Genomic DNA, 143,435 nt, shown 5'->3' on the forward strand with positions numbered 1-143,435 from the left:
AATGCAGAGCAAAGGACAAAAAGAAATAGCCCTAAATTCTGGCTAGAACATATAAAAGTATAAAAACGCAGACTAGAGACCAACAATTTAGAACTCTTGGTAACATTTTCATAATTCTTTCACATTTAGTTACTAATTGTTAGGTTTACTTTTGCTGCCTAGAGCTTAGGTGGGTATCTATTTTGGAGACCAGCTCTACTGAACATCATTTTTATACAACAAAGACTTAGGTATTACAGCACTCTTTTCCAGGCGAGCGAAACGTTGTGTTAAATGGAACAACTCTCAGTAAGCTCTCAAAGTTAAGGAAGGTGCAGGAGAGGAATCCAGATTTATAGAGAACTCGAAAGGTCTTTTACTCATGCATCTTGATTTAGGTTCTTAGCCTAAGAATGGAGGGCTGTCCACATACGTGTGATAGAGAACAGCCCGAGCTGTTGTCTCATGCGTTCAAACTGAATATAGATCTTTCCCAGTTTGTTCACTCTTGAGGACGCAAATGTGAGTGGCAACATGGAGTAAAACCCACCCATCCAGGAACAAATTTGAGATTAAAAAATTAGAATTTTACGTGTTAACAAAGAATGACAGAGTATTTCAAAAAATGCCTTGTGAGGTACCTTGAAGGAAAAATTGGTATTTTTTGTAAATGCCTCAGCTCTTCAAAGTCTGATCTCAAAAAATAAGCGGATAGAGCCATCACACAAGTGCATCTGTGTGCTGTGGCACGGAATGGGTTATTGACACAAGTGTTAAGTTTTGGATGCAGCCGTGAGGCTTTGGGTGGGAGAAGGATCGTCATGGGGAGGGGTCTGTGAGCGAACCGAACTTGTGCAAAATCCTAACATGCTAACTAATTTGGCCTCACTTAAAAATTTTAGTCTTTCTTTCCAGTTGAAGCTTTCATAAATAGTATATATTATTTTCTTCCTAGCAGTTGATATTTGAACACTTCATTATTAATTGCTGAACTTGCCTTTCCTTGTATCCTTCTGGGGGTTTCCCATAATAACCCTGACATGACAGGAGCCCCACAGATCTGGAGTGGAATCACAAACACCAAGCCCCTAGAGAGTGTGGAGCTAGCACATTTTATTCCTACGTGGGTGTCTGCCTCCCTTCGGCAAGGGGGCTCTGATCTTCAGTGAGGCAGGCTGAGCTGGGCTAGGGCGGTGGTCAGGGGTCCCCGAGCCGCACACCGTAGGGACACCGGACTTTCCCGGACCTCATTCTTGGTACTTCGCTGGCAGGCCAAGAAATGGAACAAGCATGGATGTTGTCCATCAATTACCCATCATTCAGGATTTTTATTCTAATCTGTCTTGAGTGAGCATGTGCGAGCCCATCATCTATTATCTGAATTTTTCTGTCACCAAATGATAGAACTCAAAATATGAATTGCTCTTTCCTGAAGTTATGGGATGGTTTTCTATTTTATTCTCTGTTTGTTTGTTTCAAATGATCTCTGTTCCCTTACCTTAGATAACAAGCACCTGCTTAGGGACAGCAAAGAAGTGTATTCCAGACAGGTGTTATCAAAAATAGTAAAATAAATAAAATAGTAAAATAATACGGTGTTTACTTCAAATAAACACTATAAATGTGTTTTTTATAATATAAATTTAATATGTATTTTGTTTTATTTATATTTTGGTTTATATTTTATGTATTTATATATATATATAACTTTTTATATATTATATATATTATATATTTATATATATTTTATAATTTATATTTTACATTTTAAAACTTATATTATTTTGTTTGAATGGAGAAAATGTTTAATTTTCAAAAACAATTTTAAAGCAACAGTACCATTAAGTGTACTATGGGCCAAATTCTTTATCAGAATAGAGAGCAGTAAGGAGCGGATGTGACTCAGACAATTTGCTGCATGTACATAATGACAATATGGCAATACAAAAAACTTTTTTTCCAAATTCTAAAGGATAAGTTGATTCTTCATAATAAATTTGCTTGTGCTTTCTTTCCGGAAACATGGGTCTTTGTTCTCTCAACAACTGATCTGAATGCAAGTTTGTATCTAGGGGTATTTGAATAAAAACTCTCAAGCATCTCCTGGTTTATGCAGGTGTGGATTCTTTAAATAGACAATGCACATGGGGGGAAATGTTTGGGAAAAGGAATACTGATAGAATTTTTGACTCCTCTGTAAAGAGGGAGGGCAGGAAAGGTTAGAGAACTTTCCAGAATCCTCAAAACACCAAGAATAGTCCAGGTGACAGTTTAAAGAAATTGTACCAGGTTCCACTGCTTAATTAAAACTTATATGAGGGGCCCCTGGGTGGTTCAGTCAGTTGAGTGTCTGACTTTGGCTCAGTTCATGATCTCGCGGTACATGAGTTGGAGCCCCGCATCAGGCTCTGTGCTGATGGCTCAGAAGCCCCAGTGACAGGGTTTCATCCCCCCTGTCATGAAAATGCCGTCTCCCACATTCTGAGAATATTTATCTTTCCAAACCTTATAGCCTTTCTGTGCCTTCATTTTCCTCTAAGATATTTTATGTACTCTGCAAGTGTTTATTGATCATGTACTAGGTGCCAGATTCTGGACACCACTGGTTATTCCTTTCTCTATAGTCCATCTTTTTTTCCACTTCCTTGATGCTAACACTCTGGTACATTACATACCTTCATTTTTTTTTAATGTTTATTTCTTTTTTGAGAGAGAGAGACAGAGCGTGAGCAAGGGAGGGGCAGAGAGAGAGAGAGGGAGACACAGAACCCGAAGCGGGCTCCAGGCTCTGAGCTGTCAGCATAGACCCTGATGCAGGGCTCGAACTCACCAACAGTGAGATCATGACCTGAGCTAAAGTTGGACGCTCAACTGACTGAGCCACCCAGGCACCCCAATATATGCCTTCATTTCTGACCTCTCCTCCCTGCTTCCACCTTCCCTGTCCCCTGCGGTCCCCTGGACATCAGAACTGTAGCTGCCACTGAGGCTCAGTGCTTGGATACCTAGTCTCCTATTGCCACAAAGTCTTCCTTTGAGTCCTTTATTTTTGCAGTTTTGGTTACCATAGTTTTAAAGGTGTTTCTTAGAAGTGCTGGTCAAAGCCATCATCCTATCTATAGGGTATTTGAGTTTGATTATGCCAGCACAACCTCAAAGTCACCATGTTCAAAACTGAACTCTTATTTCCCCACTAAAACTGACTCTCTTCCCTGCCTTCCTGATTGTTCTTCTTAATCCTGGTGGTCTTTTTTTTTTATTGTGCATATGCATGTGTGTATGTATGTGCATGTGTGTGTTTTCTTTTGAAAGTTTTCTTAAATCTGTCTTTTCCTTGTCATTTCCACTGTCTCTGGTTAGCCTCTATTTTACCTTTTCCCATCCTCTGTGGTCCCTCGCCCTCAGACCCATCCTAGGCTCTATCTTCAGATTAATCTTCCAAAACGGTATTCCAAATCTTCTCCCCAAATGATAAAATCACAAGATTCTCCTGTTCAGAAGGCTTAGTGGTTTCCATCACTTACAACATAAAGTATAATTTTTCAGTCTGTTTTTCAAGACCTTCAACATGTTCGTTAATGTCACCGCCACCCCTCCCCGACTCCAAAAAACAGGATGCTTTCAACAAATAATTAAGAAATAATTAAAAATAATTACTATGTGCCAGACACCATTCAGGCATTGGCACCTGAGATGTATCAGTGAGTAAGAAAACAAGCAAATATCCCCACCTTCGTGGAGCTTACATTCTAGCAAACAGCAGACAGCAGTAGGCAATAAACCTAATGCATAAGGAAATTATATAGGCCATCGTAAAGTGACAAGTGGTCCATAGAAAGAAAAAGTAAAATGGGGCGGGGCAGGTTAGGAGTGTTTCGTGGGAAAGATGCAACTTTAAATGTGTTCTCGTTGAAAAGATGACATTGGAGCCAAGATGTGAAGGGGACACAGGGGTATAGCCACGCGGATAACGGGGGGAAGAATAATCCAGAGAGAGCAGACAGCCAGTGCCAAGGTTCTAAGGCAGAAGTGGTGTGCTTGGTGCATTTCAGAGGCTGATGGGAGTACGGTGAGCAAGGGGAGAGTGTTGGGAGGTGAGATCAGAGGTATCGTGCAGCAAGGTTACCTGGGGCCATTCTAAGGACTTTGGCTTTGATTGAAACGGGGAGCCATTTCAGTATGGTATTGAGAAGAGAAGTGACACCGTTGTGCTTTGTTTTTTCACGGATCCCTCTGGCTACCGGGCTGAGAATAGACTGGGACACTGGGGGTGAGGGATGCTGAAGGCTCCTGCAGTAATCTACACGACAGATGGCAAGACAATAGCGGTGCAGGCGGGGAACAGTCGGCACCATCATGAGTTCCTCGAGGACAGCCTGTGAAGTACAAGAGGGAGCGAGTCCAGGAGGATCCCGATAGCTTTGGGAGTGAGTAACCAGCGGCGTGGAGGGAGTAACCCTCAGCTGAGACAAAGGAGGTCTCCAGACAAAGCAAATGCGGAGGGGCGGGGATGGAGTTCAGGTTTGGATGCGTGGGGTTCCCGACGTCCAGCAGACAGCTGTGTGAACGTGGACATCCAAGTCTAAAGTCCGGGCCGGATGGGTCTGGGCTAAAGGATGATGTCCATTTGAAATTCATCTATGTGGAGGTGGCATTAACCCCCATTACTCCAGTTCCCTACCCTTTCCGCACCTGCCTTGTTCCTGCCCACCTCTGTGTTCCTTCATGCCGTGCCTGACGCCCGCGAGACCTTTCTCCCTGCCCCTAACTCATCCACATGCAATCACGTCCACCTGAATCACGTCCCTTCCCCCAAAACTGTCACCGACCACCCAATGTGTGTTCTGCCCCTCCCCTACTCTTTCACATGTGAACACCTCACCTCTCTCACCAAACTGAGATCTCTTTGAGGACATCTGCTACATGTTCTAAACTTCTTTTGCATCCCCTGTGGCATTTCGCCCCTGCTTTGCACTAAGTCCATGCCAACTGGTGTGTAAGACTGACTGCTTACGACAAACCTTCAGAAGTTCTCATGTGTTTATTTGCCATCTCACGAACTTTCTCCCTCTATTAATTACCGTGTGGTTATTTGTTAAGCTTATTTAAAATAGGTGTATTCCTTCTAGGCTTTTTGGCATACACATAAAGCACAAATTGGTGAGTCAGATTGAAATCACCAATTAAAAAGCCCTTCAGGGAAGAGTGAAGCCAATTCTGTCTGCAGACCCACAGGGGATCCAGGCTGGACCCCTTCAGCCCCACCCCCTCCTCTCTCTCAGACCTGTGTCCACTCCCACTGGTAATCACCAGACGTTCCTCTTTCGGCCCCGCCAGGAATACACAAATACCTACGGTTGGCCCCCACCCGAACAGGAGCACTATAAAGTCCTTACTGTTATGTATACCTGTGATTCTCAAACTTCAGAAAACATCAAAATCACCTGGGAGGCTTATTAAAACATGAATTGCTGAGCCGCAGCCCTAAAGTTTCTGACTCAGTACATCTGGAGTAAGGGCGTGAGAATCTGCACGTCTAGCAAGTTCCTAGCGATGCTGGTGCTGCTGGTCCGGGGGTCACACTTTGAGGATCACTGGGGTGCATTCTCACTTTGACCTGTCTGTCTGGCTTTGCCCACTGCCTTGTTCTCACTGTTGGTGCCCTAGTCACTCTCCTGCTCCAGGCTGCTCCCCTGCACGCTAGAGCTGTCTCGGCCACTGACCACACACCTGGCCTCCACCCCTCTCTGGCCTTTCCTTACCCTAGTCTCGGGGGTTGAGAGCCAACTCATGCCCTTGCCCCCAATTTCCTGCTTCCTCTTCAACCCCATTCCCTCATTTTCTCCCTTTTTCCTAAATCTTTAGTCCCTTCCTCTGACCTACTCAAATATCCTCAAATCTCTGCTACCCATAAATATATAGATATAAAAATGTAAGCAGGGTGCCTGGGCGGCTCAGTCGGTTAAGCATCGGACTTCAGCTCAGGTCACGATCTCACGGTTTGTGAGTTCAAGCCTCACATTGGGCTCCATGTTGACAGCTCAGAGCCTGGAGCCTGCCTCAGATTCTGGGTCTCCCTCTCTCTCTCTCTCTGCCCCTCTTCTGCTTGTATATATATCTACATATATAGTGTATATGTATACATATATATACATGTATATACTGTATATTTATATATATGCAAACCTCTCCCTGACCCTGTACTTCTCTGCAATTATCATCCAGCTCCTCCTTTCCTTTCTCATTCAAGCTTCAAGAAGAAATCTCCATCCCTGTCTTGGCCCTTGACATTATTATCTGGCTTCTAGCTAGGCTTCCAGAGTTTCTCTTCTAAGGTTGACTGAATTGAAAGCAGTGAGTGCCCTGCTTTCCTTATCTTTCTGGACCGTTCTGCCACCCTTCCTACTTTTTCCTTCTTTCCTGAAGTCTCTTCCCCTGAATTCTGTGATGCCTCCTTCCCCTGGCTTTTCCTGGTTCCTCTCCAACTATGTCCTCAATTATATTCTTCTTCATGTCTCTCTTCCTCCTCTGACCACACTTCACATGTGGATGCTCCCAGGCTTCTGTCTGGAACCATTTAGTCCAGAGCTCCCCAACCAGTATGTCAGGAATGAGGATGATAGGAGTTTCCAAGATATTGATCCTCTCAGGCCATGGGAGCAGCCTGGTCTGCTTATGCTGGTGTGCGGGATGGTATCGTTTCTCTGTGTGCCGTCATGTGACTCTACCTTTCAAGCACTCCCCCCTCCCACCAGCAATTCCGTCCTCTTTCCTGATTTCTTTACCACCAGCGTCATGATGGCTCCAGAACTTATGTACCCAGATCAATCCCATGGGGAAAACTCGAGAATCACCCTCGAATCTTCCCTCTTCTTTCTCTCCCACACCGAAATAATTTTCAAGTGTCTGCTCCTTGCCCTCCTATCTACTACTCAGACCCCATTATCTCTTGCCTGAATTCTTCTAGAACCTCGTGACTGATCTCCCTGTGGCTTTGTGATTCTTAAATCTACCCTCCACACAGCTGCCAGAAAAGCCTGTCTAAAATGCAAATCTGACCGTATTGGCTCCTCGCTTAAAAGCCTCCATTGATTCTTTGCCGGCAGGATGAAGTCCAAACTCCTTTGCCCACCAGAAGCTTCATGACTGAGGCTGTTTCTTTTCTCTTCTGGCCTCCCTCCCTCACTCCCTCACACACCTTGCTCTGTTCCTGCCTCCAGGATTTTGCCCCTGTGGTCCTCAATGTCTGGAATATTCTTGCCCACCTTCCTATCACTACGCAGCATCCCTCCAGCCTGTGCTGTCCCCTGCCCTCCTAGTCCCTCCCCGCCCTCATAAGGAATTGACACATCTGTGTTTTTCTGAATATCCTAGGCGTGATGCTGCTGTTGCCCTTAGCACATTTGCATTAAAATTATTTTTTAAGCTCCTCTCTCCTCCCACTAGATAGCAAATTCTTTTGCATCCCCAGCTCTGACGGGATGCCTGACACACAGGAAATACTTCAATGCATCATTGATGAGTAAATGTAGCCTTAGGCTTTTCCAAAAGCGAAGCATACACTCTAGAATCAGAGTTTAGTTTCCTTTGGAACAAACGTAAAGTCATCAAGTTTTTAATTCGAGGCTGATTTGAAAGTACTTCAAGCCTCTCTAAGTAAAAGATATATAGGCCAAAATTAGACCCTGTTAAAATTATACCGAAAGGACCATTCAAATAACTTTATTTTGCTGAAATCATTTTATTTATTTTGCTGAAATAACTTTATTTTGCTGAAATCATTTGTGTGGTGGCTTCATTTAAACTAAATGATACATTGCCTTGGAACCTAGATTTTTTTTTTCCTCTTAATTTTGTATAGGCATTTTGTATAACACTTAATAGTTTGGCATATTTTCATATGCCTGTCTTATAGAACACTGAAGAGAGATTTTACAGACAAAGAAAATGGGCCTGAGAGGTTACGATTGTCCCGGTGCAGTGACTAGAGTAACATGTGATCACGTAGGCACTGCTTTTTGGGCCAGCAACCTCTTCCATCCCATGGGTCGCTCTGCTTTTGGTTTGGGTTGTGTTATTTTTTCCTTTCTTCCTTCCTTTTATTCTCCTTGTGATGGTATTTGACTCATAAGTCAAATATATCCTAGACTACCAGTTTAAGCAGATTAGAGAATATTTTTGGTGATATGTGTATACATGTGCGTACACGTGGGTACATCCAGCCTAGTGCACTGATACCGAATCCAGGTGGCATTGCTAATACACCAGCAACAGCTCGATTAAAATGAATTGAAACTATCCAACCTACAATGGAACAGTGATTTCAGACTTACAAAATATCTTAAAATTCCTGCAGTTTAACTACGATGTATTGCTTGAATGCTTTCTCCAACTGACTAAACAAAAGGTTCTTCTACTTTTGCTTGACCGTCCTCGCTAACAAGGAGCTCACTATCCCCAGAAACAGAGTTGTCAATTTCAGAACCTTGGGGGACACATTTTTCTCTATAGTCTGTTATCTCTCTGTAATTTCTTCATGGTAAAAAACAGCTAATTTTTCCAGTTGTTAGGGTTAGAATCTGACCCACGTCTGGATCCCAGCTCTTATGGCTTATTAGCAGCTATGAGACCTTGGCAGATAACTGAGCCCCAGACTTCAGGTCCTTCCTTTTTAAAATGGCTCAAGTGAAATAATGCAGGTAAATTACTGAGCACTGTAATATGTTCAGTGGGTGCTTGTAGTAAGTTCTTAATAAATATTTGTTGAATGAATGAATGACTCTTCCCTTATCCTTGACCTAGTTTCAAAGCAGCAACTCCCCGTGTCGAAAGACTGTATTTTCAAAAATAAAAACTGCTTAATTTAGTGCAGTAAACAGGAACACATGATTTTCTTCTCAGGAACCCAATCTGAAAACAGTCCAGGTGACCTGCTCACCCACATCAGGTAGAAATACAATACGGCAAGAATACTGTCACTCCATAAACTGAAGCATGCAAATCTAACTTTTGCATCAGGTAATAAGTTGCATCTGATTCCTGTCTTGCGATTAAAGCATAAATTATAAGCCTTCCCGGAATAAATCTTGACAAGTCAGAGTACAAAAAAGAGGACACTTTGAGGAGCTGTTGCGTAGAAGATGGAATAGGGGGGAGCTTTTTCTGCCTACACAGAACTTGGATGAGTTTCTATCAAGGAAGGAAGACTAAACGTCCTCTTTTGGAGCCACTGCAAATTCAAGAAGTCTATCATCGCAGTGAGCAAACAGTCACAATTGTCAGGCCTTGAATGCGTCCCTGGGGAGGTTAACCTATTACTCTATCCACATTTGATTGTTACTATTCCATTTGCTTAAGTCACAGGAGACTACAGCAAACGCGTGTATCAAGGCGTGAGAGTGAAGCACACGGTCAAAGACTTACTGGCGGAAAAACGATCCAGGCAGACAAGTAACTCAAGATTTAATGTAAGTCTCGATTTAGTTCATTCTGAAGTCTTTGGGGGCCTCAGTCCTCTTTGAAAGCTAGTTATCTCCGCTCTTTCCTCTTGAGTCTCATATTCTCAATGGCAAAGCCCTCATTTACTTAGCACACACTATATAATTACCATTATTAACATTATTTGGTACCTCATTTGGTTAAGCATCTAACTTCAGCTCGGGTCATGATCTCACAGTTCGTGGGTTCAATCCCCACGTCGGGTTCTGTGCTGGCAGCTCAGTGCCTGGAGCCTGCTTCAGATTCTATGGCTCCCTCTCTCTCTGCCCCTCTCCTGCTCCTGCTCTGTCTTTCTCTGTCTCTCAAAAATAAACGTTAAAAAATATATATTGGGGTACAAATGTCAACCCATGGGCAAAAACCTGGAGAGCTCTGTGAACTTACTGGCTGGCTGTCTCAGCTCATGGCAAAGAATGGATGATATGTCCTGACTTTTTCATTTCTCCCAATCGTGAATTAATGAAGGCTTAGCTGGTGGGGACAATGCCAATCTTCATCGACACGTTATTCTAAATCTGATAGAGACAACTTAGAAAAACCCTCCCTATAGCAAAATCAGATGGAAATATCTGAGTTGGAGATGTCTTAAGTCTGAAACCTCTCTATCTGCCATCCGTGTCTTCATAAATAGCTCTACCCTGCACTTAAAATGTTTAAGTAGTTGCACCCAGATCTCCAAAAATGCTCCTAGAGTGGAAATAGCAATTAGCTAGCAAGATGGGTTTATAATCACTTAGTCTATTGGCAAAATGTAACAACATGAATGTCAGGCATCTGTCGTGCATTGCTGGATGCAGGACATGAGAGCAAATGTGGTAACGACGTACAGCGCCCAGCACAGGGGCTGGTACACAATGGGTACCGGTTCTTCCATTGTGGCTGCTCAGGATATGGGCACTGCATCCAACGCTGCTCTGGGATCAAATTTCTGGGACATGTTTCAAATGAACCAACTCCAGATCCTATTTCCTCCCATCCAAGAGCTTTCACTGCACATCTTCTGTCTTCTTTTATTTTAAACCACATCCTCTCTTCTGGTGCAACAAACGGAGCTTAGCTGACAAAAAGAAAATCAAAATCATTGGCTCCTTGTCTATTCCTAGTACAGTGTTTCTTAGTGGCTGCTCAGAGTCATCTGGGGTGTGTGTTACAAATATCCATGCCAATTTCATATCAAGAAAGGAAGAGAGAGAGAGAGAGAATTCAGAGTCTCTTCTAATGAACCACAGCTTTGTGGAAGTAATGTGGATGGCTTGGCCACAGCTACAGTCAGAATTGTGAAACCTAATGGACGTTGTAGGCATTGGGAAGACAGGAATCACAGTGATGTCAAAACACAGTCAAGGAACAGATACTGTATCTGCCCAGTGTGCGTGAGGCTATAACTCACTCCTTGGCATCATCATTATCATCAAGACATACATACAAAGATAAGGCACTATCCCAGACAGAATTACAGAAGAAGAAAAAAACCCCAAGAAATCATAGTATTTCCAAATGGTATATATAAATATATTCTTCTTTTTAAAACTACCTAACAATTTTTGCTCAAGATCTGTGACTATCAAATAGTATGTTTTCTTTAATTTTTGATGTTTTTACTCTCTCAGTGCTATAACAATATAAACATGATTCATAATAAACATATTGTTTGATTTCATTTTAAACTGCAGGTTCCTTGTCCCGTCCCATGTATACAAATGTGGAGATATTGGACAGGAGCCAAGGAATGGTCATTTTTCAACCTGCCCCTTGGCCGATTCCTTTGCTCGCCAGAGGTTGAGAACTTTACCATAGAGTACAGAGCAGGGGTTCGCTCACACAGCCAAGGTTCTTATCTCCACCCAGATTACAATTTGTTGAGCTATTGCTGTTGGCCCCGTGACACTGAAAGTGTGATAGTGAAAGTGGATACAAGAAACACATAATACATGGTCTATGTCATTAAACACCAAAAACCCTGGTAGAGAAGAAAATCTGTGTATCCATTTAAAAAATATAAGACTAGGGGCACCTGGGTGGCTCAGTCCGTTAAGCGTCTGACTCTTGATTTCAGCTCAGGTCATGATGTCTCGGTTCGTGAGTTCTAGCCCCCTCATGCTCTGTGCTGACAACATGAAGCCTACTTGGGATTCTCTCTCTCCTCTTTCTCTGCCCCTCCCCCCACCCCCACTCAGGTGTGCTCTCTCTCAAAATAAATATAATTTATTTAAAATATATATATAAGACCCTATACCCAAGCATCAGACTAAAGACGAAAGACCAGGAGCATAGCCACATGCTAGGAAGACTACAATCCAGTTTACAGGGCACCTCTTCGTATGTCGTCTCATCGGACAGACACACGAACTCTGTGAGATTGATATTCACATGGTTTCCCATTGAACAGATGGAAACAGGGAAGAGAAGAAGAGATGGGAAGTGATTGTTCTCAGGCTTCATAGTTAGCAAATGGCAGGTCTTCTGGCTCCTGATTCAACATTTAAAAGGGACAGATCACTGGGATCTGAGGTAGAACAGTCCCTGATTCATGCTGTCTTAGTCCAGTTGGGCTATTGTAACAAACACCACAGCCTGGGTGGCTTATCAACAGCAAGATTTTATCTCTCAGACTTCTGGAGGCTGGGAGTCCAAGTTTTTGGTGCCAGCATGGCTAGATTATGGTAGGACCCTCTTCGGGGTTGCAGACTGCTGACTTCTGATTATGCCCTCATGTAAAGGAAGGGTCTAAGGAACTCTCTGGGGGCTCTTTTATAAGGGCTCTGATCCCCTTCGTGAGGGCTCCACACTCATGACCTACTCACCTCCCGCTTGTTAATACCATCACTCTGGGCATTAGGATTTCAACATATGGATTTTGGAAGGACATAAACATTCAGACCATAGCATATTCAGACAAGGAAAATCAAAATATAGGAAAATATATCATCGAGAAAGAATTTCTAGGACAAGAAAGGTGCAAACCCGCCCTAACTCTGGTAGTTACTCTCAGGCACCAAGTGCATAGGCTGCATGAACTTAGCCTTGTCTACAGGTTTGCATATATTTTTACCTGGGTCTCAACACTAGTGTATTACTCGTATCCTCCACTCCAATGACCTCTTAAATTGGGGTAATTAAATGTCTATATTCCCAAAATATGGTTATTTGGGCTTAAGTTACCTCCATGAATTGATTTGACTGTTCATCTGTCAACCACTATTCTAGAATATCTGCGTATCTCAAGAAAGACACCGTATTCCTTAGAGGTCCTATTACTGTCCTCATTGCAAATGCTAACCTGTTCAGCAGGAATCATGGAGAATCACATTGCTGGTGGGCACTTGGGGTTCTAACTGGATGGATGATCCTGAGCCTACCTTCTCTTTTTCACGCCAATACACTACGCAGCTATGGGTTGAATATCTTGAATATGTTTGGTTAGGGAGGCCATCCTAACAAGACCATGTTCAAACTTGGCTACTGACAGCATGGGTAATAACCAATCAGAGGCTAACTTGAGGAGGTTGGAGACCCTACCATGCGGTTTTACCATAGAGTGTGCTGGCCAAAAAGTGGACCCTCCCAATAATCCCACATCAAAACGCTGGAACCTATGAATGTTACCTTATGTGGCAAAACATGTGATTAAGTTAAGGATCTTAAGAGGAGGCACTTACTCAGATTATCCAAGTAGATTTTGTCTTGCATCACTCTGAATGCAATCCCATGCATCCTTCTAAGAGAGGGTTTGAGAGAGACACACGCACAGAGGAGAAGACACACAAAAGAGCAAGAGGCAGTGGGGTCAGGAGGCAGAGGCTGGAGTCATGCAGCCATAAGCCAAGGAACGTGGGTGGCCACCAAAAGCTGGAAGAGGCAAAGAATGGATTCTCCCCTAGGGTCCTACAGGGAGCACAGACCTAGCAACACGTTGATTTGGGCTTCTGACCTCCAGAACTGATAGACATTTCTGACTCTTTAAGCCACCCAGGTTATGGTCATTTGTTACCGCAGACCTAGGAAGCTAATGCACATATATGATGAAAGCTACTTCCCTCTGGATAAGTATCCTTTAGGAAGTATCCATCTGATGCCCAAATTGGTGCTCTTTTCTTTGCGACAACACTTTGATAAGTTTACACAGGCTGTGTTAGTCCATCGTTACCGCAATTTCCTTCCAGAACATCTGTTTTTGATACCGTGAAATGTTTTAATGTTTTTCACATCTTTGCAGTAGGAATCAAAGAGAAAGAAATCCCTTTCACCAAAGAGATTTTCACCAAAGACTGGACCTAAAACCATTTCTCTACATCTTAGCCATGATCCTGTGGTTTCACACTATTACTGTGGACATCTGTTTTTAAATAATGGTTTTTCTCTTTCTTCCTCAAATCTTTCTGGGTCATCCTTTACCACACTCCTACATTTTCTAGCAGAATATTTAAACTGTGAGCCATTCACCCACATCTAGTACCAAAAAATATAAATAATGAGACTTTTGATGTAGGTTTTTCTTGCATGTTTTTTCAATTACACTATTTCACTTGAGTTTCATAAAAGCAAATCATTGAAAAATTTTAATAACATCACAAAACTTAGTTAACTCTCAGTTATTTATAGTACAGGAGAAAAAGGATTTAACAAGAAGATGCAGTGAGGCTCATAGCCACAATTTTTCATTTTGCTTTGAAATCCAATGAACAATTTGCAGGCTATTGAGCTTTCTAATCAAGTTTTTCTTAAGCTATCATAAAGATTCATTTAAAAGCCTTGAGTACATAACAGCTGGCATGAGGGGGAAAATTTCAACTTACTAAGTAGGAAGCAGAGATCAGTTTGCAGTAAAAATTGTGCCGCAGAATGGGGGCTTACAAGGCAGTTTGGAAGAGATTATGAACAGCCTGGGATCAGGGTCTGCTGTTCAGTCTATTTTATTGGTTTATGGACATCCTAATCACTCTCTTGCTCACTCCTCAAAAAATGCTATAGTGAGGACCAACAAGGAAATAGATATGAAAGTTATTTTAAATTAATATTCTACGTAAATGTGAGGGAAAATACATGAAGACTTCTGAGGTGTTTTGGAAGGCCTGAACTAAAGAAAGTGTTAAGGAGATAAATCCCAAGTGGGAAATGGATTTGGATTATATTTTGAATTCTATGTATTATACATATACAAACCAAAAGTTAACTGTTTCCACTTGTCATGATTCTTTCACATCAACCTCGAATGTTTGCTTTCCACATCATAACTACTTACAATTGCTTTTGTTTTGTGTATTTTCCTAAATCCTTACATTTAAATGAGCTGATAAAATGTCCATGCCCCGAACACGTAGGATAAGGCCATATTGTCAGCTGGGTGTCTTGGTTCACAATATGTCCTAATTATTTCTGGAAGGAAAACATTGTAAACACAGGAAGAAGCCTGACAATAGTACATATCGATGACAAATTTGGAGTAACAGCAGGTAAGTGGGTGCCAGATAGTGCATTTATGGCATAGGGTAATTGGAAGTGTTTGATCTTTATGGAGAGATGGCGAACCTCGAACTGTGAGCCAGATGTGTGTTGCCTAGCTCCATCCATCATAACTGTCTGCCTTTCGATCAGGACTGCTAGTTAGAGTTTTGTTTAGTTATATATCCAGCTGCTGTTTTGCAGTACCAATCACATGCACACTTCAGTTACCACCGAGTATAAACACTGGGATGTCCATATCTGTGATTTGCATTTGGATTTCTTGTGAAGTGTTAAAAAATATATATATGCAATTGGCAACTGTTTATTATAGCATCTCAAGATCTCTTTGGTTTCTCTGAAGCTTTGGAAAACACATCTAAGACATCTCTTTTACATCAAAACAGAAAAGTTCCTTCCTCAGTCTGTTTCAACCCCTCCTTCTGGCTCTCAGTGGTCCTGGGCGATTCCTTCCTTCTCTCTGGGCCTCAGTGTCCTTGTGAGTAGAAGGGGAGGGTTAGATTCTTCCCATTTCAGTATTCAATTTGACTTGATAGCTTTTCCTGACCTCAGAACATGTCCCACCCACTGACAACCCTCTCCCCAACTTCCAAAGCCAAGCTGAACCCCTCTTTGTTCTGAGAAAGATATACCTCCTTTCCTCTGGTTCAGGTAGAGCTTTGCAAGTTGAGTTTTCAAGGGAAGAGGGAACAGAAAAATCACAGAAAGCACAAGACCAATTATGCACAGTGCAAATGTTCTGACCCTAACTTTAATATCTAGTCAAAGATCAGTATGGGTGAGACAGTTGAGGTGACTTCAAAGCCCGGATCTCCTTCTGTCACCTCAGTTCTCTCTGGGGCAGATGAGAATTTTTAATAATAATCATTGTCATTTACTGATAGACTTATAAATATTTTCACTTATATACTTTAAAATATATGTCATTGGGGCGCCTGGGTGGCTCAGTCGGTTAAGCGTCCGACTTTGGCTCAGGTCATGATCATGGTCTGTGAGATCAAGTCCCGTGTTGGACTCTGTGCTGACAACTTGAAGCCTGGAGCCTGCTTCAGATTCTGTGTCTCCCTCTCTCTCTCCCCCACTTGTGCTCTGTCTCTCTCTTTCAAAAGTGAATAAACCTTAAAATTTTTTTTTTAAATAAAATACATGTCATTGATAATAAAATATATGTCATTTATCAACAAGAAGCCCAGTGGCCTTGAGAGGATGGCACTCACATCTATTTTTCAGATGAGAAGAGTAAATATCAGGTAGCAAGTGATGGAGCTTAGATGTGACCCAGGTTTGTTGGATTGCTTCCTGTTGCCTTTTTAATTTACATTTCCGGTCCAAGGAAGGACTAGCTTTGGAATAATCACTTTGCCTCAGGGCTTCTGCTTCAGATTCCATATGTGATGTTGGGTCTTGGTCATGACCTTTGCTCCCTCTCAACCCGCCCATCCCTGCAGTGCTTCTGTAGGTTGTTTAGATGATGCCACACCCAGCCTGAACCAGAAGCAGCACTCTCCTTTCCTGTGACACCCAGAGATCCTAGAAAGAACTAGACACAAAAAGTTCTTAATTTCCTTCTAGAACCTATCTCTAGCTCTGTCCTAGAACTTGCTTCCAGAATATTCCCTGTCATTCCCCACCACTCCTGCACCTCTGGTCTCTTGGGCTCACCATGGCACCTGGCCCTCTCTATAAAAAGAGGAAAACATTTCCTGAACCGGAGTCACAGCATACCATCTGACCTTTGCAGAACCCTTTGCTGCCCTCCTGGAGATCCCTAGGTCCTTCCTCACCCAACCCATTTCTCCCTGACCTTTCTTCTTCCCTATCGCTTACTCTCCTGCTATGACTTACAATGAAGTGCAGTTTCTTTAGTATTATCTAGCTGCCTGAGAAGCTGGTATCCCCTGGCTTGGTCCTGGGAATGGATGTAGAATGCCACTCCACCACGTGAGAAGGCAGAGACCCTGTTGGGTCTCTCTTGAGGGCTGAAAGAGATCCATGAACCTAGGGAAAAGCAGAGCTTACCAGCTCAGTTGGCCTGCTGTCTCTGGTGACCCACCGTTTAGATGCTCTCCCAGTTTCCATGCATTCTCCCATAGTTTTACACACTAAAGGCTCCTATGCATATTCCTAACAAATATAATAGCCACTAAGGAAAAGGGAGAGTAATATCCTTATGCTGTCAACTTCTCATGAAAGTATGGGAAAAGATGAAGAGAGGGGACCACCAATGGTCTCATTTCCTAGACACTAAGCCAATTTTTAGTATTCCATGCTAAAGACAGACAGAAGCCTTGACTGATATCAAAATCTAATTTTAATCCAGAAATACCTCCCCAAACCTACTAGAACTTGGACAATTTATATCTTGGGCTACTTCACTATGGTATTCTAACGGTGGTGCTACAACAATGAAGACGCCAAAGGAAGAAAGAAGCAGCTGTAAATAAGACTACGAACTGATTATCCATGCTTTAAATTTAGGGAGTTGGCCACACCCTCCTTCTTCAAGGAAGAAATCACAGCCATTGCAGCCCTGTCTTGTCAAATCTAAGAACAGAGCATGTGTATGTTAAATTGAATCCATGGTTAGAAGAAGGGTACGATTTGGACAGTGGTCCCAAGCTCTGAAGGCATACAAAGTGCAAGAAATACCCATACTCTCTTCCCTGCTTTCTTAAAACTTACTATAAAAATTATTTTTGGAGCACCTGGGTGGCTCAGTCAGTTAAGCATCCAACTTCGGCTCAGGTCATGATCTCACAGTTTGATAGTTCAAGCCCCGTGTTAGGCTCTGTACTAATGCAGAGCCTGCCTGGGATATTCATTCTCTCTCTCTCTCTTTCTCTCTCTCTCTCTCTCTCTCTCTCTCTCCCTGTCCCTCCCATGCTCTCTCTCTCTCAAAATAAACTCTCCTAATTATGTCACCTCTCATCCTACAGTGTGACTTCACTTCAGTAAGATTTCCCCAGTTGCCTGCGCACAGCAGATGGCCATCGGATGACCCAGTGTGTGTCTTTCTGCTTTGCTAGTGTTTTATTTTTCTTATTTTTTAGAAATACTTGCTCTCTTTGTGGTGATTACTAAATCTTTTAGGAAAACTATAATTTTTCTTTAATAAGTACATTTCACTTGCCCTTGCTACTTTTTTTCTGAATTGCCAGCAGACGGATCCATTTATTTGTAATGTTCCATTTATTTGTAATGTTTTCGAGGTGATCAGGGTCCACCCTGGGAGTGTCTTGCCCCTAACCTTTTGCTCCCTCTTACAGCTCAGCGCTTTGCATATTGCTTGTTAACATTGCCAACCAACCCCCTTCGTGAGCCCAGAAAGAATTAAAAAAGAAAAAAATTTTTTTTCTGAGTAGGCAATGCCTTCTAAACTCAAAATGCCAATGTTTGAATACAAGAGGTACATATTATGTCCTTGGCACTCATTTGAATGAATGCTTGATCTATGCTTTTCAAAATAGCCCATTGTCTGACTTTAATTAGCCCACTATCCTGACTTGTTTATAGAACTGAACCACATTTCCAGGGCTCTGGATGTTCTCCACCCAACCACCTGCTCCTTCACAATTACAGAATTTCTTAAAAAATAATAATAATAAAGGCAGACCTTTTGCAAGCAACTTATTTTTTCAGCTGCTCTATTGGTTCTGAGGTTGTTGTTGTTGTTGTTGTTGTTGTTTAACTATCACGAAATCTAAAATATTTCCTGGTGGTGAATTCTTTCACGCAGCTTGCCAAAATAATCAGGTTTGCAGTGAAACCGCCATGGCAAGTCCGTCTGGAAGGGCTAAAGTTCTGCAGATTCTGTTCTGGCCATGGTGTGCGGGACCATTTATCAACGAGCATCCCAGTGGCTGCCGTTGTTATTACTTAGCTAAATAAATACAAATAGCATTCCAAAGGCACACCGGGGGTAAAAAAAAAAAAAAAAAAAAAAAAAAAAAAAAAAAGTGTTTGCTTTTGTAACTTAGGCAACAGAAATCACTTTCCCACAGAGACAGCCTGGACATAGTTTTGTGCCAAGCAGGAGAGTTTTAACAGTAGAATTTCAAGAAATTGTCAGAAGGTTGGAATTGTATAACTGTGTTAGCTCTCCCAAGGACGTAAAATAGTTCATACACCTGAAATGTAAGACACTTGGAATCACAGTTGTTGTTTTTTTAATTTTGAGATTTGCAATAAAGAAAGGACCTGAATTCTATTTTTAAACTTTTATTAACTAGGTGTTTTAATTACAAAAGGATGCATGGTAAATTTTCAAACAGAATAGAGGGTATAAAGTAAATAATAGAAGTCCATGACCTCTCCTGCTTACCCATTCCCCTTGTTCTATTTCCCATACTGAGTTTCATATACAGTCTTCCAGAATTTTTCTATGACACTTTATTAGAAAGAAATTAAGTTGCTATACCAATAAGTCAATGAACATCAAAATCTGTGTTCAGTATTTACAAGCACTATTATAAAAATGCATAAATTAATGTTCTCCTGGTAAATCCTCTCCCCCAAGAAAGAACCTCAACAAGACTTTTAGTGTTCCTTTTAACTCTATACATTTGAAGGCCTTAAGCAAATCATTTAACCCTTTTATGTTCTCCGTTTTAGATCGATTACATAGTACCTACTTTGCCAGAGGCTGGTGATAATGAAAACAAACTGCGCAAACCCAGATGAGCTGTTTCTTTGCGAGACAAATCCTCCTCTGTAATCTAGGCTTTGTAGACATGTGGCAAATGTTTTTAAGGATACATCTGTCAATATTCCTTCCTCACAAATTTTTATGGGCTTCTGGATTGGACCTATACAACATATTATCAAATCATTTAAGAACGTAGGGGTTTTTGCTTTGTGAAAGTACAGCATGAGGGAGAAGGGCCAGCCCCCTCTTTATACCCAAGCATCAGTGGGGAAGTTGGTGATAAAGAAGAAAAGAGAGAAAGAGCCCTGGGAACTGGTACAACTGGGACAGGTGGCCAGCAGCCCTCAACACTCCCACGGTGAGGATCAACCCTTGGCAGGCTCTAACACAAAGCCAAATAGAGTTTGAAAAAAAAAAAATCACCTGCTGGCCTCCTGACACTCCTCCCCTAAGGAGAACCCATCAGACCCTCACCGCTGGATCTCTGTTCAGTTACAAGAGCCCTTGCCCTCACCCATCGTCCATTTCTGACCCATCATTTTCAGCACCAGTTTAAATTTCCTACAATACTACTACCACTATGTCTGCACAGCTAAGGAACTTCTCCACGACCACTGCCTGCTACCGGACCCTTTATAAGCTGGTTCCCACACCCTCCACCAGCTTCTCTTCAGCTTTCTCTCTGCACACTTCCTGCACACATTTCCGTGTCTGTGACATGCTAGCCTCGCATTCAAGCCTTTGCTTTTCTCCTCAAATACAATGCCCCTTACCCTGTCTTCTTACTGATCTCCTTTCATCCTTCAAAACTGGACTCAGATACCTCCCACGATATAGTGTCTTCAGTCACCTTCCCCCAAGACAGCAACTCACCTCTACCCCCAGCCCTCATGCTCACCCCCACCCCCCATCTGCACTAAATCAAGCTACATCCCTTACTGCCTTTGCAACCTTGGACAAGTCCATTATACCATCTATTAGTTTTGCGGTCTGTAGTCTAGAGATAATAACTTACAACCATCTATTTCATTAGTGAGGATTTAATGATAATGTTGCACAAATCATTTAGTGCAGAGCAGAAGACACAAAGCACAAAAATATGAGCCATTAATAAAAACGATGAAACACACACCCGTATATGTCAAGTGCTTGGTACAGAATCTGGCATGAAGTAAATATTCATGAAATGCTAGTCCTCCCAACCCCATTTATACAGTTGTGCAACTGTCTTCCCTATGAAACTGTTTGCTCCCTAAGAACAGAACCCATGCCCTATCCTTTTTATTTCTGGAAATTACACAATCCCGATGCATACTAGGCACGTGATACATTTTTACTAAATCAATTAAATATGTAAATTATGTACCATGCACTTGGAAACTAGGACTCCAATATCTCCCACAACATAACGGACTCAGTCACCTTTCCCCAAGGCAGTAACTCCCCTCCACTCTGCCTTCACATTGTATAATCTAGCCTGGGTTGGCATCCGTGAGTTACTTTTTCCTGGGTACATCTGCATCAGCTACTTATTGCTGCATGAGAACCTACCCTAACCTTAGGAGGTGATGAGACTTACATATTCTTTCTCACAATCCTGTGAGTCGGCCGGATGTTCCTCGGGGCTCAGTCACGTGGTTGCACTTAGCCAGAGGTTCCACCATGTTGGAAGTCCAAGATGGCCTCCTTCCCATATCTGGCAGTCAGTTCTGGCCCTCGGCAGGAGTGATGGAATTCACTTCCACAGTCAGTCATACTCCAGGAGCTGAGACTGACTTGTTGAAGAGGAGATCATAAGGCAGGATTTCAAGCAAAGGTGAAACTGGACGTGCTCTTGATGCCTAGAGTTTGAAGTGCACACATCATCACCTCTGCTACATGCTGTTAGTCAGAGAAAGTTACAAAACCATCCTAGACCTGAGGGGTAGCGGGACAGACTCCACTTCTTAATGGAGGGGGTGGGGGTGGGCTGCAAAGAAACTGTGACCATATTTAATCTACCACGAACTGGCTTGTCTCCCTAAGTGGATCCCAATGCAAGCCTCTGAGTGGCGTTTTGTCTACACAGCACTGTGACATGCACATCAGAGGTGCCCAGGAAATATCTGGTTTGACGGAAGGGGCATGTGCAGAGAACTTGCTTGTTACGTCACTGAGAGCTTGACAGAGCGGAAATATGGGAGGCAGAGACTCTGGGTTTATAGCTAGTTCCATAATTTACTAGACATGGGATCTTGGGCATATTACTTATCTTCTCTGATGCTCGGTTTCCTTGTTTGTAAAACTGAGGCGATAGTATTTAGTTTATAATAAGATAGCCTTATAGAAAGCACCTGGCACATGGTAGATGCTTCTAACTATAGTTCCTATTCACTGTGGGATATTTTTCTTACCTATGGCTAATTACCATGGAACTCAGATAAGCGGCCCACAAATCAAAACCTGTTTCAAACTTTGCAAAACTAATAAAGTTCATTAGAGCAAGGTTAGTATGGTTTATTCACAGTATAAGATTTCACACCAATCAGAATGCACCTGGTTCTACTACATGGTTTAACATTAAGTAAGGCATCTGATTCTCTATGCCCGTTCTCTTCTGGAAGAAGAAGACATTCCAACCTAACATGGAGATCCACTGAAAGACTAATTGTGTTACATCCAGCATTAACTTTACATTAATTTCAAAGCTGGAGGAAAATCATATGACTTATGATGGGTCTAAATTCAGATATTATTTTTTTTAAGTTTATTTATTTATTTTGAGAGAGACAGAGATAGTGAAAGTGGGGGAGGGGCAGAGAGAGAATCCCAAGCAGGCTCCACACTGTCAGCTTGGAGCCCGACATGGGGCTCAAAGTCACGAAATCGTGAGATCATGACCTGAACCAAAACCAAGAGTCGGACGCTTAACCGACTGAGCCACCCAGGTGCCCCTAAATTCAGATATTAAAACAAGGTTTTAGAATGTACAGTATAGTATCCTCAACCCCTCTCTCAACCAAAGGTGTGATGACAATGAGGTATTAAATATATAGACTGCTATGAATTCCTTTAAAGGGGAGCCCAGCTGGGTGCCTGTGTGCCTGGGTAGCACCTGGGTGGCTCAGTCAGTTAAGCATCTGACTTTGGCTCAGGTCATGATCTCACAGTTCATGAGTTCAAGCCCCTCATGGGGCTCTGTGCTGACAGCTGGGAGCCTAGAGCCTGCTTCTGTACCTCCCTCTTTCTCTGCCCCTCCCCCTCTGACACTCTGTCTGTCTGTCTCTCTCTCTCTCTCTCTCAAAAACAATAGAAATTGAAAAGGAAGCCCAGCTATCCACGAGTGGCTATGATTATTATTAGTAATTAGTAATAATTACTAATTAGTAGCAATTATCTTTAAGATTAAAGAGCCACATTCTAAAGTATGTCATTAGAATTTAGAAATAAATTATATAGTAGTGTGAAAAATCTTATACCAGTCGGAGATCTTTTCCTTATACATTTCAGTATATTTCTTCAACCAGATTGGCAACTGAAAATATTATTGGGTCATAAAAATGACAATAAATGTACTCAAGGTGAAACTCCTAATCTTATCACTTCACTACCTGGATGACCCATTAGTTCAAATTAACTCATTTTCATGGAGGGGCTTTTGGGGCAGCTGTGAGGCTGCTGTGTTAGCTACAGGAAGTTGCAGACTGGCAAATTTCATTCAAATATAAACCTCTGAATTTGGCTACCTGGCATTGTGAGATCCTGTTGTTTGCTATATGCAAAATAAAAATTATATACCATCTTGCTTGGTCAAAAGTTATGGGCTCTTCAGTATTAATTTCAATATTATTTCTGGAGAATTCATATGATCAGAGGCAACTGTGTGAACATAGTATCTTGAAGCAGGAAGAAGGGGACGTGAGCTTTCCCTTCACACGTGCGATGACAGCGAGGGCGCATGCTAAAGACTCACGTGGTAGCCTGTTCCTCCTCAACCTATGAGGTCTGAGAAGGAGATGGGGAGTAAGTGCCAGCCCTGAACTCTGTCCAGGGAGATCCTTTCCAGTCCCTACACAGAGCCGTTGGAACTCAGTGCTATGTTCTGTGAGGCCAGCTGACAGGGTGCGTGATCATTGCCTTTTATATCCACCCCCCTAAATATTTCCCAGGCCACCACAGAGAGGGCAGTGCTCAGTATCACTATAAAACAACTAATCTGATGGAAATGTTTTAGGTCATGATTATAGTGGCGGGTCACAGGAGTCTGTCAAAATTTGTCAAAATTCATCAAATTGTATGTTTAAAATTTGGGAATTTTATTATATGTAAATTGCACCTCAGTAAAGCTGACCCCCCAAAATAGTATATCCATTGGAGGACTAAGGATATATATATATATATATATATATATATATATATATATATATGTAGGTGTCAGACAGGAAAGTGGCAATCTTCTTTGTGAGCTTTGGTATAATTACATCCTCTCGCTGGATGTCCCCAAGTCTCCTATATACTTAAAAAAAATTAACTACATAGGAAATTTTTCTATTTTTATTTTTGAGATATCAAAATTCTTGGAGGACAGCATGGCATATTAGTTAATGAATAGGATCTGAAATTCCAAAGGTCCTTATTTGAGTCCATCCACCACGATCACCATCACCTCCACCCATTTGGGAACTTGGGTTATTTCTCTACTCTTCAGTTCCCTCATCATTGAAATGAGAATCATATTCCCTCTCTTTAGGGACTGTGGTGATAATTAAATGAGATAATACATATAACACATCTGGGCACATGCTTAACAGTTTGTCTATGAAATGGCAAGTATGGGTTTATGAATTACTTCTATTGTAATTTAAATCTCTGTGAGAGAATTTGGAAGTTAGAAGAAAATAAAATATTTTGTGCTGTGTAAAAAACAGAAAGGTATCTATGTCTAATTTAAGTACTCAATATTTAGGTACTCAATTGTTTGGGTCAGACTAGATGGTCTGGGGGTGGGGAGATCTCACCCACAACAAAACTGGGTCCTGCATAAAACACATTTTAGTAAGAGTTTGTTGACTTGGCAGGAAGTAAGGGAAGTCTCCAAGGCTGGGGGAAGAGGGGCAAGGAGTGCTGGTATGGGAGGCTGGGGAAACTGTTTGATGAGAAATTAAGACATTGAATGATGAGAAGGTGATCACACCAAAAAGGCAAGTTCCCCTGAGAACAGGTGTCCAAGTTAGCTTCATGCATGACAGTCCTTAAACAGTTGCCAAGGTTGGAGCTGAACTTGGGACTCCAAGATTAACCGGGGAACCGGGAAGGGAGCTGGCTCCCCAGAAATACAAACATAAATCTTCTGGAGGAAAACAATCTCAAATTAGAACCCCAGATTTTCACAGATGAAGGTTAACCAGATATGAGTTTCAACCAAAGATCGCCAAATGCATAAGGAAGCAAACCAGGATGAGCGAGAGTCAGCATAAACAATAAACAATACATTCAAATGCCTAAAGCTTTTAGGTATTAGAACTACCAAATACAAAATATGCAGTCACTTAATAAGTAGCAAACATTCAACTAGAGACTAACAGAAATCACTAGGCGGTGGATTTTTTAAAAAAAATCACGTGGAATTTATATAAATGAAAAAATATGTATTCATTGACAATGTTTAAAACGCAATGTATGAGCGGGCACCTGGGTGGCTCAGTTGGTTGAGCGTCCTACTCTTGGTTTCAGCTCAGGTCATGATCTCGCAGCTTCGTGAGTTTGAGCCCCACATTGGGCTGTGTGCTGGCAGTGTGGAGCCTGCTTGGGATTCTCTCTCTCCCTCTCTGTGCCCCTCCCCCACTCGCACTGTCTCTGTATCTCTCAAAATAAATAAACAAACAAACAAACAAATAAATAAATAAATAAATAAATAAAACAAATTAGCTGAAGAAAGAATTAGTGAACTGGATGTATTTCTGAAGAAGTCGATAGCAATTTATACCAAAATATAGAACAGAAAATCATGGATATAGAGAGTATAATGGGAGGTTTTCGGTATAGAGGGTGAAGGTAAAAGGTTTAACAAACATCTTCACAGAGCCCCAGAAGGAGAGAATGGGGACGATACAGACAAGACAATATTTAAAGAGAGGACAGTTGAAACTTTTCCAGAGTTAAAATGAGGTCACTTTGAAGAAATTTGAAGACCAAAGGAGTATATTAAAAAGCAGAGACTTTAAAAATTGGAGAATACCTAAAGAGATTTTTTTTCGAGAAGACATCCAGATGGCCAATAGACACCTGAAAAGATGCTTAACATCACTCATCATCAGGGAAATGCAAATCAAAACCACAATGAGATATCGCCTCACACCTGTCAGAATGGCTACAATCAAAAACACAAGAAACAATTGTTGGGGGGATGTGGAGAAAAAGGGAACCCTTGTGCACCGTTGGTGGGAATGCAAGGTGGTACAGCCACTGTGAAAGACAGTATGGGGGTTCCTCAAAACGTTAAAAATAGAAATACCATATGATCCAGTAATTCCATGACTGGGTATTTACCCAAAGAAAACAAAAACACTAATTCAAAGAGATATATGCACCCTTATGTTTCTTGCAACACTATTTACAATAGCCAACTTATGGAAGCAGTCCAAGTGTCTTTCAACAGGTGAGTGGTTAAAGAAGATGTGGTATATATATATATATATATATATATATATATAGGGGGAGGGGATGGGTGAAATAGGTGAAGGGAATAAGAGGTCCAAACTTCCAGTTATAAAATGAATGTCGTAGGGATGAAAAAAAGCACAGCCCAGGAAACGTAGTCAATAATATTAGAGTAACATTGTATGGTGACAGAGGGCACCTCCGCTTACCGTGGGTAAGCACTGAGTAATGTGTAGAATTGACAAACCCCTACATTTGTACACCTGAAACCAATGTAACATTGTATTCAACTATACTCCCACAATAATTTCTTTTTAAAAAGCATAAAGGAAAGAAAAATTGTCTAAAGAATAACTATAAGGTCAAGAGCAATCATGGAAGCTGAGACAGTGGGGTGACATCTTTGAAGTGGTGAGACAGGAAGAACTATAAAGTTACATTTGTGAACCTGGCAATGTTCTCTTTTAAGTACAAGAGGAAAAAAAATGATATTTTCAGGATAAACAAAAACTGAAGCATTTTACCACCAACATCACCTACAGGAAAGGAATTTTCTGAAGGATTACTTTTTAGAGAGAGGGGGTGAGGGGCAGAGAGGAAGGGAGAGAGCATCTCAAACAGGCTTTACCCAGGTGCCCCTGAAGGATTACTCCAGAAGGAGGAAAATGAATCCTAAAAAAAAAATAGTCTGGAGGAAGAGTAAGCAAAGAAAATAGTGAATACATAAGTAAATCTAATACAGATTTACTTAATAAAATGATGATGGGGAGCCTGGGTGACTCAGTCGGTGAAGCGTCTGACTCTTGATTTCAGCTCAGGTCATGATCTCACAGTCAGGGAATCGAGCCCTAAGTCGGGCTCTGCACTGATATCTCAGAGCCTGCGTGGGATTCTCTCTCTCCCTCTAGCTCTGTCCCTCCCCTGCTCACTCTCTCTGTCTCTCTCTCTCAAAATAAATAAGTAAACTTTTTTAAAAAATGATAATTATGATGTCTAATTGGAAAGATGCAATATAAAGAAACAACCTAAAATGCCAGAAAATAGCACAGTCACATAAATTAGGGAGAGGCCTAGTGAGAGCTAATGTTCTGAGGACTTTGTCAGTGGGAGTTTTCAGGTATCGATCGTAGTCTTTGTTAAATACACAAGGTAAAATTTTGTGGGTAACCATAAACAATGAAAACACACTGGTAATTTCCACAGCAGGTAGAAAGCAAAAACCGTGTAGGAGAAATGAACACGAGAGGCTTCTTTTCATCAAATCATAAATAAAATCAATGAGACCCGTAACTGGGAAACTGCTGTAGGGTCTTTGGGTATTGAATCTGGGTTGGGGAGGGTACAGCGCTCCAGTTCCACGGGAATGAGGGGGCCTGGGCAGAAGGAGAAGGGGTGTGAGGAGATCCCCGGGACTGACTGGTGGCACAGGTGAATGACAGGAAAGCTTTCACAGCAGAGATGTGTAGAGCGTAGACTGGGCCTTATCCACGCCTTGGGGAAGAGGCTTGGACGAAGAGCCGTCTGAGAGCAGAATAGGGTGCTGACACTTTCGTCCATCAGGTTGGGCCTATGTCTGCGTCTCACAGAAGCCTTCAGCCTGGCCCAGCCTTGGCCAGAGCAGCTTAAGGGTAGCAGGCAGGGAGAAAAGGTGGGAGAAGGGGAGCAGGACATCTCCCTTGGCCAGCATTCAGGACACAGCCCACAGACACCCGGAAGGAGGCGGACGCAGAAGCCAGAGGGTGTAGGCCTTAGTGCCCGCCTTCGAGAAAACACCCAGCCAGACAGAGCTGAGACTCGGAGGAACCCCAGGATAAGATGGGCCCCGCAACATGGGAAATTGTGCCCAAACACAAGTGCTTCTGTGCTTAATCACTGCTTCTTCCTTTGCTTCCCATAGAGATGTAGGCACCCCTGGCCCTGCCTGCCCGTGGTTCCCTCCTGCCACGTAAAAGTGTTAACTTATTCAACAGGAAGACACATAAATCAGAGCATGTTTAGAGGAACTTGCCATAGATTTGAAGGGGCATAAGAACGCATGTGAATGATAAGCACTATGTAACTAACACTCATTTCCTGCTCACTCTATGGCAGGAGCTATTCTATGTGCTTGCATGATATGTGCATACCTACGTGCAGGTGTGATACAATTTGATGTTCATGTACCCAAGATCACACAGCTAATTAGAGGCAGAGCTGGGATTCAAACACATACACTCTGGGTCCAGAGTCTTCTTCGCTCAAATTAACTTGTGCTACTTCTGAATGGTTGGAGAACATTTTGGCTTGGACGAGATTGAATTCCAGTTTGGTGCTATGAACTGAATGTTCTTCGACTCCTCAGAATTCATATGTTAAAGCCCTGACCCCCCCATGTGATTGTGTTCGGAAATGGGGCCTTTGGGAGCTAATTAGGTTATGAATGTGGAGCCCTTGTGATTGGGATTAGTGCCCTCATGGAAGAGACACATGAGAGAAATGATCTCTCTTTCTGCCACATGAAGACACAGTGAGAAGAAGGCCATGCTCAAACCACTCAGGAAGAGAGGTCTCCCCACCAAGAACCTGATCACATGGGCACCCTTCCAGCCTCCGAGCTGGGAGAAATGTTTCCTGTTTCAGCCACCCCAGTCCATGGTATTTGCTGGTAGAGAAGCCCAAACTGATTAAGACCTTGGAGAAATGGTGGATTGTCTCTGAATATTTGGAGAGCCATATATGGAAGAAGGGTTAAACTTATTGTATATGGACCAAAAAGATGAGAAATAAGAAAATGATTCTCTTCTGCCTACTTTGTGACAGTCGAAAGTGCCCAGAGAAGAAATGGGCTTTCACAGAGGGTGTTGGGCTCTCCATCCCTCGGAGCTCAGTGCACTCAGCGTTAATAACATGGACAGGACCTTGGCATTGAGTGGGTGCTTGCACGAGGCTCTCCATAAAGTCTCTTCCAACTTGCGAGGGTCTGCAGCACTTTGAGTGCCAGGCTAAGAGCTCAGATCCAAAGAACTAGATGCTGAGGACTCTCAACTTTTGCAACAGCTATTTTTTTCCCTACACAACTTTGTTGGGGGGGCATCGTGGAGCCAGAATTTGCAGTTGTATATTTTAAGACTCTGCACCCCCGGATACGCTTCCTTCAGAGGTCAGCTTAGGTATCACCTAAGTAAAGCTGCAGGAACAGATTAACTACAAACGGAGTGGCTTAAAATACCAGAAATGTACTGTCTCACAGCTCTGAGACTAGAAGTCCAAAATCAAGGTATCAGTAGGGCCAGACTCCCTCTGAAGGATCTAGGGAAGCACATCTCCCTGCCTCTTCCAGCTCCTGGTTGTTGCCGGCCCACAGTCCTCGGTGGTCCTCAGCCTGACGTTGTATCACTCAAACTTCTCCTTCTGTCTTCACGTGTCCTTCTCCCCTCTGTGTCTGTGTCTCTGTGTTTCTCTCTCCTCTTTTTATACGGACACCGGTCACGCTGGATTTAGGGCCCGCCCTCATTCAGTATGACCTCCTCTTACTTTAACGAGTTGTATCTTCAAAGGCCCTATTTCCAAATAAGGTCACATTCACAGGTACTGGGGTTAGGACTCCCATACATCTTCTGAGGGGACATAACCAAACAGACAACATCCCCCAACCTCCCATGATCACTAGACCGTGGGCTCTTTGAGGACTGTATCTTTATTCCACACATTTTTATTGTGTCTACTATGAACCACATTCTGTTCTGGGCACTGAGCACAAGCCACAGTCAAGGTCCCTACTCTGGCTGGAGCTTTGATTCTACATAAAGGCACACCGTAAAACAGTGACCACTCAGTGCTGAAGCCAAATGCCAAACATATGTATGTGTGTATATAAAGCACATGGTATATATTTTATATTACCACAAACAGTAAAAAAAATGAAGTACAAATTATTCCATTTCATCTAGCCTGAGCTTTTCGGCATGTTTACTAGAATCGAACTTTGGTTTCTGACTCTGTCCCTCATAAAACTTTGTACTCTGACACTTGAAGTTTTTATTTTTTTAATGTTTATTCATTTTTGAGCGAGAGAGAGAGAGAGACAGAGCATGACCAGGGTAGGGGCAGAGACAGAGGGAGATGCAGAATCTGAAGCAGACTCCAGGCTCTGAGCTGTCAGCACAGAGCCTGATGCACAGAGCCTGATGCAGGGGTCTAACCCACGAACCATGAGACGGTGACCTGAGCTGAAGTCGGAGGGACGCTTAACCGACTGAGCCACCCAGGCGCCCCGCTGATACTTGAATTCTTAACCTAGGTTGTTCAGCCCCCAAGTAATGTTTCTTAGTATCAGGATATAAACCTTATCAAATGTATCCCTAATCTTTTCTTTTTTTTTAATTTGAGCTCGGAACTAAAGAAAACACTAACACTCTCTTTGCCTTCCAGAGCGGAGTCAGCAACTCCCCGTCTCCGTTTGCCCAGATGCCAGGTGAGTGCTGAAGCTCAACGAGCAGTTACTTAATTCCCTTTTGAGTTTCAATCCGGCATTGGGGTTTCCATTCTTTTATAAGTGCCTTACAGCTCCTTCGAAATTTTACTTTTTCGAACAAGTTATTTTTAAAATAGAAAATCAGTGAAGACAGACCTAATTCAATCATTCCTGAGTTTGGAATTCATTCTGTCTTGAAGGCGGCCTTTCCATCCCTGGCCTTGCAGAAGCTTAGTGAGCGAAAGCAGTAACAGGCCCTCGATATGGTTTTAAAATGTGCACAATTCTGGGACCATGATCCGATAGATTATGCGCCTGCTTTGAAACAGAAAGGCAGGTGAAGAAAACTACCATTTATGGAGGGCTCTCTGTACATCAGGCACCTTAAGCATTTGGTATTCATTTCAATACATATGTGTCCTTCAGTGCTCCTGCAGAGGTGGGAAAGGGGCATTCTGATTCTTAGCAAAAGTGTTGGGGATGCCTTTGCACACGTGCACACGCCTGTGCACACTAACACACACTCCTTTCAGAGCCCAGACTCGGAGATGGCATAGGCTTTCTCAAATGATTTTAGGAAGCTTCGCAGCTGGATAAGAAAAGGAATAAGGGCCAAAAGGAGACCCCGCATATCTGAATGTCTGTATGTTGTGTTTCCCAAACATGTTTATCATCCCTGGAATCTGGCTACATCTGCTCCCTCCTATAGAAGGAAATTTTTGCAGCTTCCCGTACTTTCCAGAATTATTCCTCCTCTTTTTAAGGAGAAAAATATACACTTAAGAAAGCACAAGGGTTTGTGTTTTTTTTTCCTTTCTTTCTTTTCTTCATGGTTGTTTTTATTTGGAAACTGGGAATATAGACATGAGATCCTAGAAGACTTGTTTACATACTCTTCATTCTCCCCTCGGCTTCAGTCACTCCCGTGGATACAAATTCATGGCATGAAACAGAATTTTCTTTATTGATATTAATTTTCACTTGCACATTTTTTTTTCCCCCTGTGGAAGTATGCTTATGATGAAACCCCTGACTGCAGCTTTCAAATTCATGAGCAGATTAGAAGTCTGGGGCTATAGAATTTCAGATGCCAGTAGAAGGAGTAGAATTTGCTGTAAGTTTCTACGGGGAATTTTGATATCCTCCGAATGAATGAATAAATTTACATATAATTGTGGAACACGGTGTTATGCTGCTGGATTTACAGCAAAATATAAGACATAAGCCCTGACCCCCATGGAGCTGGCAGGTAGATTAGAAAGAGGGCTGCAACTCAGCTGAGGGAGTAGTGAGCATAATATAAAGTTCCACACCTCGTGTCAAGGGCCAAAGTCCTGTGTCGGTGGAGTAATGGATGACTGTGTCACGATAACAAAGGGGTATGATCTCTGGGGAGGATGAGTAGAGAGTGGGTGGGACAGAGCTGCCACTCTGGCTGAGGGAAGGGAAGAAAGACAAGCTCAGCCCTTTTGTGACCTCAGGGCGCAGATCTTAGCTAAGTAGACCACATCCACCACCAGCTGGAATAATTAAACCATCACTTGTACAGAGCTTGAGTCTACCTCCCGGAACATGTTCTAAATGCTAATGTGTTTCCTGCTACAGCGGAGCCACTGGGTCTGAAAGTCTTTAGCGAACACCTCGTTTCCCCTATGAGACAATTTCACTGGCCCTGCCGTAAAAGAGACTCTTCTCAGGTTCATCTGGTTCCCCTGGTTTCACCGAGGGAAGCTTTCTGTGGGAGGTATTCCCTTCCCAAACTCGCCCAGGGCCCAGGTGAGCTGAGTCAGGGACTCGGCATGGACACAAGAGGGCAGCAAATAACACCAGACTCCTCAAAGCCAGCAAACACATTTTTTGGCAGTCCTCTTTCTGACTTGGTTGCAGAGAAGCTCTATCATCCCAAAGCAAGCAAGCCATTTCTTGATGCCTGCTAGGTATGAGACATCTGATAAAAGGTCAGTATACAAAGAGGTGGAAGCAGCATACAGCCTACCTCTGATTTGGGGGTGGGGTTATCCTATCACCTTATCTAGAGATACTGCATCTCGGATAACACACCCAGAAGCAGCCTGTTGTTAGTAGTCTTGAGTCTATGGGGACAGAGCTCAGAAGCTGTTGAAAAAAAAAAAAAAAAGCCGCTTCATTTGATATAATGTAAACGTCAAGGGATTCCTTTCCTTGTCTCCTTAAGCCCAAACTTTTCCCAGCACAGTGACTGGAACACAGAAAGTGCACAGTAAATGCACTTGGAGTGAGCGAATGAGAAGTTACGGCACCGTCTCCAATGAGCTCCTCTCCAAAGGCGGAATGAACTTTAAACATATTAGTTATTTGGGCTGGACCAGTTAAAAGGGGCAATGCAGCAATATGTAATGCTTTTCAAGGCATTTCTCTATTTAAATGTTTGCCTTGGTGTTCAGCCCATGTTAGAAAGACGGTTTCCCCAAAAGAGATGAACATCTTGGAGGGGGGAAGGAAAGAAAGGAACACAAACCATGAGAGACTCTTAACGTTAGAGAACAAACCGAGGGTTGATGGAGGGAGGTGGGCGGGAGATGGGCTAGATGGGTGATGGGCATTACGGAGGGTACTTCTGGGGCACCCTGGTGGCCTAGCTGATTAAGTGTCTGACTCTTGATTTCTGCTCAGGTCATGATCTCAAGGTTTGTGAGATTGAGCCCCACAATGGGCTCTGTCCTGACAGCAAAGAGCCTGCCTGGGATTCTCTCTCTCCTCCTCTCTAGGTCCCTTCCCAGCTGGCGCTCCCTTTCTTAAAACAAATAAACTTAAAAAAAAAAAAAAAATGGAAGGCAGTTATGATGAGCACTGGGTGTTGTATGTAAGTGATGAATCACTGAATTCTACTACTGACACCAATTTTGCACTGGTATGTTAACTAGCTAGAATTTAAATGCAAATTTGAATTAAAAAAAAAAAAAGACCGTTTCCCACGTGGAGGGTCTCAGCTGCAACAGATTTGCCTGGACTTCCCATGGAGAGATTGTTGCCAGTTTGTTTTTCCTTTGGCAACAGGTTCACCGGTAACGTCAGGTTACTATGGTGTCAGAAGATCTTTCCTCTCTGACTCGGATTTCCACAACACGAAACAGTTTGCAAATGACGTCTGCACCTCACCGGCGAAGCCCTTTCCCTGTGAGTCCCCCGCAGGGCAGAGCCACCCGGCCCTCCTGGATTCCTACTTCCCGGAACCCTACGCAGACCACCGGCCCCCGCCGGGCCTGACCCCCAGCACCAGCTCTCTGTTCAGCGCCTCGCCCCTGCCGCCGCTCCTGCCTCCACCCTTCCCTGGGGACCCCACGCACTTCGTGCTTGTGAGTATGCAGGGGTCTCCCGTTTAGGGAGTAAGGTGAGGTCTGGCCGGTCATTGCGCTTGGTAACCAGGTGGAAGTCAGGTCCGGCTTGCCCGGCACACCTCTGAGGCTGTTCTCCCAGGGTACGCTCCGAGAGGGGCCCTTCCTCAAAATCCACGCAGACCACGACCCCCGCAAGGTCTGTCTGTCTAGGGTCTTGGGAGGGGACAACTCTAAGGCAAGTTTGTATCCATTTTGTTAGGACTCAACTCATTTTGCCAGACGCTCCCCCATCGTTCCCGCAGCACACAAGGAAAGCTCACTGAAGTGACATCTCCCACGAGACTAGGCTGTAATCTGCCAGGGCAGGCCACCAAGGTGTCTCCTAACCTCCCAGTCCCCCTGCGCCCTCTCCCACAATATTTCTACCCTATAGAATCTTATTCTTCCTCAATCCTAACAAAGTGGTGAGTTCCTAAAGATCTGAAGAATACCAACACCCAACTTACAGAAAACTGTAAAGCCTTCAACTACAAAGGAATGAATCTCTAAAGATGGGATTTTAGACAAAAGGGGGTGAATTAACCTTATGGAGTTACCTCCTCCAGCCAGGAACTCCTGTGTGGCTTTGTTCCTTTAATACTTGCAACGACTCAGGATACAATTCTTAAAGCCCCATTTTACAGATGAACAAAGTGAGGTACTCAGAGTGAGAAAGTTAGTAAGTGGCACAGCCATGAAGTGAACCCAAGTCTTTCCAGCTCTAAGCCTATGGAAGTTCTACCTCTTGGCTCTCTGAGGGCAAAAGCCCACCATGTAGTTTAGAGACGTACTCCTCCCAGGAGCGGCCAGCACTGGCGTCCCCACTGTGGAAACGGCATTCTAGGACCCCGGGTAGGGTGAAGCTTAAAAAGAATGCAAGACATAGTACGTCGTAATGGGTGAAATGCTGTATAAATGTTTGTTTTATTCCCTCCTTTCACTCCTTTAGTGGTGTTTTCTGGGGAAAGGAATTGTAATAAATATAGAGAATCTAATTCTAGAGTAAGAAAGGAACGAAAACTCTCACTGCTGGTATTAGACACCAGAGGGAACAGGTGCCTGGTAAGGAAGCTGGAACAGCAGAGAGGGGACACCAAGTCCCCTCTGGAAGCCATGGTGTGACCACAGCCAGTGTTGGTGAGGAAATCTGTCCACGTCGGAGTATCATCTAATGACTAACCCCAGTGACCTTTCCGTTCTCCTCAGAGGGACTCATGGGAGCAAACGGTGCCCGATGGTCTCAGCCAGGCAGACCCCGTGCCCGCCGATACCCCGCAGACCTTGCCGCCCAGCACAGGATGTCTCTCCCAGCTGGAGTCTGGGACCAGCACTCAGCACAGGAGCTCCAGCTGGGGGGCCCCCCTAGCTGGGGCTCAGTCCTACTCCCTGCATGCACTAGAGGATCTGTATCATGTGCCAGGGTACCCCACCCCACCCCCGTATCCCTTCACCCCTTTCATGACCATGTCCAATGATCTACCGCACAAGGTGGTGCCCCTCGCCCCAGAGGAGGGGGTAGACACCCCTTCCCTTCAGGACCCTTCTTCGTGGACCAAAGAAGACGGGAGCATGGCGTGGGGGTCATATGAGTGCCGTAGAGCTTACTGAAGGGGAGCACTGAAGGACTTCTGCTGGGCTTTTCTCTCCGGGGTTCTGTATTTCATGGACCATTTGCAGTGTGGTAGCTTATTCATTCAGAACCAGATTCTCAGAACAGGCCATCAGGCTGCCCTTTGTTAACAGACCACGGGATTCATCTGTAATCCTCCCTACCACAGCCCCATGAAATACAACGTACGTCAATTCGGGACATCAGACCGTATTCTAGTGAGACACCTGAGAGCGATGCCTTTTTGGAACTTTAGTAACACCTTACATTCTGAATTTCTGTTATCTTTGAACTATCATGTTTAGCGCTCGTAGTTTTCTTAAATTACATTAAAAAGTTTATGCAGATCATGAAATACACTGATCCTCCTGTGCAGTTTTTCTTGGTGATGAGCTATGTGTGTCCTACAGTAAGAGAGAAAGCATAGGATACAGTGTAGATTAGGGCACGTAAAACCAAACTCATTTTGTACCATGGAATTTCTGAAGAGTAAAGTGTTATCCATGTGTCTCTCCTTAGTGACTTAAAAAGGACCAGTAACAGATATGGTACCATATATAAATGCTTTATTGTGGTTAAAATTGGATGAGGTCAGGAGACTATGGCTTCATAAATACACAGCTTTGACTCTGCCCTAAAGCCTAGAATGTCAAAAAACAAGTCTAATCACCATCCCCCCCCCCCAGCAAAAAAAATAGGCCCCAAAGTTTCTTTGATCCATGATAGCCTTAATTAAGCTACATTGTTTCTCAGATGGAAAAATATATATATACTTATTAGAGTGGATTAGTGAAATGGGTGTTCTGTGATCAAGTAAGAATAAAGGAAATGGTGAGAGCAGGACTAGGCTGTCGACAAGAAACAACAGACCACAGAATACCAAGAAGCAAAGAGGCTTCGCAGGACAGATTGTCACATGTGCATCAGTAGCATTACACACAACATCCCCCATTTGAAGGAAGACCTTGTTGGTGGCTCATTGCTCAGAAGTGTATAGCTCCTATTGTGTATAAATGAAGAAACTGACGTCTGAAGCCTCTGTCTGTCTCATGTATAAGTCTGACTGCTGTAGATTCCTTTGCCAGTGGAGTTCACAAAGCCCATCACAAAAGCCTTGCATGCCCTTTGACTTTGCAAAGCATGAGTCAAGGCCCACAGGTCACACCCACACTCTTTCTATTACTCTCCTGCCACCTTCTTTTCCTTATTCCCTTATCACATTTTCCTGACCCCTCTGGTCCCTCTTGACCCAATGCCTTTTTCCTCCATCTCCTGGGGGCCATTGCTCTCCTTTTCCACCTGGTTGCGTAAAGCCACTTAATACAGTTTTGATCACATCCTCTGTTATGGTGTCCTGTGCTTTACCCCATCTAGGTAGGAGTCCAGAAAAACCAAATAAGGGCATTAATTCACACTTAGAAGTGACTAATTGATACTCCTCCTCTGTGCCTTCAATGGTATTTTCTGGCTAAGCAAGTACACTCCCTGTTTATGGGGTGCCCGCAGAAATGCTTGGATAGGGAGCCTTCCTTTGCCGTACACCCCTCAGCACCCTCTTGGGAGAGCAGCCCTGCAGAAGCAGATCAGGAAGGAGCACTGGTGGGTTCCCGGCCACTGGGCTGCCCTCTCCTGGGTCCCCTGCCCCAGCTCTTCTCTCTCACCACCTCTTGTCACAGCCTTATCTTCACTTCCCTCAACATTAGCTCTTGAGTGCAGTGGGGCAACTTCTGTGCACAAGAGAGCTGCTCTTTCTTCTTCTTTTTTTTAATGTTTATGTCTTTAGTTAGAGAGAGTGTGTGTGTACTTGCAAGCAGGGGGAGGGGCAGAGAGAAGAGAGAGAGAGACAGCATGTGCAAGCCAGAGAGCAGGAGAGGGGCAGAAAGAGAGGTAGAGAGAGAATCTGAAGCAGGCTCTGCGACAGTGCAGAGCCTGACGTGTGGCTTGATCCCATGAACTGCGAGATCACGACCTGAGCCGAAATCAAGAGTCAGACGCTCAATCGACTGAGTCACCCAGGCGCCCAGAGAGCTGCTCTTTAAGTCTGGTGAGACTTGACATCTCAGTCCTGGTCCCGGAATCGTTAGCAGAGCCCTCCCTCATCCAGGCCCCTGCACCAGAAAGAAGAGATTTGGCCTCTCTGTGTATCTAGGGGTCTCCACAAGGGTCTCAAAAGCCATTTTTCTATATTGGTTATGTCCACTGCTGCTTACCATTGTTACTAAGAAGCACACAGCACAATAGTAGTTGTGTAAACCAAAATATGTGTCCACATCGCTTTAACTCCTGTCTGATTGTTAATGCTGAGTGTTAGACGTGCTCATTCCCCGTGGTTTGCTCTACTCTTCTCACGCGTTACGATCGTCTCCTCACAACCTGAAGATGCACTGACTCTCAGGTAAGTACAGCTCCACAACCAGACCTCAGACCGGGGTAAGTGCAGCGAGCTCGGTGCACTCTATACTCTCCTTGAAGCATTGTAGCATTTAACAAAATTAATTTACAAGCAAGGAGACCTGCACAGGCCCACGCGGTGCCTAAGTATCCATTTTGGCTGCTCAGTCTAAGGGGGACTGGGGTGTGGGGAGTGGGGTTAGTAATTCCAAGTGGTAGATGGTTTTTAGGAATTCTGTTTCCTTGACAAAGTATTTCTATCTTATTACATGTATTTCAAGTTGGTTCTGGTTTATTCTGGGAAGCTGAGATACTTTGTTAAAAAGCGAAACCACGCTACAAAATTATGACACAGAAATTAATCCTATTTCCCTAGTCCCAACTACTCTCTATTTCCTGCTGCACGCCAGGGACTTACTGCACCTTCTCGTAAGAATGTACAAGGCCGGCGTCAGAAAGAAATGCTCATCATCCTCTCCCTCTCCTTCCTTAAACCTGCTTTCCTCAGACTCATAACTTTCTTGGGAAAGGAGGGAAAATTAGAGAACTCGGATTCAAAACACTATCTCTTTTAGGTGCGTGAGGCTTAAAGTAGGCCGAGATGGGGATGGCACGTTCAAGTTACCCAAGACAGCTGGCTAGATGATAATGTCAAGAAGAAGCAGAAAGCAAATCTGCCCCTGCAGAAACCGCAGTATCCACAGTCCTCCCAAATCGCTGGACACAGACATTACGGCATGTAGCTGAGTGTTTGTGTTCCTCCCACAATGTTATACAAACCCCAGAGAATGAAAGGAAACCACATCCTTACCTAGCTTATTTCATTTTTTAACATATTTATTTATTTTTGAGAGAGAGAGAGAGATAGACAGTCAGACAGAACATGAGCGGGAAAGGGACAGAGAGAGAGAGAAGGAGACACAGAATCTGAAGCAGGCTCCAGGCTCCGAGCTGTCAGCACAGAGCCCAACACGGGGCTCAAACCCGTGAACCACAAGATCAGGACCTGAGCCAAAGTCAGAAGCTTAACTCACTGAGCCACCCAGGCGCCCCTACCTGGTTTATTTAATAAATGCTTTTAAATGAGCATTACGACTTGACAGCTCACTTAATAGAATATGATGGTATTATTGTGGTAGGGGAAGAAATACTCCAGTTCTCTTAAGCATTGAATTCTTTACAAGAAATTCCACAAAGGGAAAATAATTCCTAATCCCAATAATAAAATACACATTTACATGCATACAGATGTACCCACACATATGCACACATATATACATATATACGTATGTGTATATATATGTGTGTGTGTTTGTACATATATGTATAAATATGCATATATATATATATACACACACACATACATATGTGTCACTAGTATCTTTGTGATCCATTTTTTTCTTTTTAAAATAAATTATTTTTGACAGAGAACATGCATAAGCAGGGCAGGGGCAGAAAGAGAGAGAATCTCAAGCAGGTTCTGCACTGTTAGCACCAAACCAGACACGGGGCTGGATCCCACGAACCATGAGATCATGACTTGAGCCGAAATCAAGAGTCAGACGCTTAACCAGCTGAGCCACCCAGGCACCCTTGATCCATTTTTTAATATGTAAATCTAAACAGTACAGTCATAAGAAAGAAGACATCAGTTACACTTAAAAAACTGAAGTAACTATAGATTGATCCAAGGTTTAAGTCACATTACACTATAGTGATTCTACCAACCACACACCAAAATCATACTCTCTTTAGGTTTCATCGTTATGTTCTGTCTCAAGTATCCTTTCTATTTAAAACATCAGTCTGTGCCTTTACAGATTATATTCTAACGACTGACTGTAGAGTGTTTAAATGCAAAATCATTCATTCTGGGTAAAAAGTGATTCTCTGACTAGACTCATCAAGCAGAGCACTCACAAGTGGGTGAGCAATGTGTCTGGCTTAGTGCCCAGCATGTTGTAGGTGCTCAGTAATATCTTTGTTAAACTGAACTAAAAGAGCACCACAAAAATGAGTAACTGTTTGCATCCTGACACTACGGGTGACAGGTCTCTGAGACTGATGTATGAGAAAACACTACCATGTTTCTTACCTGACATTAGCCAAACTCTCTGCAAATGTTGATGGCAGTAGTAGATACTGGGTGTTAATGGTAATATATTTAAGATGATTGACTTCGTATTTTTAAATATCTCTAAGAAAGAATACTACTGAACTCTGATGTAGCACACAGAAACTGTCCATATATTCATTTAGTATCTACGTAGTATACATAGCATAATATGTTGCTAAGAAATCTTATAAATCAAAGTTATTCAACATTGGGTGTTTTCTCTGCTGTGATTAAAACAAATATGATAAATCGATAAGGAACTAGAATCCCTAAATATCAGGTTAAATAAATAATAAAATCTTCTATAATTATCTGTAAATGATAACACCATGTTATCTTTGATCTCCGATACAGAAGTGTCCTCTACTCTTTCACTCCAGTAAATAAGATGTGTGGATTTGCAGTATGCAATATCATTGTCAGTGCATTTATAAGCTGAAAGAGGAGGACAGTATTAAGATCTTTACAAGTTCCAAAAGGAAGAAAACGTAGAGAAAAAAATATCTAAGAATTAGCTCCTTTGCATTAGGAAAACTGATAAATGTCCCTACTGGCCTTCTTCCTGATGAAATACCTTGAGTGGAATAATCCAAAAGTTTAATGCTTAGTAAATTAATTTAGTCATAAATGAAAGATCACTCAACTGTTTTATTTCTTAACCTTGGTAATATATTCATTGGTTTTTATCACAGTCATCTTTCTATGTTTTTATATGGCATAATAAAAATGTTTTAAGTAAAAGGTGAACTTTTCAAGCAGTGTCTGATAATATTTTCCTTATTTAAATGATAAATTAGCAAATGCTTGTTCCCTACAGAAGCCTCTTCAGGAAAAGTTAAAAGTTTGGATATGTTTTACGGCAGGAGACGGAGTTATCACAAATCATTAAACAACCTCCATCTGTAAGTCTTCCTGGTCATTTTCATATGGACCAAACACTCACTCCGGACCCAGCAAGTACTCGTGTCTGCCATGTTTTTGGAACTTGATATTTCCCCCAAGGTTTGGTAACAGTGTCCCAAAGTCAAAATGACAAAAGAACTTTGCATTAATAAAGAGAATTTTAGAGCTGTAGTCAAATTTGGAGGGAATAGACTCCTCCTTCCTTATACTGAAAGTCTTTTCATATTCATGAAATCTCCTACTTTGGGGGTAAAATATAATGCTCACCAGTGTCGTTTGCATACGAAAGCCTGCCAAAGAAATTCAGTTCAATATTCCATTTAAAACCTTTAAAATAAATGTATTCTATTCCCATTACCCTGGATGCTCAGTGACTCTAAGAAGGTCTCTGATACACTGAAGGGTTTCTCAGTGGCTGAGCTCAGTGGCTCAGAGATCTGAAAAACTAGAATATATGAAAAACTAGAGAAATTACAGATAATAAGCCTCAAAAAGAAATGGCTCAGGGCAGGGGCGCCTGGGTGGCTCAGTCGGTTAAGTGTCCAACTTCGGCTCAGGTCATGATCTCAGTATCGTGTATACTCATAATCAGTATATGCTGTTGGAAGCATGAATCCGTGAACAAACCAAACAATGAGAGAGTGGAAGCGAGAGAACAGTTGGTGGTCAACTAACACATAATTGGATTTTGGCTCAGTCAATGATCATTGTGTTTAAAGCAGGCTGATGGCGGAACATGCTCCCTTACAAAGTCGGTTCCCATTGCCTTAACCCACGTCCATCAGGGGCCAGGGGCTCAGCCAGGCAGCGGAGGGAGCCAGAGGCTGGATGATCACCAGCAGGAATGTTGGAGAAAGGCTCCACATCTCTCTTGGCACCTCAAGGGTCCCTTTCAACATCCAAAATTCAGGACCCTGTGTTAGATTTTTAAGCAGGTGAGCCTGTTAAAGGCTGTTGAAAGCTCACAACATTATTTTCAGCCTTTTATTAAAACCCCAGAGTGATTATCAGGACTTCAGGGCAGATACCCTGGAGGTGACAACGCCCCCCGCAAGAGGGAAGAGTTGCTAGTCTGAGAAGCACAAACTATAATTAGCTTAGTGAACAGTTCAACCTCTCCGCCGGCCAGTCTCCTTCAGGGTTCTGTGTCCCCAGTCCTTACAGAATGCTTTCCAGTCTGCATGCTGCCCTGTGTGTCCCTTCACACACCCCGACAGTAAAACAGTTCCGAATACTTTCACACGCACACCACTGACAAGTGTGTTTGTCTTGCATGTAGCATCTCTCCAGTGCTGGTCACAGCTCATTAGTGGGCCAGCAAATTATCTCAGCGACTCCCAACCGACATAAATGTTTCATGAATAGAATGAAATGGACAAGATGGGATAGCAAATGTCAGAATGCCTCTCATCCACGGGCATACGTTGTTTCGTGAGGAGTTTAATAAACATGTAGATGTTGCCATATAGCATGTGAACATGTAAAATGAATTTCTTATTATGGGTTGAAGTCAAAAAGCTTTGAAAGCCTCTGTGATAAAAGATCAGGAAGACAACGATAGTTAAGGGCAAGACCTTTAGTATCAGACTTGTCAAGGTTTGAGACCCATTCCTGCCATTTATGTGCTCAATAACCTTGGGCATGTTGCTTACCCCTCTCTGAGCCTCATCTGTGAAAGGGGGAGGCTGTACAATGTGCCTGATATCCAATAAACACTCAGTAAATGACAACTTCTTGAAAAAAGTCTCCTGTGAGGACCATCCAACTCAATGGGGTCTCAGGGTAGACCTGGTTACTCCAGACTTCATGACACATGCAGATCCGCAGGAAAGATTCACAGGACTCATTAGAAAGAACACCCCCTTGCATCCACAAGCATGATATTTGGACATGAAATATCTGGGCTGGGGTTTTGCAATTACAGAAAGAGCAGGAAACAAAATTCCATTCATACTGGGGTAAAAACTGGGAGACATATTTCTCCAAACAGGGCTGAGGCCTGAGGAAACCCAATTTTCTTGAAGTCGCTCACCAGCGACAGCCCTGGGACATCCATCCCTGCAGCAGGGCCAACACAGAAGCCCCCAGAACGGCTGCCATGGTTCAGGCAGAGACTTCTCAAGGAAGGGACTGAGCTCCTCGCTGTCCCAAAGACCCTGTGACTTCCAAGGACCTCATCTCTCGCTGTCCCTGACCCCTCCACCTGCCCTCTGCAAACATCACGTACCAATCATCAGCATCAACTTCAGTGATGTTGCCAAGGGAACTCAGTGACCTCCGACAACCTCTGTCCATCTCCACACAAAAGGAGAGGTCAGCAAGGAGAGTAAGCCTGAAAAAAACGAGAAAGCACCCCAGAACAGAGGGAAACTGACACACTCAAGGGCCCAGGGAGAAAAACAGCAATGCAGTCAAGAAACAGAGGAAAGCAGTGACAGGAAGCGAGACAAAGAAAAAGACACTTGGGGAAAAAAGTAAATAGAAAGTCCAAAAGACAGAGAGGAAGATTTTAAAAAGCAAACAAAACACTAAGTGGAAAACAAGAAAAGGAGGAAGACACAAGAGAAAAGAAGTAATGGACGAAACTCTGAGGGCAAGAGACCACCGTCCCTAAGTCCACAGTTCTGTTCTCAATTCCGTTAGAAGGAGCGGTGCCCAGACCAGGCAGGGCTGGGGGAGAGCAAATGGGCTCTCTGAACTGCCAGTGTCCTTCCCCTCCTCACCAGTCTTGTCCTCCAGCTTGACGCCCATCAGGGAAACTCAGGACACAGACTCAGAGGCCTCTGTAGAAAGAGGCTCCGGAAGCTGAGAGATTCCAGCTGGGCTGTGAACGGACACACCCCATGCTGCCTTCCACCACCAGCTAACATCTCAGGTGTTCCCAGCCCCGATCCTCTGCCAAGCAACTCCTACCCATCACAGACTCCAGCGTCTTGTCGCCCCAAGGGGCCTCCATTCTCCCATCGGCATGTACATTCTACCCTGCACTGGACACGTTCAAGGGAACTCGGATTATTTTTCTGGTGGCCTATGGGGCTTTTGCATTTCACAGAACTCAGGGAACAGAGGCCCGTCACCATCGCCTGGCCCGGCCTCATGGGAATGTCTTGGCTCATTTGCAAAAGGAACCCCATCCTGCTTCTCTGTCATTTGGTGCTGCCCCCTCCCCTCAGGAGCTGGAAGAGGGTCTGGCCTGGCCCTCACTCCCTCTCTGGACCACTCCTGTCTTCTCAAGTTTCCACATCACACGGAAGAGTCACAGCAAGTGCTCGGAGAACACAACTCAGCACAGTTCCGTCATTTTTGAGGGGCCTAGGCCTGGACCTAGGGGCCCCGCATCCTGAGCGCAAGCCTCTCCCGCCTCTCACCCAAAGTGTGAATGCCTGAACACAAATCCACCTCCTCTCAGCTCAAATGAGCGGGACCCAAGCTCGTCCACATCGTCTCTCAATACAAACTCCTGCAGCAAACAGGGCAGGGGTGGCTCAAGACAGAGAAAGATGAGAGAAGAGGGAACTTCATCAGGAAGAAACGCCAGCCTCAGAAAAAAACTCAGAGTGAGGCCACACAGGCATCCCCAGCTCCTTGTGGAGAAGCAAATGGGTTGGCATTCTGCCTTGAAACCCCAGGGTCTGGGGCGCACACAGAGAGCAGGACCCAAGGCAGGGCCGGCAGCAAGTGGCCAGGAGGAGATGCGGCGCAGACAGCTGAGCGTTCTGCCAGGCCTCCGGCCTGCAACCTGGGGCCTGCAAGACTCCTTCCCAAGCTGAACCTACTGCCTGCCGTGTTCGCTCCCCAAAACCTGAGATTTTCCCTTAAAATGGAGACTAGGGACGTGGGAATCGGTCTGGCCAGCCGGCCTGGCTCAGGTGGTCACGAAGGTCAGCCTGAGTCACTCAGGGCTCCTGGAGCTGCCTTTGAGGCAGAAATACAGAGCATCTTTGAGGACTCCTGCTCTGTCTGTGGAAAGGTGGGCAAAATGCTTAAAATACAATAAAAGCAAGGCCCAGGACCCACAGGGGTCTCACTCCCTGTTTCTCTGGACTGTCTGTGGGGTGCCTGTGTGCAGGATTTCTGCAGAAGATAGTCCATTTTGTTAAGCCTTTGAATATTCAAATTGAAAGTATCGCGCAATCATTGATTGTCAAATCATGGGTTTCTAGAGGTTTTAAATACTTGGCATGAGGGGGAAAAAACTCAAACCTATACCCGAAGGTATAAAACATTAATTCTGTTTGTCTCCTGCTCCAGGAACCTGGGTGCAGCTGGATGCTTTGTGAAACTTTAAAAATGTGGCATCTCTGCTTCTCTCCTTGCACAGGAGCCCTCCTAGGCACCGAGTTCCCGCAGCTGCAGCACCCAGGCACCGACCCAGCTTCTGCTGACCACGATGTCGGGTAACTGGGCTGCTTCTCCCGGGGTAGGGTCACGCGAGCCAGGGGCGTTTCGATCCGGGTGTATTTCCACAGCTTCTCCTGCACAGAACAGAGAGGCACAAAGTCAGGGCGTGCAAGTATGAGCCCGGGACCCCGAGAGGGCACGGGCCACGCTGTGGCTGCTCCCACTCGGCGCCTGCTCCCGAGGGCTGAGGCCCAGAGGCCCGGCCGGCCGCTGTGGACGTCCGCGTACCCCCGACCCCCGACCCGCCCTTCCACTTTGGCACGGCTGTGACCCTGGGACTTCGCGGCGCGGACTCTGCGTGCCCAGAAGCGGCGGCGGGGGGAGCTAGAGGCTCGCGGTGAGCCCGGGACGCGAGCGAGGGCGCGCGGGCCGGCCGCACGGCGCCGGGCGGAGGCGGCCCCCTCTGCGGCCCCCGAGCTGCACCCGCTGCCCACCGGGCTGCGAGCCGCGCGGGGACGGCGGGTGCGGGAGACCGGGCCGCGCAGAGGGCGCGGCGCCCGGGCCTCGCGGGCCAGGCGCGGGATGCCCTGGGTCTGCGCGGCGAGCGGCGCAGCCCGCTTTTCCGGGGAGACCCCCGGCTCCCGGGACGTGGCGCGGGGGCTCCCGGCTGTCCGGCTGCGGTCTCCGCAGTGACCAGGCGCGGCGCTGGCGGCACTGTCGCCAGGCGCCCGGGCAGCTCGAGCGGCCGCCGCGAGTCCGGGGGCCCGGCCCCTCCCCCGCGCGACTGCCCCCGCGCTCCCTCCCGGGTCCGGGTCAGGGCCGGAGGCGCGGGCGCTCCCGCGGCCACCCCCGACCGCCAAAGCCCGCCGGCTCGGCCCGGCCCCGCGCGGTCCCACCTACTCACTGCGGCTCCGCGGGGCCGGCCTGCGGCGCCCGGGCTCCCTCCCCGCCGGCGCTCCGCCGCCGCGCGGCCTCCCCGCCGGCCGCGCAGTCCGGCCGGGCCCCGCCGGCCCCGAGCGCGACCCCTTCCGCGGGGCTGACTCCCGGCGGGCCGCGCCACCCCCGGGAGCCTCGCTCGGCGAGGCCGGAGGCCCCGTGCGCCGCCGGGAAACGCCTGCACTCGAAAGGGAGGGGGTGGGGAGCGACGGGAGGAAGGGAGAGCCGGAGCCGGGGCCGAAGGAGGGAGGGGGAGAGGATGGCGAGCGGGAAAGGCGGAGAAAGGGGGCGAGGGAGACCAGGCCGGAGAAAAAGACGGGAGGGGGTTAGTGCTCCGGGCCTGGGCCCTTTACTGAGGTCGGTGGAGCAGGTCCCTCAGCAGCCCGAGGACAGCTCTCTCCACCACCCCAGCCCCCCGCCCCCTGCCCGCTGCTCGTCCCGGGGCTGGCTTCCAGACCAACGGCACGAGGGGTCGGGGCCTCCCCAGAAGCCGCGTTTGGCCTGATGGAGAAGATAGGGACTCAGAGCTTCCGCACAGCATCACAGGGGAGTGGGCTGGGTCCCCGGCTCCAGATCAGAGCAGCCGTCCCTGCTCTGGCCATCGGGCCCCTCCCAGGCCCGCAATACCCTCTCCCCGGCGGCAGGCTGGGCCCAGAGCCCGAGGTCCCCCTATTTTAGCCAAGGTGGTGAGCTTCCCTAGACTGCTGTCCGCATTCCTGAGCAGAAACGCCTGTGTGCTACTGGCCTAGAGATAGGGCCCAGCCTGGCGTGGGTGGCCCCACAGATTCCCATAGATTCTGTTTCCACTGGGGACCCCGAAACCTGCCCAGCTCCTCCTCATCCTCTCAGGTCGGAGACTTTTGGGGTCCCTTCCCACCTGTCTTGTAGCATTCTCTTTGCATTCTTGGAACCTAGAAACCTGGCCTCCGGTGTCATAGTCTATAAGAGGACCCCCTGCCCCCGACCCCTGTCTACACCCAAACCTCACATTTGACCACTGACTCAGTCGCCTTTCCCCAGAAAAACCGAAGGTGTATCAAGGTGTCCGGGTGAAGATAACGGTGAAGGAGTTGCTGCAGCAGAGAAGGGCGCACCAGGCAGCCTCCGGGGGAACCGTAAGCATCACCCCTCACCTACTCCCCACCTAGTGCTCGGCCTCACTTAACCCTGTGTCTGGAAAGATGTGGGAGGCCACCCTAAGCTCGGCCACCAACCCCAGACCTGGCCTTCCAAAGCTGCCTTTTATAACTTCTGTGCCCAGCTTCTTCCCAGCTCAGCACAGGAAGCCACAACACACAGCTGGGGCATGTCGTGGGGCTCAGGATTCAGGGGAGCCCATCCCTCACTGGCCACAGTTGAATACAAAGGGCTTGTTGACCTGGTGCAGGGACAGTAGCAGCCAGCAGGTAAGTCGGTGGTTATTCGGGTAGGAAGACAGTTGTATGTGCCCTCACACATGGAGAGAAAATCTCTCCCAGAAACTCATTTCCTTTAGGGAGCCCTTCAAGGAGAGAATCTCTGTGGACATGCCCCCTGCTTCTCATTCTTACGAAACCCAGCTTCTAAGGTCATTTATCTGTAAATCACCAGGCACAGAAAGTTCCCAACACAAACGGGCCATGTATCTGCAGAAGAGACAGCTTGGGGTAGAGAACCTCCTCCTTAATATGTAGTAAAGCCTTAAGCACTTCCAGGTTATCATGAGGTGATATGAGGCAGGCGTAAGGGTACCCAGCCACTTTATATACTTTCCAAAGCAGATAGTATTGCTAGGAGTGCTCAGGGCAGCAGCAGAACCCAATAAATTAGGTGGGGTTATCCTCCACCGTAGGGCCATTCATTGCTGAAAGCCCTTGGTCATACAATCGCTTGTGGGTTGCTTTGGGTGTGCGTGTGGGATATGACAGATGGGCCCACATTGTCAGCGTTAGGGTTGGTCCCGTCCCCAGCTTTTTGGCATCCTCCCCACGATGCTTTTTGAGCCTGGTGCTCTTTGTGTGCAATGCACGACTTCCTGAAATGGCCCTTTGTGGGAAGAGGCAAGCGATATGGAAGTGGTGAGCATGGGTTCTAGAACCAGTAGGCTGGGTTCAGAACCTCCGTGGTGCAAGCGTATCCTTGAGCAGATCTTTAAGCCGGAGATAATAGAATTTAATGAGGGCTGAATGAGTTATAAAGCATATAATAAAGCACTTTATTTGAAATGAAAGAGTATGTTCATTTAGCAAGTGCTCAATAAATGTTAGCTGTCGTTATTATTATTTGCAAAAAGCAACTAAAATAAAATTATAGCCAAGAATTGAAAGCCGGCCATCCAGTAATGTCCATTCACTCCCTTTGCTCAGAGTTTAGAGTTCAGGTGTGGGCCTGCCGTGATACAACCTGCACAGCAAAATTTACATTTACTGGAGAGGTTAGTACCTCCACGTACAGGATTTTAGCTAACACAATGAAGCTTCCTTCCATTTGTGGCGGGGCGCGGGGGGGGGGGGGGGGCGGGTTACAGTGGTTAAAAAGAAAGCACTTTTGCGCACTCATTATTTCATTTAGTTCTTGTAACAACCGGGTGGGGTAAATAAATCAGGATCTCCATGCCTCTGTTACAGCTAATGTTCAGAGTCTTACAGTTACTACAGGCAGAGCTAAAAAACAGGACCCATGTCTTCTTACTCTCCATATAAAAAGCAAAAAACCTTCCCACCTATTGGCTCCCTAAATTTACCCTTCCACATGTCCAGCTGCGCTGAGCAGGAATCTGGTAGCCTCAGCTCTCGATTCCTTCAGTTCAGAGATGGTTATAAAATTAACAAAAACAGGAACACGGGAACTGGGAAATGCTTCTGGTTGTGAAAGGAAAAGAAACTCATCAGGATGTTCACAACAAAATATAATCTTTCATTAAGGAGTTTGGGGGGCATGGTAGAATTCTGCTTCGATGCACCCAGAGAAACCCCCTTTCGGCACGGTGATTTTATTGTAAGGCTGGCCTCCTACAGGCAGGTTTGGCTTCTGTGCCCGTTAGCTGGTTGCGGGAATGAAAGCAAGGGTAGAACATTTCGCTTGTGTATCTGACCAGTATCTGTTTCCTGGAGCTGTTTGATTTGTCTAAGTTTTTCTGAATCACCGCCACCACCCCTGAGAAATAATAAAGCCGTACTTCTGAACCACTGCCTTGCAGGAACATGCACAGCGAAGCCTGCTCTCCTTCACTTCCTGGAAGAGTATATCGACCCATGCCCTCACGGGCACGGAGAAGTAGCACACAGATGATTCCATTATGAGAGCCAGATTAAAAGCCCTCACTGGGAGCCAGCAGGAGGATCTGGGATTCTAGGAAAGCTGTGAGGGTGTACTCAAGGGACAGTGTATGCCTGCTTCCCGGTGTAGACTCTTTAGTTTAGCAGAGATGATCTCCAGTGAAAGGACGCCTCTGGGAAGCTTCGAGCCAAGAACAGAGTTAATTTTATCAAATATACAAAGCAGGAAGAAATTTATCGTAATTTGTTATAAAGTCAGAATAGTGGCCACAGTTTGACATTTTAAGAAAGCAATCGTGAGTGGAAGTTATAGATTGAGGCAGATGTCAGGTCACAAACAGGGTGCCAGGAGAAGTGTGTTTATGCCAGATTTCTGAACTGGATTAAAAAAAAACAAACTTATTTCGGCCAGGTCAGTTTACAAACAACCCTACACACACACACACACACACCTTTTACCTTTAGGAGAAAGGGAAACTTGAGTTAGTATTTATCAAAAGAGATATTTTACCCTTTTCAACCATTAACTTTTTTTTTAAACAGCCTCGATGTGTTTTCATAAATTGTAGATTGTGGCTTTTTGTGCTGTTTGAAATTGAAGAGAACGGTGTCTGTCTTTGTATTCCTAGAGCAAAGTAGAAAGGGAACCCATGACCAGAAAGATAACATCGAGTAGGAGATTGTAAACATACCTGAGGGAGATAATGTGGGCAGGCGGACAAACAGACCGTTCCCATTCCCGGGGAGGAAAGGGGTTAAGGAGAGCTCCACAATGAAGCAGATTTTTTAAAACCCACTCCTTCCAAGTGCTTCAGCTCAAGCTGCAGTCAAATATTTGCATAAAGAGCTAGTGAAGGAGTCCAGCTTCCTGGTTCATGACATTACAGCATGGATCATTTTCAAAATTAACACCACCTCCTGTTTCAGCGGTGGCTGAGTGTGCAGTCTCTGGGTGACATGGTGCATGGGAGTAAGTATACCCTGTAATCCGAGAGAGAGGTGTGGTGAGCGAGGCTTCCCAGTGCAGAATCACAGAGCAATGCTGGTCCCTTTAAACTTTAAAGCCACCATCTGAAACCTTAAAAAAAAAAAAAAAGGAAAGAAAGAAAGAAAGAGAAGGAAAAAGAAAAAGAAAAAAAAGAAAGGAAAAGAAAATCCTACATTGCTCAATACAATGATCCGTTCAAAAGGAATAATCTCATAAACTTCAAGCATTTAGATATAGTCGTGAAAAAAGCAATTCTTATAGAAAGGAGTACAGAACATACAAAGAGTTTAAATACTTACTGACCGTGACCTAGAGGGCAGATAGGCTTCAGCTCACTGACTACAGATTTAAGAAAATATTTTCTATTTTACTATTTCATAGCTAGTAAGCACATGGGAATATTTTCAGCTAACCCAGGATGAGCAAAGTTAGGAATTGCGTGCTTTTGGGGGGGAAAAAAACACAAAACTCCTAAGGCTAAGCAGCCAGAGAGTATATGAAAATTTTGAAGAAGATGATGGATGAAGTCATAGATAGTTGGGGCTAAATAAGGTTAGGTCTTATTCATTTTAAATTAAATAGTTTAATAGAAAAGCTCTTTGCCGAGCAGTCTCAAACTGTTCCATTTCTCTGTAATATGAAAATCATTGACATTCACTTTTACTGAAATTAACCTTTAAAATTTAAGTGGGAGAATCTGATATTAAAAAAAAAGCAAACAAAAACTGAGTCTAAACAAAATGTAACATTGGTCATATGTAACGACAGCCACTGTCTTCTAGAAGAAAGAATCTGGCTTACCTTAGAGGAGAAGGCAACAAAGTTCATGTGACAATGTCTTAGCTCTCCCCTCATAGCACTTTGATTTCACTCTGCTCTGTGGTCACGTTCTTGCTTTGGCAGCCGTCCGGAGGCAACAGCGTCCGTCTTTCAGACCAAGTCCTACCATCTTCTACAGGTCAGTACAGCCAGCATTGCGGTTCCCTCAAAACCTCTCCCAAAAGTCCCTCTCGAAAGCCTTTCAGGTGCTTGATTCAGGGGTTAAGAGAGGCACCACCATTTAATTGGAATCCGACCAATCGCATCGTGCCTCCAGATGCAAGCCCAGCAAGGGAACAAGGGCACGCTTTCGTCCTCATTTCTGAGACGTCTATTCTCTGCTTCCTGCTCTGTCCCAAGAGTCTATCTCCACCTTTATTCCACCTCCTTCAATCTCCAAGGAACTAAACTCAGATCAGCATTGTTTTCAGGAACCTGTTATCCTTTTCAGTGTACTTACTGCTGAATGCAGGACCCCCTCAGGTTCCAGAATATGCTTTCTCAGCCCAACACGAACAACTGCACTACCTATGCCATCCAACAGCTAGCACCCTACTGAAGGGGCCACTGTAGCTTAGCCTGCAGGAACCGTGAGACTTCCGAAAATCCAGGGTTCTGTTGTCCTCTGGTGAACACAGTCTAAACCTATCTTCCTTGAGCATTGAAAGATTGCAATCAAAATCGAGCCTATTAATAAAAAACACAGAAGAGGAGCCCTGTTCTCAGAATTATTCTTGTTTGGTAGCTGGCAACTTATTTTAATTCTGTTATCGCGTTAACATGGCTACTAAGAAAACATTTTTGCTTTTTGTAACTCGTAACAAATACCACTAATTCACTTTACGTTCTTGGTATCTATTTGTATTATTTGCGTGGCTATTTGTATCACTCCTCAAAATTTAAGTTACTGAGTAAGTGTGAAAGTTTAGAAAGGCAGCAACACAAAATCAAGAGAATTGTTTCCCATGGCATCAGAAGTTTTCTTAAAGCCTCATGCAATTCTGTATGTCACTTCTGAGAGGTGAAGTTGAACTGCAAATGGGATGTTGATGCCTTATAGTCCAAGAAAGCAGAGCCTTGAGCCATTATTTGACTATGACAGTTGGACTCAGGTTGGATTGTCATTGTTTTATTTTGTGCCCTGGCCACATTTACAGCCTCTTTCCACATAATTAACCAGATTTATTCCATTGAGATTTGAATTCACTAAGGCAACTAAAAAAAAAAAATCCAAATTGCCTGCCTATTTACTTTTCTAGAACTTCTTAAGCCCCCCTGCCCCTCCCCCCACACATGATAAATATTCAGAATATAGGAGAGAATTCTATTCAAAGTTGTAAGGGCAATTTTTAAACAACAACAACAGCAACAGCAACAACAACAACAACAACAACAAAAAGCTTATTCCTTTCTCTTCTAGGGCTGTGTTTTGAGCCTGAACCGGTTTCTTCCACACCCAGTTATTTTCAACCCCGAGAATTTTCCAGTTGTGTTTCTTGTGAGGAAAACACAAGCTGCCTCAACCAGATCTTTGATTCCTACCTTCAGACAGAGACACACCTGGACCCTTCGCTCACTTCCGCGCAAAGTGCTCCACACTATTTCCCTGACAGCTTCCAAGCCGCCCCTTTCTGCATTAGCCAGAGCCTGGTAATTTATCTCGGTTCTTTACAAAACCTGACTGTTGCTTACTCTGGGGTGGTAATGCTTTGTAAGAGAGTTTGCATCATCTCGTGAGAAATCACACTATCAACAAGGAAATCATCCAGGAAACAAGCAGAGAACCAGTTAAAATTCAGTGGGGGTCAAAATAACCACACATCGCAGGGGGCAAAGCTTTGGATACACGCGGAATCGTGATTTCCCAAGTTGGCCATGCCCAAGTAAGTGGTGGGTGGCAGTAAAAAGAGGTTTCCTGACAGTGTTCATTTAATGTTTAAAAACTGTAGTTAAGACATCTATTAACTGGAAATCATTGATTTAAACAGCAGTCCTTGGATTTTTGATTTTGAGTTCTTGAAAATGGAATTAAGGCTGCATCTACACAGTATGAAACTGGCATTCATTCCGGTAACGGGTTTTTGTTTCATTTTTGACGCTGAATTGGCTCTCCTAAGTGCCTGTTTTGGTCTGGTGTAGGCACAAGAACTCATTTAGGTCTGAGATGGCTAGTGAAAAAGAAGCCTTAATCCTTCTAAGAATTTGGACAGTCTATTCTTCATGAACCTCAAATGTTGGAAAATATGGTACCATTTACAATGGAGTAAGGTTGCCATTAATAGATACCAATTGTTTGAGATGTCTTTTAGATACTCATACAGTTTTTTAAAACCATAAAAAGTAAGGTTGTTTTTTTTTTTTAATGCAAATACTTTTTTTTCTTTTGGTTTGTCAAAATGTAGCAGACTAAATTTTCAGGGTCTAGGAAATTAACTCCACGGAATATGCATACAGGGCCCCAGTCATCCAGTTCACTTCTGGCTTCCAAAGAAGGCTTTCTCGGTAATAACCGTAGCCCTGCTTATGAGAAAGCAGAAGGTATCTTTCTCCTCTGGGGACAAGACTGTAGTGACTGTGAGTCACGTCTTGGAGTCTCCCAGACACTGGCTTGTTGAAGATCTCACTTCTGCCTGTGCACGCTCACTTGTCTGTCCACAGTCAAGGGTGTGGAGGAACATCCCAGGTGCCACCTGCGGCTTATATCGGGGCACACGGCAAGATTTGACGTGCAGGTGACTTGACGCACAATGGGATTTTGTGGTTTAAGAACAAAGCATCCTCTAAAGTATGGTTCACAACAAAGGAGGCCAGTGAAGCAAGGCAATTTATTGTTGGGGAAGAAATAGGCAAATACAGAATAGGGTGTCGTGAACTCATGCAGTCTGCAAATTAAATTACTCCTGCACACTTGGGTTAGGTTGGGTGTTGTGTTGTATTTCTTTCCCCCAGTGTTCTTACTCTGAGTTACTAAATCCACTCCATGCAGCTCTTTTAATCCCGTCTAAAGTATCAAGCTCTTTGTTCCTTGGTTTTCTCTAGACCCCGGGATCGCCTTCTGATTCCTCCACTCTCTCCGGTTCCTTAGACTACAGTTACTCGCCGGCTCAGCTACCGTCATATGCCCCAGAGAATTACAATTCGCCCCCTTCTCTGGACACCAGGAACTGTGGCTTCCCCTCCGAAGACTACTCCTATGCCCACCTGCCCCCGGACGCCCAGTACGACTGCTTCTCCTCGGCCGGCACCTCCGTCTGCTACTGTGCGTCGTGTGAGGCAGAACACTTGGACACCATCAGGGCATCGGAGTACTTGTCCTACCCCAGCTCAGACTACGTGAACTTTGCCCCCTCTGCAGCGGCCACCAGTGATTTCTATAAGAGGGGGACAGACTGTGACATCTGCTATAGTTAATGGCAGTTACGGTAATTCGGAACACGGTACACATATCTGTTTTTCGGCCGCCCCAAATGACAACTCGAAATATCCAACCCATTGACAAAACGTCACAAGCCCAGTTTGCACGTCACCATTTTCGATTTTCCGAGGCTCACGAGGCATTAATAGGAAGTCCTCAGACCTGATCACTGTGTCACTCCTATTCTATGTGCTTACGGTTAACATTTTTGTAGGGAATGTTCAGCTGTGTTACTTTTCTATGTAATGAACAAATTCTAATTTTTTTTTACTAATAAATTTTGTATTATTAAAAATTGGCTCACATATTTTTAATTCTCCAGTAGCAGTTTCCAGCTGGTTTGAATAATAACAATTAATTCTGGTAAATCACCAATTAGTCTTCAATAGTTTGAGCTCGCTTATTCATGAATTTAAAATTATTTTATTTTATTTTATTTTATTTTATTTTATTTTATTTTGAGAGAGTCAAAGTGCCAGCAGGGGAGAGGCAGAGAGAGAGGAAGACAGAGAATCCCAAGCAGGCTCCTTGGTGCCAGCACAGAGCCCCTCGCGGGGCTCAAACTTACGAAACCACAAGATCATGACCTGAGCCAAAACCAAGAGTTGGACGCCTAACCAACTGAGCCACCCAGGTGCCCCTAAAATTATTTTAATGTGGCCAGATGCCTTGGCTCCCATGGGGGTGGAGGGTAGACACAGCTGTGGTGGTTGAAAAGGAGGGGCAGCCTCACCTCCAAATGAGGGTGTACGTCTTAAGGCAACATCAGAGAAAGACATTTATGAATCATTAGCTTCTCCTATCCAACATTCGTCAATGAAATGTTAATATGCCCAAAAGGCACATCTTAACTACAGCAATATTAACCTGTAGATAATTCTTCATTCCCAAAATGTTGTTTTGTAAACTTTAAGGGCAAATACTTGATTTTTTTTCTCCTGAGAGCCGCCATGCTGTTGATGTACCACAAAGCTTGGAAGTGGTCGTTATCTTGTATTTCCAAGTGTCTTCATTAAGTCCTTAAATACGCATTGTGCCATTTGTTTCTACACATTGGTTGATAGGATTGACCGTGTTGTTTACAACTGAAATTCAGAGTCGACTTCCTCTGATTAATCTACTTGAACAAGCCCAACCATCCTTCAAGGTGAAGGGCAGTTACTTAAGCTACCTACGCTACACTCTACTGTTCAATCCTGTTCACCGAGGGCATTAAATCACAGGACTTAATCCCTGCAATGAAGCCTGGAGGGGCGTTTTCCACGTCCCAAGTTTCTGCACAATGGCACCGACATTCATACCATTGGCAGTGGCCACGGCTACCATTTTGCAAACCCTTCCTGTGTGCCAGAATTGCCTGAGGGTTTCCTCACACATCCTCTCACTTAATCTTCACAGCAATACTGATAGCAGAATGAACAGTCTGAGAGTCAGAGAAGTCACGTCACCCACCCAATGTCACCCAGCCAGTGAGCACCCAGGCTTGGGTCTGAAGAACACCAAAGCTGTGCTTTTTACGCACTCTCCGGTGGTGAAGAGTTTGAGCCGTCGTTTGTGAAAGGCTGCTGGGGAACCTGTGAAATCGTCCCCCGTTAACCTCGACTTCCTCATACAAGCACAGGTGTGCCTCCACACAGCTAGTCAGAGCTCTCCAGAAGGGCTGACTGTCCACAGACATAAAGATGCCAAGCCCAAGAGCTGCCGGAGGCCCCTCCTCTGGGGACTGAGAAGAAGCTGACAAACCCCCACCTCAGGGGGCCTTTTCCTATCGGGAGGCAGATAGGCTTTCAAAATGACGTGCCTAGTTGTCGCCTCCCTGGGCACTCCGCTGAGGCTTGGGCAAACACGGCAAGTTGCAACCTGCCTCGTGGGAGCGTTGTGCCAGGGAAATAGAACAATTGCTGCCTTTCTGAGATGCCAATAAAACTAAATTTTTAATAGTTTCACACTGAACTGACACTGGCCTGTTGTTAACAAACATCTGCTCTGACGCTGTAAAGCCCCTGCCTACGATCCACCCCACTTCGCCCCTGCCGTCCCCAAGGGACAAAGAGCAGAGAACCCGAAGATGGCCAGTGGCTGGCACCAAAATATCCTCTTCCTGATGTCATTCTCTTCTTTTTTTTCATTCTCTGCTTCTAGCCTGTGCCTTCTGTGTCTGTTGCTTTGCTAACAGCATTCGCCTCCCCTCTTGCTTCTTATTCTTTCTTCATATGTCCCTTCATGTTTGCCTACATCTAGCCTAGAAAGAGATTAAAAATGAAGAATGTGAAACATGGGCTAACGGAGCTGCTATGCATCACAATGAATGACCCCACCTTAAACTGGCCTTTAAGATCTTTCCAGAAATTTGGGCCAACAGGTCACCTGGCACACGAAGAAGCGGATGAACACTGCCCACCTGGTCTCTTAAGCAGGACAGCTCACACAGAACATCTCAGGAGCCCTAGAGTGGCAGGTAAAACATCTGCCCGCAGCGCGGGGACAAGCTGGAGTGCCTCTCCTCTGCATATGCCTGGGAAGCCGCATAAAATCCAGAAGGCTGTGTCTCAGCGTGAGAAAGCACGATTCAGTACGTCTGTGGTAGGACCCAGGGATCTTCATTTTTTAAGTGGACCCAAGTGGAATCTGATATAGACGGTCCTCTGTCTACACTTGAAAACATTCACATATTCAATGGCCAAATTGTTCTCCTCTGGGACCTAGCAGCACAATGATAGTTTATACGTATTAAGCCCTTCCTATGATCCAGTGCTGTGGGCATTCATCTCATTTAATCTTCAAACAGCAACACAAGACAGATCCTATCACTGTCCTTGTTTTTATCAGCAATGGAAGTGCAGCTTGGAGAGGTGAGTTAGCCTGTCCAAGGTCACACAACCCGTCATCAGGAGGAGTTCTCCAACCCAGGAGGTCTGAACGTCCAATGCCCTTTGCATACTTTCCATGCACTATACCTGGAGGAATCATCTGTTTGGAACTGGATCTCTTGTATGTACATCTGTACCCCTCTTCTCACACCACAGAGGCATTTAATAAGATTATAAATGGGAGAGTCACTGAGTGAATAATTTCGTTATTCGGAACCATTCAATTAATCCAACAAAATATTAATTAAGCACTTACTGTGTGCATGGTTGACCATGTGCCCTCAAAATGTGGTCGACAGGTAAGAGGATATGTGACTTCAAAAACATAAAACGGGGAGAAGTTCAGGGAGAGTAGGCATAGACTAATTTTCAAATTCTTGGGAAACTTAAATTTGGGGTCAACCCTTGGAGCCTGAGACAAAGTTGAAGGTAGTGACCATTTGGTAATTATTGCCTCAAGCGATGGCCCAGCGTGGTGACATCCTGGCCGCTGGCCTGAGCTACAAGTGGATGTCGGGGAGCAACATATAGAGAAGAGGGGATGGTGAGGAGGGGGTGAAGGGGGTGCTACTTTTCGATAGGAAACGGTTTTATTTTTTACAAAAAAAAAATTTTTAACGTTTATTTATTTTTGAGACAGAGCATGAACGGGGGAGAGGTGGTGGTCAGAGAGAGGGAGACACAGAATCTGAAGCAGGCTCCAGGCTCTGAGCTGTCAGCACAGAGCCCGACGCGGGGCTCAAACTCACGGACCGCAAGATCATGACCTGAGCCGAAGTCGGCCACTTAACCGACGGAGCCACCCAGGCGCCCCGGAAATGGTTTTAAAAATCATATATTCAGTCCGGAATCAAAGCCAAAGTTGTGAACAATATGGATTAAAATAAATATGGACTCACCACCATTTCCAAATCCTCAAACCCTAAATAACCCCAGCACAACGTCCGGAAGGGCTTCTCAAAAAAGTAATTGACTCTTGTCCTGCCTCCCCTGCCCTTACAGATGAAGGTACGGAGATGCCCTGCGTGAAGGAGATTTGGTCTTTGGGGTACCTTAAGGTCTGGGAGCTGGGATTTTAGCTCTGGTCTTCAGAGCCACATGGATTTGTGCCTTAAAAGGTAGCATAAGTGGCCCCATGTCTTAGGTTCCAATAGGCCTCTGGGCATGACTTTGGAGTTGGAAGGATGAAAAAATCTGAGAGGACACAGTTCTGCGTTATAATTAAGCATCAAATGCATTGAGGGCAGGAATCAGCATCCACTTAGAAAATAGTTTTTCTTGCTTAAATTAAATGGATAGAGAACATGTTGCTGGTCCTTGGCAAATGTAGAAGAGTGTGTGTGTGTGTGTGTGTGTGTGTGTGAGAGAGAGAGAGAGAGAGAGAGAGAGAGAGAGAGAGCACCATTCGTTGCCATCTGGATAATCAGGAGGAAAGAGGAGACATCTACCCTTAGCCTGTCAAGAATGGATCTGGAGCACCCAGTTCCCTCCCAGCTTCGAGCCCACCACGTCCCTCCCCTCCTGTGCAATTCTTGGTTGGATCACCCCGATTTCAAGAGGAGCCCTGCTACGGTTACTCAAGTCCTAGGATTGTCCCGATGAGGGGAGGTGGTGAATCCTAGGGAGAGACCAATTTGTGGCTAGGTGACAGTCACCCTAAAGGGGAGCTAAGGTAAGAATTCCATTGTGGTTGTGCAAAGAAGGAGGCATTTTCTGAGAGGAGGACCCATCAGAGGACAGAGGATCCAGATTAAGAATTGGGGAGCATCTGGGGCAGCTGGGTGGCTCAGTCGGTTAAGCGTCTGACTTTGGCTCAGGTCATGATCTCACAGTTCGTGAGTTCAAGACTCTGTGCTGACAGCTGGGAGCCTGACCCTGCTTCGGATCCTGTGTGTGTGTCTGTCTCTCCCTGCTCACACTCTGTCTCTCTGTCTCTCTCTCAAAACTAAATAAACATTAAAAAAATTTTTTTAAAGAATTGGGGAGCATCCTCAAGTGGGCTTCCTGTGAGAGGTCCAATTTGGGGGACCTTTCCTTTCAGACTGTGGGAGCACAGTCCCATTCAGCATTGCTTGAATATGCACCCCGCCACATTACAATTCCTATAGGAACCCCAGCTGTTCGGGACATCTGGTTCCCCGTAGAGCTTTGAGTAGAAGTACAGAGGATAAAGTGAAGGCACTTTAAAGGGAAGCATTCGCGCTCTCTGCCGAGACCTGAGCAGTGCTGGTGGCACCAGCTGCAGGAACTTGTGGTCCAGGGCAAACTGGAAGCTGTCGCAGCCCGTGCGGTGGCCCCACCGGCGGCGGGAATCCCGGGAAGGGATCAGTTGAGAAGCGGCCGCTCCAAGATATGGCCAGAGGATAACAATGCCTGCAAGTGAAGCAGGCAAGAGCTTGGGTCCATCAAATAAGGGGTAACTTTAGGACAAATTAAAAAAAAAGTTTTCACATAGCAGGTAATGCATTTAAAAAAAATTACCCCTACAAGTTGAACATTTAAATAGTTTCAAGAGGGGTCGAGATTAATTTGGCTGATAATATTTTAGGGCTGGAAAGGGACACGGAGATCACCTAGTTCAGTAGTTCTCAACCCTTGGCTGCACGTTACCATCACCTGACGAGGTTGTAAAAAACGCTGACGTCCAAACCCCACACCAATGAATCACAATCCCTTTGGGCATTAGGATTTTTTTAACTCCTTATTTTGAAATTATAGTTACAAAACAATGCACACCCTCTATCCGGAGCTAACTAGACCATGGATCTTGCTCAATCTTCACTATTTTCTACAGGCATGTATTCATGTATCGCGGGTGTATGGAGGTTTCTAATGAATAAGCCTTAGTATTTTTTTAAACTCCCTCAGAAGATCCTAATACACAGCCAGGGTTGAACAGTGGTTTTGTCCGATCAACCCTCTTTCCACAGGTGAGGAAACTGAGTCCAGAGTAGCAAAGTACCCTGCCCAAGGACACTGCCATCTTTCAGTAGGGAAGGCAGTGGACTTTCTTAGTCCAACAATCTTTATTGCACATAAGTTTGTTAAGAGTCAACAATGTGCTACTGAAAAAGAGCTGGTTGAGGCTCAGAGCAAGAGGTAAAAGGGTGTGCCTAATTTTTGAGGACTCTTTACGGGACAAACACAAAACCCCACTCTTGGTAGCTCTTCCAACCTCATGAGGTTGTTGAATGACATTGCTTTAAAATTCGTTAAAAGCATGGGTCTCGGCCAGTAGTGAACATCCTCCCCCCACCTCCCGTGTTCATCATTATTATCAGCGAATTCTGACCTGGAGAGATCACAGGTCTGGCATCACATGGAAATTCTCATATTCCATGACGTTTTCTGTGTGTGGCTCCTTCTGTTTTCTTCTTGCTGCAAAGGGACTGGTCAATGGTTGGGAACACAGTGTCAGGCTTAAAAAAAGCTCCTGCCATGCTCTCCCTGGGGGACATTCTTCTTACATCCGCTTGAGGCATTGAGCCAGGCGGGTGGGAGAGCTCACTTTCTGGTGTCTTCATTTTACACGCTCTTTGGCCTTGACGAAAGCCACAGAAATGCTTCTCCCTTCTCCAGCAGCCTGCTCCTACACGGTGAGCCTCAAACTGCTCTGGTGACAGGCAAGCACATGCAATGGGGGGCATAGAAGACAGCCCTATATGGGGGACATGGCTCCAGCCGAAGCCCCTCTCAGCCTGAGCACCTCCCCGGTCTCCGCAAATCTTTCTGCACACCGCCCTTTACCTGAAACAGACAAACACAGCCAGGACTCCAGCTACACTTTCACTGGAGTCCGGGCCCAGGACAGCCGAGGTGGGGAACTGAGGGTCTCCGGAGATGAGTGTGGCAGAATTGACCCCTGGAGCTCCTGAGCCAGCTCTCCTTCTCTGAGCGCCCCGGTCCCAGCAGCAGCCCCTTTGAGTTGGGTTTGAGGAGCCGGACCATCCACAAGTACCCGGGCTACTGCTCCGTGAGCAGAGGTACACCTGCACCGCAAGTACCCGCTGCGGCCTCTTTCAGGCTCCCTTCCCAGGGTTCTATGCGCTGCCCGGCAACCAGGCTTTGTGAATTAGGAGATGAAAAGGCCAAGCGTTCCTCTCTGCACCCAGCGCTCTGCGGGGACGAGAGAAAGGAGCAGAGCTACGATGGGCTTGGCTGCCCTTTTCCAAGGCTAGTTTTCTCTCCTGCGGAGGACACGAGGGCACCTTCCAACCTGGTCAGCCATGCGGAGCCTGGGCCTCGGTGTTCCCTCCACCCAACCGCAGGGACAGGTGCGTGCATTTCTGTAGGTCCCCTTCCGGCCGCCCGGGGGCGGGGAGTAGGAGTCCAGCTTCCCAGACACTGACCTCATGGTCTCCTCAGAGAGCAGGACAGCCCAGACTTTAGAGCCCTCGGGCCAGACGGACCTGGGTTTGATTCCTGGATCCCCCACTTACTCATTTGCTCTGTAACGTTGGACAAGGACTCTAACGTCTCCGGGTACCATGTAGTGCCCAAAGCACACCAATCATTGGGGTAAAACCCACTCATTCAGAAAACCTCTTCAACATTGGTTTTCGTCCTGGGGATGACTTGTGGGATGCTATTTTTCTGGATGACGAGGAGGTCATCCCAGGAAGTCAGGTCCCATGGTATGCCCAGAACCTCCAAGACCTTTCCAAATGTTCTGAGACACTGAGACAAGGGCCATCCCGCGTTGGAGGAAATGGGGATTCTGAGAGCATCATCAAGGGCACAGATGTCATCCTTCAAGCCTTCGGGAAAGACTCCTGTGCCTATCTGGGTTTTATGTGTTCTCTGCACTTCAGGAGAAAATCGTGTTTCTGCTGACATCAGCTAGGTGGGGCTTCCCAGTTGCTTTGTGTCAGCAAGACCACCTACCCACTGTCTCATCTGGCCCCCATAACCAACCAGTGGGCTACGTGTTGTTATCCCGTTTTATAGATGAGACCACTGAAATCCGGAGTTTGAGCTAAAGGCCCACACCAATTAGTTAGAAGACCACAATTCAAACATAATCTGTCTAATCCTAAAGCCTTTCTAAACATCGACACTGTGGTTTTCCTTTCAGAGGTAGTATAATAGAGGGGCTACAACCAGGGTCATCCCTGACTTGAATCCCGAGGCATGGAAGCCTTCACTAAATGACTTAGTCTTTCCTAAGCCTCAGTGTTCTCCTTTGTAAAATGGGCATGTAAATAACACTTGCTTGCCTCCCACAGTTGTTGGGGGACTCCATGAGGATGTCCGTGAAACAGCTAGCTTGGTGCCTGCCTCATAGCAAGGGCACCACTGCCATTAGCTGCTTAACCTTAAGGCTTCCTGAGCCCCCACCCCCACGCATCTCTGCATCATGGGCACAGTCCTCGCGAAACGCCAAGATTTCGCCCTTCAAGTGTGGATAATGATACATGTTTGTGTGGATAATATCCTGTGGATAGAGCTCAGCAAATTCATTTTTTACTTTGTGTTATTTTTTCAGACAGTCTGAGTCAGAAACTTAAGGCTCAGACTTTTTTAGTTTTTCATTGGCCACTGAGAATTGCTTCCATCAGGGGAATAAAGAAACGCAGAAAAGGGGAGCTCTAACCTTGCTTGTTCGGTTCCAGAAAAGGGACTTTGCAGTAGAAACAAGGGTCTGTGGAAGGAACATTGGGCTGTAGAAGACAGGACAAGCCATCCAGGGCGGAGACAGGCTATCATCACCTACTGAAGCTGCCCGAGAGGCAGAGCCACAGCCAAAGAAGGAGCCCCAGGAAGGCTTGGAGGGGAGAGCAGTGCCTCTGTTGTGGTCTCTGCAGCACAGGCACTGGCCAGGAAGGACACAGCCTCACTGAGAACCAGGCTGAAAAATACTTCTAGAAAGTCTCTGCATCTGCCAGGTGGGGTGCAAGTTCAGGACGTGGTCTCCAGCTTTGGGAGCCCACAGTTCTGTTAAGGAGGTGAGACTGTCAGGAGGAGGGACCAAAATCAATGTCTAGGAAGAAAGGAAGGGGGAAAGTTGGGGACCGGAAGATAGAAAAAAGGAGGACCAAGGAGGCGGAGGAAGTTGAAAGAAGGAGGAGAGAGAAAGGGAAAAAGGGTGGGGGAAAGGAGGGAAAGAAGAAAAGTAAGGAGTCTATTCCAAGAATGTGTCACAGATGCTGATCAAACAGAAGGAACAAGTGCGAGTCTGCTGAAGCACCCCCTGTGGGATGCACCCCGACTCCTCCAGGAACCACAGCAGCCCCCCTCCTCCGCAGGGACCCCTGAACCTGCGGGTGGGGGAGGGGAACTGCTCACACTCAAAGAATTTGATGGATTTTGGCAGCTTGTGCTGCGAAGGGCTTATTGGCTTACCTTTACGTTTTTCTTTTCTGTCCCCCCTTTTTTCTTAAAGTTTAATGAGCATATGAATCACCTGAGGGGAAATCTTGTTAAAATGATTCAATAGGTTTAGGGTGAGGACTGAGCCTCTGATTTATTTTGTTTGTTTGTTTGAGGTATAGCTGACGTATAACATTATATTGGTTGCAGGTATACAACGCAGTGATTGGGGATTCGATATTTGTACACATTCCAAAACGATCACGGCAGGTAAGTCTAGTTAACATCCACAGCGCACGTAGTTACCAAAAAAAAGTTTTTTTCTGGCTCATGAGAACTTTTGAGGACTTTTAAGGACTGCTCTCTTAGCAACGTTCAAATCTGCAATGCAGTATCCTTAGCGCTGTAGACCGTGTCCCCAGGACTTCATTATTTTATAACTTGAAGTTTGTACCTTTTGACGGGCTACCTTTTCTTCAAGAGGATTGTGAGAAATTCTTTGTTCACTATTCCTTCTACTTCAGCACGGGAAGCTCGGGAGGGATGGCATTCCCCTTGGGGGTGAAGGAATGGAACGAAGAGTCAGCCAGCTCCCCAGCCCCAGTCACATGTCTTCAGAACTGGCCACTGTGTCTCCAGCTCTAGGCCCGACTCCTCTACCCATGCCCTTCCCCTCTTGCCACGACGTCCTCTCACCGAGTGGGGTGGGGATTATACATGACTCTGCAAGCTGGCCGTTGGGCAAGGTAAGATTAAGCTGAGGTCTTGGACCTCCGTGAGGCCCGATTTGCAGAAATCTGCTCCTCCTGGCCCCGTGCAGAGGGCCAAGAAGGGCCGACTTCTTGCTCCCTGGCCTCTCACAGCGATAAGCTTCCATGCCCTTCTGCTAACAAGTGTAAGGCCAAGGGGAGAAAACCTTGCTAAGGTTGCATCTATGGAAGCCACAGCCTCTCCTCCAACCACGCTGACTCGTTCCTACAATTGCTGGAGAAAAAAATAAAATTCTTGTTTGATCCACTGGACCGCCATGTTTAAGGGGACAGCCCAATTTCTGCAACTCAGGGGAGAACCCCAGTTGAACTGGAACTACCCTCCACTCTCTGGCCCAACCCTGTGTTGCCTTCACTTGACTGGGGCTTTGAAGCTACAGGCTGGTCAGCCAAGTACTTGAGAATAAAGTTGATTTAAGACTGAACTGATCAAAGTCAAAACCCCAGACCAATGAAGACTATTCTTTAGAGACGCTCCCTAAAGCCAGACCCACCCTCCCAAAAAATGTCTCCATAAAAACACTGTGCAGTCCACTGAGAGCTTTTTTGGCAATAACTGTCCAGGGAATTTTTACAACCCTCTGAAATAGTCACTCTACCCTAACTGTTCCGTGGCAGCAGACCAATGGTGCCTCATATAATTAGCCAACCTCTCGTAAAATGTCAGAGTTTTGGCCTGAGATTGTTCTCAGAGATATAGTATGCAAATATCCAGCTGGTATCACCAGAGAACAGGAATTTAGTTTGGAAAAACGCAGTGATCACGATGCCAAAGGACAGGCTCAGGGTCTCCACTGGCCCAGAACTTCTTCGAGAGGGTCCCAGGGGTCCTGGCTGAGAGGTTTTCTTTTTTTAAAAAAATTTTTTTTAGTCTTTATTATTTATTTTTGAGAGAGGCAGAGAGAGAGAGAGGGAGTATGAGCAGGGGAGGGGCAGAGAGAGAGGGAGACACAGAATCCGAAGCAGGCTCTGGGCTCCGAGCTGGTAGCACAGAGCCCAACTCAGGGCTCGAACCCATGAACCGCGAGATCATGACCTGAGCCGAAGTCGGACGCTTAACTGACTGAGCCACCCAGGCGCCCCTTGGCTGAGAGGTTTTCAACACAGGAGGCTCAATCCTAGCGTGACACCTCGTTCTCACTCTGGCTTTCTTAGAAGTGACCTTGGGCGAGTCCCTTAAGCGGTCTGCACTTGTTTGCTCATCATCATAATAATTGTAATAATGCCAACCTGACAGGGCTCTTGTAAATGCCAAGGGGACTGGAGGGGTGAAGGGACACAGGCTCCAGGCGTGAGAAAGGGTCAGAGAGGGCGGAAGGAACTTGTCACACGGTGGCAAGTGGCAGTTAAATCCAGGGTGTTTGACACGCACTGTGTTCTCTCCACCGAGCCCTGCATCTGACGAGCAAGGAGCACACGCCTGTGTCTGCACGTTGTGGTTGCTACAGTTGCCGACTGGACGATCCCGTGTGAACTACACCCTCCTCAAGCCCTGTTTGAGCGCAGCTGTGACCTTTTAGGGGCAACGCTGTGTCACAATCACGCGGCCTTTTTGAACAATCTGTGAAACACGGGTTTTCCACCTGTTCACGTGGAGCACCATTTCCCCCTGGCAGCTTAGGGTTTGAAGCCGGGGTTCTTCCGAGTGTTAGCACCAAGTTAGCATCAAGGCCCCCGACACAGTCTTGCACTCTTCCCTGGACCCTCCTCTCTGGGCACTCTTCTAGAGTTCAGAGCTCTCACTGCTCCAGAAGCAGCTAACACCCCTGAAAATAATGATGATTCATTTGACGGGGCACCTGGCAAGGTAGAGCAGGCTCTTTATAATATCTGATATTCAAAATGAAACTGAAGGTTAATATCTTTTGCCATTCCCATTTTATGGTAAGGAAGAGAAGGCCTAGAGAGGCCGGGTGGCCTGCCCAAGGGCATACGACCAAGAAAGATGGGCAGGATTCAAACCAGCCCCTCTTACACCGTGACCGGGCCCGTCCCTGGACGCCCTAAGCCTGGTTGGTGCTCAAGAGCGAGCACCCAGCATTCCAGCCCGCCCCACCCCCTGCAGCCACAGGCGAAACCCTCAAAAATGCAAAACCCGAAGTCCGGGCGGTGCAAACGCCCACACAGCGCGAAGTGGATCTACCCCGACAGGGGCGGCCCGGGTGGCCACTTGGCCGTGGCATGTGCCCAGCCTGATAAGAAGGCAAATGACGGGCACCTTGCGTGTCCAAGATGCGAGTCAGGTTTCGCCGCCGGGCTGTGGCGGGGCAAAAGCCGTATGTGGTCTCTACCTGCCAGGACTGGTTGGCACAGATGTCCACAGCCTGCCAGCCACGACATGCCCGGCGGTGTGTCCCCAGAGGGCCTCCTCGCGCCCCAGCGCTTCCCAGTGAGGCACATTCCCACAGCAGAGAAGGCAGCAAACCAAGCCTCTGCCTCTCTGAACCCTACCCTTCCTTCAAGGTCAGCTCAAGCCTGTCCGCCAGGGTACACACTCTATTGCCACCCAGCCGCTTCTGGCTGGAGGGCCTCAGACAGGTCATTCCATGCCTCTGAGCCTCAGTGCCCTTTTGCGAATAAAATGGGAGTAAAAATGCCCACCTCCCAGGGCTCTGGCAAGAATGGAGGGGTCCGTCCAGTGCCGCAAAGGCTGCAGGGCACATGGTAAGTGCTCAGGAAATGCCAGGCACCTCCTCCCTTCGAGGGGCTTCCTTCCCTGAATTTCAGTTCCTATCACCACCTGCCTCATTCATCTTACCATCTTGTCGCGCCCCGGCTTGGATCCATCATCTTGTTCCAGTCGCGTGTGAGTCCTCTCTTTCCCAGACCTTAGAGCCAAAACACAAGGCCAGCCTTTCTCTTACCTCCCCACAGAGCACTTAGCAGTTGCTGGTGCACTGGGCTCCTAAGTTCGTCAGTAACACATTCAACAAAGAACTGAACGTTGTATGAGAGTCTTTTTAAGGATTGGGTGCTGTATGATGTACATAATTATGTATTTCGTCCTGGCAACATGAAGCAGGTGCTGTTCTCCATTCTATAGGTAACCAAGTTACCTGTGGGTTCGGGTGGTCAAACAAAGTGCCCATGGTCACAAGGACAGGAAGTGGAAAAAATCAGGATGTGAATCCACATCTGTCCAACTCTAAAGCTCGTGCTTTTAACCATTATCTTAATTCCCATTACTTACTCACGATCTAGTCTGTTGGCCCAGAACGTCCCACAAAAAAACCCACAAAGAAATAACGGGGGGAAAAAAAGGAAAAATAGACAAGGAAGGACCAAAACAAATTCTGGGGGGAGTCCCAGATTTGCCTGACATCTTCCTCTCTGATCCAGGATGGACCCAACTGTCATTCGAACGACAGCCCCCAACCCACTCGTGCTACACCCACACACAGAAAACAATGTATTGTATTCAAAAACAAGGAAAAAAAATTCCTTCTTCTTAGAATTTTCTCCTTAAGTGATTTTTCCCTTTAACACCACAGCCTAAAAGAACCACGGGATAGAAGAGACCCCTACGATTTCTACAAGAAAAAATAATGTTGCTTTTTAGTGATCAGCTCTATGGCAGGAACTACCAAGAAAGTGCTGGCTTTTGAGTGTTAATTCCACCTGTCTGTTACACCTCAAATTAAAACCATTTGCATATTGGCTAGAGGGCTTTGAAATTCAGAAATTCGTGTGCTATAACTTGAAAGCCAAAATAAATCAATCAGAGCCAGCTGAGACATGTTCCCAGGAGATATAACTGAAATGTACAAGAATTCATCCACCCCAGCAGTTTGGGGTGTTTTCCCTGAAGGGGGACTGTCACCACTGTCCGGGTCTCAGCCAAACGGGCCTCCCCTTCTCAAGACTGCTGGGCGGGGACCCTGGCCTGGCTTTGTCAGTCACTCTATGCCCAGGCCCCACGTATGGGGCCAGCCCAGGGTGATTTGGACCTTCCTCCGTGCTTGTAGTCTCAAGGAAGAGAGCAGATTGTCAGAGAAGGTAGCCTTAGGACCAACGTCTTAATCAGAAAAGGAGTGATTCCAAGGACAGACAAGAAGAAAGGAACTCCTGTTTGGGGCCAAGACCTTTGACATATGTGAGCACCTTTCACTGAACCAACCAGCAGCTCAGAGATCAGTCATATAACCCCCATTTTACAGATGAAGAAACTGAGGCTTGAAGAGGGAAAGTGACTTGACCAGTGTCATAATGTTAGTAATGTTAGTAAATGGAGTCAGGATTTGAACCCAGGCCTGCTGGCCCCAGAGCTTGCCTCATTGCACTTGGTCACTTACCCCACAGGGGCCAGTGTGCACAGCCCGCAGACATGGGCGGGAGTATCATTCGCACATGCCACAGCCAGACGGCTCAACTGTTTCATCTTGGGTCTCAAGTCAGATGGACTGATAACAGGGGCAGAGGGTCAGGTGTGGTGGCCTCAGGGATCATCGTCTGACCGGTTCCTTGTCCTCCCGATCGTGCCTGGCGTCTGGCAGCAGAGACAGGGGTTGGGTGCATGCCAAGGCCACAGTCCAGGACAAAGGGCACCCTCATAAAGGCCCCTGAAGCCTCCCAGCCCCTAATCTCCCTGCTAGCTGCAGGGCCCTGGGCTTTACAGGTCAGCCTCAAGCCTTGTGATCTCTCTCCAGGCTTCTGCCCTGTTGAGGGCTCAGCCCCAGTCTGACTTGGAGACACACACAGAGGAATGCAGGTGCCGCAGCCATGGGCCGCCCAGCTTCACACATGCACATGCAGCATTCTCCACTGCCTAAAAATCCATTCCTGGCTGCACAGGGATCTGAGTCAAATGGTAATAGCAACCAGGCTGTCTGTGGGCACGTGCCTCAGTTTTCTTTTTTTCTTTTTTTTTTTTTAAATATTTACTATATCTTTTATTTTATTTTATTTTTTAATTTTTTTTAATGTTTATTTATTTTTGAGACAGGGAGAGACAGCATGAACGGGGGAGGGTCAGAGAGAGGGAGACACAGAATCTGAAGCAGGCTCCAGGCTCCGAGCTGTCAGCACAGAGCCCGACACGGGGCTCGAACTCACGGACCGTGAGATCATGACCTGAGCCGAAGTCGGATGCCCAACCGAGTGAGCCACCCAGGTACCCCGTGCCTCAGTTTTCATAACAGAAGAGAGCAAAGAGAACAGAGTTAGCAAGCACTGAGTGTCTCCTCTTTGCCAGTCACCATGCACATTACGTGCCTTCTTTTAACCTCACGAGAATTCAACAAGGGAACAGATACACTAATAGCCTCATTATACAAAGGCCACAGACTATAGAGCAGCTAGGGGCATAAGCTCTGGAGAAAAGACTGCCGAGGTCCAAACTTTGGCTCTTCTTCTCCCTGCTGTTTGCCTTTGGGCAAGTTCCTTCACCTCTCTGTGCCTCAGTGTCCATTCTCATCAGTTCTTCCCTGGCCTCCAGACTTGAAATGCAACATCGGCCCTTCCCCTATCTCCAGCCTGCTGACCCACTCTGCAGATTTTGGATTTGCCAGCCTCCTTAATCAAATGAGCCAATTCCTTAAAATAACCCCCGAGGCCCCACCTCCCTCTGGAATGTATGACCCCCCTTTGCTTCTTCTCAAGCCAAGGATTGTCCACACTGGGACCATCTACCAGGCCCAAGAGAAGGCCACTCCTCAGGAGAGCTGGCCCAGCCCTGGCAGGTGGGGTCAGTTATTGCTGTCATGGTTATATTTACCTAGGTTGTCACGAAGGCCTTTACCTCCCTTGCTTCCAGCCCAACACCAGGGTAGTACCTGGTGGGGGCATCGCGGCTGGGGGTGGAGGGACTTCTCACACTGAAAGCCCATGGGCTGTTTCTGGCGTCTGGTTTATCAGTCCTTTACCCTTCTCAGCAAAACTTCCTGAGCCACAGAGACACTAGGTCATTTTCCCAAGGCTACACTGCTAGTGGATTTCAACCCAGATTTGCCTCCAGGGTCCACCACCTACTTTTACTTGCTGTGGCATTAAATTAGGTAATAACCCAATCACACATGTGAAGTGAGTAATAGCACCATATCTGGGGGCGCCTGGGTGGCTCAGGCGGTTAAACGACGGACTCTTGATTTCCGCTCGGGTCATGAGCTCACAGTTTATGAGCGTGATCTCATGCTGACAACAAGGAGCCTGCTTGGGATTCTCTCTCTCTCCCCCCTCCCCCATGTCTCTCTCTCTTTCTCTCTCTCTCTCAATAAACAAACAAACGAACATTTCAAAAAAAATAACCACAATGTCTGGTGCATTTTAGGTGTTCCATAGTCATTAGCTTTTCTTACAGACATGATTGTCATCCAATCTTTACAAAGGATTGACACTTAAGACAGTTCCACCATTTTCTCAAAGTTACTCACACCGAGTGAAGGTCAGAGCCAAGATGACTGTGCAATGCTGATAGGAAAATAAAACTCACCGAATGAAAGCATCACTACTTTATCAGCATTACCTCGGTGGTCTAGATGCCCGCACATTTGCCATACAAAATGTGAGAGAAGTTAGGGTTGCAAAGTTAAGACACTTCAAAGGCAAAGAGTTGACATTTCAAAAGCACAAGAGCATTTCTTGAGAATTTGTAATTCTCATAAAAAGTGATGAATGTCCATGCTATTTGGCCTTCCACCCCTCCTAGGCTGGCTGGTCAAAGTCAAGGTCATGGCTTGTGGCTTTACGGCCCTGCTCTGAAATCGACTGGCCACTAATACCCTGTCATCCAGTCCTCCGCCCCCAGAGGATGGCTCCTGGGTCCAGTCCAGGTGTGAGCTTGCCATCCTTAAAGATTTCCCAGGAAAGACACCTCTGAGTCTCCCCTGTCATCATTTCCTTCCTGTAGCTAATGACCATTGTCATCAATGCTTCATATATCCGTGTTCAAGGATTTTGGTTAAAACATCATGGTGGTGGAAATTGGGTAACAAATGTTCACCAACTGTTCACCAACAAACAACGAACAACAGAGGAACCAGACAACTACGGCTTACGTACCCACAACGGGAAACTCCAGGCAGTGGCAGACAGGGATGAATGCATCTGCTATGTGTACATGGAAAGAGGGTCAAGACATATTGTGAAGTGAAAGAATCTCGAAAACGATGCTTGTAAACACCATTCCGTGTATTAACGGATAATAAGGGATGCTGATGCTTTCTCTGCATTTACTTAACATGAATGTGAGATAGAAAAAGCTCTGAATTAGCCAAACTGACAATAATTACCACCAGAATGGGGAAAAGTGACACAAAAATAGGGGATTGCAGCTTTTTCTGAGCCGTCTTAATTTTTCCACAAGAATAACGTATCCGTGCGCTGCTTATGCAATTATAGAAAACTTAAAGTCACTTTGATTATTTACATTAGAGAAATGGTAACATATGGTGTTAAAGGATGCAGCGTAGGTTCAGATCTTGGCTTCCACGTTGACTTGGCCACTCAATAGCTGTGTGACCTAAAATAAGTTTACTTAACCTCTCTGCGTCTCTTCAGCCTTTTCTATAAAACAAAGCTGATGCTAGCACTTAGCTCAGAAGGTGTAGGGAGGAATTAAATGAGGTAATGGAGTAAGCACTCAACTCTGTGCCTAGAGCATTAAGTGATAAGTAATATTGGCAACTCGTCTGGTTCCTGAAGACCTATGAGAAGCTGTGACTTCTGCCCTGGAACTGGCAGAGATCTACTGGCGATTACTAAATGTCTCATCACAACTGCAGGATTTCTATCAGGGAAATATCCAGAGCTCATGCCTCACCCCCAGCATGCACACACACACACACACACACACACCAGGGGAGAAGAAACGGCAGGACAAGTGACAGCCAACAGGGAAGCTGGATGGAGAACAGGCATGAGAGCTCTTGTCTGTTGAGGTCAGAGGATGTTTACGGAAGCAGGTCCCCAAAACCCAGGACTCATCTGACATCCTTTCCCCAACATGGCTGATCCCCTTAGCTCTGAGGGCAAGAGTTCACCCTCAGGGAAATCAGATCCCTAGAAGAAGGCATTTGGAAATAGAAAGGAGCAAATATAAGAACTGAAAGAGAGCATTTCTTCCTTCCTGTAAGACCACCCCTCAGTTGACTGTGCTGAGCGCTGGCTGAGCAGGGAAGGTGGACAATAATGAGGGGGTGGCTGGGAAGGTCCAATTAGGAGAGTGGTGGGGTAGGGGGCTTTCTACAGAGAGTAAGGCTAGACCAGGCTGTGTCTATCCCAGACCAGCACAGACCCAGAACCACAGCATGGCTGTTAAGGATATAGGAGTCCGGGGAAGCAGGGCTGCTGTTCGGCACAACATATCCATCTGAATTCCAGTGACTGGCTTCGGGGCCAAATAACTCTGTAATCTTACCCTTCAAGCGAGGGAGGGACTAATACTTTCCTTGGCACTTAGCCAGAGTCTACAAGCACACGTCCGGAGCGTTGCCTTTACAGAGCCGAATGCTATGTATCCTGATTAAATATTGGTAATAGCTCTACCTGCCTTATCTTGATCTGGTGGAAACCTGGTCCCCGGGGAGCTGTGCATTCAGGCTGGGATTTACCTGCTGTGCTACATGCCAAGGAGATTTCCTTGAGTCATCTCTGCAAAGAAACTGCTCTAAAATATGTAAAATCCAAATCTGTGTTTTAAATACTTACTTTAGCAAAATCGTTTGTCTGACTGTTAAAGCCTAAATAAAAGTATCCTTCAGCCATCTGGGTTTGGGAGGTGAATAGCAGGAATGTCACCTGTGTGACTTAATAAATCACTCATTAACTTTCTCCTGGCAGGTTCCGTGGGGGGTGGTGTGAAAGGCCCGGGCGCAGATCCCTGTTGCCTGTGCTTGAGGCTGCTGACCATCCAGGCCCTCCCCATCCAGGGCCAGGGCCTGCGAGGTCTGAGGGAGTCCAAGAATGCCAGACCTAAAAGAAAGGACTAGCCTGAAGTGAAATCTTCAGGGGGCGGATGTTACCCTCAGTCCAAGCTTGCCCAGTCGCTCGGGGCCCTCAGGCTATTCTGTGCCATCCAGGACCCGGACCTCTATGCTGTGTCTTCCCTAGGAACATGCCAGCCCCCTGCTTGGGACCCCTGATTTCCCCACTACACACCCTGCTAAAGGGGCAAGACTAGATTATGATTATCTCCCAGGAGATGAGGAAGGGGTGATCCCACGCCCTAGGTCTCTTTGTTGGCAGAGGTCATCAGGGTGTCCCTCGCGAGGAGGGTTTCTGATGGCAGAAAGGAGGGTGGGCACTTGTGACTCCCCCAGGCAGGTCCCCTGCTCTGCAGGTGTGAGTCAGAGGTTTCTCTCTCCCCCTCCCGCCTCCACCCCACAGCCCCTGGCAGACAAGTGAATCTAATCAGAAGCACAAATGCTCAAGACCGAGTTTTCAGTTTGCGCCGCATCCTAAGACCCTTGTGGTAAGAGCTCTGATTCGCTGCCATCTCACACTCCCTTCCACCGCTCCCCAGGCAGGAGATCACGAGTTCCAGAGCTCTGTGACAGAGAAGAGCCACACGCCTCTAGAACGCTGGATATGGTCTTCTATTCAGGGGAGAATGTTTTCGTGTCGGATCCCATAGGCCACAGAGACAGATCTCTGAGACGTCAGGTTTTCTCTCTCGTTCTTCCCCGGTGCCACCTGTCACTCAAGACACCAGGCCCTAGGACAAGTGCTTTGTGTATTATAGTAGCTCATCTAATCTTCAAGGTAATCCTTTGAGAACCCATTTTATAGATGGAGAAACTAGGGCAGAGAGGCAGCAACCAACGTGCCCTTGGTCACATGGCGACTAAGTGACAGAATCAGGATTTGAAACTAGATCCATCCGACCTCATAGACCAGCTCTCAGCCAGTCGGAGACTCTAGGGCAAGACCGCTGAGGTTACCGTAGTATGAAATGAGTTACTACCCATGAGGTACTTAGAGCAGAGCCTAGAACATTGTAACACTGTGCAGGGTTTATTAATTCATAACAAGCCTTGTGGGACCACAGGAGAAGATGATGCCGAGCATCTGCGTGGCCAGGATGCAGCCCACAAATGGAGGAGTGGCCTGGGACCAGGCTGAAGAGCCTCTCAGATCTCTGCCCCTTTCGAACTCCTGACTGTCCCCCTAACCCCATGTGCTGAGGAGGAAGTGGGAGCCACCGGCACAGTTCTCGGCTCTGCCTGTACTTGACGGTCCCTGGGGCTGGAAAGGGCAAGAGTGATCTCCTGCGAGGGCTCCCAGGAAGGCTGCACTCAGCCCCCTAAGCCTGGACGTTAATACAGCTGGAGTTCGTTTGCATTGGGATCGCACGGCACCGCATCATCCAGGAGATAAGTCTGCATTATGCAAATTACTTGTGCCAGGATTCTCCAGAAATAACCAAGCCACAGGGGAATTGCCTAACCGCTTAACCCTTTCCATCCAGCTCCAGACTGAAAACAGACACTGTTGATCAATGCGAAGTTTCCCAGGACTTGATAACTTGATGCGCAGACAGTGACCACTCAGGATGGGTGTGACGGGCACGGGACTCACCCAGTGGGTTTGCGGGTTTGCCCTTACAGCTGGTTTGAAGCCCGAACTCTGCCTTCCCATACCTCTTGAAGGGGAATGTGTTTCCTCCAGGGGATCCTTGGGGCTCACTGAGGGCGGGAGATTCCTCCAACGGGCCCCAGGAGCTCAGAGTCATTTACTCTGACTGACAAGGCGGTGGGGGTTCTCAGAAAGGTGGTATTTGAACTTGACATTGGGGGTGAGTCAACCAGAGAGAAAGAGCATGTCAGGGACACAGAAGCAGAAAAGTCTTCGGTTTATATTGAGGACAGCAAGTGGTTTAAGCGGACTAGGTAACAAACAAAGGCAAAGTGCATTTTGTGTTACAGAAATCAGTGTAACAAAGCTAGGGATATTTACTAAAATCACCAAGTTCATATCTATGAGCTATAAAATTTACCACTTGAACAAAAGACAAACAAACAAACAATTGCCCAAACTCACTAGACAGATTTCCTACCGGCAGGCATGTGGGCATTGGAGGTTCCAAAGCAAAAGGTAAGGTCGGCACAAATACAAACTCATAACTGGCATTTGCATAGCTGAGCTCCCGGGTCCAGCTGGAGCAGACAAGCCCCAGGAAGGCCAACAGCTTGGCCACCTGGGGCTTAGACTGCCAAGTGAGAAGCAAGCAAAGGGTCCCTCAGAAAGGCCAGTTTCCCCTTGTGAGTGGCAATCTGAGACATCAGCTTTTCTTATGGCCTCCATAAGAAGGAGTCATGGGATCTCAGGGCGGGTGGCCAACCAGAGAGCACCTGATCCATCCTTCTATTTCTAGGCCCAACTATACTACCTCTAACAAAAAATGGAGACAGAGAGATGGTGCTCATCAAATGTGTCTTGTGACAGTACTGTTCCCAGCCCAGCCTGTCCTTTGATGCTCAGAGATCTTACTGATTCCATTCACCCTATGGTGACGATATTTACTGCCTTTATTTTATTTTTATTTTTTTTAATGTTTATTTTTGAGAGAGAGACAGAGACAGACAGAGCCTGAGTGGGGGAGGGGCAGAAAGAGGGAGACACAGAATCCAAAGCAGGCTTCAGGCTCTGAGCTGTCAGCACAGAGCCTGACACAGGGCTGGAACTCATGAACCTCGATATCACCATCTGAGCCGAAGTTGGACGCTTAACCGACTGAGCCACCCAGGCGCCCCTCACTGCCTTTATAACCAAAAGCTGTTTCTTTAGCGTCAGCCTGGAACCCTAGAGAGGAACTGTGAGCATCCATGGCTTTAGATGATAGAAAATGGACCACCTTCTCACATATGCTTCCTACATCTGCCCTCACTTATCAGTTGACAGAACAGGACTCACTAAGCACTGTGCTCTTAGAAAAGTCACTTAATCCCTGTGGACTCAGTTTCATCTCTGTAAAATGCAGATAACAGCATTATATTCTCGTAAGATTGCTGTGGAGATCAAAGGAGAACATAGAAGCTAAATCTGTTCATAAATAATGCAGTATAAATATAAAATATCACAGTATTATTTCTACTTACAAAAGAACAATACCAATGAGCAAACAGTAAGCACAATGAGGCTGAAGTGGCTATATTAATATCAAATAAAGTAGACTTCAAAACAAACGGTATGACCAGAGACAAAGAGGGATATTTCATAATGATAAAAGAATCTATTTATACAGAAGCCATGACAACGTAAATGTGTATCTACCTAACAAGAGAAATTCAAAATACATGAATCAAAAGTCAACAGGACTAAATAGAGAAATAAATAAACTCATAATCATAGAGATTTTAGCACCAGTCTTTCAGCAACTGATAGAATAAGTAGACCAAAATAATCAGTAAATATGTAGGAGACTTAACACTATCAACCATCTTAATTGAATTAACGTGTATAGAATACCACATCCAACAATTACAGAATTTGATGTTTTTTTCAAGAGATCATGGTATATTCACCAAGAAGGACCAAATGTTGGTCCATAAACACAAGCCTCAATACATTTTAAGATCGCAATCTTACAGACTGTATCCCCTCGAAACAGGGGCGCCTGGGTGGTTCAGTCAGTTAGGCATCTGACTCTTGATCTCGGCTCAGGTCATGATCTCACGGTTCATGGGACTGGGCCCCATGTCAGGCTCTGCACTGACAATGCCAGGCCCACTCAGGATTTTCTCTTTCCCTCTCTCTCTGCCCCTCCCTTGCTCATGCTCTCTCTGTCTCTCTCAAAATAAATAAATAGACATTAAAGAAAAAAGAATATGTTCTCCCACAATAGAATTAAATTGCAAACCAGGAATGTTATGATTTCTAGAGAATTCCAAAGCATTTGGAAATTAAAACATACCCACATACCCATGAGCCACAGAAGAAATCACAAGGAAAATTAAAAATATCCCTAAATTAATTATAATTAAAATACTACACATAAAAATTTGCAGAGCACAGCTAAGGTAATGTTAAGGGAAATTTATAGCTCTAAATGCATATTTTAAAAGGTATTAAAAGAAAATTCAGTGACCTCAGATATATCTTTAAACTATAGGTCAAATGTAATTCTCAACCAGGAGTGATTTTATTCCCTAGAGGATACTTGGAAATGTATAGAGACATTTTTGGTGTCACGACTGGGTGAGGGAGAGCTATTAGCATCTAATGGATAGAGGGCAGGTTTGGCCCTAACCATCCTGCAACGAATCAAACAGCCTCCCCCAACAAAGAATTATCCAGTCAAAAATGTCCATAGTGCCAGGGTTGAGAAACCTGAATTAAATATGGCCTGGAAAACAGCCCCACAAAAAAAGCTATAGGCCCAGATAATTTCATTGGTAAATTGTATCAAACATTTCAGGAAACGATGAATACCAATCTTACACAAACTACTGTAGAATACGGAAAACAAACAAACAAACAGTTCCCCATTCATGTTATGAGGCTAGCATAACCTGTTGTTAAAACCTGATAAAGACAGGACATATATACAGGTGAAATTTTTTACCAAAGAAGTTACATTGTGGCCTAGTGAGATTTATTCCAAGAATACAAGGTTAGTTTAAATTCCAAAGAAACCTATTGATATAATTCACCATATTGACAGAAAGAGAAGAAAAACTGCATGATTATCTCAATGGATCAGAAAAAGTCATATGACAAATTCAGCATCATTGGGACTTTTTTTAACTCAGCAAATTAGAAATAAAAAGGTATTTCCTCAATCTCATAAAGGGCATCCATTAAAAACCTACAATTAATATTATACATAATGGTAAATATTGGTTTCTCTCTAAGATCGGGAATAAGGCAAGTATGTTGCCTCTCTCCACTTCTGTTCAACATTTACTAGAGGTCCTAACCCATGTGATAAAACAAGAAACGAAAATAAGCCAAACAGACTGGAGAGAAAGAACTCTGTTCCCACATGAATGTCTATGTATAAAATCCTAAGAAGCCTATGAAAAATAGCGACTATAATCAATAAATAAGTTTAGCAAGATTGTGGGGTACAAGGTCAATCCACAAATGTTAATTATATTTGTATATACTAGCAGCAATTAGAGAATGAAATCTTTAAATATAATTTCTTTTATGATAACATAAAAAATGAAATACTTAGGAATAAATTTTGAAAACATGTATAGGATTTGTACATTAAAAACTACAAAACCTTGGTAAGAAAACTTTTTAAAGAACTAGATATATGGAGAGATACACCATGTGCATGTATTGGACTATGCATTGTTTTAATATGTGAATTACTGAAAATTGATCTACAAATTTAATAAGATCCAATTATAATCTCACCAGGCTTTTTTTTTTTGGGGGGGGGGGGGTGGGGGGAGTAGGAATTGACAAGCTGATTCTAAAATTTACATGGAAATGAAAAGGACCTACAATATTCAAAGCAATCTTGAGAAAAAGGAGAACAAAATTGGAGAACTTGCATATTTGATTTAAGTTTCACTACAAAGCTATAATAATTAAGACAGTATGTACTAGCATAAGAATAGATAAATGTATCAATAGATCAGAAAAGAAAGTCCAGAAATAGAATTAGACTTACGTACTTATCTAATTTCAGCAAAAAACATCAGAAAAATCTGATGGAGAAGGGCAAGGCTTTTCAACAAAGACTATTTCATACCCCACCAAAAAAATGGATATTAGGTTTCAACATAAAACATAAAACCACCAAGCTTCTAGAAAAAAAATAGGATAATATTTTCACAACTTGGTGGGGAGGGTAGGCAACAAAAATTTCTTAGGTAAGACACAGAAATAAATACCCATAAAAGAAGCTACTACCTCAAATTAAGATCTTATTCACACCAAAAGATACTATGGGAAAAATGAATGTGCAAGCTGCAGCCTGGGAGAAATAGTCACAAAATATATACGGGGCAAAGGAATTATATTCAGAATACATAAAGATCCTATAACTCAATAAAAAAGAAGACAAATTGCCTTATTAAAAAATGGGCAAAATATCTGAACAGACATTTCACAAAGGAAGATAAATGAACAATAAATATGTGTAGGACAGTATCCAACATCATTAGTCATCAAAGAAATGCAAACTGAGATACACCAAACATTGGCAAGGATGTGGAGTAAAATGGCACAACCACTTTGGAAAAAGATCTGGCAGCTTTTTTATGAAACTAAATATATACCTACTATATGATACAGTAATTCGCTCTTGGGTATTTACCTGAGATAAATAAAAACCTATGTGTACCCACACAGACATAGGCAAAGTAAACCAACTCATACAGGAGTGTTTTTAGCAACCGCATTCGGAATAGCCCAAAACTGGCAACAGCCCGGGTGTCAATCAATAGGAAAATGGGTAAACCGACTGTGATGTGTTCTTGCCATGGAGTAGTACTCAGCAGTTCAAAGAAACTATACGTTCAACAATGGGGGTAAGTATGAACAACATTATACTGAGTGACAGGAGAGTTACACGAGGGAGTGTATACTGTACGATCCGATTCATGTTAATTCTCCAACAGGCAACACTGATCTATGATGAAAAATAATTGGTGGTTGCCTCCATGGAGTTGGCAGTGGAGACTGCCTAGGTAAGGGCATGAGGGGATTTGGGAGCGATGGTAACGTTTTGGATCTTGATAGAGATTCGAGTTATACAGGTGTACTCATTGAATTCTTACATTTCGTTTTACGTAAATTTGCCCTCCCAATAAAAAATAAGAGCCCTAATCTCAGTTGTTTTTAAAAAATAAGAGCCCTAATCTCAGTTGTTTTTTTTTCTCATCTCATTTTTAACATACGTGTCCTAAAGTACTTAGAGGTGAGTGCACCGATGTCCATGACTTAGTTTGAGATATGTCTAAATATACAATCGATTAATGGAGAAAAAGATGCATTAGATCAGTTTATAATAAACTAGAGAGAAATGCTCATTGTAGCTCGGGGTGGGGGGTGAGCATATGGGCATTCACTGTATGTTTTTTTCAATTTTGGTGCCTGTTTGAAAATTCTCATGATGAAATGCAGGGAAAAAAAGTAACGGTGATGGGAAATATCAGAACTCTTCCTGGTAGCCTCAGGGCAAAGGTATGTGCGCTTCTCCTGTTTCTTTCCAGCCCACCGGCCCACCTGTTGCCATGAATGGGTTCTTCTAAACACAGGCGTCTGATAAACCCACATCATTACGTTGAACTTGCCCAAAAGAATATACAGTGTTTTCAGTAAGTCTGTGCGTACCTTCTAATTTTAATAGTGGTTGCCAGTATGATAAGGTTTATGATAAGTACATTATTTAAGTATATGAAAGGTACCCTTATTTCAGATGTAAAGCTAGTGACACACAACTGCTATATACAGCAGTTTGTGTAATAAATAAAACTCTAACTATATTTATATAATAAGCAAGCTATAAAAAATATAATTATTTTGCAGCCAGGTGATTCTGTTTTACTATCAGCTATAAGAAAGGTAGTTTGCCTTTAAATTTTTTTCGGAAGTGTTTCTACCATACCTGTGAACTGGTTTTAAAGTTTCAGTACAAGATGCCGGAAGATCTTCTTTACCTTCTACTCAGGAGGAACTAACATTCATGGAAGGTTTATGATAGCTACGTCAGATGTTCCCACGGGCACTTTAATTCTACTCTGACATATATCATACCCATTCAAACCTAGTTTCGTCTGCTCTAAGCTGTTCTCCTTTTCACCAGGTACCTCTGCGGCAGATGGGGTAACAATGGCTTTTGATGTGAGAAAGAGTCTGTTATTCCATTTCAAAGGTGCAGGTAAACAGATCTTGTACAGGGGACACAGCAGCAAACGCCTAGCGTCTGAACTCGCCCCAGGTGAGTCGGTGCTGAGTCACTGCAATGACTCAGCTCAAAAGCCTTCTTGTCTTCAAGTTCATAGACCAGAGTCACTGTTCCCCAGGGGGGGGGGGGGGGGGGGTCAATAGGGCCGAATGCCACAACTCCAAAAAAATATTTATCCTGACTTACTTCCTGAGGCAGAAAGACAGAAATTCAGGTCTGCAAAGGCATTTAGGCGTTCTCGATGCATCTTTACCCCAAAGCCCTTGCACTCTTTATTGGCTTGTGCAGAAAGGATTATGCTTTTTCTGTTTAGTAAGATGGTGTGTAGATTTCTGTTTAAAACGGAGAAAGTAGATCTGTAAGTCTAAGAGATTTGGAAAAACAAAAGAGGATCCCCTTCAGAATAAAGAGAAATACCTGTTTCAAATTATCTCATAAAAACTTCATACCGACTACATCTTTCCTTCCTCTGAAGGGCATTTTTTTTAATTTAGTTTATTTTTGAGAGAGACAGAGACAGAGCAAGGGAGAGGCAGAGAGAGTGGGAGACACAGAATCTGAAGCAGGTTCCAGGCCCTGAGCTGTCAGCACAGAGCCCTACTCAGGCTTCCCAAGTCACCAGCTATCAGATCATGACCTGAGCCGAAGTAGGACACTTAACCGACTGAGCCACCCAGGCGCCCCAGAAAGGCATTTTTAAATCAAATCTACAGAACAGGGTAGTCTCATGAATAATTTGCCAGAACTGAATTCTGTGTTGAAATTTACCAAGGTGTTTAACCCATTTAATTTCAGCCCCTTAGATATTCTGATTTATGTTAACGATGTCAGGAAACAAAAAAGAAAGGCAAGGAATTCTAGATTTAGGAAATGTGTCAGCACCTTGGCTGAACATGGTAGCTGCTCACTATGATATTGTGATTTTTAAGAAATAGAAATTTGGTCTTCATCTTGTTCCTAGCACACTGCTCCTAAAACCCTTGGAATTTCCTAAGTGACCAGGGGGATAAAGACGTTTTGTTAATGAAGCAGTTTAGGATAGCCCCTGGGTAACCTGAGGAGGGGCTGGTTGCCAGAGAAACCAACCTGCCGAGGCTAGATAGTCCTGAGAGGGAAGAGGGGCCAGAGGTTGATTGAACTGATCGCCAGGACGGATGATTTAAGTCAATCAGTGACCGTGTAATGAGCCTCCATAAAAACCCAAAAGGGTGGGGTCCAGAGAGTTCCTGGGTTGGTGAACACTTGGAGATTTGGAGAGAAGCGTGCGGTGCGTGGGAGAGAGCAGGGGAGCACAGCTCCCTTTCTCCCATCCTTTGCCCCGGGCACCGCCCCCCCACTGGCCCGGCCCTTAAGTAAAATACTTCTCTGACGTCTGTGAGCCACTCTAGCAAGTTAATGGAAACTGAGGAGGAGGTCATTGGAACCCCCAATCTATAATCAGTGGGGGTGCGGTCTCGTGGGACTGAGTCCGTCACCTGTGGGATCGGAGATATTTCCAGGTGATGGTGTCAGACATGGGTAACAGAACTGGACTCCCTAAAGCACCTGTTAAATGGGTGGCTAACATATCAAAAGGAATGCAAAAAAGGAGCATAATGAATACAGAGCTACCATCATCATGTCCCTGGATTTGGAAAGCACCCAAGCAGAAGTGTGCACGGAGCGCTTTGGAGCTACAATCTACTAATTCTCAAAATTCCTCACCCTCAGAAATGGGCAAATGATACTCCCCTCGACAGAGGAAAACAACCCAGGCACACAGGTGGCATGGCAGACTCGGAATCTTAACAGCAACTTTGAAAGTCACGACACCTGAGAAACCGCCTCTGGGGACACACCCGTTGGCTACAGGTCCACTGAAGGACACACTTTCAGAGAGACCACAAAAGTACGAAAAGGTAAGACTTCTGGCTACAGTCTGTGTAATCCATTAAATATATTTTGTTTTGTAAATCTACATCCATTCAGTTTTCTATCTGTATTGTGTGTATACCGCAGGTCCAAATGATATTACCTCGCTTAGTAGCAAAACAGGAGGGTTTGGATATTGGCACATAGATAATTAGCACCGTGAGAGCATATAGGCCTTGGAGGGGGACACCACTAACCATCAAGATTCTAGATCTCAAGGTCAAACAGCCACCAGCCGGCTGACCTAAAATGGTGCCCTTCTCTCTGCACATCCATTCTGGATTCAGTACTGACCAGGTGATTCTCCCAATATGTAGACCCCTGAGTGATTGCAGTGTGAGGTCGTCCACGTGGGAACATTCCAGCCAACCACACGTCTTCATCCGTATCTTCTTCTGCACCCATCTTTACACGCAGGGCAAACAGTAATACTTGCTGGATGAATTGAGGTGAACATGTGAACTTGGATAAGTTACTTAACCTCTTTAAGGGTTTCTTCTCCCTATAAACAGGAGTTAAAATGGTGCATTCCTTCGTTGCTTTTTGTGAGGATTAAATGAGATAGTGGCAACACCTTTACTAGTAAATGTGAGATACGTAAAGCACCTGGCTTTATACTTACCACTCATTTCACGACGTTAATAACCTTCCATTTGCTCCGCTAACCCTGAGTGGCTTGTAATGAGGGCTATGCCTGACTTTTTAAATTCCCCAACAAGTAGCCCAGTACCCGGTACATACATGTTATTTATTGCATGTGGCATATGAGGCAAGAGTCTCCAGTCTCATTTATCAGAAGTTAGTTACAACCTCTCTGGAGCCCTCCTGAGTCACTGTAGACACCAACAGCTTGTTTCACAGAAATAGATAGAATTTTAAGACCGTAACTAAAGACATTAGTCATGGCTCAGTTACACCCTATCATTGGGATAAGCAGATTTTTCAGCCCTGCATGGGTCGTTCTAGTGCCAAGGTTCTTCAGGCCATAGCCAGCTTCCCTCGGGTGGTCCCCATGGTGGGGGGGGGGGGCGGCGGGGGGGTTTAGTGACAACTCCAGCAAGCAAGAATCTTTAATCCAAGCTCCAAAGTGGGGTGTGTATATCCTAGGTATCACAAGAGACAATCCATTGGGGTATAGAAAGAAACTACTCATTTATGAGAAAAAAAGAAATTAAATCTACTTGGATTGAATATGTGAACTAAGGGGACCAGATGTCCCTGTTTGCCTCAGACTAAAGATTTCCTAGAACACTTGATTTTCAGCGCTCAATCATGAGTGAATTGTTACCTCAGCATGGACTAAGGCTGGCGCCCAAACTGTGTGACACGTGGGTCTGAGAGTGTCCCCAGAGAGACGAGGACATCCTGTACGGGAGAAAGGTTGATGGCGGTGCCTTTGCTCAGTTCATTCACTTCCATCAAATTGCAACATAGTGAGTTTTACAGGATGATCATCTGTGTGATTAATCTTATGGACACAGCACCTCTCAGTGACGCAAGCTTTATAGTGGGATGGGACTCTTGCACCATGAAGAGAATCACTGATTATCTCCCGGCTAAAACTCCAAAGAACTGTCAGACTGAAACATGAATTATGGATATTTTTTACCTAAACTTGCTATTCTTTTTTGGTTGATAAGTTTACTGTGCAAAATATGTTATCTGCGGATTTTTTAATGTTTCGTGTATTTTTGAGAGAGTGCAAGCAGCGGTGGGGCAGAGAGACGGGGGGACAGAGGATTCGCAGTGGGCTCTGGGCTGACAGTTGTGAGCCCGACTTGGGGCTTGAACTCATGAACCAGGAGATCGTGACCTGAGCCGAAGTCGGACGTTCAACCAACCAAGTCACCCAGGCGCCTCAGATATTTTTTAAGTAACGAACATAATTTACATTTAACCAGCCCATCAAAACAAAGATGACACTTTAATGATGCTTTTATAAACTCATGTAATGGGGAAAACATTTAGAAAGTGGAAGTTTAGTAGATGTTGAGGGATATATCCTCATCATGGGCTATTGTTGCTGACAATTATGATTTAGGTGTGTGTCACCTATGAAAACTGTCTTCATATCTTTTTTTTTTTTTAAGTAGAAGCAGAATGTTTTAGCTTGTTTAAGAACTTTCCAGATAAAGATTTTGAGTGGTTTTAACTCAGTGTGTTGAAAATATAAAAAGGCAGCTCCCTCGGTGAGTTTATAAGACTAATTGATGTCAGCTAGGATGGTAATTTACTAGCCAGATTTACAAATAAAGCTTTGCAAAATTGATGGAAGCAGTTATGAAATGATTTTTTAATTTGTTTAGCACAGCCAATGATTTACTATTTTTATTTGGATCTCAATATCTTGGTATGGTATCTTTTTCAGCTATGACAGCCATTGAAAGCAAGTACCTAAATAATAGAACTTAGACCCAGATCTCCAACTTGGAGTATCACAAAGATTTTATTTTATTTTATTTTATTTTAAATTTATTAAGTTTATTTATTTATTTTGAGAGAGAGAGCACAAGGAGGGGAAGGGGCAGAGAGAGAGAGAACGAATCCCAAGCAGGCTCCACACCACCAGCACAGAGCCTGACGCAGGTCTCGAACCCACAAACTGCAAGATTGTGACCTGAGCCGAAGTCGGACGCTTAACCGACTGAGCCACTCAGGTGTCCCTGGAGAATCACAAAGATTTTAAAAATCAATTTAGATATATTCAATAATATTTCTCCTTCTAAACATTATTTATTATTATTTATTATTTATCAGTAACAAATAATTTTAATTATTAATAAAGTTAAAAGAATTTTATTATATTAATGACTGAAATAATGCTTTAAAATATTATGTTTTATATTTACTTCATCTTTTAAATTTCTCTTGTGACCGTTCTATAATGGATATGATGTTCATAGAGGAGTTCAGGGATACGATTTATAAATAACTAAATATACATGTATAGGGATGGACACTCACGCTGAAAAGAGATCACTGCACTAGCAAACTACTTCAAAGCAGAAATCTGTAATAACTCTTGATGCCTGCCTAGCCCAGAGCTGCCACTGAATAACATACATTCAGTGAATGAATGGTCACATTCGTCAATGTTGTCATGTCCTGTAGGACTGCCTTTTTTAAAGCTGAATAACCATTGTATGTATAGGTCACATTTTCTTTATCCATCAAGGACATTATGCTAATGTGGAAAAAGTCAGTCACAGCAGCACAAACACTGTACAAGTCCATGTCCACGAGTGTTTTGCCAAAATAGTTAAACACATAGAAGCAAAGAATGGGATGGTGGTTGCCAGGGGCTAGGCCGAGGGGGAAGAGGGAGTTGCTAATCAGCGGGTATTCCCTTTCAGTTATTCAAGATGAGTAAGTTCCTAGAGATCTGACGTATAACATTGTGCCTAGAGATAACAATACTGTATGGTATACTTACAAGTATGTTGAGTGTTCTTGACAAAATTGATTAATCTAATTTTATAAAATTTAATTTTACTGAGGGCTGATGGGGGGTGGGTGGGAGGGGAGGGTGGGTGATGGGTATTGATGAGGGCATCTTTTGGGATGAGCACTGGGTGTTGTATGGAAACCAGTTTGACAATAAATTTCATATATTTAAAAAAATAATAAAATTTAAAAAATAAAAATTTTATTTTATTCATCTTGAGGGAGAGAGAGAGCAAGGGAAGGGCACAGAGCGAGGGAGAGGCAGAGAGAGAGCATCCCAAGCAAGCTCTGGCTGCCAGCGCAGAGCCCAACGGGGCTTGAATTCAAGAACCGCGAGATCATGACCTGAACCGAAATGAAGAGTCAGGCACTTAACCGACTGAGCCACCCAGGTGCCCCTAAAAATTTTTAATTAAGAAAAAAATGTAAAGCCCTTCCGAAGAATCCATAGGTGTACCTGGAAGAACTACCGAATAAGAACACCAGCTTATGGAAGTTCCTACCCAAGCTTTAAGGGGGGAAAAAAAAAAAGCATCTGAGAAACGTCATGTGTCTGTGAGTCTCAGAAAGGAGGCTCCACTGTAATCAACTGTGTCATCCATATCCGCATTCCTTCAACAGAATCGATGGAAAATCTCCCAAATTCATGCAATTCAGCGAGGAATTACTGAGCACCTCACCTCTGACTCACAAAGTAGGTTACTACAAAATGAGTGATCTTTGATTTCTGATTTCAGGAAATTCGTGTTTAGAACACGTCTCCAAATTGCACTGAGAGATGATTGCAGACGAAGGATCAGAGAATTTGAGCCTCGTGGTGGCATTATTATTTCGTAGAGGCCCAGCTTCTTTGTCCCAGCAGGTACCCATCTTCTCCTTTCTGCCTCATTTCACGCTGGAAATGGGCAGCTTCACGGATCAGAATCTGACAGGGCACCGACCTAGACCAAGGCGGCCATATGTTCCACACCGCAGACCGAGGGCATCACGGAAGCTGGTGACAGAGGCAAAGTACATTTTTAAAAGATCTTCCCCTCCCACTGAGTGTTGGTAAAACTAGAGGGGGAAGAAATCCTCGAGGACGTGTCCTTTCGTGTCTTTATTCTGGATTATGATCTACACAGAGACTAAGAAGAAAGACAACAGGGGTGATCAAGTCAAACACACGAAATAGCTGGAGATACTATTGTCCCCCAAAATCTGGACACAAGACATATGGCAGAATAAAGTGGACTATTAAAAAAAAACAAAAACGGTCACCCCAGGAGAGATGAACAGTGAAGGCAGTGATCTCAGAAGTTCTTAGTAACTCAGAAAATCACCTGGAAAAGAAGACCTTCCAAACCGTTACTCACTCTAAGGACTGGTGTTCCAGAGGACTGGCAGGCTTCTTGACCGTCCCTCTCCCTGTGATGTCTGGCCCTGAGAGCTGGCTTCCTGTGGGCCTAGCTTCTGACACATGGAGGTACCAGTGGTTGAACTTACCTCTGGACACCCAGCATCACGAGAATTGAATCATGTAGCATGAATAACACCCAGGAGGGGCAAGAGGGTTAAACAGTTTCCTTCATCATCTCAGATCCCTGCTCGCCTGGAGACAAGGCTACGGGCCTCGCACGTTGTGCCCGCGGGAGCTGGGCAGCAGGCAGGTGGGGCCGGTTCCTTCTTCCCTTGCTGTAGATCAAGTTGCAAAGTCAACAAGACTAGTGTAAGTGGCTGCCTACACTCACACTGCCTGACACGGAACTGCAGGTGAAGGGGGATTAATCTGATAAGAAATAAAACGCTTCGGCACAGGAGTCTGAGCAAATCTTTATTAACATGTTTCCATTTTAGCAGGAAAACCCAGGAAGAAACTGAGGGAGGTTATTACAACCAAGACCTTTGCACCTCAAGGTAAGGAGACAAAAAGACACTGTTTAAATCTTAGCAAACACTTAAAGTACTTTATTTCCTTGGTAGTTTTTGCCAACTTAACTCCCCTCCAGAGATTGCTTCTACGTCCTCTCAAGCCCTCCAAGAGTAGGCTGAAAAATCTTGCATAGTGTTTTCTTAAAGGAAACCAGGGTGTTTGATCCAACAGGCCTGAAACCGCGCCCCCCCACCTTCTTTGCCTACTCGCCATCACTACCAACAAAGATGTCAATTCGGTACCTGAAATTTTACGCTTTTAAATCCAAAGAGTAAGTCTGAGTAAAAATAATTCAAGATAATTCGTATTGAGATTTTAGGCAGATGCTGAGACATTTGGGTCAAAATAAACCCAAAGCAGAAAAAAAAAATCCAATGAAAGACAACGTTCTGGAGTTTTTATTTTAAAAGGGCAAGAAAATGTGTCCAAGAAGCCATTGTTTCTGAGAAAAGTTTATTACCTCGTCATGGATTCCGCCAACTAAGCTGTCTGCCCAGTGCTGACCGTGGGGTTAGCCAGCAGATGACAGCCCCTCTCAGGAGATGAACGCCCCAGGCAACAGCTGTGCTCCAGCACCAGCCAGTTTGGAGGCCCCCCAGCCAGAAAATATCCGTTGAAATTAAACCCAGTGGTACCTCTGGCTGAGGTTCTAGAAGCCCCCAGGAAGGTGCCGGAGAAGGAGGCTGTGGTCCCACACAATGATGGCTCTTTATAAGACACAGAAGAGCCACGTGTGGCACTGAGCGAGGACCCCGCCCCCACGGGGCTTCAGTGAGTTTTTGTTCGCACACAGCGAGCACCACGGAGGGTCTGCACGTGGGAAGGCGCAATCAGAGGTATCAACCCTCCCGATTATAAGAGCTCGGCTTTCCTGGCAAGTATCCTCAAGGAGAGCGACAAAACCACCAATCGAAGCAATTATGGCTCTTAAGTTTATTCTCCTTAACAACCAAGTAATCTGAAGCTCTGTGGTTCCTTAGTCCTCCTTCTCCCCACCCAACCTTCTCCTCCCCCTCCCCCCACTGCAACACATGCCCACGAGAGCGCAAGCGCACACACACACACACACACACACACACACACACACACACACACACACACACAACGTTCCCCTCCCTCCTCTGTCCCTCAACCCACCCACTCTGCTGTTGATTTTTCTCCCCCGGAACACCACCCCCACCACCTAACTGAGCCCCAGGCCTTGGGACTCTGCTGCCTAGACTGTAAATCTGGCCAGCACAGAGAACAGCAAACAAAGAATCAACTGTGAGAACTGACAGCTCAAGGACTTGGGCAGTGGGTCTGCAAGGCCACCCCATCCACCTCAAAATGACAGAGGGCAGGGCGGCACTGGCCCCAAGACAGCTCAGCTGGGCTGCTGCTCCAATGAACAAAATGAGGCAGAAATAAAAGCACCTGCGACATGGGTTTGCAACACTGGCATCAATATTACCACAAAAATCTCTCTAATTCCTTCTCAGATAGGAACAGAAATGGAAAAAAAAAAAAAAAAAAAGGAAGGAAGAAGGAAGGGAGGAAGGGGTTCAGGGGAGGGAGGAAAGGAGAAAAAGAGGAAGGGAGGAGGGGGGAGGGAGGAAGGCAGAAAGGGAAGGAGGGGAGAGGGAGAAAAGGAGGAAGAAGGCAGGAAGGCAAGGGGGAAGGAAGGGAGGAGGAGGAGGGAGGGAGGGAGGAAAGAAGGAGGAAGAGCGGAGGGAGGAAGGAAAGCCAATTATTCTAGTTGAGGGTGGAAAGTGTAGTTGTGAGACAGCTACTCCAAACAGGTGTGAATCTGAGGCTCAATCCCAGGCTCAGTGTAAAATCCCAGGCTCGGGGAGCAGGACTCTCCGGGCGAGCAGGCCCTAAAAGCCTTCCACCGAGAGCGTGTGGTTGAGCGCGTAAGCGTCGCCATCCTCTTCCTCCAAAAGCAGCTTGTCGATGGTCAGGGAATTGATGGCCCTCCTGGGGTCTTCCGTGTCCTGAAGGACCGGCTCGGGGATGGAGATGGGAAGCTGGACGAACTGGGGCCCGGGCAGGGCTGGGGCCGGAGGCTGGTACTGCAGGGTGGAGGCGGGCAGTGTGGACAGGGGCTGCGGCCATGGGAAATAGGTGAGGGGCGCCTGGTGCTCCGGGCCCTCCAGCTGGGGCCCCACGGTGGGCGCGGCCGCGCCTCTCGTCTGTGATGGGGAAGACACGGGACCAAGGGTTAGCAGCCCCGGGGGTATCCGCTCGTCCTCCGCGCTCGTCCTGCTCCCGGTGGGGAGCTCTCCGGCCCCCTCAACTTGGCCCCTGCCTGCGCTCTCAGCCCGGAGGGGGGGGGGCCTCCATTTCCACCTGCTCGGTGTCTCCCCTCCAAGGAGAAGCCACGCAAACTTCAGCTGGATCCCTGCCCCTGACTCTCACTAGCTACAAGTCCTGGCTCCCACCACCTCCCCCGCCCCCCGCCTCCATTTTTCTCTTCTGTGGGGTCCCTTACGAGCAGGACTGACATCGCAGGGCTGAGCCAATTGGAGACGCTTTTCCAGATTTTATTGCATATGAATTCCATCCTAATTTCAGAGATATTAAATTGTGGAGGCGGGGGAGGGGGGATGCACATCTTAAAAACTGGTGAAAATACAGCATGTTAACGAGCCTGCCCCCTGGGTAGCAGCTGTATCAGCAGGCGGCCACTGTCACGCCTGGACACACACGGTGTGTGGTCCGCCCTGAGGTCCGCCCACACGGTGCCACTCATCTCCCATGTGCTCGGGACCCACCCGGCCGCTGGGGGAGCCCGGTGCCTGCCACATCCTAATCCTCCTCTGTCTCTGAGCTGGGCCCCCGTGGCTGTCCCCGGCCGTTCTCGCAGGTGCCCTACAAACAATACCCCTCACGTGGGCAACAACCACACTATAAAGGTCACTTTATAAAACCACACTTGAGGTCAAGCCTGCAAGAGAGGCAGGGCCTGGATTCCGACTATCTCCCACAGCTGAGGAAGCAGGGACGGGGAGGAAGATCTCTGCGTGAAATGATGTGAGAGAGGCTGAAGTCTCCCCCTACCGCCCCTGGGAACAGAGTCATTTAGAAAAGAGATTATGTCAGTCCCCTGGGAATCTTGCTACAGTGCCCGTTTTGGTACAAGAGGTCTGGAGTAGGACCCGGGATTCTGCATGTCCAATCAGATCCTTGGTGACGCCAGGGTGGCTGGTCCGGGGACCGTACGTAGCTCGAGTAGCAAGGCTTTAGGGTGTTTTTCTATAGAATGATAGAGCTGGGAAGGGTCTCAGAGGCCTTCCAGCCTCCCAGCAAAGCCTGACTGTTTCCAGCGTTTCAAAATTCCCATGGAAATCCTACTTTGTGGAGTCAGAAACCGGGGACTGCAGGTTTCTTTGCTCAGGGATAGAATTCCATCAACCCCGGGCTTTAACAGGTCTTATCTCCTGCTAATCAGGGGTGCTGACTAGTAGCTCTCACCAGCTTTGATGCGTTAATTTACAAAGCGGCAAAACAAACAAATTATTTCTTAATAAATACGGTCTGTTTGATACACAGAGCCTTTCAAGGTAGGAGGTGGGGATAATGAAAGGATAAATAATGAAAGAAATCCTTGGGATTGAAATGACTGAGAACCATTACGTCCACCGCTTCCCGCCCCCACCAAAGGCCCCCGATATGGAAATGAGTTGCTTGGGAAAGATGTTGAATTCACTCCTCTAGCCACCATCATCCATGCCCACAACCGGTTTGCGGAGTAGCCAGGTAGGGTTGGGGGAGGAGAGCTCTTGTGGGCCCTGGCCTGGATGGTGATGAAAGGGCAGGTGCAACAGCATGACGCTGAACCCTTGAGGGAAACGGGTGGGGGGAGGTGGGGAACCAAAGCCAGTTCCACCTCAGTGTGGGCTTTGCAGCTACTCCTGAGGCCCCAACTCGCACCCCCAGAGTGTTCCCTGAACTGAGGCTGGATATAGCTACACCCATAGACCTTTCCTCCTCCGAACGCTTAGGGGATTCCCATTCCTTTGCTCAAACAGATACCATTCACATAAAACCACTTCTCTTCCTTTCTTTGTGTCTGGGGGAGCAGGCCCTTTCTTTCCCATCGGGCACTCGAAGGCAGCCCTTGGTTGCTGGCCAACTTTGAGACAATCGTAACGTAACATTTATTGAGCGTTTTCTGTATGCCAGGAGCTGTGTTAAGTCCTCCACGGGCATCATCCCGATTGAGCCTGACATCAGCCCTCTTGTTAATATACCCATTTCACAGATGAGGACACCAGGGCTCAGAAAAATTAAGCTACTCGGTCCAGGATCACATAGCTAGTAAGGGACAAGGATTTGAACCCAAGCAATAGGTGGGTCTGACTTCATCAAAAGTAGTTTTCTGAAAAGTCGTGTCACCTGTTGCAAATCCCACTATTAGGTGACCGATCAGCCTCTAAGTCAGGGGAATAGAAAGAGAGCCCTGGTGTGGCGCAAGGCCCCAGTCAGACCTCACCTGATACCCCCATTCACTGAAAACCGAAACTCCCAACCAAGACCTTCTGCTTTGGGGGCGGCACGGGGAGATTTAGGGCAGAAAGGCTGGAGAACATCCCCGCCCCAAAGAGCACAACGTACAACAAGGGAGGCCATCCACCTTCTTTGCGGAAGGTCAATGGGAAGAGCAGGCCTCCCTGCAGGACAGGACGGGCTTGATGACTCAGTTATCCTGAGAATCAGTAGCAAGAACGATCAGGGGTCAGGAAGTCAGCCCAGGTTCCAAACGGTGTCCTTGGTGCAGCAATGCTTTTGTGTGACGTACCGTGACGTTAGTGATGAGCGGCTGGGAGGCGTAGGTCAGCACGGAGGAGGGCCCCACCACCGTGTAGCTCGGGCACATGGGCTGCACGTACATGTCAGCCGAGTAGGGGCAGCTGACAGCTTCGTGGGACACGTACTCCGTGTAGGGTGTCCACGGGGCCAGGGGTTGGAGGGTGGCCGGGGCCGGCTGGGAGAGCCAGCCGGCACACAGGGCCCCCTCCTCTGTCACTGTGGAAGCGGAGACCTCCATGTCAAGGCAGGGAGGACCTGTGAGAAGAAGGAAATTACAGAGTTGCAGGTGTGGCCCAGACGAGGGGCCTGGAGGGGACCAGGGCTGTGGGGAGCTCTTACCCACTGTGGTGTAGGTAGCCAGGGGCTGATGGGGCAGCACCACCTAGAGGGAGGAGAGACTAGGATCAGTGTTCAGCTCTCTCCAACTGGCCCTCTGCAGAAAACTTGCCCAGAGGGCCCCAGGGGAGGAAAGTATAAGTTGGGGGATGACGGGGGGGAATCTTCCTTCTCAGACCAAAACATCCATGTCATGTCCCAGCCGTCACCACCTATACTTTTGGGGGATTCGTGTTTCCGTTTAGCAAGAAGCCTGTGCACGTAGGGAACTGGCCTCGTCGTCTTCCCAAGGGGGGCACCCAGCTCACGCCAGGACGTGTGAGTCATCTGCTCACTCAGGCCCCCGGCAATGGCTTTGTTCAATGTCCCAAGCCAGCCTGCCCATGGCGTCAGTCCTCCTTGGTCTACCCAGGGATCACTGACCTGTTCTCCCCTAAGCCCATTCCTCAGCAGCCGTACCTGGCAGCGTGTTGCCTTTGTGGCCTCGCTGAGCCTCGCCTAGAGCCAGGGCCCCTTTGGACACCCCACCGCACACGCACACGCACACTCGGGCCACAGCGGCCCCCTCACCGCCGTAGGTGTGACAGCCGTCCCGCTGCTGGCATGGCCACGTTTCCTCCGGAGCAGTTCCTTCACTGGCTCCTTCACACGGACGCCCTGGTATGGCCGGGGTGGAGCCGGGGCCTGTTCTGGTGCCGAGGCTGCGAAAAACAATGTCGCTGGTGCTCATCGGCCTCTCAGACGAGCCCCCACCCCAGCGTATGCTCCCCTCTTCTCAAGGGTCTGCCGGCTCACCTCAGCTGTGCCTGAGCAGGGCGGACCCGGGAGACTTCCTAGACAATTTCCCCCAGTATTGCCACTCCTCCTGCCCCAAACCGTCTATAGCTCCCTTCTGCCTGACCAGTTCGTTCAGTCCTGTAAACTTAATGTACAATTGAAAGTCCTGGGCTGCGTCAGCCCAACCCATTTTCCGACCACTTTGCACACTAAGGACTAATAAGCCCTGACTCTGGCCAGAAGGTCTACTCAGACTTCTCTGGTTTCCTGCTTGTCTCCTCTCCTCACCTTTACTTGAGATTTCCAGTGGTCAGGATTCACGCTCACACTTCTCAGCTTCCTGATTTGTCCTGGCTCAAGACTAGTGCAACCCTCCTGGTGGCCCATGGCCGCCCACAGAAGTGGCTTCATCCTCCAGCCTCTTAGACAGGCCTGGTTAGTGCTCATCATAGGGGGCAGTAGAGGACGGCAAAAGAGCAGGGACTCCGAGTCGGATGGCACAGGCCTCGAAATCTGCCCCTGCCACATTCTAGCTATGTGATCCTGGGCAAGTTACTAAACCTCTCTGTGCAGTTTCTTACCAAACGAATGTCATAAGGGGTGGCTGACCTAGTAAATGGGGAGCGCAGTATATGCTTAGTATAAAACAGGTACAGAGCAAGCATTTAATAAATTTGCAATCTGCTATATAATAATTAGTAATCCTTCGGTGTAAATTTCGTATGCCCCTAACCAGATGATAAGCTTCTCAAGATGAGATACTATACCTTCTTTCTCTATATCTTCCCAAGTAGCATGTCCACAGCGAGCTCAGTAAGGGATTTGCTGATTAACCGGTTGGATGATTATTTGGAATGTGCTGCCATTCACGCCCCCCCACCCTTCCCCTCTCCTGGAACCATAGAATGGGCTGCAGTGAACGGTTCCTGGATTCTCCGTGGCTCCCAGGCAGAGGACCAATACCCACTGGTGATCCACATACGGGGAGCCAGAGAGTGTCCAGCCCTGCTGTAGAGAGAAGGCTCCCTGTGCCCTTTGTCATCAAAGCTGGGAAACCAAAGCACTGAGCTGGAACCGGGCACTTCCTGGCCAGGGAGAGCAAGCCAGAAGCAGTCATGGCTGGGCACTGACCATCTGCCCTCCCAGACAGCCCACAGTCTAGGGCCCTGGGCCTTTGGAGGGCAGGCCTGGGTCAGCCAAGAATAGTGAGTAGCCCTGGCCCTGGGGACTCACACAGGGAGCCCATTATCATCCACTGATAAGGGTCCCAGGGACCTGGACTCTGAATCAAAAGCCTGGAAGCCTAGGTATCTATTAAACCCGGAACCATAGGGCTACCTGGCTGAACTTTGCTCAGTAAATACCCAACTGATAAGAACTCATGCCTGACCCGGCACCAGACCTCCATCCATGTTCCAGGCACACACGCAGTTGGCCTTGAAGCCCAGCAGGTAGAGAGGCAGCAGGGGGAGGGAAAGGGGTGTCCAAGAGCCCCAGGGACACATAATACAGAGAACCCCAGACTCAGATGCATCCATGGGGCCTCCTCACTTGGCCAGGTAGCAGAATTGACCAGGGAGTGGTATGCAGTGCAGATACCCAGACCCTGCTTCCAGGTAGTTCCGATTCTGGGGGGTTGATGTGGGCCTAGGGATCTATATTTTAAAAGTCTTTTGGGTGATTCTGAAGCTCTGCTGGGGTTAGCATCACTGATAACCACCCCTAATCGAATACCAGAGTTTCCCTCTAACGTCCTGATAAATTATCCTCTTTTTAATTCCACCCCCACCCCCGACCCCGCCCCATCGTAACAAGGAGTCTCAACTGATACTCATTCATTCTTCCAACTATCCCTGGGCACTGGGAATACAGCACTGAGCAAGATAGCTATGGCTCCTGCCCACATGCATCTTGCATCTAGTGGGAGAGACATGCAGTGAAACAGTTACAACCGACATAAAATCAGACTGAAACTAGAGTGTGGAGCAGAGAGATCCAGTCCCATACCGGTGCCCCAGCACTACCTGGGCACCATCACCTTTGTAAAAGCAGCATTAACAACAGACTTGAGAGCCAAAAATACCTGTATGCAAAACTGGGCTGTTGCTTATTGGTGGCAAGGTCTCGGATGATTTATTTAACACCCCTGGGCCTCCACAACCCACGTCTCACACAGTAGTTGTGAGGATTCCCTGCAATAGTACGCCAGAGGTTCTCAAAGCCATGGCCAGGGCCAGCTATGGTAGATGCTACTTTTCTTCCCCTCCCTCCACCCATTTCCACCTTCCTCTGGGGAGCTTCAGTGTCAGGAAGCTCTAAGCTCTTGCTTGACCGGCCGCATGGTAACAAGCGCCATTTTCCCTGGCATTGCCTTCCGATGAAACTCGCCGTTCAGAATCCATTGACGGCCTTCTCACCTCTGCAAATGAAGATCATAATGGCACATACCTGGGAGGCTTGAGAATTCCAAGTAAATGCTTGAAACAGAGCGTGTGCTCAGCAAGCATCAAATACATGTGAGCTAATAGTATCAGCAGTAGTCATATCCCTTTCCAGCATTGGAAGGCAGATACCAGGTCCCCCGTAGTCTGAATGCATATCCGTTCTTCCAGCTATTTCTTAATGACATGTTCTGAATCCTTCTAACCCTCCTTCTGGATGCCTCACTCCTACACGGGTTCCTTGTGCCACTTTCTCTCATGATCAGTGATGCCCAGCATTGGCCACAGACCCCAGGTGGGGCCCCACATGGCAGCAAACGGGGGCGCCTGCCCTCCCACACTCTGTTCACTCATTCTCAGTCACCCACAGTGGCTTTATTCGCGCCCATATCAGACCACACTTGTCTGCAGCTGGGTTTCCAGCTATTCTTAGGCACGAGTGCAGCCTGAGGCATTGCACACTCAGAAGAAACTCAGGGGACAGGGTTATTTGGGGGTCTGATCACGGTGGCCACACTCTTAATTCAGCTGAGGGGCAAGAAAGGCTCCATCCCACGTGCTCACATCTCAGTCCAGACCAAAGACAGGTATACGGCTAACCCTCTCTGATTTGCATGTACGCTTGTGGGGAAGGGCCCAGAGGACTCCCCACCCGCTCCCTCCCAGGAAGTGGACACATCGAACACTTGGCTGCAAAGGGGCCAGCTGGGCATTTCCAGGATCTCGTCAAGGGAGGGCTTCCTACCTCCTGTTGTTTTTGAATCAATGAACAAAGAGGGCTTGGGGGAGGTGCTGTGAGCCGAGGGCATCACCCTCTGATGTCTGGACTTCCTTAGAAGCCACAGTGTCAACAGGTGTGCCCTGGCACAAGGACCATATGGAGAGCAGTTTCTAAGTCCCCACCTCTTCCTAGTACAAAACTCCCAGAGCTCTCAAGGACCTGCTGCCTCCCCACCTACCAGCCCACAACCAGCTGCCAAGGAATCCAGAAACTGACTGCCAGTGCGCATGTTCGCATGTTCGAGTGCTCGAGGGTGCTTCAGCCGGTGTCTTTGCAAAGTGACCGTGAAATACCAGAATCAGAGGCCTCAGGACAATTCCCAAAGGACCCCAGTGGCCAAGCCTATTTGCAAAGCCAAAACCTGCAGTTAGTCCTTTTCACACCAACCTTTGTAAAGCAACAATAAACGTTTCTAATTCTGTGGTAAACACTGTACCCACCCCCCTACCGCCACCAGCCTGAGAAACCAGCATAAAAATTTGGAAGGTGAAAAGAAATTTGTCTGAAATCGAGATTGCTTTGCCTTGGGGGCGTGGGGATCCCTGAACGGAGCCACTTTAAAACTACTAAACTAGAATACTGAGAAGAACATTTTTAAGATTCTTAAAATAATTTCTTAATAATAAATAAGAGACAAAGAAAAGAAAGCAGGAGATCAAAATGATGCTACCCGGTCCAGTTTCCCAGAGTAGAGTTGACCAGAAGTGTTAGGAGCCCCCTGACCAAACGGCAGCTTGTCCTGAAAGCCTGAAGCCTCCTCACCATTTATCCTGTGGTCGAAGGCCCGTTAAGTCTCCTGGGAGCAGCCAAGTGTCCGTCACTGAGAAAAATCTTTCCACCTAAACATGAGCCTCTTGGCCTTTGCTAGGAATCTCCTTTCCTCAGGCCGAGTAACGTTCAGCCATGTTACTTCCCACCACTGGAAGACAGTCGCCAATGGAGTTTGGGGGAAAAAAACAAAACAAAACAAACAACAACAACAAAAACCCCACAAAACTCGTTTACAGAAAAACCTATAACTTTGGCCCCAGTGAGGGCTTTCCTTTTCCAAAATAAGCGATGAAAAAAATCTGAAGGTATAAAAAGTCAGCAGAAGACATTTCAGTTCCCCCTGCCACACAGCCGGACAGGCTCCACGTCACAAAAATAAGAGCCCTGCAGCTGTCGTTCCACTGGAGGGCACAGACCATGACAGATCAAGCCGACTGGTCACTTCTGGCAGTGCTCTGTCTGCATGCGGGCATCGTGTGTGTTCGCCCCGAGCTTAGGAAGCATATGGATGCTACTCATTTAAATAAACACGGCCCTCCAGTTCCCTGAAGAAGGGATAATAAATATCACCGAGGACATATGCAAAATTGTCAGCACTTGTTTATTTAATCGCCCCATGTAAACCACATTCACGCCACAGTGACGAAGCTAAGGAGATAAGTCCCTCCTCATGGCTCCTGGTGGAGCTGACACCCAGGCGTTTGTCACTGTAACTTCTCCTCCAGTCAGCTTTCAGAGAGCCTTCACCAGCCAGGTTCTACCTAGAACAGTGTCGAGGGTCCTCTTGAAAGAAGACGCTTCTCCTAGCCGCTGTCCTGTTACAGATTTCTCGCGAGCCACCAGAGCCAGGCAGTAAGTTCAACAGCAGATAGGACTGCTGCTGTAAGGGCTAGTTGGGATCCAGGGTAAGCCTACATTTCTACCATCAAGGAACCCGGAAGAGGAACCCATCTCGCTCATGTCGACTATCTACCTCACTGAAAGTGCTTTCCATTTACAACTGACTGGTTGAACCTCCCTCCTGCAGCCACACAAGGCCATTTTGAAAGACAAAACCTTCCTAGCCCAGAAGGACACATGACACACTATTGATCACTCTAAGTAACCTCGGTAAATATTATTCTCTTTTGCTGTTGAACCTTCAGTATTATTTTTTTAAAGATCCACTAAGGAGAAATACAAATAATTTTCTCTTCACTTGTAGCAAAACCAAAAACAAATAAGTGAACAATAGGAATTCAAGCCCAGGGCTAACAAACTTGTCCTAGCTTCTAAGTGAAAACAAAGTCATAAAAGTTGCTGACACTTTTCACTTTAACGTAAAGAAGTTTGTTTGTGTTCTCTGCCTAAGGTAGTTGAGGGCGCCTGGGAAAGTTTAGCTCATGTGGCTAAAGGATTATCCACATCCTTAATTGAAACACCAATGTGAATGTTCCTCTTCTGGTGAAGATCTGAGTCAAAGTTTTCGAATTTGTTCTTTCCATTCATGGACAATGGCTGAGTTTTTTCCAAACAGGAAGCAAGAACTTGGGCTTTGGCCAAAGATTGGACTTGACACGCTACAGAAAAGCTTTCCCGCCCAATTTACACTGGATTGCTGTTTACTTTTTTTTTTTTTAATGGACTCCAACAAAGAGATTTCATACGCATGTAAATGTGGGCTTTCCAGTCACTGGTGTTTGAACTGAAAGGGCTCTGCTGCTAGGAGGTATCACCATGTCACTCATACGTTCTAGCAATCTGGATAACACGCAGGGCAGAGGCGGAAAAAGATAGATGGACAAAAAATGCCTTTGAAGGTGTTTAGAAGATATGAGAAAGTAGAACCTCAACCGAATTACAATCTGGTGTTGCTTGTAAGGCTGCTGAGGCAGCCGAAAAGGAGTGAGTCGTGGCATCTTGATGTGTAGACTGGTACGTCTCCACCAGGAGAGCTCCAAGATGGCAGCTGATCTTGGGCTCTCTGGTCTCACCAGAGAAGAAAAGGGAAAAGTAGTGACATTTCCTCTCTCTTTGTCTCCATGCTAAGAGGCATACTTCCATCAGCCCCACAGAGGCAGGTCACTGGGAAAGGATGAAGGAGAGCCACAGACCTGGGCGGGCCAAAAGGACCTAGAGCTGACGACCTGAGAGAGCCAGGGAAGGCTCCTAAAGTACATCTGGGGTGACCACAGAGGTTTGTTCAGTCTTAGAAAGCGCAGAGTCCCTGACCAAAGGGGTCTAGGGGCCGAGTGATCCCTGTTGAAGGGAAGCCCCAGTCAGCCTGGAATGAATACCCAGGGTCACCACACTGCTCTCAGGTTATGTTAGGCTTAAGCAGAGAGCTAGTTTTCCTGCAGTCTGCTCTCCTCCACCAGGTTCTTGCATGAGGTGTTCCCATTCCACAGCCTCAATATTACCTGGATTGTCCCAAAGTTCTGGATGTCCCACTCCATGACCTTGGGAGAGGTCAGCCAAAAGGCTGTTAGTGCCAGAGCCTTCAGACTCTCTTCATAACAACCACTGCGGAGACATCCTTGCCCTGAGGACTCTCAGGGCCTTCCACACCATACGTCCATCCTCCCTCCAAACCTCCAGCAGAACAAGCAGACCACACAAGGCTCTTGCGTTGCTCTCTCTACTCCCAGTGACAGTGTCTGTGTTCTGCCTCTTCTTTGTGGAGACTCGGGCCTGTGTTTCCTGGTCATGAGCTTAGCCCCCAGGAACTCAGAGATCACCATGCTCACCTTTGCACACAATGTTCTGTGACTCACACGGCCTTGACACAAATGATTTCAAGTGTGGCCTCACCACAACTCCTGAAATAGGCAGGGTCAGTCTCCCTCTCACCCTCCTTTCCACTGATGAGGAACACGATGCCCAGAGATGTTAAGTGGCTTGCCCAAGTCCACACTCGTAAATAGCTTTGTCATCAGCTAAACCCAGGACCTCTGATTCCAAGCACAGTCCATTTCTGCCTCATCACCTGCCTGTGCTCTGCCTGGGCAAGTCCATTTATCTCTCTGGGTAACCCTGGAGGTCAGTCACCAAATGTCCCCTGCCAGGTTCTGACCCTCATTCCTCTCGTTGGAGTCTGGGATGGGACCACCCTGATCCAGTCTCCTTTGACTGCCAATTTCCCCCAAGAAATAGTGTTTCCCATCTGAGACGTGAAAAAGAAGTCCATGAGAAGGTTACCAGCAGTGTGCTCACATGAGTGACGAGAACTGAGAGGCCCAAACAATTCCCCGCAAAGTTTTATTTTTGGTATTTTCGACTGAAATGACAGTGGATAGGTCCACCTGAGAAACCAGCTGCATCTGCCTGTCTCTTACAGAAACCCGGGTCACCAGAGCAGAAAGTGCTCCCATCTGAGATACACTGGGTCCCAGTGCAGAGGACAAGACTAGGAGAGCCCTGAACAAATACTCACTAAGCAGAGTAAACCAGGTCCCAACCATCATGGAGCTCACCGTCTAGTCTAGTGGGATATCGACATTAATTGAATAAATGCACAAGCTAGAATTACAAACTATGACAGAGCTGCAAGTGCCTCACAGTTGAAGTGTTTTAGCTTGTTTGGCTGGTCTCCACCACCACTTTATTCTTACTTGGACTTACTTAAGCAGCAAATGGGGGTCCCCAGTCTGTAGGGGCTATAGAAAGGGGACAGTGCAAGAGGCATGGTTGTTCTCCTTCTGAGGCAGAGAAACTAGTCTGGGGTCAGGCTCAGCCCACACCACGAATGTAAGTCCTGCCCAAGACACACAAAGTAGTTCCAGATGTTCAGGGTCCACCCCCAGCCTAGGGGTCCTGGATGAACTCCAAAGATGTTACACCAGCTGGTCTTATCCTATCTTGGCCGATTAGCCCATGGAAGGCCAGTCCTAGGAACTCAGATTCTGAGATAGAAATTGGCTGGCTCCAGAGGTTCTATATCTCAAATCTAGCTTTCTGAGATTCATATTTGCAGGAGCTTTTGAGTCAGGATACAACTGCTCCCAGGGAAGTAAAAATCCACTTCCATCTAAGGGTGGACTTCTTTCAGTGGGGAGGGGAAGAAGCATCTAACGGAACCCTAAAATCCTTGGCCTTGAAAAGTGGCATGATGCTGTTGGGACTCAAGCAGACCTAGTTTGGAAAGCCTACTACATAGCTTATCACGGTGTGACCCTTGCCAAATCATTTAACACGTATGTGCTTCAGTTTCCCTATTTGCTGAATGAGAGTAATGATATCCATCTCATGGGATTATCATGAGGATTGTATGAAATTAACACAGTTAAGCACCTAGTACATAGCAGGTGTTCAACAAATGGCTATTTCTCCTGTGACCTTAGCCCCTCGCTCATCAGGGAAGTAGCTAATCCTTGTGTGGTGATTCTAACTTGCCCTTGTCTTGCTACATCCTGATCCTGAATGTCCCTATCCTCAACACACCCAGAGCGTCTGTGGCCAGCAAGGCCTGTCTCAACCTGCCTTCGTTGTGCTCCTGGAAGTCATCCCTCAGGTATCTGGGCCTGGTGTCTCCAAGCAGCAGGAGAGCCATGCTTAGGAGACAGGGGGCCAAAGATGTTGCAGAGAGACTGGTCAAAGACTGCAACTGAAAACAGAACAAGCCTGGACAGGAGACATCAAAATCCTAGCATTGGTCTCTCTTAAAGGTACCATGAGCTGAGCAGAAGGATGCCTTTATGTCTTTCTTCAGAAGCCAGTAGAGGAGTACGTTTGTGGTAGATTTAAATTTTTAAAGAATGCCAGGAAGGAGCACCTGGGAGATTTTGGCATGTCCTTGTCCTGACCTCAGATACAGCCCCTCAAGGAATTTCTGTGTATCTCCCAAAGGACAGAGACAGAGCCATGACTGAGACCATGGTCATGGTACTTCTCCACAGGGCTAGAAATCTAGGAGCACATATCCCATATGGGTTGGAAACATGGCAGTGTGAATGGGAAGGCTCTTCGGTGGTCAGGGAGGGAAGTTTTATCACCTATTAGAGCAAGGCAGACTTCCAGTTGACATACTGGGAGCATTGCCTTAGCATTATCAAGAGAAACAGGAATCAGAATGGGGAGAGAGAGGGTCTACACTGAGAGCACAAGACCGTAACAGGGCGTGAGCGAATCCAAGGTGTCTACCCAAATTTTGTAGCAAGGTAGCACCAAAGTGAGGAGACTGAGCAGAGGAGACAAATATATCTTTCCTTACTAGATTATGACCTGGAGGCTGAATCTAGAATTGACAGTCTGATCAAGAACAGGAAAAACCTATGGTCAGGCAGCTAGAGGAGAAGAAACCCAATTGTTTGTTCGTTGATTTAAATAATATCTATTTTGATATTTTCCAGACCAAAGAGATTAAGGAAATCAAATTTTCCCAAGACCACTCCCCTGGAGGAAGACTCTTCAGACCCAACACCAGCTGTACATTTGGGGTCAGATCCAAATGCTCCAACCCCAAGGCCTGGGGCAGAGCCCCTGTGAGTGAAATTAGACCTTATAATTGATTCACGATGTGAGGTATAACTGCCAGTCAAGATGAGCTTTTTTGCCAAGTCTCTGGCTTACTAACCATGCCTCATGACGTGGGAGCATTCCCTCATGAAGTTGCTAGAATAGCAAGCCGGGGAGAGGAGTCACCAGGTCAATCTTTGAGGAACAGATGCCCTTCTTTGTTCACAAGATACCCATATAGACTGAAAATATGACCTTCACAGTTTCAGAGCTTAATGGAGACCAATACAACATGCTTCACAGTGACTCACTTTGCTTTGGGAGTGTAGCCTTTACCCTGGAAGTATTTAACCCGAGGACTTATGACCAGCTATGAGGAATCTTGCTGAATGAGTGGAGGATGGGTCCAGGTCATGGTTGTCCAGCTATGACCTAAAGAACTTTGGAATACAGTGAAGGCACCCGGAGTGGCCAACAACGGGAAGGAAGTAGGAGAGTCTGGGGGTGAATAAGCAGTCAGAGCTTCAATATCCTCCCCAAATGGCTCCATTTTTATTTCTGTATTGGAGTTCTGCAGTAGGTTTGGTTTGAATAAAGAGGTTTGTGCAAAAAAAAAAAAAAAAAAAAAAAAATGTTGTAAACACCAGGCTACACATCCTCAGATTTTCTTCCTAATGCTCATATGTTATATCCTCATAGGCTTCTTCCTCTCCCAAGTTCTAAACAAGAAGTCTGACTATCGTTTTATCATTTATTCTTGAAGATCCATATCCAATGCCACCTGCTTCAGGATACCTTCCCTGATTCCATCCTCCACTCTCCACTGCTAAAGATAATTTATTTCATCGCTTGATTTCCCTACTAGGAATAATTCCATTATTGGGTGGATGTCCCCACGCAAAGGATGACACACGGGTGATTGATTTTCCTTCCATGCGTTTCTTTCCTGAATTGGTGTTGCTTTCATCCAGCGTTCGAACTTTCAAGTCTCTTGTCTCTCTTTTTTTTCTCTCTTTTCTATCTCCCCAGAATTTCTCAGTCCTGGAAATTTATAACAATCTTTGTATATTTGCTTCCTATCTTCCAATTAAATGTATGAGTCTTTCTAGAGGATTAAAGAGGAATGCAGCTTTTCTCACGTGTGGTCAGATCCTTTTTGGTCCCAACACCTGGTCTGAGAATATCTCTGGTTTATAACTCTTTGGCTGCCTGTTCTTCCCAGAAAGTGATACTGATGAAACCATTACTAAGAAAGGCAGCACACTGGTGTTTCAGTTTTCGGTATCATTGTGCTATTTCTTGAAAAATTCAAGGGTCATTCTCCTGACGACTAGATTATAAACACCTCAGTCCAATTTTGTGAATTAAAAAAACAAACAAACAAAATTGGTCGGTCAGTATGAGCCTGCCGCCTGATGAGGCATGATTGAAAATTGTGGCCCAAGTTCCAGGTTTGGTCACAGAATGGCCAGCTTCACCATCGGCATTAGCCCTGATCACTAACCCCACCACAAGTTACAAGACTGGAAATGTGCCGCCTTGCTATTTCACAAGAAATGCAGAACTCAGAGGCCACACAAATTACGATCTATAATTAGCCGCATCAGCTTTATTCTCAGAGGTAGAGCGAGAGGGAGCGGGAAATTAAGAATAGTAACTAATATTTATTATTAAGCATTGACTTAATGCAAAGCACAGTAGTAAACACGTACCACAGCCTGTGAGGTAAGAGCTACAGCCCCATTATATACTTAAGGAAATGGCAACAAAGTGAGGCATAAACCTAGGACTCAAACTCAGATCTGTCTGCACTAGAGGCTAAACTTTAAACCGCTAACGGCATAGAAAGAACAGAGACGGCACTCTGATTCCAAATAAACCCCTACTCTCTAGATGTTGCTTTCCACACACCACACCACACGCGTGTGTGAACGGATAGCCTGACTTCCAAAGTCTAGATAGTTCAAAAAGAAGGCAGTGCCGAGGAGGCAGAAGCTTGGGTCCCAGCTCAGGCTTCCACACAGCTCTTCATTAGTGCTGCCCGGAAAACAGATGGGCTGCACGTTGGCAGGAGGGGGAGATTCTGGGTCACTCTCTCTGCTTTGAGCCCTCCCATTGCAGCTGAAATGTGTGCAAAGAGCCCGGTGCGGGAGGTAAGGAAGCAAAGACCTTATTTCTTTCGGTAAGTTAGATGAAACGCACGCATCGGAATGAGGGTGCGAAGTATGAACATCAGTCTGCCAGCTGCCGTACTTGATTTTTGCCATCGGGTGTCCATTCCTTTATCTCACGCGGAAGGCCTGTGCCTTTACCAAGAGCACCCTTCTGAGCCCCGGGAGTGAGCCGAGCCCGTGGCGGGAACACAGGACAGCTTTGTAAGACAATATTCAGCGTGAGTTACTAACCTAATCTTTAAGCTCAGATTTTCTCATCCAGGAAATGGAGCTTGAAACAGAACCTGCCTCTTGGAGTTTCTATGAGGATTAAGTGAGATAATACATCCAAAGTGTGGCAAAGACTGGCCACTGCCACACCCAACATCAGCCTTATCCTTTCTGACTTAACAACCCTACACGATGGGGGGTGGGGGGGTTGTTTTTTTTCTTTTTTCTTCTTCTTCCGTGTCCAAAACACAGAGGTGGTGGCTGGAGCTAAAGTGGCACAACCACAAAGCAACTTTGACAAAAGTTGCATGCCAAGGACAACAGGCCGGAAAGACGGAAGTAGCCAGAGGCATCGTTGGGACCGTAGAGTCTGCGTACAGTCCTGCACAGCCTGCTGTGGACTTGCTCAGTGTGACAGAGCGAATGCCGCTGTCTTATTCAAATCCACGTTGTTTCAGGTCTCCTCACTAGCAACCAAATGTAATCAGTCTGATGCGACAGAACATGTGACACAGTGCAAGGCACCAAGTAAGTACTCCGTGCCCCATAGCTGGTACGTACCCCTATGAACAGGATGGAACGTGTCCTGCCCACGGCACTGCAATGTCCAAAGGAATATTAGAAGCCGTCCCCTGTAACCTCCAGCCCAGTAGTTCTCACCTTGACTGCACATGAGAATTGCCTGGGAAGGTTTGAAAATCTAATGCCCGGGGCAATTTAATGAGAACCCTCGGGTTGGGACCTGGGCATTAGGATTTCTTAAATTCCCCAGAACATTCCAATGCGTAGCCAAGGTTGAAAAGCACTGCTCTGTGCAGATGGGAGCATGCCTTCTACTAAATTAAAGACTTGGGTTTGAAAACATGTATTTATTTGGTATAAGCATTCATGAAAGCTCAGAAATTACAGCTAGAAAAAGAAGAGGAAGTCAAGTTCACTCTCCCTGCTCTTAGCCAGGAAAAGGCAAGTCCCATTTTATAGCTGGAACACTTGAGAAATAAGGTGCTTAGGTGGCTTGCCTGTAACCCCACACCTAATTACCTGTAGATTGGAAAGTAAACTCCACGTCTCCTGTCTGCAAGAACAGTGCTTTGTCCATGGGGCGCCTGGGTGGTTCAGTCGGTTAAGTGTCCAACTTCAGCTCAGGTTATGATCTCGCCGCTCGTGAGTTTGAGCCCCACATAGGGCTCTGTGCTGACAGCTCACAGCCTGGAGCCTGTTTCAGATTCTGTGTCTCCCTCTCTCTCTCTGCCCCTCCCCCACTCACGCTCTGTCTCTCTCTCTCTCTCTCTCTCTCTCTCTAAAATAAATGAAAACATAAAAAAAAAAAAAAAGTTTAAAGAACAATGCTTTGGGCAGACCATCACACAACCGGGACAAGAAGATTCCAGAGAAAGCCTCTCTATCCCAGGCAAGCCCACTCTCCTCAAGCATTTGTTCTACAAAAATGATTAAACTAGAATGTTGCCAGGTACTTTATAAATGTGAAACTTACGTTAATAATCTTAATTAACCAACCTTGACTTGGTTGGCTCAAAGTCAGAAACTGGTGGACATCTTCATCAGTAGGCAAATAAACTTCTTTAGAAAGAAGTCAGAAGGAGGAAAGAAACTAATACCTTTATTTTGTAATGGGAAGGTTTAAAAGCAAAAATTTACAGAACTTCTAAGCTAATTAAATGTCCAGGTATTTAGCTAATAAGTGTAGTCAACCTTGGTTCTTTTTGTTCCTTACAACAGAACAGATTTACCGACTTAAACTGGAGGAGAGATTTCCAAACCTCTGACTTGGGAACTTTCTGGGTATAGAGAAAAACAAAGTTGGCATTTTTCTTTAGTGAATACAGGGAGAAGGAAGTGTCCACCTTGAAAGATTACTCTTTTTACCAGTTAATCTGTGTGCTTGGTAGATGTTTGTCACTTACTTTACTTCCTTCTGTGCATGTGACTTTGTGTCTGTCTTTTAGACCCTACTTGTCCTTATCAACAAGAACCACTGAATCAATAACATAAACTTGGTAAGAAGTAAAGGTGCTTACTAAGTGGGCAAAGGTTGTAACACACAATAGAAATGTTAGAGGTACTGCACAGACCTAAATTACTTCTTGTTACCAGTTTGACTGAGTTCCTGCAAGAGATAGACTTCCAAATAGTAGATGACTACTATAGGCGTTTCTTATGTTTTACTGAATTTTCACTTCCCTTTAAAAATTGGCTATTTTGGAGGGCCTGGGTGACTCAGTCAGTTGAGCATCCAACTTTGGCTCAGGTCATGATCTTAAGGCTTGTGGGTTCGAGTGCCATGTCGGACTCTGTGCTGGCAGTCCAGCCTGGAGTCTGCTTCAGATTCTCTGTCTCCTTCTCTCTCTGCTCCTCCCCTGCTTGTGCTCTCTCTCAAAAATAAGTAAACATTAAAAAAAATTGGCTACAGGGGTGCCTGGGTAGCTCAGTTGGTTAAGCATCGGACTTTGGTTCAGGTCATGATCTCACAGTTTGTGGGTTCGAGCCTCACATCGGGCTCTGTGCTGACAGCTCAGAGCCTGAAGCCTGCTTCGGATTCTTGTCTCCTCTCTCCACCCCTCCCCTGCTCATGCTCTGTTTCTCTCTGTCTCTCAAAAATAAATGTCAGGAAAAAAAATTTTTCTAATTGGCTATTTAGTGGAACCCTGGAGTAAAATCCAGAGTTCTAACGTGAATAACAATTTTGACACCCTAATGTATCTATTTGTGAACCTGTGCTCTGTTGAAGTTGTCAGAAAGCAAAGGCACATTCATGCCATAATAGTTTAATAACCATTTCCTGTTCGTAAAGTGCCTCCCTGGGCACCACAGCAAAGAAACACCAAGGCCATGTCTATGGGGTATCAAGGCAACTAGTCAGTTCAAAGAAAATCAGGCAGCCTGCCTTTCTTTCATTATCGTGTAAACCTTGCCTTACACAAAGAACAACAAGAAAAAGCAGTTATGTGACTCATTCATTTTGTAACAAATGGTGTTGAGTTTATTATACACGGTTCCATAGCTTTCAAGGAAGAAGTCAATCAAATCAAATTTCAGCATTATGCAAATCGCTTAATCAATTGACTGCAAATTTTACCTCCCACTGGCGCTGGCATTGTGTGACCCCAGGACGCAGAGAAACCTAAGGAAAAGAGTATCTAAAGTATGAACCAAATCATTTTAGTTCAGAGGTCAGCAAACTATTTTCTGTAAGGGACCAGATAGTAAATACTGTAGGCTTTGTAGGTCATATGGCACCTACTCAACTCTTTCGTTGTAACAAAAGCAGCCCAACAATATGTGAATAGACATGGCTATGCTCTGATAAAATTTTATTTGCAAAAACAGTTAGTGGGACCCATGTGGCACTAAGGCTGTGGTTTGCAGATCCCTGATTTAGACCCGCGAAAAATTGTTTGAAAGATGCTGTCACTCAAGAATATTTTGATGATGTCTTTTTAACTCTTCTAATCAAATTGTGGAAAAGGAGAGACAGGAAGGAATTTAGCATAACCCTGATCCTTCCAGATGGACACAAGGGAGATATCACAGGACAGCACATACTCTCTCTCGCCACGCTCAGGAGACTTGATAACACTACGTACATTCCCTACTTTAGCTCTGACAGAAGCCTTGTAAGGCAGGCATTAAAATTCCCATTTTCCAGATTTTTAAGAACCTGAGAAGGTTGAATAATTAAGCTGCCGAGCCAACTTTCAAACCCAGACCTGCCTCACCCCATCGCTTCTGCTGTTTCTACTGCACTGTAGCCAGTTGGCCTTAACAAGGACCTCTCATTGGGGTGGATGTGAATTCATATCCACTCGGGACCTGTAGGACGAAGTGCAGAGCCCAGAAGGGAATCTGCAGGTGCCGTGACTTCTTTATCTAACCGGCCAGTCAAGCAAAGCTCAGATCCATGGATGAGGCCCGAAGATTTCCACTTCTGTGTGTCAGCATTTCCGAGCTGATCTGAACCAGAGTCTGCGTTCACATTTCGTTCACAAACAGGGATCATGGGCCAGGCAGGGAGGAGGCAACATTTACAAAGTGGATGTTTTCTTAACCCTTTCCAGAACCCCCTAGTACAGTCATTTCAGATCATGGCCCGAGGGTGTTTTCTGAAAAAAGAAAGTGCCTTTTCAGCACTCTTGGTGTCTGATTTCAAACTCTGCCCTTCCATCAGGTGATTCTAAGTGGGCTGACAATGCTGCCCTGTTTTTACTGGTTTCCCCACAGAGTCTAGTCACCTATGACCCCTCAGTGTCCTGGAGGAAGGTTTTACTTGAATCCAGAGTAAGGGGTCCGGTGCCCAGGGCCTTTCTTAATTTCCTTTAAGGTGCCAAAGGGCAAGTAAAGATAATTTGGATTGTATGCATCCGAACCTGTAACACCATTCACTCCGGTTATTCCACTGAGGAGTTTACAATACAGTCTCCCTAAGGATGCGGCTTTGCTGGACCTGACCGACCTCTGGGTATCAGCAAGAAACGTGCCTCCAGCATCCCCTTAAAAAGCAAAACAAACAAACAAACAAAACACTGCTTATATCGCAGGAGGAATTAGAGAAGGAAAAAATGCAGTGTATAACCAAAAAGGGGGAATATGGCGGCTCATGAACGCAGGAAAGCAACCCGTATCCCAGACACTGAAGGCAAACGACAGCGATCAACAATATGGTGGCATCTCAGCTCACCAAGGTAAGGGTAGCTCTGAGGAATAGGTAGTATTTTTACCCCATTTTACATATGAGAAACCTAAAACTTTAGAAAGAAGGAAAGAAAGAAGAAAGAAAGAAAGAAAGAAAGAAAGAAAGAAAGAAAGAAAGAAAAGGAAAATGACTTACTCTGAATAGGTAGGAACCAAGGCAGAAGTCCCCCAAGGGCTCATATAAAATCCACCAATTCAGCTCTAAGCGTAAGGGCTCATGGACGCTCAGCGCTTCCAGTAAAGACAATAATGCCTGCCTCGGCTGCATAGATGTCCCGTGGGGCCGGCTGCCGTTACCTCTGCAGGTCAGGGTCTTGCTTCACGTAACTGTGCACACCACCCATATCAGCATACCTCTAATTGCTATGGAAGGATTCCATAGCTCTCAAGCCCAAATGGAAGTTCATCTCTTTTCATTAAAAAAAAAAAAAAAAAATTGCATCTTGCTAGTATCAACGATGAGAGCTCGCAGTCTGAGAGATTTTGAAATCACTCCTCCAAATTATACATTAACAAGTTCAATTCCAGAGAATTTACACAAGTAACAAAGGAGAACAGTGAGTTGGCGATAAAGGACTCTAAGTTACGTTTTCATCGATGAAGGTGTATTTTCAGAACTACAAGGCCTCCAGGAGAATATCTTTGTGTAAAATAAACAAAGACTCCCCAATGTATCATCTTCTGTAAATCTAGATTCTCTTATATGAAGTTTGCTTGCAGTAGGGTGTACATTGTACATGAATTTGTTAAAAGGCATTGTAAAGACCCAAGCACCTTGGAAAAGACATTTTTTTACTTTTCTTTTTTTTTTTTTTTTTTTTTTTGGTAATATTTCTCTCTTGAGGTAGCACAGAACTGAGCCCCGGTAAGGTTCAAGTCTCATGAGGCTGTTGAGTTGACTTTGTTATTTCAAGAAAGGAATGTTGTAGATAATCTCTGTATGATTTCCATTATTAATAACAGGAGTCTCTGTTTGATCCCACATAATGGAAAGTAAAGTTCACAGTTGTTCCATCCGACCCCAGGGATAAACATTAAGGTTAAAGATAAACCCTCTGCCCTCTTGCACTGGGACACTCGGGCCTCGCCACCAAGGCGCGGAGAAGAGTGATTTAGGCAGGACAGCGGAGCGAGTGGAGGCACGCCTGACCAAAGCCAAGTTTCCACATTGTCCCAGGGCACGCACGCAAACAAATCACGCCTTCGGCAGAAACCTAAGTCACTCAGACAGCAACAGGCCCGAGGAATTGAACCCCAAGCCACAGGGCAGCCGTGGATGAAAAACAAAGCCAATCATGTGAAGGACCCCACGGCCTTCCCCTCTCGGCCCCAAACCAATGTCACAGTTGGCTTTTCTGTTGTGTGAATCATGAACTGCCCTTTCCTCACCACAGTGATTCATGCCTCGCAGCGGAGACACGATGAGCTGTCCCACCTTGGAACACTAGTTCGTTCCCCTCCAGCCTGGAAAATCAGCATCACCTCTGCCAGGTCGCTTTCTCCACCGGGCTCCGTCGCCCACCTGGCCCCTGCGCCCCCCTGGCTGGGGTCGGGCACCCCCGGTGCCTCCATCGCCACCACCCCCTCCCCCGTCCCCGGGTGGGCTCGCCGGTGAAGCCCCGGCCCCTGCCCGTGCTTGCACGGCTCTGACAGCCACGGTCAAACCACTTACGTTTCTGCCAGAGCATGGCCTGTGACAGGATGTTGCCTTTTCTCTTTGAAGCAGACAGTTTGGCTGCTTTCACGTGAGACCTGGGTGTGCTCTCCTCCAGTGTAGCCACCGCCTGCTCAGAGGCTGTTTCCTCGGCTTTTTAAAGGCCCGAGTCCCCGCTGCGCGGGGGCACAGCGTCGTCACATCCTCCCACCTCAGGTACCCGGGCGCTTTTTCTGTAGCAGGGCTGCCCGTCACCCCACTGTGCGCTCCCTTGGAGGCCCACCGGCCACAGACCCGCAGAGCCAGCCAGCTGGATCTGAACAACAACACAGCACAGAAGGCCGCGTCCTGATGACCGGGGTCATCAGAGTGTGGTGCGGAGCACGATGAGCGTGAAAATGTCTGTGCGTGCGAGCTGAGCGAGCATGTGTGTCAGTCCTGGACCTCTCCACACCCACGAGGAGCCCAAAAGACCCCTGGAAAACTCTGGGTTTTCTGCGGCGCCCCTTCAGGCTTCTACGCCACAGGCATGTTAGCAGGACTCAGTCCGCCATGGGCCCTGCTCAACGGGAAATGCAATTCCCAGGGGCCGCTGGTTCTCAACACAGGAGGAAACACCTGTAGTCTCTTCAAGCCTCACTAAACAACCTCTTCATTCTTTTAATACTGCTTTTCTGTTTATTCCATTTTGAAACACAACAGCCCCTCCCTTGCCCCCCGGCCATGACCAAAATGGCGAGGCCTAATCATGCTTAAATATGGGAGACGCTGGTTCCCGTGGTCCGTATGCCCGTGGAGAAAAAGGCCAACTCGCTCAGGGAAGAGAGGAGAGGACACCCTTGCTGTTTAACCAGAGCTGGTAACTGAAAGGGAACGTGCAGGTACAATATGAGCGGGGCCTCTTTCCTAGTACCCACCCACCTGTTAGCATGAAGCTTCTCAAAGGAAAAGTCACGAGGCTCACCACCTGAGAGCGTACAAGTAGCAGGCCACGGACTCCCTCCCAGGTTGGAAGCCTCCCGCCTCTCTGTATCTGAATTCACATGCTCAGGCCCCCGTGACCCAGGTTTTGGGATTAAGACCCTCTGACGAAGGTCCCCCAGGGCAGGTCTGGGGCCTTGCCCCCCATGCTACCTCAGAGCCATCTGACACAACTTTGTCCACTGGAAACAGAGGCACATCCATCCGGCCCAGCTCAGTCATGGGAGAGGTGGGTTCCCGGGGAGGCTGTGCCACTCCCTGCGTCCTCTCCACCAAGTCACGTAACACTGAGTCTAAGTTTTCCTTGTTTATAAAATTACGAAGCAGTTCTCTGAATGTCCCCCAGGGTTCTTAGGAAAGATATGTGACCTCGCTTGTCCTGTCTCACATCGTTCTGAGTTTTGTCCTGTTTCTCCAAGTTCCACGAAGTTAAGAACTTTTTCTTACCTATCTTGGTCTCTCTTCACAGGCCTAGCATGATGAGTTTCATGAAGCAAATCATAATAACGACTACTTACGAGGCTCCAAGCTCTATGGTAGCCCTAACGACATTATCTAGTGGAGTTTCCACAACTCTGGGGAAACTTCTATCTATATTTTTCAGAGAAACAAATGATCAGGAAATTTAATTTGCCCAGAGTCACAGGGGGATTAGGCAATAGGCTGACCATCAGACTCAAGTTCATCTTACTGGAGCCAGAGCTTTAAATAATCACACTGACAGATATTCGTGAAGTTGAAATCAGTGAAAGCCAAATGTCAGCCATGTTTAAAACCTAGAACAGGTTGATGGAAGCTCTGAGATAATTCCTCTATCCTCTGGAAAGAAGGGAGAACACAAATCTAGAGGTGCTCTGGCAAGTCAGATCTTATACAATAGCAGATAAAAAAGGATGTCCGTCGATTAGCCCGCTGTCATGCCCAGCTATAAGCCCAGTAGTCTCTGATAGCCTTGAAGCTCAGGAAGTAGATTCCAGCTCAGTGCTTCCAGAAAAGACTCTGGATATCAATGACCACATACAAGGGAACCAAGACTTGATCAAAGTGTCAAATATTTGCTGGGAAGACATTCTCTGCGGCTAAGAATCCAAAGTGAAACTTCATGGCGTCGTTCAAAAGAACAGAAGGAGGTGTCCATGTTTACGACACTTCAAGAAGTCGAGGAAAAGAAAAAATTCCCTTAATGCCTCTAGATGTCTCAAATTTGGGCATGCTCACATTTTTTTTTAAACTTTCCTATATTGAAATCAAAACTCCCAAAATAATTCAGTAAAGAACTCTGATCCATACTGCAAAAGAATTCTGGCTTTGCAAAACAGGATTTACCACAGATTTCATTCCTTCCTTCAAGTGAACAAGTATTTACTAAATTCTCACTATGTGCCATCATCTAGACTAGGCCTTGTTTTCCCCTTTCCATTTGGGCCTTCATGATCTTTTTCAGCCATGGCACTTTATCATCATGGGTCCATGAAAGTCCCTCTCTTACTTATTCATTCACTCACTCATTCTTTCATTCATTCATCCCCATCCACATCTGCCACGTCTATTCTTTTTCTCGTCCCCACTCACCTCCATCACATACCAGTCAAAGCAGCTATTTTCATCTGGTTGATGTCAAGCCTTTTATTTGCGGATATTTGTGCCTGTTCTTACAAGATGTATACTGTTTGGCATGCATGCATTTAAAAAAATTTTTTTTAATGTTTATTTATTTTTGACAGACAGAGACATGGCACGAGTGGGGGAGGGGCAGAGAGCGAGGGAGACACAGAATCCGAAGCAGGCTCCAGGCTGTGAGCTGTCAGCACAGAGCCCAACGCAGGGCTTGAACTCACCAGCTGTGAGATGGTGACCTGAGCTGAAGTCGTACGCTCAGCCGGCTGAGCCACCCAGGAGCCCTGGGCATGCATGCATTTTTAATTTATGTAAGTGGTATTGTCTTATAGTGCTTACCCTGTCCCTTAGTTTGTAACTCAGCACTATGTTGTATCCAACCACATTGCTATGTAGACATTCCCTCCGTCTCTTGCAATGTCTTGAAAGGAGCCCATGGAATGCAAACACTGTGTTTTACTTAACCAGATTGCCTCCGAATTCTCCCTCCACAATCAAAGCATCAATGAATATTTTGATGCATCCTTTTACAGCTATATATCCTTTTATGGGTTATATGCCCAGAGGTAGAATTACTACCTCAGAGAATATGCATATATTTAAGTGGAACAGATACAGCCAGATTGCTCTCCAGGACTCCCACCACCAGTTCACAAGGCTTCACGTATTTCCATTTCACCGCCAAACTTGGTACCAGCCAGCTTTCCAAGTTTTGCCAACCTAATAGATGCAGTGATGGTTCATTACGCTTTTGTTTTACGTTACTAGCACTAATGCATTCGAGCATCTCTTCCTATGTCTCTTAACCTTCTGGATTTCCTCTTCTCTAAAATGACTTTTTCTTTTGCTAATGTCTCTAATGGGGTTGCTGTCATTTTCCTATTGATTAGGGTACTTTGTATACTCTATACATAAAATTCTAGATATGATCAGTTTTGCTCAATATAGATTTCTTCTCTTAACCTGGCATCTGTTAACGTCACTCATGGTTTTTTGAGTAGAAACACCTAATTTATATACATGGGCCTGTCTTTGAATTGTATTGTATTTCATTGGTCTCCTTGTCTGTTCTTGTACTAATACTTGAAAGTTTTCTCTAATATTTATTATAGTACATCTTAAAACTCTAGAACAAGCTTTTCAAGCTCCTCCAAAAAAAATGCAACTGGAATTTTTATTGCCTTCTCGTTGAATTTTATAGATACCTTTAAGAAGGACTGATACCATTATAAGATTAATTTGGCCCTGCTAAGCATGGGATAGCTCCCCATCTACTGAGATCATATTCCATGTTCTTTATTACTAGAAATTAAAAATTGTCTCCATAGAAGTCTGATGTATTCTGAGCTAAGGTAATTCTTTTTTTTATTAAATTTTTTTTAATGCTTATTTATTTTTGAGACAGAGAGAGACAGAGCATGAGCAGGGAAAGAGCAGAGAGAGAGGGAGACACAGAATGTGAAGCAGGCTCCAGGCTCTGAGCTGTCAGCACAGAGCCCGACGTGGGGCTCGAACTCACGGACTGCGAGATCATGACCTGAGCCGAAGTCGGACGCTTAACTGACTGAGTCACCCAGACACCGCATAAGGTAATTTTTATTTGCTTCATAGTTCCTGTTGACATTGTGAACAGCATCTTACTTTTTATTGTATTTTTGAGTTGGCTGTTGATGTTATTGAAAAATTCTAATAATACTTGTGAGTTTTTCTTACATCTTGCTAAACTCTCTTATTGGTTCTAATAGTTTGTCTGTTGATTACGATGGTCTCTCTAGGTAGATGATCATCTCTCCTGTTAACTGTAGCAGTTTTCTCTTTCCCCTTCCAATCTTTACATTTCTTATTCCCTTTTTTATAGTGTTAAAGAGTACCATGATAATAGCAATGGTGATAGTGGTAATTCATGTCTCATCCTTGTTTTGGATATGATGAAGACAAATCCCTAAAATTAATATATATTAATATATATGATTTATATATATTAATAATTATGTATACAATATAATATATCATATATTATATAAATAATAATTAATATATATTTATATTAATATATATATGAAAGATCTAATATTGAAAGAGTGATAGACAGTCAAACTGTAGGGGTAAAGAAAAACTAACACCTGGACACATTATTGTGAAGTTTAAAAACAACTCATACAAAGAGGAAATTCTAAAAACCTGTGGAGAAAAAGAGTATATTAACAGCTGAGGAACAAGAATCATATTAATACTATACTTCTTTTTTTTTTTTTAATGTTTTTATTTATTTATTTTTGAGACAGAGAGAGACAGAGCATGAGCGGGGAAGGGGTAGAGAAAGAGGGAGACACAGAATCTGAAGCAGGCTCCAGGCTCTGAGCTGTCAGCACAGAGCCCGACACGGGGCTTGAACTCACAGACTATGAAATCGTGACCTGAGCTGAAGTCGGACGCTTAACCGACTGAGCCACCCAGGCGCCCCAATACTATACTTCTTAACAGCAAAACTAGATGCAAGCAAACAATGAACAAAGCAGAAATTGTCAACATCGTATAGCCAGATATTTGGTGTTGGATAGACAGAAAATCCATATGACCTTCCAATGAACGAATCATCAATGCAGATACGGACAGACTAGAGCAACCCCTAAACTAGAAAGATTGTCTGTGGCCCAGAAAATCAGAGCAATTTGTAAAGTCATATCTAGAGAAAGATTTCTTTCTCTCTCTCTCTTTTTTTACTGTTTATTTTTGAAAGAGAGAGAGAGAGAGAGAGAGACAGAGTGCAAGTGGAGGAAGGGTAGAGAGACAGGGAGACACAGAATCCGAAGCAGACTCCAGGCTCTGAGCTCCAGGCACAGAGCCCAATGCGGGACTCAAACTCATGAACCGTGAGATCATGACATGAGAGATCATGACCTGAGCCAAAGTTGGATGCTTAACTGACTGAGTCACCCAGGCACCCCTAGAGAAAGATTTCTTAACCTGAGGGGTGGGGTGAGAGACAAAGGGAGGACCCAGTGATTTTAAAGAGGGGTCCTGTGTGTGTGTGTGCTTATATACATTTTCCTTGGGAGACAGTCTGTAGAGTTCATAAGAATTCCAAGGTTAAGAACCACTATTTATTTTGGAGAAATACTATGATATCAAATTTTTAAATACATGAAAGATACATTGCCTAAGTCCAGCTAAAACACTAATGAGCCCCAAGTGATATGGGAAATCCGTGGGCATAGTATCAAACTTCATTGCTACCTACAGGCAATCTCCCATATTTCCTTTACACACAGAGTCAGCCAAGCCCATTTCTCATTTCTCCTGCAAATAAATACCATTTCAGTCTTCCATCGAATTTGCCTCCAGGCAAGACAGCAGAGCATAGTGAAGAGAATATTTAATGTAGAGTCAGAGAGCTTGGTGTGGAATCTAACTGTACTTTTAGCAGGGTGGCCTTGGGTAAGTTGTTTCAACTCTCCTAGCTCTAGTGTCCTCCTCTTCCAGATCAAGATAATAATAACAGTAATAGTAAGGATAACTGTTGTTATTGCAATGATTGAATGCAATAGCCTAGGGTAGAGTATTCTACATCTACTAATTTTCATTGTTTCATTCTGATCAAGAGACTCCATAACTGAATTCCCTTTCATGTTTTTGTTCTCAAAACTCATGCACACCAGGGCCCCTTCAAGCTTGAACAGTTTGTACCTTTCCAAGAGAAGAGCAGGTCCGCTACCTTTGCCAAAGAAGCAGTGGGATTCTGACCACGTCTTGTCATCCCCGGTTCCCAGCCATCATCTGCGCATCTGGCTGACAGCTGCATATGGCAGGCTCTTATTTGGGAGTAGCATTAATGGCTGGGATTTCCAGCTTTATTATGCCTTAAATAATTAGATGTTATGACTAGGTACAATTAAAAAAGGAAAGCACACTCATTCTGATTGCATAGACCCAGGGCAGAGTGGCCTGGATGGGTGCCAGTATTCAGAAGCTATTGTACGTAGCAGCCTGGCCTTTGGAACAAGCTGGAGGATGCCCCCCTCTTTTTATGGCTCTCCTGAATGCCCCTTGATGCTAAACAGATGGTTCCTAGAATTTAAAGGTGACTTTAATTATTATCTACGGCTCAAGACTGCCATAAATAATCCTGGAAGATAGTCAATAAAACTTAGTGGTTATTACCTTTGATTCACCTGTTACCCTGGAGCTTTAAAAAACCAGCCTTTGCGGGGTGCCTGGGTGGCGCAGTCGGTTGAGTGTCCGACTTCAGCCAGGTCACGATCTCACGGTCCCTGAGTTCGAGCCCCGCGTCAGGCTCTGGGCTGATGGCTCGGAGCCTGGAGCCTGTTTCCGATTCTGTGTCTCCCTCTCTCTCTGCCCCTCCCCCGTTCATGCTCTCTCTCTGTCCCAAAAATAAATTAAAAACGTTGAAAAAAAAATTAAAAAAAAAAAAAACAAAAAAAAAAACCAGACTTTGCACAAGAAAAAGTCTCCAGGCTATTCTACCCACATGTGGTCCTTTCAAGGCAAAGGGACTTTTTTTTTTCGTGCTCTACCATTCCTTGGCATCTCACACTGAATAATAAGTTTAATTTGATAGTTTAACCTCCATGTCACTAACATTACCTCCCCCACAGTCTACACAGTTGATGGCCACCTTTGAGAAACAGCTTCCCTCATACTTCTACAAATGCTTTTTTTTTTTTTTAAGGTTTATTTATTTAGTTTGAGAGAGAGAAGAGAGAGAAAATCCCAAGCAGGCTCCGTGCTGTCAGTGAGATTCCATCTCACAAACCATGAGATCACAGCCTGAGCCCAAACCGAGTCAGGCAATTAACTGGCTGAGCCACCTAGGCTCCCCTCTACAAATGTTTTTTGAGCACTAACTCTGTGCTGGAAATTATGCTAGACATTAGGGATTTCGCATGAGGAAGACTCAGGCCCTGTGCTCAAGTACTTATCACTGATATGAAACACCTGATTTTTTTTTTAAATGAAAAGTCCTACAAGAATTCCTAAAGAATGGTTCACATCCTAATTATGCAGGATAATTGTTATAAAGAAATGTTCTTGAGTCCCACCCTTAGAGAACCTGGTTCAGTAGGTCTGGGAGCTGCCTATGACTCTATTGGCTGTTTTTTATCTTAAAAAAAAAATCAGATGGGGCGCCTGGGTGGCTCAGTCGGTTAAGCGTCCGACTTCAGCTCAGGTCACAATCTCGAGGTCCGTGAGTTCGAGCCCCGCGTCGGGCTCTGGGCTGATGGCTCAGAGCCTGGAGCCTGCTTCAGATTCTGTGTCTCCCTCTCTCTCTGCCCCTGCCCCGTTCATGCTCTGTCTCTCTCTGTCTCAAAAATAAATTAAAAAAAAAAAAAAAAAGTTAAAAAAAAAATCAGATGACATTACTTTGGGGTTTAAGAAACACTAACTTAGGCAATCAAAAACTAGTCCTTCCTGAGGCTCAGGACCATCCTTTGCCCTCACTCCCCTGTCCAGGCAGAGCCCCATATGACTGACCTGATTCCAGGGAGGATTATAATTGGCTGGACTTCACAAATGTGCAAGGGGTCCTGCCTGGGATGGTTGTTGCCTCTGACTGGTGACCTTGGCCATCTGCAGCTCAAGGCACTCCAAGAGTATCTCGTATGGGTCACCTTCTCCCCTCACCCTCCTGGGCCAAATTTCAAGCAAGCATCTCCCACTTGAGTGTGGTGACAGAGAGCAGCCTTATCAACTTCTAGATCTCTACCATTATGTGTGCTCTTAGCTGTAGGCTTTATTAAAGATTCCATTTACCAAATTATGGAAGTTCCCTTCTATTCTGGTAGAGTGAGAGCGTACATGATCATAGGGTATTGTGTTCTGTCCTATTCTTTTCCTGTCCCTACTGAGATAGTCACACTGTTTCTCTTAATCGGTTAGTATGAATCACATTCATCATTAAAATTAAAAGCAAAAAACTAGTTCTGTCTTCTTTCTCAAGATCTCCTTTCCTTTTTATCCTCTTTCAAACTCTTATTCATTGGAATGCCCCTAGAAAGCCCTGATTAAGAAGGAAAACAAAAGTCTCCACCTGAAGTGTAGCATGGATGATCCTTTGTCTAGGGAAGCAAATAAGCATCATTTCCCACGCACGGAGGGGAGCTTGGCCCCACCAAGGAGTAGTGGTCAGGTGACTCTGTGACCTGGCACCCACTTGGCATGCCCATGACTCAGACCACTCAGTCTCACTGCTTTTCCGTTCAGTGTCGAAAGGTCCCCCAAGTGACCGGAGCCCCCCCAAACAACGGACATCGGGGATGCCCTCGGCCTCTGTTCCCCTAAGCTGAAGGTTCAGAAGAGTAAGGGGAGGGGAGTTTGTCCAGTGATGTTTGCCAGTCATCCTTCCTTCCAAAATGCAACAAAGGATCTCCTCCAAGATCCTCTTCCTGCAACACCAAGCCCTCTGGTGACTCAGGATTTTTACCAGGTGTACAGTTCATGATTTGTGCCCAAACACTGTGGAAATCGGAACTACGGTAAAGCTAAGGCCTATTTCCCTGTGAATCGAAGGTCTGGTTTACTACAAAAGGGAAAAGGCTGCAGACAAGCCCTGACAAGTCTATTTGCATGCATGCCGTGCTCCCGGGCAGCTGTTGGTCACGCGGGGAACTGCCAGGCGGGCGGCTGTAGTTTGGCGGGAGAGCAACTCGAATGAATGAATGAAGAGATGGAGAAGTCGAAAAGGAGACAGAAATAGAAATGCAAGTGGAGAAAGAAGAAAAAGAGGAAAAGGATGAGAAAGAGGGAGAGGGGTGACTCAGAATTGTAGACATCCTAAACGTCCAAGGGGAAGAAAGATCCGCCTCCAAAGACAGAGCTGTTAATTCAATCAGGCAGTAAGTGTGTGGCATACGTGTGGCCCAGTACCACCGGGGAGAGACTAGTGAACCAAGTAAACTAAGCGTGTGCTCAGTGAACCCAGAGGCAAAGTCAGATACTGACAGTCAGTACCTACACGTCATTGACCCTGGCCTGGGCAAGCACTTAGCCACCAAAGTATATGATGCCCAGCATATAATAAGAATCTATAAATGGTGGCCATCATTATTCTTTTTAATATGAAATATTTTAAATAATATGGAAGCTTTTGACTTGAACCCAATATCTCTGCCATTACCTGTGGGAGCAAATATGGAAAGTGAAAACACAAACAGGGTTAGAAATGTAATAGGCACACAATAAATAGAAATTGATTGGCATGAGTATATTTAAAAAAATCTTTCTTAGTTAATGTGTTCCACAAATGGGCACAGTCACACCATGAAAAAATAAAATAAAAGCGAGGGGAGGGGCCAGAGATCAAACAGCTCCAGGAGCTCCCTGTGTACCTTCCAGTTTGCAAAGCCAATGACAGCCGAGATTTATGGACATTTACTACATGCCAGGAACTCTTCTCAATACTCTGCACATATTATTTCATTTAATCCTCATAACAATGCTTTGAAGTACTAGCCTCATTTTACAGGTGAGAAAACAGACAGAATGAGGTTAAGAAACTTGGCTAAAACACACAGCTCATAAGGAGAGCCAGGGATCCCACCTGGACACTTGGATTCCACAGCTCTTTTTTTTTTTTTTTTTTTTTTAACTGAGGTAGACTTGACCTATTCATTTCCCATGTACAACACAATGACACAAGTATATACTGCAAAAAAGTCTTGTTAACATCCATCACCACGTATAGTTACACGTTTCTTCTTGGGATGAGAACGGCTCTATCACCATGTAACACTACCTCACCACGAGAGAGTTAGTTTCCAAACAATCAATCATTCACCTCTCCATTCATTCAGCAAAGAGTCGTTGACGGTCATTCTACTATTATCCAGGCTGTATTTGGCACTGAGGATATATTAGTGAACAAGGAAAGGAAAGTCCCCGACTTCACAGAACTTATATTCTAATGGGGGGGGTGGGGGGTGGAGGGAGGTGGGGGAGGTGGAAGAGGGACAGCCAGCACCAATGTCCTCACACCAGAACAAGGAAAACAGTGGGTCAGAAAGCATCTCCCAAATAAATATCTTGTGTTTCCATAGAAATATGCACATGCAGAAAAGCATTTCTAAGAACCCAGCTAAGGATACAGATAAAAACCATCAGTGATGTTAAACCCAGATACTCTACACTCAGCACACTCAACAAACATCAACTGAGCATCAACTGAGCACGAACCACTCCCTCACCGTGGCAAGGTAGACACTGAGTTCAAGGAGGTCCAAGCTCAGTCATATGGCAGGAGGTGGGGCGAGGGCGCTGGTGGGCTTTCCACTCTTTCACAGATGCCTACAAGGATTTTACCAGGGTATGGATGCCACGCCCAGAAACGGAAAGTCCAGTAAGACCCAAATAGCCTTGTTGCGTTCCCTCTTGTTCAGCCTCAGCTGCAACTCGGACCACTTCTATATCTGCAACAAGGTGAGCATTTCGCACCAGGGAGGCGGCCTTCACAGGCAAGAGCACAAACCTTAGAGCAAGTTACAGACAGATTGCTAAGTCCCAGATCCATCTCAGCTTGAGTGTAGACTGCCAGACACATTGACGACACCAAGCTGTGGAATGCAGAAGCCTTGGCAAATCGCCTCTTCTGGTCCAAGAAGAGCCAGTTCCTTAAGGAAGCATCTCGGGTTCCTTTTGTATCCAGAAAATTTGACACAACACCAGTTGTAGAGTATATGCTCAGTAAAGTCTCCTGGATGGGTTGATTGCCAGCCATTTATTCTTTTTCAAACAACAGTGGCCACGCCTGAAGTTGGAGAGCAAGCTCCGTAGCCCGTCAAATTCAACTGCGGTCACTAAGCATCAAATTCAACTGCGGTCACTTTACTCAGGATGCTGACTGAGGGGTACAGTGGCTCACAATAGACTCAGGCTCATGCTGTTAAAAGTTTTGCATCTTGAGTCTTGAATAGCCAACACATCTTGGGCAAGTTATCTTCTCTGGGTGCGAGTATTTTAAATTTTGGGGGGAGGATTAGATTAGTTAGTATGTGAAAAACACTGCAAGTGTCTGGCAGATAGTAAGCCTCTAAAAGCGATAGCTATGACTCTTACAATGCTGTGGCGGGGCTCGCGCCCGAGGCCCCAAGACGAGTCGTGTGGTCTTGCCTAGACCACAGAGGGGCATGAGGACATGTAACAGAGTGTGTTAGATTACATGATACAGTCACCTAGATTCACAAACATGCATATCAATGAGTACAAAGATTGCTGGAAGAACAGGGAGATCACTGTGGGCTGATCCTATGTAGATCACTTCAAGGCCTCCTCCAAGTCCACTTGGATGATCACGGAGCTCCCTGCTATTTCTCTGGGTCGAGGAACCAGGTTGCTAAATCAGTTTGTAAATGATGGTGAGTCACAGCATGTAATCTAGGTAGCCCTCTGCTCTCACCTGTCAGAGGATGTGATGACAGCTTGGACTGATTAGATCGGCCAGAGCAAATGGCAGACGTCAAACATTTGAGCACCTGCCCCTGTCCAGCCCTCTGAATACCCTCAGGCAGCACTGGCAGGTGACTCCGGCTCTCAGTCCCCGTGAATGCCTGAGAAGCGCACGCTGAAACCAGGCAGTAACTGAGTGTGGATGCTGGCCACCCAGAGAACTGTATATTTGGAGATTTACTCTAGTTCTAAGTTTCAGTTGCACCCCCTGACCCCTAAGAGAATTTTCTCATTAGCCAAAGATGGAAGGACCACTGGGCAGAGGTTGCAGAAAGAAGTCATGGGGGATGGCTCCCAAATCTAAAGAAAGAACAGAGTGTCTAAAGTGTAGCATGGGAAGGAAACACTCTGGGAAGGAAGGGTGAGTGAGCAAGTGTCATGGCCCCTACCCCAAGACCCACCATACACTGCAACCGTGTCCTCCCTGGGAGCTCTCCCACCTCTCAAAAAGTTCCCTCCAAGCTTAAACTGAACACGCCCCCTTAGTAACCCTCAGCACAGGAGATCGGCCGATATTGTCCAGAGGACTCCACGGCAAAAAGCAGTTAAGAATTTGATCTCTGGAATTAGATAGATCCAGGGTTCAAATTCTGGTTCTACCACTTAAAACTGTAATCTTAAACAGGTCAGTGAACACTCTATCCCTCAATTTCCTTGTCTGTAAAATACAGGTAATACTTCCTTCCCAGGCTATTGAGGATCAAATTGAACACTGCATGAAAAGCCACACCACAATGCCAGTAACCGTGGATGCCCCGTGAAGGTTGGCCATTGCATTACTAACCACTGGGCGAGAGAGCCCACAGTGGGAATGAGCCCCAAGGACGCCAGGCTTGGTGAAGAAGCCAAGCCGACCAAGTGCCACAACCAGCTTATTCCAGTGGCTCATGGTCCTGCCTTTTCCACATGTCATGTTCAAGTTAATGCCACCGTGGGGCTCATCGACGCTGCCCCCTCACTGCTACTGTTTCTCTCCATGTGAGCCCGCCCTGACTCCCTCTCCAGATGTTTGTGCACAGCCCGTGCCTGGTCTGAGCAGACCTCCTCGCCAGGTGACTGACACCAGGCACGGTGTCTCTCCTTGTGATACAATTACTCCCACCCACCATGATATAGTTATACCCGTGTCGGCCCAACAGTCTTAACACAGCGGGATAGTAACACACTAGCACGCTCATAGAATCACTCATTTCACAGATGCTGATGAGAGCCTACGAAGTGTCCTGTCCCCATCAGACCCTTCCCTCTTAGAAGTGATTGCATTAGATCTTAGTTCCCTGGCTCAGGGAACATCTCCCAGATGGTGAGCCATGAGACGGCTACGGGGAAAAGGCTGAGCAACCTGGACACAACAGGGAATCCTTTTACGGAGCAGGGGCAGGGAGGGGGACCGTCCTCAAACGCAAGCAGGAAGTGAGAAACGTGGCTGGCCAGGGGGGCTGGCCAGCAACCGCTCCTGCCTTCTTCAAGGTGCCCGGGGCTCCACTGCAGGTGGCATCAGATGTGCCAGGGGAGCCTGGCTCAGTGTGCCTGGTGGCTTCCTGCCTGGACAAACACGCCTCCGCAGCGCCGGTGGACTGTCCCCTCTGCTGAGCCCCTCGGGCGGCGCTCACACTAGCCCATTGTTCCTCCCGCTGGCAGCTCTCTGGCTCTTGCTCCCCGGCCCTGCCTCCAGCGACCCCAGCAGAGCCTTGGCTGGTCTGCACACGCCGAGCAGATCCTCGGGGCTCAGGGCTTCCACCCTGGTGCGCCCCCACGGAGGCGGGGGGCTCAACAAGTGCCTTCCCTGTATTGAGGACATTCCTCCAAACAGGGACCGAAACAGAATGTTGTGGGAAGGCCATCGGACCGACAAAGGTTTTCAACTGATTTCTGTCATCAGAATTCTTTTCTTTTTCATCTCAATTATTAAACAGATCCCCCAAAGTCTAAAACAGAAAGAAGAGGACTAACTCCGGTGAAAACAGAGTGAGGTCGTCGGCTCTTTGGAGTCTCCCGCCCCTTTGGCTGCCCTGGCCCTCGGTCAAGCAGTCCACAAGCCATCTCCGGAGAACACACACGGTTGGAAATGTTCTGCCCCGTGACGTTCCCCCTTGAACTCACCTTGCAGACCGATGTCTTCCGGCCAGACTCTGAGACACGTTCCCTGCACCACCCTGACCCTCTGCACGGACCCTCCCCCAGGGCCACAGGACGGTACAGCTATCTCCCGGAGGCAGACCTGTCTGCTCTCAGCCTGGCCACAACCTGCCTCTGCTGCCACAGGGTCTGGTTTCGGCCCCTCTGCTCTTCGGCCTCCTCCCTACTTCCTGCCCAGGGTGGTGGCAGGTGGCCATCGAGTGGCAACTCGCGCCTAGGACTTGAGGGCAACGCAGAGCCAAATCGACCCTTTGGTACAATTGAACTCTGCACAAGAGCAGATTGTGTCAGGATTAAGAAGCAAAGGGTTGGGGTTTCTGGTGGCTGTGACTTTAGAAACGGCCCCTTCTGTTACAGGTAACTTCTAAACTGCCTTGGCGCTAGGTAAGATCCAGAAAAGTAGAGCGTGCTGATCTCTGGGGTGGCAGGTAGAGTCATGGAGGGCCCCTCACCCGCCCTCCCCAGGCCTATCCCCAGTCAACCCCACACGCCTTTCCAAGTGTGCCTCAGTTCGAGCAGGGATGGCAGAGAAGTGACCGCTACTCAAGATGGGAACATTTACTACTGCCTTATTCTTTGCCCAAAGCTACTGCACTTTCCTGTCATGTCTCAGGTCCCGTCGACTATCCCTGAAAATCAAGACAAATTGAAACCACAAGTGTGGATCCAATCACAACGCCCACTTCCGCCACCTGCACTGTCTTCCCTCAGCTGGTCTCTCTACCTACCCCCAGGAGCCTTCAAAGCCATGTGCAAAGACCAAGACCTACATCTTCCACAAAACTGCTTCCACTACTGCTCCTCTTAGAGCGTCTGTGATTCCATCCTCCCTTTTTGATCATTGATAACACACAGATGGAGTCTTCAATGAAAATTGAAATGTATGTTTTTATTTCCGTAATTCAAACATCAGTTTCTTGTGGCCAAGGACCAAGGCTTCCTGGAATCCCCCATGATATCCGGCACGGTGTTTTACATTGTGATTTGCAAGAGGCTAGTGTCCACTTAGTATTAGCTGTCTTACGCCGCTAACTAGAAACTCCACGTGTCGAATGCATATCCACGCCGAAGATAGATGCCACACGTGTGCTTCATCCAAAGAACAAAACTCGGGCTGAAAAAGAACACAAGAGGCAATACATTTGAATCTCACAATCTCTTAGTCCATTTCATATTTTTCTAAGCAAATATTCATAAGTTTCATCTGTACAATAGACAGCTCCTGTCTCCCCATACTACGGCTCATCCCCCTCCCCCGGCCAATGCACTTTCCAAAGTGTTGCCACAGGATTTATTTCTCATGCAAATCTGTCATCTTCTTCCACTGCTTTAAAACCCTCAGTGGTTTCCAGTTGCCTTTAGGCCCCGGTCCAAATCCTTCATGGGACTTCCTAGGCCCTCGGGGATCCGGACTCACTGCCTTTCCAACCTCATCCTTCCATCCCATGGCCTACGCTCTCCAGGGCCTGGTTTATTCAGCTCACGGCTCTTAAAACTTTCACATCAGGCTCTCTCTGGACTCCAGGCCTTCACTCGAGCTCTTCCTCTTTCTAGAATGTTCTTCTCTCCACTCTCTTCTTCCTTCCCCTGCATCCCTTCACCTGGCTGATTCCTGTTCAACCCTCACTTCCCCAGAGACGATTTACCTGAGCCCCAGAGAGCAGATCAGAGAAAGTACCAGATGCGCACACAGCATCCTTCCTGTGTCCCCTCTTCGGTGGCAGTCATGTTTGTATCCCCCCCCCCCCCCCGTAGATCTTGAGGTTAGGGACAGTGTCCCTCCTGCTCATTGACTAGCACCTCTTGTCCACCACCCCAGTACCGAGAATAGTGCTAGTTGAATAGAATCATTGAAACGTCCCCACATTTCAGCCAAATGTTGAAGGCATCTTTCCCACATACAGTGCTGTAGGCCATGAAGACATTACCCTTCAAAGTAAACTTTAGGATCACTGTTTTTTGAGATTAAATTTATAATTCAAGAAATAACATACTGTGAAAAAGAGTTCCCTGACCTCTAATTCAATCCAGTTCAGCTTAAGAAATCAAATTACTTATTTCCCCTACCACAACCTTATTCTCTGCCTCAGCCCTGTCCACCAGCCTCACTTGTGGTCTGTGGCTTGTGGGACACAAGAGGAAGGAAGGGGGGAGTCGTATCACCAACATAAACAGCGCCAGTTAATTCTATTACCCAGTATACTGTTGCCACTTGAAGCAAAGCTGTCCTTCCTGGAAGAAAAGGTTCTAACACCGCTGATGGTCTGCAAATGTGAGACAGCCTCAGTCGACGGACAAGGAACCAGAGACGGCTTTCTGTGTACATAGACCAGACAACCATTTATGGACTGTGTTTCCCGGGGGAGCCAGTGCCCTCCGTCCGTCGTTCTCCACTCCTGGCTGAAATGTACCGGTTAGACCTCGGTCCTTTTGCTCAAGGCAATGGTTCTCAAACCTTACCATGCATCTGAGTCAGACTTAATAAAACAGATCGTGGGGACACACCCCCAGATTTTCTGATTCAGGAGGTCTGATTCAGGCCCCAAAATTTGCATTCCTAAGTCTGCAGGCGATGCTCATGCTGCTGATTCAGGGACCACACACTAAAAACCTCTGCTTAAACGAGGAATGGTCTCAGCCCTGGTTGTGCATGGCAACACCTGAGGAGGCTTTTGACGTTATGGAGCTTAAGTGAGGCCTGAGCTGTATCACAAATGTGCCACAAGTGATGCCAATGCATGACCAGGACTGAGAACCATATATGTGTTCATCTGCATCGAAAAGTAATGGTCCTTCTAAAGGCTTAACCCTTTGAAGTGGAATCAGTCAGTTACATGCCAGTATGAATGAGTCCCCAAGGTTTCCTGAGATACGATGTCTTAATGAAAAAGGGCATCCTGGGTTGGATCCTGGAAAAGAAAAAAAAAAAAATCAATGAAAAACTGGAGAAATTCTAATAAAGTCTGTATAATCTAGTTAATAGTATTATACTAATATTAATTTCTTAGTTTGGATCCATGTACCACGGTTATAGAAGGGCTTAACATCAGGGTAAGCTGAGTGAAGGGTACCCAGGAGTTCTCTGTCCGTTTTTTCTGCAACCCTTCTATAAAACTAAAATTATCTTAAAAAGCTTTTTTAAAAAAGGCTCTACGTGGTTCGTGCCAAGTCATCATTGCTGAAAATGTGTCAACTGGCAATTAATATGGCATTATTCTTTAGATATGAGGTAAATCTTTTCAGATGTAAGATTTAAGAATTGTACATCAGTAAGCCTGGATTAAATGTCAAAAAAAGCATGGCCTCACTATCTTCGTCTCGATATTTGCTAAATTACGCCATAATTTGCGTGAGAGATTTTAGGTCTTGTTCATCACAGTATCGCCATCACCTCCCTCAAAGTAGACGCTCAGAGAGTAAGTGTTGAGTGGATGGATGAAAGAGTAATGAATGATGATATTCTGGATTCTGTACAAAGATAGTTGGATAAGCTCAACCCTTGAATTCTTGGAACATACAATCTAAGAAGGCGTATTTATATATTGTTTTACTTAATGATATGTATATTTACATTTTTATTATGTATTATATATAAATCTGATAAATTTAAGATCTGCATATAAAATCTACAGATATACATACATGTATAAAAAATACAGGTGCCGATAGATAGATAGATATAGATAGATATAAAATCAAAGAGAGCAAGATAACAATGTGAAGCCAATCCGAGGAAAAGTGAAATTTGTATCACTAGGGATTTTTGCCTACTTTTGTTCCCTGCTGTATCCTGCACCTAGAAGAGGTTTGGCATTAACTCACACTCAATAAATATTTGTTCAGTGGATGAATGGCTCAAGCCTCATGTACCAGCCAAGGGGATGCCTTCCAGTTCCTTTTGGGTGAGCGTGTAGGAAGAGGGGCCGCGGCAGAGAAGCCCTCAGTCTCCTCAGCCTTGAGGCAAGTTGGCGCGTGCTGTGTTTCTGCTAAATGTTCCCCCGAGATACCTCCGAGGTCCTCCCACTCTGCCTTCCACGGCCTTTCAGAATCCGCATTGTGCACAAAGGTCTGACTGTGTTGTTATCCAAAGGCAAAAAAAGAAAGAAAGAAAGAAATACCACATCGGAAATGTCTCCACACGCTCATTTCCACATTGCAACCTGTGTTGACTTGGTGAAGAAATTCAACGGAACTGAACACCCCCTTTGCAGAGTGGAACTTCTCAACAGAGCCCCCTGCCCCGACCCAAGCCAAAATTTCCCTCAGAATCCCTTTACCCTTGTGAACCGCCAAATAAACATCTCTCCAGAGAAGGGCTTCTCTTATGGGGGTCCCACGTGGTATTTATGTCCATCTTCTTACAACTCTTAATGAGGGCAGGGCTCTGGACACAGCCTGAGTAATTTCTCTACTTCAGAAACCCTCAAAGTATAGCCGCGGGTCACAAAGATGAAACACAATTGTGTACACAGGAATCTGTCTGGGAAGCCGAAGGTAATTAACTCGGCTTTTTAGGCTTCAGAATCCCAACCTCAAACATTTCTGTTGTCCTCCTCCAGGCGCTCCCATTATTAGAGACTAAAATTGAAATGAAGCATCTTCTCTTTCCCATGACATTATAATTAACGGGGAAAAGGGAAATGATTTTACTGGGCTAAGGTCTCCTTCACTTGCATCGTCGCCGCTGTTATTCATGGGGAAATGAGAAGAACTCAGTGAGAGAATTTTTCTGTGGGACAGACCTAATAGCTGCAGAGGGGGTGATTCGAGGGACATCCAAAAGACCATCCAACTAAAACTAACGCCCTTTCTGCTCGACCACAGGGACTAAAATTGTCAGCATTCATTTCCCGCAAGTCACTTGCTTGCCTCTGAAAACTCGCAGAGATATTACCTGAGCGGGGTGACCAGCCACTGTCACATCAGGAGAACATGATATTTATCAGAGTAGCCAGCCAGTCAGTTAAAAAGGTCCTACAGGATGGGGCACCCGGGTGGTCAGTCAGTTAAGCCTCTGACTCTTGATCCCGGCTCAGGGCATGATCTTACAGTTCGTGAGTTCAAGTCCCGTATCGGGCTCTACACTGACAGTATGGAGCCATCTTGGGATTCTCTCTCTCTGCCTCTACCCTGCTCCCAATCTCTCTCTCTCTCTCTCTCAAAATAAATAGGTAAACTTAAAAAAAAAAAAAGATCCTACAGGAATGAGTCACAGGAGGTCCTGCTTAGATGAAGATGATGATGGCAGTGATAGCGATGATATCGTTAGTGATGACGGTGAAGATTGTGGTGGTGATAGTGATGTGGGGGTATGGGCAGTAGAGCTGATAATGACAGAAAGACACCCCTTTGAAAAACATGTAATGTGCCAGTCACTCTGATGAGCACGCTGCAGTAATTGTTCCATTTCCTCCTCACATTGACTTTTATATATCCATCTTATAGACGAGAAAAACAAAAGCCGAAAGAGATTAAGCAGCTTGCCCAAAGTCGCCCAGCTAAGGGAAGGGGCTGCAGCCCACCAAAGATTCAAGATGGTGCCCTAGATGGGACACCCTACATTCCCAGAGTAGGAAGCTTTCCAAGGTCCCTGCGGAGGTAAGAGCACACCAAGAAAGGAGTAGAGGGCAGGGCATCGACAGACTTAATCCCTTGGCCTCAAGTCCCCTCTGTTCACATCTTTAGGACAGGTATTCTTCAGGGATAACAGTCAAACTGCCTTCTCTAGCACCTCTGTTGAAAAAAAATCATAGGAAAGGACAGAGTCACATCTTGATGAACATGGTGTGAGCTGCTGGGTGAAAAATGTTCTTTGCGTGGAATTTTCTTCTCTGAGAAGCAAAGACAGGTTACCCATGCTGGGTACAATGTCCCTAAAAAGCTTAGAACTTTGAGGGAAAAAAAAAAAAAAAAAAGAACTAGGGCATGAAGGTCACACAATTCGTGACATGTTCCATTCACCTCCCACTGTTTTGTTGGCAATACTGAACAATTTTGTGTTACATCACACTGTTACCTAACGGTATTGTTTTGTCATCTTAATCTGTTGTCTCATCTGTCTGATCTTTCCGAACAGACTTCTAACTTTTTGTGAATGGAGACCATAAAGAATCTTGTTTCTTTTATGCATCATGCCCCCTTGTCCCTGCACAGTGTGGGCGTGATGTAGGTGCCTAATGAATTTGGGTGATGTGCTTAATTGAGCACCTCCCTTGCTGCCAGAGTCAGCCCCCGGGGACTCTGATGGACGCTGAGGTGTCGGAACAGTGAGAACCCGGACAGTTGGGTGAGATTATCTGGCCTCCCTACAAAAACAAACATGACTCTCTTGATTTTTTTCTGCAAGCACCAGTCAAGCTTTGCCAGGTTTGGTCTCTGAAGAGACTCAAGACAGTTCTCCAAGAAGTAGATTTTGCTCATTGTGAAGAATGGCCCAATTTCCTCTGTGCCCAAGACTTTCCCTGTTCAGGGAGCAGGGAGGATTACCTGAGATAGTGGATGGAGGCAGGCTTTACCGGTGCACATGCTCCCATTCGCCTTAACCGCTCGGCTGTTAAGAGCACAGATCTGGAGCCGATCTGCATTCAGATGCCAGTTGTGCTCCTTGTTAGCTGTGTGACTTTGGACAACTTATTTAACTTCTCTGTGCCTCAGTTTTTCATCTTTAAAATGGATACAATACTCCTACTTGTCTCATAAGACTGTTGTGAGCTAAATATATATAAAGCACTTAGGAATGTTCCTGGGGGCACCCTGGTGGCTCACTCAGCTAAGCTCCGACTTCGGCTCCAGTCATGATCTCACGGTTTGTGGGTTCGAGCCGCGCATCGGGCTCCGTGCTGACAGCTTAGAGCCTGGAGCCCGCTTTGAGTTCTGTGTGCCCCTCTCTCTGTCCCTCCCCCACTCACATTCAGTCTCTCTCTCTCTCAAAAATAAATAAACATTTTTAAAAATGTAAAAAAAAAAAAAAGAGAGTTCCTGGCATATAGCAAGTGCTGTATGTAGGTTAGATGCTATTACTGCTATTATTTTTATTTATTATCATCATTATTAAAGCATTTGCAGATCTAAGGTATCTTCACCACTGTCACAACATATGATGTTTCACTTTCTCCCAACAAACCCATGAGACACATTCTACTGTTATCCTCACTGTAGATAAGAGGAAATTTAAGATCAGAAGATGTAAGTGTTAACCATCTGTGCTCATTTCACTGCACCATTCTTGTCTCTCAACGACGGTGCAGTTAATAACCTTCAGGTGACAATCGGGCCCCATCCTGACTAGAGCGGGGCAGGGGCAGATGGCTCAGAACAGGCTGTCTCCCAAACAGGCTGTGTCCTCGGCTGGCATCCCAAGGATCCTCTCTCTCTATTGTTTGCCCACCACATGATTAAACCCATGCTTGTGCCCAACACCTCACCTCTACTGACTTTTCTAATAGAGTCCCTAACTGCAAAGTGAACATCTACCTTTCTTATTCTAATTGGCTTGGTGGTCATTTTGTCTCATTACACCATGCCTGTATACTCTAAGTGATCTTCCCTGGGGCAGAAAAATCTGCCATCTGTTGCCAGGCTCAGAGAGAGCCTGTTTAGTTGGGCTCCAAATGAGCAGGAGGCTTGGGCTTTGGGCACCTGGGTACCAGGAAGCCAGTGTCCTCCCTTTTGAGCTCTTAGCTACGGAGGGCACGTTCGCAGAAGGCCTCTGCTTGTACAGGCACTCCGAGACCACTGCCAAACTGGCGCAAGACGCTGGAAGGTTACAAAAATGCACCTGCCACGGGCAATGGAGACCCAGAGCCCAGGGATGGATACAAGTGCACGTTGTAATAATATATGGTGTCTGCACGTGATGAGGATTTAAGAAGTTAGTTGTTATAATTATTACTATTAATACTATTATTATCATATTATATCATTTATTTGCCTACCATTAAACATATAGTAAATCCATAGTATATACTACATATAGACTAGAGAACATATACTATCTAGTTACACTCCATAAGTATATAACATAAATAGCACATGGCTACATATAGCATATTATTATATTTACTTCTATTAAAGGAACTAGATATTATTATTATACTATACTATAGTGACACCAAGGAGAAAGTGATTATATCGAGCATAATTTGTTCAGGAAACATGCTTGTAATCCAAAGAACTCGTACATCAAAGCAAATTTCAAAAACCATGGGCTCCGTTGTGATCATGTGACATTCAACAGCATGTAGCACTCATATATTTTTTTTAATGTTTATTTATTTTTTAGAGCGACGGAGAGAGCACGAGCAGGGGAGGAGCGGAGAGAGAGGGAGACACAGAATCAGAAGCAGGCCCCAGGCTCTAAGCTGTCAGCACAGAGCCCAAGGCGGGGCTTGAACCCAGGAACTGTGAGATCATGACCGGAGCTGAAGCAGGTGCTTAACCGACTAAGCCACCCCAGGCACTCCACGTACTACTCATTTTGCAAGACATTGCTCATTTATCAAGTTAAACTTTATTTTTTTAATGTTTATTTTTGAGAGAGAGAGAGTGAGAGCATGAGGGGATGAGGGACAGAGAGAGGGAGACAGAATCTGAAGCAGGCCCCAGGCTCTAAGCTGTCAGCACAGAGCCCCACACAGGGCTTGAACTCACATGACGAAAGATCACGACCTGACCTGAAGTCAGACTCTTGACCGACTGAGCCACCCAGGCGCCCCATCAAGTTAAAATTTATTAGAAATGTTTGTTCATCTCGTGGAACACTCACAGAACAAGTTCCTTGCAATCCAAGGTTTTACTGTAGGTATGAAACGGCAGAACAGTCACTATTTTTGAAGTCTCACAATATGCTAGAGCTTTCACAAGCATTATTGCTACAACCGTCATAAAATCCCATGCGTGGAGAATTGCCACATTTTGGATGAGACAACGAATCCTTTCGGAGAGGGTAAGTGACGTGCACCACAGGTCACAGTGGGACCGAGATTCACACCAGGGTTGGACTGCCTCCAGAGCACAAGGTCCCCAGTCGGGAGCCTGACAAAGAGCCTGGGAAAAGAATGGCCGGGACAATAGCCCAGAGGCAGCCGCAGGCACCTTCTGAAAGGACAGAGTCCATCCCCAAGCCTGCCGCCAACGGCGGAGGAAGGCTCTGGCAGTGGGAGCAGATGCCAGCAGGTACGATCGGTGTCTGGTAGGAAGATAGAACCAGAGCCTTCCGAGAGCACGGCCCAGGTGGCTCTGAATCCAGTTGAGACAATTAGTCCCTCTGACATCACAGCGGGGCATGTGCGGAGGTGGCCCCGGCCAAGCCTTGCGGCCCTGCTCTGGGACCCCCCACCCCCACCCTCCCCCAGCTCCCCGAGCCGCGGAGCTGTGCTGTCCTGTCCTGTCATTCAGTGAAATGTCAGTGTGGGAGCAAACCGAGAGCAAACGTGTCTTTCATTTGCCAATTAGTCACTTACCACCTGTAACTGTTCTTGGGTGTGATGTGCGGGCACGTGCTGTACATTATTTAACCTCGCCTTGATCTGGACTTGGTGCCCCCGCTCGAGTTTCATTAAGTTCCACGTGGGGCAGGACTGTCTTCTATTTAACTGGATTCCCCGGAGCACGAGGCAGACCCACTCCTGGTGATGGAGGGCCTGCTCCAGAGAAGGGAAGCAGCCCGGCCCCTCCCGGGTCGGTGGAGACGGCACCCGGGGCGGAGGTGACTGGTTCTGATCACGGCCGTGCTTCCCCCACCGGGGCTCAGGGAATCCCTGCCCTGCCTCGCCCTCCCCTTCTGCCTCTGTGAGAAATGGCAGCGGCACCACACGTGGGCGTGGGCGTCTGGTGTGAAGACGTTGGGTGAGTGACTGTTTGCTCTGTTGTTTTCCTGCCCTTTCCTGACGAGATAAGATCTGGACAGGCTTGCGGTTCTCTCCCACCGACCCTCAAAGGCAGCACAGAAACCAAGCTCCCATTTCTCAGCCGCCTCCCCCAAATCACACCCCATTTCAATATCTGTAATGAGATCCGGGTCACTTGAAAGCAGCAGCAGAGAAAAACACAGAGCAAGATCAATGCCTCTGCGCTTCCCTTTCTTCTCGGAAGGTCTCCGGGCAAAAGTGATTTGCATGGGCCCGCTGCTCAGCACCTTAGAGGGAGACTCCAACTGGAGGTTGCTAGTGAAGGCCACATTCCCCAGCCCTAAGGGGGGGGGGGGGTATGAGTGCTTAAAGGAGAACTAAGTGTGCAAGTCTTCCAGGAGCCTGGGAAGAGGGAGCAGCCTGCCTTGGAGAGACAGGAGAGTGGAAAGTCACATATCCTCAGAGAAACAGCTGAAGAGCAGAAAGGGCAATGTGCACAAGCCCTGTGTGCCAGCAGGCTCCCAAACGGGATGCCAGTCGCAGGATGCCCTACGTGGGCTGACGCCTCTAGAGCCCCGCCTTGCAGAGCGGAATGCGGAGTTAGCCCCCCTCACTAAAACCCTGTGGCCAGGTTCCTGTGGCCAGGTTGCTGACCCTCCGTGTGTCCTGCCAGCGGGAGAGAACAGAAGCCTTCCCTCCACTCCTCTTCAGACTCCCTTTACTTATAAGCTGGCCGCTGGTCACACCAGTCACTAGGATGCTGAAGTTCACTGAGAAATCAGGGAAAGTGAGCATAAAAAGATAGCACTGCACAGAGAGGGCTCGAAAGGACAGAGGGAGAAAGAATTAGACATCTCTTCTTTGTTTTAAAAAGAATCATGTCCTTCTGGCCTTAGGTCCCAGAGGTCAGAGGGCAGGAGGAGACAGGGAGGTGGGAGGAAAGAAAGAGGTGGGGGGAGACAGAGAGAGAGAGTTTGGGATTCCTTTGGATCTCTGGTGTTCAAAATAGCAGGTATTCGAAAAGGAGGCGAGTATGGCTTAAGGTCCCGTAGGACTTAGCAATGGCCTCTCTGAATGACCAGCCCGACAGACTCCCGAGACACGTCCACATTAAACAAGGAAGAAAATCTGGCCTCCAAGATGAAGTCTGGCTGGTTGCAGAGGGGAAGAGGCAGATGTAGCAGTCGCAGGGGGCTGAGGGTAGGGGAAGGGGTAGGGCTGGGGGACACACAGAAGAGCCAGAGGCCCAAAGGTTAAAAATACAGTGGAATGTGGCAGCTCCTTTGATGTTAAGCTTCAGGATACTTTTCATTCTGGGCACCCTAGAATGTCCAGCTGTTAAGAGATGGGCCTGGGGCGCCTGGGTGGCTCAGTCGGTTAAGCGTCCGACTTCGGCTCAGGTCATGATCTCACGGTCTGTGTGTTCGGGCCCCGCGTCAGGCTCTGTGCTGACAGCTCAGAGCCTGGAGCCTATTTCAGATTCTGTGTCTCCCCCTCTCTCTGCCCCTCCCCTGTTCACACTCTGTCTCTCTCTGTCTCAAAAATAAATAAACGTTAAAAAAAAATTTTTTTTAAAAAGAGATGGGCCTGGAGGGTTTGGGGGAGGGATCGCTGGGGTATTGCTGATGGTGTAGCCTGGTCGGGGGAATGAGGTTGTATAGACCGAGTCTATATGGCTTTCATCGTTCTTTTCCTGGATCCTAGATGGAAAGAACTGAGTCTCTCTCTCTCTCTTGCCCCGTCTTGGATATATCATTATATTTAATCCTAGATAATATGTGCCCCTTACTTGGGGTCCCCATACATACATACCCCAGGCCTCAGAGGACACTAGCTTCCTGAGGTCAAGTCAGAAGAACAGATTTGAGAAGCTATGAGCCATGCCAGTGCCATGGAATAATTTGGGGCCCTTGCAGTAAATCCAGAGCAAGCCCTGGGCTCTAATTCAGTATCCAAGCCTCCCCCCATGTACAGCCTGGAACCACCAGAAGGGACAGAAGGTACTTCCCCATGGCAGGACAGGACGACCATTAAGAGCACAGGCTTTAGGGTCAGAGCTCCTGGATTTGTATTCTGGCCCCACCATGTACTTGGTGACCTTAAGAAAGCCATTTGACTTCTCTGGGTCTCATTTTCTCAAATGTAGAAAGGGAACAATAATGATCCTTGGTAGGACTACATGAGACATTGTGCCTAGCACAACATCTATCTGAGCAGATAAAATGCTCAATAAATAACAGTCATCCTTATTATTTTTATCATCATTATTATTGTTTCCCCCCAGATGAGTAGCCTCGCTGGGCCCACAGTAGCTCTCTCAGAGGAGGCTCTCAGGGAAGCCAGGGCCCCCGCATTTCCCTAGTCCCCGTGAGCTCTTGAAGGGGGCCGGAGTGCCCAGGTTTACCGTATGTTAGCTTAACCCGGAGGGGACTCAAAGCCCGGTGCAGCCCAAGGGTTTGGACAGAATTTGGTGGCAAACTTGATTGTCGGAGTTGTACTGACTCTGCCTGAAGGGTTAAAAATGATGTTAACCCGCCGTTCTGACTCGCTTTCTGCCAGTCACTGCTTCGCATGGCCGCCTCTGCCTCTCTTCCTCTTCCTCTTCCTGTGCTCTCTTTGCTGATCTGGACTCAGCTTGGTATTCTTGTCACAAGGTCATCTCCCAGGTGAGCTCAGCTCGGGCGGGCGTGAAACAAAACAGCTCATCTGAAGGCAGCGCGCTGTCTGCACAGGGAGGGGACAGCCCTCCACACTGTCCTGACCTCTCCCAAGGAGTCTCTTTAAGTTCCCTGTTGCAAAGCCGGGTGGAAAGGGTTTTAGCCTAAGCTCTTGAAACCCTCAGACAGGGCGCATGCGCTGCCCCTGATTTGGGTGCTGGGTGGTCCATCCAGGGGTCAACCATCAGCCTTAAAAGATGTCTGGGCCCAATTTGTTTTCAAAAGCCTTGTATGTTTGTTATTTTTCCAACTTCGGTTTTAGATCAGTTTGGGTGTTCTCCAAAGGAGAGCCACGCCGATTTGGCAAGCGACCATTCTCTCTCCCACGCTCTCCTCCCTGCACCCAGGCGTCTCGAATCCCTGCTGCGCCAGCTGCCGCGTCGTGCATCTGAGGCCTTTTCATGTTCGTGGGCCGCGGCTCGTATTTTATAAACACACGGTCAGTTTACACTGCCTGGGAACTTAGGGGCTTTCCTCTCTCCGGGAAACAGCTGTGAGGAGCTTGACCAACCTTGGCTTTGTGGAGAGCGAGGCGTCGCCTCTGATCATGCACGTGGGGCAGGTGCCCTGGCCAGGTTCCCGTTGTTATGCCTGAGGATTCTCCCAGAAATGCTAAGGAGGGGAGTTCATTACGCTCTCCTCGCCCACTTCGAGTCTAATCGTTCATAAGTGACTCTGCATGCTACAAAACCCTGTACGTATTCATCTTCACTTGTCTGCCAGTAGTACCTTCTAGCATCTGTGACAGGGAGGTCACAGAATCACAGAATCGTAAAGCCGGAAGGGACTTTGAGAGTGTCATCCATCCAGGGGACAAGTAAGTAGGTGAGTGCTTACTATGCGCAAAGCACTGTGACGGTTCCATGGGTGAAGGAAAGTGAGCAAGACCAAGTCTCTGCCTTCCTAGAGCAAGAGACTTTCTGCTCAGCTGCCACCTCCATGAAGCCTTCCGTCACCTCCCCAGGCCAACTCAGGTTGTCTTACATCCCTCTGCTGACCACCCTCAGGGCACCTGCCACGCTGCAGTCAAATGGCCTTTGTGACTTCCTTCCCCATAGAATGTGCGCTTCTAGTGGACAGGACCTTCCATGCCGGGTGACAATGAGATCCTACAGTTTGTATCACAAGGGAAACAATGGAAGAAGAGACACGCTTCGTGTATTGGCCACCAGTGATGGTAGTTATTTGGCTAACCACCTAAACAAGATGAGGTTAGTGGCTGCCTGAAGAAGGCAGAACTGGAGAAGACAGGGACACCAGCAATCTTTTTTTTTTTTTTTTTTTTTTTAATGTTTGTTTATTTCGAGAGAGCCAGAGAGGGAGAGAGAGAATCCCAACCAGGCTCCCCACTGTCAGCACAGAGCCCAACACAGGGCTCAAACTTGCAAACCAGGAGATCGTGACCTCAGCCAGAATCAAGGGTCAGATGCCTAACCAGTGGAGCCACCCAGGCGCGCCATACCACCAGTAATCTCGAGAGTCCAAGAGACAATGGTCAAAATGGGATCATCTAATCTACTAGTCCCTTGGCCCTTCTGCACACCTTCTCTGTTATTGCTGGAAGAGGCTGTGTTAGTTGGCTAGGGCAGCCGTAACAAAGTCCCACAGACTGTATGGTTTAAACAATGGGAATTTATTTTCCCGCAACACTGGGGGTAGGCGTCTAAGAACAGGAATGTCGATAAGATTGGTATCTTCTCAGGGTTGCTCTGCTTGTCTTGCAGACAACCACCTTCTCCTCTGTCTTCATGTGGTCTTTTCTCCATGCCTGTCTGTGTCCACATCTCCACTTATAAGGACACCGGTCATACTGGATTAGGGCTCATCTATATGACCTCATTTTTACCTTAATTACCTTTTTAAAGACTCAATTTCCAAATACAGAGCTATGCTGAGGTACCGGTAGCTAAGATTTCATATGAATCTGTGGGCGGAGGGTGGGGTGTGATTCAGCCCATAACCAATGTCAACACTGGTGCTCACAGATGTGCCAGAGAGTTCCTGACAAAAGCCATAGCCAATCAGTCCGGGGGCTAAGAAATAAGCCTGTGACTCCCTCCCTCCTTGGGTGACTTTACATCCCTGGGGGCTCAAAGCTTCATCTATCACTTTGACCAGATGTAAACATTTTACCGCCTCCACCTTTAATTTTTTTTTTAACATTTTTTTTGTTCTTGAGAGACAGGGAGAGTGCGAGTTCGAGTCAGGGAGGGGCAGAGAGAGGGAGACAGAAGATCCAAGGCAGGCTCTGTGCTGTGCGTGCAGAGCCTGATGTGGGGCTCAAACTCACGAACCGCAAGATCATAACCTGAGGTGAAATCAAGAGTCAGATACTTAACCAACGGAGCCACCCAAGTGCCCCATGACCTCTGTCTCTTATATGTGCCCCCCCCACCCCTTCCCCTCCCCATGGCATTGGTGCTACCTGAGGCTTCTGTATTTGAGCCAAGGGCAAGAGTAGTGTCAATGTGGAGGAAATAGAGAAACAGATTCCCCCGGGGACTAGGATGGAAAATGACATCAATAGAGGCAATTTCCAAGGGAACCTACTGGCTCGCTTCCCAAGCTCATAAGCAGAATTAGAAAAAAGGTCCAAATGCCCTGGCTAGATGGAGGACAGCCAAGCCACCAACAAGTACCAGCAGCGGATCGCTGACTGCCAGCCGGGGCCATGTGCTGCTAGGCAGGAACCAAGATGGAGTAGAGAGAAAGGCCTGGCAGCGGGGCGACCTTCCCCTCAATGTTGCCCTTGCCCTTGGCTTGTGCAAGGCTGTAAGTCCTCAGCAGCCTCGGTTCCCAGGGTTGTTCTTTACTCTTGGGTGCCAGTTGGCTGGAACATCGCATTGGAAAAGGGTACAGGATGTGAGCTGCCAGATGAACCGACTCATCGTAACCACACTTGGCTTAGCCGGGCTGCACGATGCCAAGAGAGCAAAGGGGATGCTGCTGATTCAGCACAGGCCCGGCGAGGGAGTGGCTGGGGGCGGAGCATGAGCAGGGCACACAGGTAGAGCGGCCTTGAGGCTCTGTGCGCTCAGCCAGCAAGCTGTAGTCCGGCTCTCTAGAGAAAGGGGAGTCTCCAGGCCGGCTCCTCGGCTGCCTCTGAGCCAGCTCTCAAGGTACAAAGTTCCGGAGGACTTGCAAAAGCAGAGGCGGACTGCTTCAGGAAGTATTCAGGCTTCTTCTGAAACCATCCCAACCAGTCCAGATGACCTGCTCCTTGATCTCATCATGAAACTGCATTGAGGGCAGGTGGACCATGCTAAGAGACTCTGGCTCTGGAGCAGTAGCTCAGGAGCTAACGGCCCACAACCTTCCCTCCACCATGTAGCTTTCTGGGCTTCACTTGGAGAGAGCCACGTGTTTCACACAAAGACCAGAAGCTAAGAATCTCGAGAAAGAAGACAGTGGGCGTGGTAGGGAATGGACCTTAACTTAGCAGAGAGTCCGGGGGAGATCAAACAAGAGGAGTGAGATCGGTGATCACCTCACGAGAACTCAAAAGTCCCAGGAGCTGTGCGGAGAACTTCAGCCCAGCTGTGGTTCTCCCCTTCAGTCGATGAGAACACAGAACAGTATCCATACAGTCTGAGACAGCAGTCTGGCCGCTAGAAGGTGGGAGGGATTCCACTGGCAACCTGGTGACCCCATTTATTCTCTCATTCGGCTCTTATTTGTTGAGTATCTACTTTCTGCCAGGGACTCGATGGGTGGTAAACAAGAGAAACTCCCAGCGCTATTCTTATGAAGCTTACATTCTACAAGAGG

The 143,435-nt window shown here is 46.2% G+C and overlaps 3 protein-coding genes and 3 long non-coding RNA genes across 8 annotated transcripts in view; 3 read left to right on the forward strand and 3 right to left on the reverse strand.

Annotated features, from left to right (window-relative positions):
- The first annotated feature begins 6,632 nt into the window (after positions 1–6,632).
- CD1H11orf53 (chromosome D1 C11orf53 homolog) lies at positions 6,633–35,985 on the forward strand. Its single transcript, XM_042958911.1, has 5 exons — positions 6,633–6,672; positions 9,337–9,446; positions 30,635–30,677; positions 33,714–34,012; positions 35,240–35,985. Exons 1-5 carry the CDS (start codon positions 6,633–6,635, stop codon positions 35,639–35,641), a joined length of 894 nt encoding a protein of 297 aa, XP_042814845.1. The 3' UTR covers positions 35,642–35,985.
- A 14,404-nt stretch (positions 35,986–50,389) lies between these two features.
- COLCA2 (colorectal cancer associated 2) lies at positions 50,390–55,030 on the forward strand. Its single transcript, XM_015542602.2, has 4 exons — positions 50,390–50,556; positions 51,478–51,532; positions 52,814–53,043; positions 54,433–55,030. Exons 1-4 carry the CDS (start codon positions 50,551–50,553, stop codon positions 54,802–54,804), a joined length of 663 nt encoding a protein of 220 aa, XP_015398088.2. The 5' UTR covers positions 50,390–50,550; the 3' UTR covers positions 54,805–55,030.
- A 1,717-nt stretch (positions 55,031–56,747) lies between these two features.
- On the reverse strand, positions 56,748–61,694 carry LOC122231062. The gene is made up of 3 exons (XR_006208177.1): positions 60,971–61,694; positions 59,895–60,051; positions 56,748–57,050 (listed from the first exon to the last, which is right to left on the reverse strand). It is a non-coding gene; the product is annotated as an uncharacterized LOC122231062 (long non-coding RNA).
- A 95-nt stretch (positions 61,695–61,789) lies between these two features.
- On the forward strand, positions 61,790–90,367 carry LOC122231061. 2 transcript variants are annotated; one of them, XR_006208176.1, is made up of 7 exons: positions 61,790–61,952; positions 64,198–64,257; positions 80,864–80,968; positions 81,457–81,591; positions 83,269–83,456; positions 88,750–88,809; positions 89,236–90,367. It is a non-coding gene; the product is annotated as an uncharacterized LOC122231061 (long non-coding RNA). The 2 variants fall into 2 exon arrangements; XR_006208175.1 differs by having other exon boundaries at positions 88,750–90,367.
- Positions 90,368–90,481: 114 nt separating this feature from the next.
- On the reverse strand, positions 90,482–113,458 carry POU2AF1 (POU class 2 homeobox associating factor 1). Of its 2 annotated transcripts, none has more exons than XM_007074867.3 (5): positions 112,925–113,458; positions 94,526–94,656; positions 93,959–94,001; positions 93,609–93,874; positions 90,482–90,999 (listed from the first exon to the last, which is right to left on the reverse strand). In XM_007074867.3, exons 1-5 carry the CDS (start codon positions 112,938–112,940, stop codon positions 90,685–90,687), a joined length of 771 nt encoding a protein of 256 aa, XP_007074929.1. In that variant the 5' UTR covers positions 112,941–113,458; the 3' UTR covers positions 90,482–90,684. The 2 variants fall into 2 exon arrangements, with proteins under 2 accessions (XP_007074929.1, XP_042813945.1); XM_042958011.1 differs by lacking the exon at positions 112,925–113,458 and adding an exon at positions 107,584–107,681.
- A 28,618-nt stretch (positions 113,459–142,076) lies between these two features.
- LOC122231208 overlaps positions 142,077–143,435 on the reverse strand; it is a 6,803-nt gene continuing 5,444 nt past the window's right edge. The window contains exon 3 of the long non-coding RNA XR_006208401.1: positions 142,077–143,425. This is a non-coding gene — a long non-coding RNA (uncharacterized LOC122231208). The remainder of the gene's footprint in view (positions 143,426–143,435) is intronic.

Source organism: Panthera tigris, chromosome D1 (assembly GCF_018350195.1).
Source record: "Panthera tigris isolate Pti1 chromosome D1, P.tigris_Pti1_mat1.1, whole genome shotgun sequence".
Lineage (NCBI taxonomy): Eukaryota > Metazoa > Chordata > Mammalia > Carnivora > Felidae > Panthera > Panthera tigris.

Bases quoted from the DNA above. Each gene is read 5' to 3' on its own strand.
- CD1H11orf53 (XM_042958911.1), top strand. From the start codon at position 6,633: ATGGGAGCAGCCTGGTCTGCTTATGCTGGTGTGCGGGATG. The intron at 9,447-30,634 runs GTAAGTCTCGAT...TTTGCCTTCCAG, and splicing joins CAAGTAACTCAAGATTTAAT to AGCGGAGTCAGCAACTCCCC. The intron at 34,013-35,239 runs GTGAGTATGCAG...CGTTCTCCTCAG, and splicing joins ACCCCACGCACTTCGTGCTT to AGGGACTCATGGGAGCAAAC.
- COLCA2 (XM_015542602.2), top strand. The intron at 51,533-52,813 runs GTCAGTACAGCC...TTTCTCTTCTAG, and splicing joins AGTCCTACCATCTTCTACAG to GGCTGTGTTTTGAGCCTGAA. The intron at 53,044-54,432 runs GTAATTTATCTC...GGTTTTCTCTAG, and splicing joins TCTGCATTAGCCAGAGCCTG to ACCCCGGGATCGCCTTCTGA.
- POU2AF1 (XM_042958011.1), bottom strand. From the start codon at position 107,641: ATGGACAAAGCACTGTTCTTGCAGACAGGAGACGTGGAGTTTACTTTC. The intron at 94,002-94,525 runs GTGAGGGGGCCG...TCCTCCCTCTAG, and splicing joins CGGCTGTCACACCTACGGCG to GTGGTGCTGCCCCATCAGCC. The intron at 91,000-93,608 runs GTACGTCACACA...TCCCCATCACAG, and splicing joins CGCTCATCACTAACGTCACG to ACGAGAGGCGCGGCCGCGCC.